Source organism: Acanthochromis polyacanthus, chromosome 14 (genome assembly GCF_021347895.1).
Source record: "Acanthochromis polyacanthus isolate Apoly-LR-REF ecotype Palm Island chromosome 14, KAUST_Apoly_ChrSc, whole genome shotgun sequence".
Lineage (NCBI taxonomy): Eukaryota > Metazoa > Chordata > Actinopteri > Pomacentridae > Acanthochromis > Acanthochromis polyacanthus.
In genome coordinates, this window is record NC_067126.1 from 15,543,379 (window position 1) to 15,687,557 (window position 144,179).

At 40.0% G+C, this 144,179-nt stretch overlaps 6 protein-coding genes and 2 long non-coding RNA genes across 9 annotated transcripts; 3 read left to right on the forward strand and 5 right to left on the reverse strand.

Moving 5' to 3' along the window:
• Positions 1-18,881: 18,881 nt before the first annotated feature.
• LOC127537130 (nicotinamide riboside kinase 2-like) lies at positions 18,882-20,254 on the forward strand. The gene has a single exon (XM_051958995.1). The coding sequence runs from the start codon at positions 19,710-19,712 to the stop codon at positions 20,115-20,117; it is 408 nt and encodes a 135-aa protein (XP_051814955.1). The 5' UTR covers positions 18,882-19,709; the 3' UTR covers positions 20,118-20,254.
• A 3,481-nt stretch (positions 20,255-23,735) lies between these two features.
• Positions 23,736-39,107, reverse strand: si:dkey-3d4.3 (actin-fragmin kinase). The gene is made up of 8 exons (XM_022213809.2): positions 39,020-39,107; positions 29,570-29,766; positions 28,436-28,518; positions 28,250-28,328; positions 26,790-26,836; positions 26,081-26,201; positions 25,407-25,596; positions 23,736-24,570 (listed from the first exon to the last, which is right to left on the reverse strand). The coding sequence occupies exons 1-8, from the start codon at positions 39,082-39,084 to the stop codon at positions 23,931-23,933; spliced, it is 1,422 nt and encodes a 473-aa protein (XP_022069501.2). The 5' UTR covers positions 39,085-39,107; the 3' UTR covers positions 23,736-23,930.
• A 6,234-nt stretch (positions 39,108-45,341) lies between these two features.
• Positions 45,342-49,297, reverse strand: LOC127537266 (ileal sodium/bile acid cotransporter-like). Its single transcript, XM_051959416.1, has 6 exons — positions 48,744-49,297; positions 47,950-48,068; positions 47,590-47,678; positions 47,289-47,464; positions 46,953-47,110; positions 45,342-45,700 (listed from the first exon to the last, which is right to left on the reverse strand). The coding sequence occupies exons 1-6, from the start codon at positions 49,139-49,141 to the stop codon at positions 45,513-45,515; spliced, it is 1,128 nt and encodes a 375-aa protein (XP_051815376.1). The 5' UTR covers positions 49,142-49,297; the 3' UTR covers positions 45,342-45,512.
• A 7,078-nt stretch (positions 49,298-56,375) lies between these two features.
• LOC127537131 (ileal sodium/bile acid cotransporter-like) lies at positions 56,376-59,169 on the reverse strand. The gene is made up of 6 exons (XM_051959000.1): positions 58,742-59,169; positions 57,948-58,066; positions 57,581-57,669; positions 57,280-57,455; positions 56,944-57,101; positions 56,376-56,563 (listed from the first exon to the last, which is right to left on the reverse strand). The coding sequence occupies exons 1-6, from the start codon at positions 59,137-59,139 to the stop codon at positions 56,376-56,378; spliced, it is 1,128 nt and encodes a 375-aa protein (XP_051814960.1). The 5' UTR covers positions 59,140-59,169.
• On the forward strand, positions 57,012-58,665 carry LOC127537157 (uncharacterized). The gene is made up of 2 exons (XR_007946654.1): positions 57,012-57,136; positions 57,289-58,665. It is a non-coding gene; the product is annotated as an uncharacterized LOC127537157 (long non-coding RNA).
• Positions 59,170-73,296: 14,127 nt separating the features above from the next.
• On the reverse strand, positions 73,297-74,935 carry LOC127537129 (ileal sodium/bile acid cotransporter-like). The gene is made up of 3 exons (XM_051958992.1): positions 74,465-74,935; positions 73,672-73,790; positions 73,297-73,404 (listed from the first exon to the last, which is right to left on the reverse strand). The coding sequence occupies exons 1-3, from the start codon at positions 74,860-74,862 to the stop codon at positions 73,301-73,303; spliced, it is 621 nt and encodes a 206-aa protein (XP_051814952.1). The 5' UTR covers positions 74,863-74,935; the 3' UTR covers positions 73,297-73,300.
• A 22,606-nt stretch (positions 74,936-97,541) lies between these two features.
• gtpbp8 (GTP binding protein 8 (putative)) lies at positions 97,542-109,920 on the reverse strand. 2 transcript variants are annotated; one of them, XM_022213806.2, is made up of 8 exons: positions 109,800-109,920; positions 107,246-107,445; positions 106,969-107,122; positions 105,115-105,213; positions 103,136-103,266; positions 102,023-102,122; positions 99,986-100,104; positions 97,542-99,225 (listed from the first exon to the last, which is right to left on the reverse strand). In XM_022213806.2, the coding sequence occupies exons 2-8, from the start codon at positions 107,413-107,415 to the stop codon at positions 99,135-99,137; spliced, it is 864 nt and encodes a 287-aa protein (XP_022069498.1). In that variant the 5' UTR covers positions 107,416-107,445; positions 109,800-109,920; the 3' UTR covers positions 97,542-99,134. The 2 variants fall into 2 exon arrangements, with proteins under 2 accessions (XP_022069498.1, XP_022069499.1); XM_022213807.2 differs by having other exon boundaries at positions 109,814-109,915.
• A 205-nt stretch (positions 109,921-110,125) lies between these two features.
• Positions 110,126-113,775, forward strand: LOC127537162 (uncharacterized). The gene is made up of 2 exons (XR_007946659.1): positions 110,126-111,016; positions 112,793-113,775. It is a non-coding gene; the product is annotated as an uncharacterized LOC127537162 (long non-coding RNA).
• Positions 113,776-144,179: the final 30,404 nt, after the last annotated feature.

The following is a 144,179-nucleotide window of genomic DNA, read 5'->3' on the forward strand; positions in this document are numbered from 1 at the left end:
AAAAAATCTCCCCGCCCGGCACACAAGGAAGTCGGAGTGGCGCCGTTACCTGTCTTCGCGGCTAAACAGTGCAGTTGTGTCGCAATGGCCTTAAACAGCTTTGCAAGCTTTGTAACAGAGAGAAGATCTGCTGGGATGACATGCAGCGACATCGTCAATGCGCTTACCGTACAGTTTGGAGCTACACAGGGCTTTTCTGCACGTAATGTGCAAAGGTGGTGTGCGGAGCAAGGCATAAATTCATCCAACTCATGTTCTGACGAGCGGCTGGAGCTTGAGGTGGCAAAGGTGATTGAAGAGGTAAATGGTCCATTAACAGTGTATTTTGATGATATTTATTGTTATGGTCCTGGATTCATGACACACCACAAAAGAAGCGATCAGCGTCCGATTTGTTGATAATTATTAACTATTATTTCAATGGATGACAAACGTCAAGCAATCAAATCAGTCATCAAATTAATTTTTATAGCCCAATAGCACAAGAGTTACCCCAAAGGGCAAGCAAATCGGGTACAATGGATTTTTCACTGCTGTCTTATTTATTTATAGGACTAGCAGGGTGACTTAAGAAATAACTTAAATAGTCAGAACAGCACTGTCGAAGCGGTCTATCATAATTACATGCCTAGTTTTTATATACTTTGTGAACAATCTTATCCACTATTTCTGAATGTCATAGTAATAATGTGAACGTCGCCACCTTCTGGGTGCTCTAGCTCAGAATACACAATTTTCAACATAAAATGTTCTTCCAGACTGGATCATCATTTGGCCGCAAAATGATGACCGGCTACCTGTCATCGAAAAACGTCAAGGCTTGTGAGGGCAGGGTGGGGAAGACGTTAAGATCCATGCATTGGCCCTACCACCAAGCACGTCAACAGGTAAGAGAAGCACTATTTTCACCCATGTGTTTGTGCAGTTTTACAACATTTGTGTTTTGATGTGGTTCTAGGGGGCCCGTAATTTAAACCCTGTCCCATATAATGCGGAGTACATGGGACATAAACTCCACATGGATCAGAATGAGAAACTTTCCATGTTTGGAGTAACTCATGTCATGGCAATAGACGGCTACAGCAAGAAGGTCGTTGGCTGGACAACAATGCCAATCAAAAACAATCTGATAATTTATGAGGAAGTTTACAGTTAAAAAAAAAATATATATTACTGAACAATGTTATGTGGATATAACTATATAAAACATGTTGTTTTTATCCAGACATGCTGGACTAACTAATGGCATCTGGGACCAAGTGAGAGTTGATTGTGGCACAGAATTTTATCTTTCACTGTTCATGCAAGAAAAGCTGGCCCATTTCAGACTCAACCAGGAAAGACAATCCTACATTCAACAACTTCTACTAAGGTAACACACCAACAGTGTGTTTATTTCTGAAGTATCTTCTCCAATTCTTTCTGGGTTGGGTTCTCAAACACACCAAGTAGACATACTTTTGAAAATATTAGACCTGCTTAGTGAAGGCTACATGCTCAATATACCACAGCTAAGGAGGGGTGCTTCGAAACCCCCCTTAGCTGTGGTATGTTGAGCCTTTACCACGGCCTGTTGTCATATATTACTATTATAAAATGGCTACCAACAATGGTAATATGAACAAGGAATGCAAAATAATTTTTATGAGGTTTTTCAATCAAACTAACTTAAGATAACTCCGCTGTAAAAAATAGTCCCACCTCTCCATATGTTAGTGCTGCGTGAATCTTTTCACAACTTACATACTTAAAGCAAATTCTGTTAGTAAATAATGCAAAGAATATTAAAATATAATTTCCACGAGGCTGTTTAAGCAGACAGTGACATAAGCTGCGTTAAGACTCCAGGCTGAAGTGATCTCTCTCCTTCTCCTTCTTGATCAATTGTCCACTTGTCAGCTCTGCATGTTGTCTTTTGCTTGGCATCATTCTGGGGCCAGGCCTCTTCAATCTTTTCGTCTGTTGTTAGTGCCTCCCGGAGATCAAAGTTTACAGTAAACATGTTTAAATGTTGTCAGCACCGACAAAATGTTAACCTGGTTTAAAATTGACCTACTGAATGAAATTTGAACACATGTCTAAACCATTGCTAAAGAATGCATCAATCATCTCCAATTTAAGTCAAAGCCTAAAATGAATGACTGAGTACAATCTGAAAACACTGCACTTGCAAAATGCCATGTGTTAGTTTGAGAATCACTTTAGGTTTATTAAAATTTTTTGATGTTTTCTAGAACCACGTAATTGAATGTATGTGGCCAGAAGTAAATGCACGGGTGAACTACCCATTGAAGACGGCCCTTGTTCAACTGGTTGACAGTGAGGAGCTTGACATGGAGGACGGCTTATCCCGGTTTTGTGTGTCAAACCTGACCTGTCAGCTGGCTGGGATTGGCATCACAAATGTCGTACAGGCCTGGAACGCACATCAGATCCCAGGTGTCTTACATGCTTTACTGTCTGTCTTATTAATTTAATTATATACTTTCCCGTTAAAGAAATTTAAATGATATCCAAGAATTGACACTTTAATTGCTGAGGATCTTTGCAATGTAGGCTAGTTAAAAAGGATTAAAATGATAATATGAAATTAAATTTTTATTATATTTATTCAGAATTGTATTTGTCAAAATAGAATGCTTTTGACTCATAGTTTAGTTTTAGCTTAGTCTTGTGCAATTGGGCCTGATGGTTTTGAATCAACATGTTTGTAACAATTATAAACATGTTGATTCCAAAACATCAGGCCCAATTGCTCAAGACTAACACTAAGTAAGTAATAATGATTTTAAATGAGATTATGATTATTGAGTTGCCTTTGTTCTGTATTCTAGGAAAAGGAATCCCAAATGAATTAGCTTCGGGAGGGTGTGCTGCCAAAGTCCCCCAAGAGGAGCTACCAGATGCAAATGCTGCAGCTGACCGGTATCGCGAGGAAACTGGATCGGAGCTGACGAGAGAGTCCATTTTTGGAACTGATCCATTTCCCTCCGAAGAGGCCAGAGTGCAGTGTGAAACTGAGTTTTCAAATGTAAATTTATTGGATGTATTGGAAAATGCAGTTAATCATAACTCTGATCCATTTAAAAATGCTGTAAAATCACTTATTGAGACAACAAGGAGATTTTGTTAACCTGGGTGAGGCGTTTACATTTTGATTTTATTCAGTTTCAGAACAATTAATAGCTTGGTTGTTTTATGTGCACCCGCAAAGCAAAACAAAAAAGTTTCTGATACAGAACAGAACCGTCCCAGCAGTCCCACAAATGCTGCTGTTTATGCTGCTGTGCTCATGCTAATGCTAACACTGAGTTTGTAATAAAACCGCACATCCAACCAGAAAGTGGTCTGAATCAGACTATCGTTTATTCAAAAATAATAACACAATAATTCGGTGGCGACCACATTTCCAGCACAACAGAAAAAACACTTGTTAACATTAATAAAGTCATGGTCACAACAGCATGTTTATGTCATAGCTTTGTTTACATCGATGAGGCCAGTGCATGACTGACTGTTTCCGGGTCATTTGCAGAGCTTGGGGATGAGAGAAGTAGAAAGCAGCTATTTTTCTATTACCTGTTTTTGGTCGTCTCAACTTATTATACAAAAAGGAAAATCTGCTTTTTTCTTTGTAGTTTGTGAAACTAATAACAAAATTTAGGCCAATTTTTAATTTTATATTTTTACATCAAAAATAAAATTTCCGAGACGTACACGGACCACGGACCCCCACACATTTACATATAAACAACTTCTGTCCGACTCCGGGAACAACTTCTTCTGGCATCTTCTGGCTAAATGCACAGGCAAGTTCTGCAACTTTCGGCAAAACTCCGTAATTCTACTGGTCGGTCTTATTTTGATGCTGACCCGGAAGTTGCAGAATTTGCGCATCTGAGCATCAGAGAGCTGCAAAACACAGCTATCTCTTTGGCAACAGAGAACATGGAGTTGGAGAGAAGCTATGTTCTGTATCGAGCTGGCAGCAAAAGAGTAACTTTAAAAGATGGAGACATGACGGTGGACAAGATTGCCACTATTTTTCAGGTGAATTCATGGTTGATATTATTCATACTGACGGATGTTTTAGCCGACTTAAGAAAAACGCTGAAATGTTATTACTTATCAGTATTGTATTTATTGTTGTTATTATTAGAATTATATAGGTTAACGCCATGACTTTGTATATAACTGATGACGGGAACATGGCGATATTTCCTGAGGCTGAAGGGCATTTTTCCTCAATCAACCTTTCCCACTGAGGACACTACGAACTTCATCGGGACCCGCTCCAGTCGGGGGGTGGACAAACCGGTGGTCAACAAGGGGGAGTTCCATTTTCCTTCATGCGTAGACCTTCTTCTGCCTCTACTTGTACTTCCACTGGTATGACCCAACAAGGAACTCCGCGATCAACGCGCATCATAGCTCCCACTCAAGATTTCCAAAGGTTAGTTTAAATTTTTATTTACACTTCAGCCCTCCTCATTCCCAAAATTACCACTACTTTTTCTGTTCCTTAAGAGCCGTTCATGTCGTTGACATTGTGAATGGTAAGATCACCTCATCAAGGACAGTGGTGATTCGGTTCTCTGAAGCTGAGGCCACAGTGGACAACATTACTGCTAAAGTGCAAGATGTAAGTAACTAATTACTTGTACTTAAAGTACTGTCATTGAGTAGATTTTGTGGGTGGTTTATTTTGTACATTTTTTTCTGTGTAACTTGAGTACAATTTTAGCCCTGTAATTGTAATTAGTTACTTTTGAAATCCTTCAAAGTACCGAGTACAAAGGATGACATTATCTGACACACATTTTAATCCTTCAAAGTACCGAGTACAAAGGATGACATCATCTGACACACATTTTAATTTGTGCTGCATTAAAGTCTAGGGTGAAATCAACTGTTACCACCATGTTTCTGACACTAACGAACACTTATGTCAGTCAAGCATCAACTAAAACAGTTTGTAAAGAGGAGAAAAGAGCAGTGAACAGCTCTGTAAGTGAGAGTCAATATCAGTGAATCCATCACACACTGTAGTGTCAAATCCTTTACGTGTTTGGTATAGTTTCCATCAGTTTATCAAGGGACATTCAAATTCTAAAACCTAGGATTAATTGTGACATGACAATACTGAAACTCTGCATGGTCTAATACTGATAGACACTGGGGCAGAATCGAAATCTAATCACACTTGCGGTTTGAACGAGTGCAATAATCACATTTTTTCTTCTCTCTCCTCTTTTGATTTTGACTGATAGATGTTAGTTAACCAAAAATTGTCGAGGCTCGGGTCTTCATGGCGTTTTACAGTGTGGTGTCCTGCACTACCAGAAAAAACATTGTGCAGAAAAAACATTGCTGACTCATAATTTTAGCAGTTTCATGCATTTCAATGTGTAAAATGTAAAAATCGCAAATTGAATTGCAATTATTTTCCCCCCCAATATATGCTGTAGCTAATGATGTCACTGACACTGAGCAAAAGATCAGGGTTCGTACAGATTTTCCCTTGAGTTTTTCCATGACTTTTTCATGACTTTTCCATTACCCTAAAGCGATTTTCCATGACTCAAAATAACACCTTACAACATAAACTGAAAATTATAACCATATTTATTCTTTTTTATTTCATCTAGTAACACAGACTTTGCAACTTGCAATGTAAAATACTGAAAATCCAATTAAATCTTAAATAAGACATCTTCACAGTATTGAGACACATAAAATAAAATAAAGTGCTCCTGAACAAAGTAAGTAGACTGGTACTTCAGTCAAAACCTAAATAACGAAGCTACAATAAAGAAAAAATAAAGTGTCCCAGTACAAACTCAGTAATTTGGCCAGAGTTCCAGGCAATTCAAAGAGTTTCAGTGCAAATACTAAAGTTCAAGTAAAGATACAGTAAAATAAAGTGTCCCAGTACCAACTGAGTAATTTGGCCAGTGTTCCATATATTCAAAGATAAAACAATATAGCTGCAGTGCAATTACAATAGTTCAAGTAAAGATACAATAAAAAATAAAGTGTCCTAGTAAAAAATAAATTGTCCCTGTACAAACTGAGTAAGTTGATATGTGTCCCAGTCAATCCTCGAACAAAAATATGCCTGCAGTGGTGTACATGGTTTGGTCAAGAAGAGTGTGTTCCTCCCAACACAGACAGTGCAGGCCCACTGGTCTCTTCAAATATCAATAAAAAAAATTCGCTACCATCAATATAGTTAAAATAAAAAATATATACATATATTCAAAAGGTAAATCCTAAAGCCCAAAAGTCTTCCTGACATTTTGTTTTTAGTTTAAACATTCAGATATCTAAATGTTTTTCATCTCCAGCAACTTGTTGTCTATTTGTTTGTCTAGGTCCTGGAGTGACTCTTTCTTTTCCTTAGCTGTGCGGCGCAGACTGTTTGATTTTGTTATGTAGGTTATATTGCCAGTGTTTTCTGCTTTAACAGCATATTCATCTGCTGACTTCTCCAATGCAGTAATGTCCTGATGTGTTCTGGTTTTCTTCTTTTTCAGATCATCTAGTTCATCTTCAAGTGCCTTTCTCTTTTGCCCACACCTTTGCTTCTCATTTGCTTTCTTCATGTCATCCAAGTAGCTCTGGTACCTCTGTCTAGCACTAGAAACTGACATTAGGAGCTCCTTTGTCAGGGACACATTTGCCACATCACCAAATGACCTAATATGCCCCACAATGAGCCTTTGAGCAATAAGTGATTTTTCCTGTAGATTTTCCACGATTAGCTCTTTGTTTATGGAAAACCCCCTCTCCACACTTGCTTGGCTATGAGAAAGAACAAGCAGGATCTTCACAACATGCCAAACCTTGGAAAATACCTTGTCTTTGCCCATAGTCTCAAACAGTAAAGTGTCCACTCTATCCATCTTTGGGTCAAACTCTTGAAAGCTGCTCTGCTGTGCAGCAAAGTTGCAAAATTCTCCAAATTCACGCAGAATATCATCACATAAAGCCTCCTCCACATGATTGGTCTCAACAAGATGTGTCAAGATCCTTTTCATTTTAGCCAGGCTGAGTTCTTTCGAGCTGCTCATGAATCTTGGGTCAAGACACTGCATGCTCCTTACTAGCTGATGGCTAACAGGTGCCATTTTCCTGCAGCTTATTCAGGACTGTTGTGAGGAAGACTTTACATTCCATTCTGATCTGCAGTCCCTGCCATTCTGAGATTTGTTTAGTGACTTTCAGTTTGTTGAGATGAGCTTCAGCAGAAAACCCCAAGTTGATTTTCTGGACATCTTTATGAAAGCTCACATCTTCTAGAGGAAAGTGTAGAAGCTTGAGGACAGTGTTGGCCTCCTTTAGTGGCTTCTCTCGACAAAAACGCCCCATTAGTCCTATGACAAAACAAACACATTTGTAGTATTTGTATTTTTTGTATTACAAAAATATAAAATATCATTGCCTAAAATCCTACTCTGAAATAACTAAATCAATAACAATATATGTTTTACAATGCATTAATAGTTGATAGTTTGTCTACTTCAAGTTTAAACAGACAAAAAACACATAGAATCAAAAATAAATTTGAGTACTCAGTAGCTTACCTTTCATAAGATTGAACATATTCTAACTGAAGAAGGGCAGCATGGGCCTGTCTGTCTGATAAAGGGATAGAAAAGGAGAAATCTCTTTGGCAATGCTGTTGAATATCATCAGTTTGAGCACAAAGAGGGGATCCTTGGATGTGGTCTTTATAGTCTCAAAGGATTTGATCTTTGGCTCTTGTAGATCACCCTTCTGCACCATGTTCAGATATGTCAAGATGTGGGGCCAAAGCTTCAGCGCCCGCTCTGATACCAGGACATTTTCCAGCCATCTGTGTTTGCAAAACTTGAGCATTGTGACACTGCATCCGGTTGCCTTCACAAAGTCTTCATGACGAGCAGGAGCGTCGTGGAAGAGCCAATACATGCACAGGAGCGTGTGCTCGACGTCCCATCCCGCTGCATTTGAACCAGCTCTGAATGCATTGTGTAAAATGTGTAGACCGCAAGAGCCAAGGTTTAAGAGGGACTTGTCTACCTGTTGTTGCATCGCTCTTTGGAGCATTTCAAAGGCCTTCCAATTCACGTTTGGCCCGTCCATTGACAGCTGTATGAGGTTTTTCATTCCAATTTCAGACAAAGTGTTGAGCAGTTTTTCCACTATATCTGCCGCTGCTGAATGGCCCAAAAACTCAGAACCGATATACTTGCTTTTGACTTCTGCTTCTTCCCACAGACGTACGTGAATATCCATTTGTTTAGACTGCAAATTATGGTTCAGACTCTCATCGAATAGCATCACATAAGCTGTTTGTTGGGACACTTCCTTCATCAAAAGTCTCTTGAAATATGGCGCAAGTCCAAAGGCCGCGATATATGCACTTTTTTTCTCACCACACGTAAATTGTGCTGCTATTTTGCTGTCTGGAAACATAGCTGCGAATAGTTTAGCGGTGTCCTCCGACGATTTGAACGAATAATGAGAGTTTATTAATTTAAGTACCCACAGTATTTCGGCTTTCAACACGTCACTTTTAGAGGCGTAGTCCAATGATGCTTGCGTTGTTGTCGTAGTCATTGCAACTTGCCTGGGATTATTCTTCTGTGTGCTAGCGCCCAAAAACTCGCTGATGGGAATTGCTGCGGTTGTGGCATTCACGACAGCAGAGTGCTTTTTCCCCTTCATGTGACTTGTCAAAGCAGCCTCTCCCATATTTGAAACATCGAAAGTTTTCATACAAAGCTTACATTTAGCGTGTCTATTGTCCGTATCTTTTTCAAGCCAGCTTTTATATTTGTCCATGAAAAGCCACGCATTGTTGAAACAACATTTACCGGGCATTGCTGCCGCATTAGCATCTCAGCTTGTACATACGCTGTCGCTTACACTGACCGATAGCTGCCTGATTAGGGCCTCGAGGGGAGGCGTTATGTCACTGTTGCTGGTGGGTGGTAACCTGCCAGGTGCCTGAACACAAATGCACGAAGAATAATCTTTATATATATGTCTATGAGAATAATCTCCGATAAATACACAAGAAATTATAAATTCCAAAACTTCTCCAGGACTTACAAAATTCCAAAACTTATCCAGGGCCTGGATTTTAGATTTTACAATTTCATAACTTTTCCAGGTTTTTCATGACTGTACGAACCCTGAAAGATAGTGAGGATGATAAGGTCCAGGAAAAGGACAATCCATGACACTGTTCCAGGTGGTGTTAATATGTTGGACTAAAGAAAATCAGTTTTATAATGTGATGCTAACTTTTCCTGGCACTGAGTCTTATAATATGTAACGCGCGACACCTGTCCAAGTAGAAAATCAGATATAGGCTCGTTTTCCGTTTTTTGATTTTCGATTTCCAAACGAAAAACGGGACACGGCTCGTTTCCCGTTTTTCGTTTACCTTCATCCAAACAGAAATCGAAAATCGGATGGTTTCCGGTTTTTCGTTTACCCATATCAATCCGGAAAACGGATGGCCGTAAAGTACACGGACCGGGGTCCCCTGTTTTCCTTTCTGAACAATTCAAAGGTCCCTCAGAAGAAGTGCTGCCAGATGAAGGAGCCTTTAGAGAGGCAGCTGGCATCGTGATTCGACAGTACTTTGGTCTGTTCAAGTCCAGCTTCAGCTCCAGAGACAGCAGGTGGGACGAGTCAACAGAGGCCAGGTGGACGAAGGCATGCAGCTGACTACAATCCAGAAAACAACAGAGGAGGAGTGCAGCGGCCCAGGGCCAGAACAAACAGAGTAGCATAGTTTGTCTCTGAGAAAACATCATAGTATAGCCTTTGGTATGAAAAAACAGCATAATACATCGTGTATTGTACAAATAAAAAGTTAAAGGAAAGACACATACATTGTAGAATTGTAGTAATTGTGGGCTGACTGATTTTCTGATTATCAGTATCTTATTTTTTTTACTGATTTACACTAATAAATCAATTTAAAAATGGCGCTACTTTGGCTCTGAATCTTTATCTACCTGTGGTCGCTCTGTCTTCTGGAGTGATTTGATTGGTTATACGTCACGAATAAAACTCCTTTAACTTAACATCTGTAAACAAAACAAAAACATATCAACAAAGTTTTCTGTTAGAGTTTGTGTTCTTCTAAGTTTAACTGCAAGATTTTAAATACTTTCATTTACTGCAAAGGAATATCTACTGCAAATGTCTCACTAATAATCATAATCAGCCTTAAAACCCCACAAAACACCCCTCCATACTCGACAACACTTAGTACAGTCCGGGTTCCCCCTTCTATAAATCTGCTTGGAATCTTCCACTTCTTGTTTGTCATAGTGGCCTTCTACCTGGACAGGTTTTTTTGGAGCTCATGCAACAAACATTTTGGCAGTGTTGGGCAGTAACGTCACTACAAATAGCGTCGTTAGTAGTTTAACTACATTTTTCTGTAACGACGTGATAGCGTTGTTGTTTACAAAATCAAAAAACGTTTCAACAGCTTAGCTGATCTTTTGGTCATGTAGCGTGGTAGCGAACGCAAAAAGCTACATTAAAAATGATGAATGTTGAACTGCTTGAAGCGGAGCTTGAAGCGGAGCTTGAAGCGGAGCTTTCTGCTCTGCTGCAGTCTCATCTCACACTTTTAAGGATCAGACAGTGACATCCTCTCCAAACGCCGACATGTCTGTGTCGACCAATAGAAGCGGAGGAGCTGTTGATGTCGTCATTCAACAATCCCTTCCTGCGACTTCACTGGATCCACATGCACACAGACGCTCGCTTCAGTTCACTGAGAGATGGCAGAGAAGGAGGGAGAAGACGAGGAGCTACCGAAGGAGTCAGAGTCACCGTGGCCCTACCTAAATAGTTATGAGTTTTTGTGAAAAAACGGAGAAAAGTTGTTTTCAGATGCCTACTGTGCCAGCCCAAGGCGAAGTTTCTGTCAACTTCAAAGACGTCAAATACAAATCTGAGAACTCATATACAGGTGACTACCGAATATGCACAACCAGCAGCAATTAGCTAACCACCACATGTCAACCGCAGTATAAGATGCACACACAAACGAGCTACTTTTCAACAACTAAAATTCGCGTGGCAGTAAATTAAATTAATCGTAAGGTTGTGGTGGCAGTGTGTGAATATGTATAAATTGGGGGATTAAATAATTAAACTGATACATATAGGAGGGAAGAGGTATGGGAGAAAACGAGGTAACAGTAAAACCAAAATTTGTCTTCTTCAGTATTACTGTTAACACTAATGAGCAAATGGCTGAAAAAAATAACAGAAAGTGTAACAAAAGTGATGGCATAAATGATTAAATATCTTAATCTTACACTCAAGACCAAAACTGAGTTAAGTAGTAGTGGATACAGAACTTTGGGAAAGCATTGAATGATTTTACATAGATATTAGACTTAAGAAATAAAACTTGATTTAATACCCAACGTGAATACCCAAAATATGTATAATATTGTCTTACTATAATGGTAGTGTCTACAGATACGGACCCGTACCCGTAGCCCGTGGGCTACGGATACGGCACTTTCCATTTGCCAGACAGATACGGACCCGTACGCGAGTCTCGCGAGTCAAGAAGCTGCTAACAACTGCAAACTGTTGAAAGGTAAGCAAAGGTTAGGGTTAGTGTTAGGGTCAGGTTTAGGGTCCGTACCTGTAGTACCGATGCTACGGGTCCATACCGCTAGCGTCTATCGGGAGTCACGTGACCAGATCTCGCGTATCTGATTGGCAAATGGCAAGTGCTGTATCCGTAGTCCACAGACTGCGGGTACGGGTCCGTATCTCTAGCAACAACCTACTATAACATTGCTTACTTTATATGGAAATTATATCAAATATAACCTATTATACCCTCCAACGTAAGTGGTGTGTTAATATAAGCAACTGCAACTTAATTATCAGATACATTATGTCTCCAATACAAACTAAAAAAATCAAAACAATGATTTCTAATGTAAAAAGTTTGATTCATTTTAAATATAGCTCCACATATTCCTCAGTGTATCAACTTACTAAGTTTGGAGCACTGAGAACAAAAATGATTGTTTAATAATAAACAAGTCAGCATTTTTTTGTCTCCGTTTGACTGACTTCATTAGTCCCTGAAATTTTTTGGTAAGAAAAAAAAGTAACTTGAATGTATTAAGCTACTTTGGCCATATTGCTGTAGCTTAGCTTGCTACATTTCTGTGGGTCATAGCTTCAGTGTAGTAAAGCTTGATTTAACACGGAGTAGCTGGTAGCTTAGCTCATTATAGTTTCCAAGTAGCTTGCCCAACACTGCATTTTGGGTAACTGTACTTTAATATGGATGGATGACACTGAATTAGAGTCTGTTTTAATGAGACTGAGTTCAGATGTGTAGCTCTGTCATTAAATAGTCAATTATTTCTCAGAATTCACAGAGAAAAGTCTGAAATGTTAGCTAACTTAGCATCCCACATGTTCTTAACCCTTTAAGCTTCAGTCAGTTCCAGCCGTTTTCAGTACAAAAAAATCGCTAATATTCTATTTTTAAATAAAAAAAATTACGAAAAATACGGGGAATATTGGACGGGCATCGCGAGGTGCATTTCCTTGAAAATGACCGATTCGGGGATTTTATACCGACTTCAGGACATGTTTTGGACAAAATAGTTTACTGGCTTGTGTCATCTGGATGTAAAAGGTTGGATTATGGCCGTTTTTTGTGGAATCTTTTTTTTTGTGTGTAATAATGAACCCGGAAATGTGAGTCGCGCTGTGTGCGTTGAAGCCGTGTATAGAGAACGGATGGATGAATATTCATTTTTGTCAGACAAATGTGTTTTTCTCACCCGCTGTAGTAATCGGATCTGAAAGTGGTTTATACCGGCGGATTCATGAGAATCTAAGCTTTCCATCGGCGTATAGTGTTTGTATAATCGTGTTTGCAGCCGTCGGACATTCTTGAAATTCCTATGCAAATTAGTCGGTGTACCGCCGGCGGTACACTGAAGCTTAAGGGGTTTTAAACTGAGCAAAAACTAACTTTCTCCAACTTCTGGATCTCTTGAGTTGCTTGTTGTTAAACTATCTTGCTAGAGGTGCTGAAGCTCAGAAAGTCTGAGATGTTTGTTCCAAATAAGCTCATTCTCAAATCTTATCTGAACTGTCCTCTTTTGTTTGAAGTTTCCCTAAACGTAGGAGTTAATGACAGAGCAGCACATCCAGACTCAGTCTCATTTATGTAGAGATCAGGCATGAACGAACCGTGACGTCACCCGTTGGTTTCAACGCTGAGAAAAATGAAGCCCGCCCGGATTTTGCTACTTCCTGGTCGCCATTTTGGATTTTTTGGAGCCAGTGATGTAAAAAGCGTCATCAAACAGGCTGGACCGGAGAGCAACTAGGGGCAGGACCAGTCTATGGGCGGGCCAGACTGAGAGCTGAAGACTCACTAATCCCCCCCACATTTTACCGCAGAGGCTTCTGTTGCTGTCAATCATTCCAGACAAGACTGTATATCAAGTATAGCCACGCCCCCTGGCTCCACCAACTTTAACGATTTATTTAAAATTCAGTATTGATTTATTTTAAGATTGGCCACCTGATCTCTCATTTTGACCATGAAAATTAAGGGGGAAAAAAAAATCCTGAGCTGTAGAAAATCAGTCTATCAAATTTTATTTTTTCCAAAAATGAATTGGGGTCTATGGAGCAAAAGCTTTTTGGAGCCAACCCCAGCGGACGGCGTGATATTGCAAGTTTTTGACACTTCCGGGTGGGCTTCATTTTTGGAGCCAGATGCTACGTCCATCTTTATATACAGTCTATGGTAGAGATTAAACTTCAGTGTGATTCATTGATGTTAAAGTGCAGTTTTTCAAATGTTTGTTGCACATGCTCCCAACCAAACCAGTCCAGGTAGAAGATGATGTGAAGAGAAGCTCCAGAGGATGAATATCACACATTTACGTTGGAAATAAATATCCTTTAATTAGACATTGTCATGCAAAAGTTGGATTTCCCTAGCCTAGCCATGCTAGATCCCATGTTTCGGACGGCACAAGGGTCTTGGGAAGCTCGACAGGGAGGGAGGCGGGCTAAAAGGTTGTCTATCAAATCTCTCTGCAGCAATTGGGTAGGTATACAACCAATCAACGCAACGAATAGGCTGACGTGGTTCCGAGAGCACCGGCGGATTGTGTGGCTAAGTCCCATTAGCTTCCCAACCAGCAGAGCCGTGGAGCCAACTGGTATATTAAGGATTTGCCATATCCCGTCAGCATAAGTCCAAATACGTCTTTCCTCTCAATGAAACACTTAAGTGCCGTCCTTTGTTTATCTTTCAAGTTGAATTTTAGCTTCAAATCTTTAAGGGCTGTGGCCAAAGCCAAGTCGAAAGATAACTGCTTATTGTGCGCCGGTTGTTTCTGTCAGAATCGTCGCGCCTCTGTCGTCACTTCGTTATGCCCGCCTTCTGACTCTACACTTCATGGTGATTGGTCCGGCCAGTTTTAGGAGAATCCAGCCTCGAGCCTTATGGAGGGTAACTAGACCCAGCCTGGCAGAGAATTAAATTCGTTGCCGTGGGTTGTCTAGCGCGGCTAGGCTAGGATTTCCCTTTAATGACGTTCAAGTATTTGTTGAGTGTTTTGTTGATGTTGGTTTCTAAATGCTTTTTGACACTCGGCCCCAAAGATTAAAACCTTCAACTCACAAGCTGCAACAATTCACACATTATCAACTATCTTGATGACTAAACTAGGATAAATAGTGAAAAGCTGTCTGATTCCTGCATCATGAATGCAAATCTTTTTGGTTTTTATGACAGTAAACTGAATATATTTGGGTTTAACATTTTAGAAACCAAAACAAGTAATGAATTACTGGAGAAAACAATCAACATATTATTGGACAAAGATAATGAAAGAAAGAAAAAAATGTAACATGGTAATAAAATGTGCCCAGGGGATGGAGGGAGTTTATTGAAGTCTTCTTGGGCTCACACGGTAAATCATTTAAAATAGAAACTTGATATTCAGTCTAAGGAAACTGCAGGGCAACAGAAGAACCAACAATATCTCCTGTTTTCTTCTTTAATGAGTCAACTCCTCTGGTGCTTTCGGAGCAAAGAACTACAGACTCCTCATAACCTGCTCAAACTCTTTGTACAGGACCTCACCACATGGGTCAAGAAAGTGTCTGTGTCCTCATTTCTAGTCTGAAGCTCACCTTCTCCTGCTCAAACTTCTGACAAATGTTTCTGCTGCTCCAAAGTCCGGTCTCCAGAACTTCCTAAAAACTCTCAAAGTCTCTTCTGCTCCAGGTTGCTTTGTAGAACTGTTACAGAAAACTTCACTAAACCACATGGAGGGGTCTCAAGATAGTTGTCCAAATGAAACCGTACAAAAACCAAACTAGCACAGCCCAAATGCTAAAGTCTCCTGCAGCCTACCAGAGAACCTTTTTAAACAGAGAATCAGGACAGGAACTCCTACCTTCTGGACAAACAATGTTGGTTCACAAACAAGAATACAGAATGTGAAAAATATTAGCAAAAATTCTAGCCCGCCGTTTAGAACCTATCATGCCACTTGTTGTCTCAGAAGATCAAACTGGGTTTATTAAAGGGAGGCACTCCTTTTCCAATGTCAGAAGGCTTCTCGGCGTCATTCACACCCCATCTTCTCCCACTGATCCTGAGGTAGTGATTTCGCTTGACGCGGAGAAGGCCTTCGACAGAGTGGAATGGCCCTATCTTTTCTCCTCCTTGCTACATTTTGGGTTCAGCAACAAATTCATTTCTTGGATTAAGTTACTATATCTTTCTCCCCAAGCTTCAGTCTGTACAAACACTCAACGCTCTGACTCTTTCCCTCTTTTCCGGGGCACACGGCAGGGATGCCCTCTCTCGCCACTCTTGTTTGCCCTCTCCATTGAACCGCTGTCCATAGCGTTAAAAGCTGAAAAAAACTTCCAAGGAATAAGTCGATATGGTACTGAACACAAGGTTTCGTTGTATGCCGACGATCTTCTTCTTTATGTTAGCGACCCTGTATCAAGCATTCCACACATTCTTTCTACTTTAAATTCTTTCAGCATCTTTGCTGGGTATAAGCTGAATGTTTCTAAAAGTGAATACTTACCAATTAACCAACATGCTGTAGAAATCCCAACTTCGCTTATACCATTTCGGGCTGCTGACTTGGGCATAAAATATCTAGGTATAACAGTCACTCGATCTTTGCGCTCTTTAAAAGATCTAAATTTCACAGCATTAATAACAACAGTTAAGTCAGACTTCCAGAAATGGAATCGGATACCACTATCTCTAGCAAGTAGAGTGCAAACTGTAAAGATGAATACTCTGCCAAGATACCTTTACCTCTTTCAGTGCTTACCTATCTACCTTCCTTGTTCATTTTTCAATACAATCGATAGTTTGATACTCACTTTCATCTGGGCTGGTAAACATGCGAGGGCAAACAAAACCTTACTTCAGCGGGAAAGATCTTTGGGCGGCCTAGGACTACCTAATCTTCTGGGCTACTATTGGGCAGCCAATGCGCAGAAGATTTTGATGTGGTTCACCTCACCTCAGCTCAGCTGGTGCCAGATGGAGGCGGATTCCTGCTCAACATCTCTCCAAGCGTTGGCGTGCAGTACTCTACCCCTTACGCCTACTACCTATACATCCAACCACGTCGTTATAAACACACTTAAAATCTGGACCCAAATTAGGAAACAATATGGCTGGTTCACTATCCCTCAGTCAACACCTCTCTGCAACAACCATTTATTTATACCTGGCCAAACTGACTCACGCTTCAGTACATTAGGACAGAAAGGAATAAGTACACTTGGGGATTTATATATAGATGGGGTGTTTGCCAATTTCAATCAGTTATGCTCAGCTTTCAACCTAAGTAGCACAGACTTCTTCCGCTTCTTTCAACTTCGAGACTTTGCTAGGACACACTCCTCTCAATTCCCCCAAGCTCCACCACTTACTGGTGTGGATGTAGTGCTCCGGGCCAAAGCTCTATCCAAGGGCCACATTTCTCACTTTTACAACCTCCTGGCACCAATTAACAGATCAGTGACAGACAAAAGTAGGGCAGCGTGGGAAACTGAATTGCAAATAAATATCCCAGATGTTCTTTGGCAAAAAGCACTTGTCGCGATTAACTCTTCTTCCAGCTGCGCCCGACTTTCTGTGATACAATTTAAGGTCCTATTTAGACTGCACTACAGCAAGGATAAACTCTTTAGATTCTACCCCGACAAAACAACTGAATCCTGCGATAAATGTTCACAGATACCATGCAACCTATCACACATGTTCTGGTCATGCCCAAGACTATCCAACTTCTGGCAGTCTTTTTTCAATTTCATTTCGAACATTCTAGGCCTAGAAATTAGTCCGTCCCCACAGATTGCAATCTTTGGTGTGCCTCCTGATGAATTAAAAACTACTCCTAGGCAAAATAGGATCATAGCTTTCACATCTTTAATAGCCCGTAGGAAAATCCTCCTTTTATGGAAATCTCCACAGCCATTGTCTTTTAAACCCTGGTTATATGACCTATTACATTTACTGAAGCTTGAAAAAATCAAATTTCGACTTCGAGGTTGTTCCCATAAGTTTCACTCTCACTGGGGCCCTCTACTGAATTATGTGGATAGACTACCGGCCACTGAAGTGGCTCCATAATTCTCTAATACCAAATTTCCAATGAGGTTATATTATGTCCACACCACCCCCTCCTTTCTTTCCCTGTCTTTAAGTATCTTTTTCTTAAACCTTATATTCAGGTGAGCTGGTTTACTCTACATTAAGTGTAAGAAGTGACAAGAAGCAGGCAGTGGTAACTAATTGCACTTGATCAAGAAGCACGTATAAATGTGAGATGTATGTAAGTAAATGTGTATCTGTACATCTGTGTGAATGTTTACTTTGATATATGGCTTGACAGGACACGTGAGGTCCCCGGGATGGGTGGGAAGGGTGTTTGAAATGTTCTGTTTGCTGTGTTTTTTTTGTTTTTTTTTTGTTTTTGTTTTTTTGTTTTTCTTTTTTTTTTTGTTTGTTTTTGTTTGTTTGTTTGTTTTGTTTTCCTTTTGAAAATGTGAAAACGTGACTCGTATGCATACTGTACATTTCTTATATTTTGTTCAATAAAATATATCATTAAAAAAAAAAGAATACAGAATGTGTCTGACCAAAAACCTCTAAAGACTCACTACAACCAAGATAAAGACACAACTCAGCTGCACCAAATCACTGCACACATTAGCATCGTGTGCTAATTGTGGCTAAAGAACCACATTTACCAAGACAACTATGCAGTACAAAGCCCTAACACACCAAGAAGCACATTAAAGATGATTTTACTCCTGGAAGCTGCAAGCCAGCGCCTAAAGAACAAACTAAAGCAACAGAGCCGAATCTGGATCAGTGAAGAGAAGCAGAGGAATTGTTTGACTGCAGACAACTAAAGCAGGAAGACACTGAGCTGCTCGGGTGTTGCTGATAACACCAAGCAGCCACCTGAACAGCCAATAGGAACACAGCTTACTGGAAGTCCAGAGGACTGGCTTAGTGAAGTAAATTTAGTTTAAAGTTGAAGCAGAAAGTTAACAAAGAAAGTTGAAAACCATCTTTTGATACCTGCAATCTCTGAGTTTTCACACAAAGAACGCCTGGACATGTCAAACTGGTTTCATAGTAGAACCATTGCTGTAAAAACGTCATAGTATGGTGTGTTGTTTAAAAAACACTTTGACCCCGCTGTCTAGGACAAAAACAGGACAAACGCTGATTTCCAGGGGGTTAGGCAGCTATTTATTTGAAAGAGTAAGGTGACAACAACACAACATGTGAGCAGAAAAATCACAAAGTCTGTCTTTAGTTCAGCTGAAAATATTAGTTTTTGTCTTTTTATTGACCAAACTTTTCAGGAAGTAGATGAAGAATAGTTAAAGTTCTCATCTAGAAGTCAAACTTATTTTGGATCCTTGCAGAGAGTTTAATCTTCGAGTTTGTAAAGCTGTTGAGTTTTTAGAGTCACATGGATTGTTTTGACATTTACAAACGGAGTCCTGAAATAAAATTGCAGTTGCGGATTTCTGTCATTTAGTCTGGACTAAACAAATAACAGCAGCATAAATCTCAAACGTCATTATGAGGAGTCTGGATTGAGGTTTCTCACTTGATAATGATCAAAACATGACATTTAGGTTGGTTTAAAGGAATATTCCACCTTAAATCTTTGAATGTTGACCTAAAAGGTTGGTTTCAGGAAGCATTCCACCTACAAGGTCCTCACACATCGACCGTAAAAAAAAAAACATTCCACCAAAAATCCCTGGACATGCACCTAAAATGTTGGTTTAACCGATTATTCCATCCAAAATCCTCAAAGAGACCTGAGGGGCTGGTTAAAAGGAATATTCCACCTAAAACCTCAACTAGGGCAGTATGTGTAGCAGCGACAACCGAAAGAGGTCCGCGCTGGGTGGAAGAACAGCGTCTGAGCGGCAGCTCCCTTTCTGCTCTTACCTTATTCACTAAACTCAAGCGTCATGGAGGACTTGAGTAGTTGACGTTTCCTGCTGCAACCTTCTCTTTTTCAGCTTTCTTCCACGTCCGATCACTCCAGACCCGGTTTTTGTTGACGTTTTTGACCCTTTTACCGAGCTTTGACCAATCTGAGAACATGAAGTATATCATCGACATTGATGGCGTAACCAATGGAGGGAAAACCACCCTCACCAACCGCCTGATCAAGAACCTGCCTAACTGCTGCGTGGTGCATCAGGATGACTTCTTCAAGCCCCAAGATCAGATTAAAGTTGGTGAAGATGGCTTTATGCAGTACGATGTCATCACTGCTTTGGACATGGACGCCATGATGAGTACGATCTATGCGTGGCTGGAGAACCCGGTGAAGTTTGAGAAGTCTCATGGCGTTAATAACACCCTGGACACAGAGATCGTCCCGAAGTCCGACCATAAGGAGGAGGAGACTCACATCCTCATTGTGGAGGGCTTTCTGCTTTACACCCACAGGCCTTTGAACGACGTGCTAAACCAACGTTACTTCATTTCCATCCCATATGAATAATGCAAAAAGAGGAGGTGCTCTAGGAAGTCCATGGTGCCAGACCCCCCGGCCTGTTTGATGGCCACGTCTGGACCATGGACCTGCAACACAAGAACATCTGCTCACTGTGAAAGATTATTGAGAGCAGCTTTTGTGATTTCTATGCAGAACACTATGATGTTTGCTGAGCTGTAGTGGTTAGCACTTTCGCCTTGCAGCACGAAGATTCCTGGTTCAAATCCCGGCCTGGGATCTTTCTGCATGGAGTTAGCATGTTCTCCCTGTACATGCGTGGGTTTTCTCCGGGCACTCCGGCTTCCTCCAACAGTCCAAAAATATGCTGAGGTTAATTGATCACTCTAAAATTGCCCGTAGGTGTGAATGTGAGTGTGATTGTGTGTCTGTATATGTAGCCCTGCAACAGACTGGCGACCTGTCCAGGGTGTCCCCCGCCTTCGCCCGAGTCCGCTGAGATAGGCTCCAGCACCCCCTGCAACCCTAATGAGGATAAAGCGGTGTATAGAGAATGGATGGAATGGATTACTGCACAGAACATTTAAGATTATTTTATCACAGATCAAGGGTACTGTTTGTTGTTGTTCACTGTGTATTGGGTAGTACTCATTTTGATTTAGACTGATTCGTATACAGAACCCTATGATGTTTATGGTATACAGCTGAGAACTAGTTGCTAAAAGTACAGAATATTATTTCTTATTTTAGGTGTGATAATTGTCAGTAAACATTCCAAGAAGTGTAAATTGACAGGGTTGTATATAGTGCTGTTCTTGCACAATATTTGTCACTTAATTGCCCTCAGGACACTGTCGTTGAGCCTACTACTTTTACTTTGTAAAAGCGAGAGGTTGGTTGCAGCTTTCATTTTTCTTGCAATTTTTCGGTGGCCCCCCAAAATATCTGTTGTACCCCCCGGTGCCCCCCCACTAAAATTAATCTGGAGCCGCCCCTGGAGAGCAGAGTCTACTCAGGGACTGATTAAAGAGGCAGCAGCTCAACAGCAGAACCCTGAACTTCAAGTTAGTGACAGATGAAGATGATTCGGTTGATAGTTTTGATTTCTGTGCTCGCCCTCAGTCACAGGATGTACATACATGTATTCCAATGTTGTAAAGAATAGTGTTGGAGATTTGCCCTTTAACTCATGTTCTCATATTCGTGAAATCTAAGTTGTGATGGAACTGTTTCCTTGCAGAGGAAAAAGAGATAAGTGTTATTAGAAAGTACAATACTTCCATCCATCCATTCTCTATACCCCGCTTTATCCTCACTAAGGTTGCGGGGGGCTGGAGCCTATCTCAGCTGACTCGGGCGAAGGCAGGGGACACCCTGGACAGGTCGCCAGTCTGTTGCAGGGCTACATGTACAGACAAACAATCACACTCCCATTCACTCAGTGATCAATTAACCTCAGCATATTTTTGGACTGTGGGAGGAAGCTGGAGTGCCCGGAGAAAACCCACGCATGTACAGGGAGAACATGCAAACTCCATGCAGAAAGATCCTAGGCCCAGGCCGAGATTTGAACCGGGGATCTTCTTGCTGCAAGGTGAAAGTGCTAACCACTACTCCACTGTGCAGCCCAGTACAACACTTGATTTTTAAATTTAAAATTACATATTTTTATTTATTCTTTTGTTTCATTTTTAAGGTTAAGATATCTGTAAACAGAATATAGATTTTGATATTGTTGTGAAGAATAATGTTGGAGATGTACACTCTTGTTGAAATAAATCCTCATTGTGAAGCAACCCTTACCTGCACTGAATTGGAAATATTTTAGAAAAATACACTGAATTACATGGCTTTACAGAACAGTGTGCTATTGTAGACCTAATATAAAATTTTATAATTACATGATTTTAATAACAATAGGTCATGATCTAAAATGGGTTGGTCTTCGGCATGAAACTCCAGGGCTGAAAATGAGTCCCACTCCGGCCCTGCCTCACAGCTAGAAGGTCCTGGATTCGTGTCCTGGTCTGGATCTCGGATCTTCCTGCATGGTGTTTGCACATTCTGCCTGTGATTGCGTGGGTTTTCTCCAAGTACTCCAGCTTCCTTCCACGGTCCAAAAACATGCTGAGGTTAACTGATGATTCCAAATTGTCCGTAGGTGTGAATGTTTATTGTTTATACTTTTATACTATCTTCATCCTATATGAACCCTTCAAATTAAACTATATGAATGGGAAAAATCTGTGTAAACTACTCACAGCGCATTTCAGCACTCATGGCGGTACTGTGCAGTTACACGTAGTTTTTAGCTCTCTCGCTATAACTACAACAGTTAGCAAAAGTTGGCAACCACTGCAACAGACCAAGAAGTAACATAGTGGTCTTGAGGATACACAGTAACAGGGCTAATAATATGAATTCATGTCAGGTTGTGTTACTCTAAGTCCTGGTAAAAATATTTGTCTTATGTGTTTTTATTTTCAAGAAAAATTCTGTGTCATGTATGAGAGCATTAATGTAGGTCAATAGGTCAAACAAAATGAAGAGCAGCACCAGGGATGGATTAGAGCAGCCTGGTCTACTGCATAATAGCTGATTAGTTTACTTTCTACTCTTACACAGACAAAGCGCATGTCCTCTTTGAACAGATTTACTTAACTAACCTAAACATATTTTGAGTCCATTTAGCAGAGTTTATTGCGTTTTTTTTTTCTCCCCCGCTGGGATTTTGGTCAGAAAAACACCCTGGGGGCCTTATTGCCTTAATATAGCATATTTTGTTTTGTGAAGCCAAACATTGTTTACACTTACACTGATCCGACTGCTCATGTGCACTAACTCTGTGTACATATTTATATCTTTTAAGTATTTTCTTTAAATTTTATTTGTATATAGTGTGCCTTTTTCTACTTTTTTATCGATGGCTGGAGTCACCAATCGTAATTTTGTTGTGTGAAAACACAGTAACAATTAAGATTCTTGATTCTTCTTATTGGTTTAAATCACATCATGAAGGTGCCTCATTTTTGTCAGCCATGTCAAAGAGAGTTTAGATGTGTTTGATGTGAAATGTGGTCGATCAGTTTTCTTTAAGTATTAATATTCTGATAATGTAAGCCTTTTCAAAACTAACTTCATGTGAAATCAAGCATTGGTTCACATTTTTACAATTTTCATCAAAAAGGGAAGGTTAGTAGTGAAATCTTCAAAGCCTCTTTGTTCCCATAAATTTTTCCCAGTTCAAGTCAATTTTTATTCAGAAGTATACCTGAAAACAAGCACTACACTTTATAATGTTGAGTAGTTGCGAGTGGTGGGGTAATATCTTTCACTGGGCATGCCAAAAGGCACCATTTACTTCTCATGCCAGTGACTGAACCAGGCCTTTAGGCCATCAGGCAAAATGTTAAGCCCTGACCCCCTCATGTGTGATTTAGGATATACTGTAGGCATTATTACCACCTCTAAAATGGCTGCCAATCTGGAAGCTTGTGGGGTTAAAGTATGTCAAAGACTTTCAGTACAAGGCAATACATAGCAACTGAGCATGTTGTTTTTACCATTTCCTTTGCACGTTCCTGTACACATAAATGGCGGAACACATTCGGCACACTAGTCTAAGGACATTGTATAATAATTCCAGTGTGCAAACAGATACAGAGATAATTGTTAACACAAAATTTTATTGCTTGTGTTAATGCAACATTTTAGTTAGTTATAAAAATATGTCAAGCTATATTCTCATACACAAAGTCAGTAAACATTTAAACATAAGATTTGTTAAAGTGATAATTTAACACTGTTTTTTATGCTTCTCTTTTACAGACCATATTTGTAAAGTTTGTTCATCATAGGCTGTTATGAGTCAGTTAGGGTCATTTGCCATATGGAGATAGGACTGTGTCTGGTGCAAGGTCTTCCCCCTAGAACCAGTAGCAGATCAGGCAGATGCTGGGCAATATCTTCATTCTCTTCCTGAAGCAGGTCCTCCTCAGTGCAGCTCCACTGTTTCTTGAAAGCTTTGTTCTCAAAGGTCAAACAGCTTCCTTTCCACTGTGCATCTGTTCCGATCAAAGCGTCTTTACTTGTGTTCACTTCAGAAGAATTTTTGCGTGTTTTGCTGTGGTAGCACTTGTCTGGACTGAACGTCTCCAGCTCTATAGCAGCCTCTGACCCCAGAAAACTGAGTGTGGCAGGGAAACATTTGTTTTTAAAGGGCCTGCATTTCCAATCTGGAAAACTGAGCTGCGGTCTGGAGATAGAGCAGGGACCACTGGTGGTAGACTTGTAGCTGGGACCGAGCCCAACACAGCAGTGGTGAATCTTGTCTGGAGGGTTGGAGCCTGGGAATGTGGCGACCTGCCTCCAGGTCTGAGTAGTGAAGCTGTACCTCCACAGGCAATTCTTTGGAGAGTTTTGGGTCTCACCTCCCCCAAAAAGAAGCATACTGTCCTTATAGGCCACAGCTGAGTGGCCCATCAGTCTGGGAGGACCAGACCTGAGAACAACAACCACAGGTGGCGTTATCAGGAAGGAACACACAACACAATGTCTATTGTGTGAATTTAACTTTTTGTCTGATCTCCAGCTGTGACCATGATGTAGTGAAAATTCCAATGTTATACTGACCACATACAACCAATACAATAGTTGAACTGCCAAGTTTGTGGATGTGGGTATGCATGAGGGCAGGAGGAAGGGTGGGCATGTGATTGCGTAAGTGTGGGTGTTCTTAAATTATTTTCTATTTTCCATTTTTTTCTCTGCTATAAAGTTTGCTTAATTGCTTAAAATTGGATCCCGGAGAAACAGAGTCTCATCTTGCCTGCACTATTGTTGTATGTACAGCTAAATGACAATAAAACTTGATTTGATTTGAAGAAAGAACTGCAAATGAAGGAGGATTCTAAAGATATCTGAATTGTACAAATGTAAAGCGTGTGGGAAATGTGAGTGGGGAGAGGTGGAGACTTCATCAGTTGTATATTTCAATGGAAAACAACTCTGTTATTTTGTGAAAATGACATGGGAAAAAAATTCAAAAAATTATTATTTTTTAAATATTAGATTTTAGTGGTTTAATCAATGACCAGACAGAGACTTTAAGCAATACTAGTTTCATTAGGAAAGAGCAATTTTCAAGCTAGTAAATCCTTGTGAAAAACACTGGTCTTCTGTTTTGAAAGAGATGGCTTTAACATTTTGAAGACAGTAAGAATTCTCTTGGAACATATCCAGAAGTAAATACAACATGTTGACGTCCCTTTGTTCAGTACTACATTTTACTGCACTATTAACAGTTTCCAAAGACAAACTAACAGATTAATCACTCACCTGTTTTTGAGGGAACTCCATGTCTGGCTGGTGGAATTCCACCTCCAGAAGTCTCTCTGCTCCCGCAAGCCTTTTAAGCCCCCAAACAGGTACATGCACCCTCGACAGGCAATGGCCGAGTGACTGTGTCTAGGGCCTGGCCCTAATGAGTCCTGCTCAGAACCACTCAGCAGGGACCAAGCCATGGTATCTGTCATACATGCAGATACACACATGTATCAGCAATGACTGCATGTACTGCAACTTGCACTGTACATTCACAGTGCCAGAGTTCAAATGAAATAAAGGGTGAGTTACAGCATGTTAACATAGAGCTTTCAGAAGTTGCTGCTTTCTGTGTGCAGACATTTGCGAGATATTCTCTGTAAAAATGCTTGTCTGACAGTTCGAAAGGTTCTTCCATCTAACTTTGCATGAACTCCCGCCTTATTTGTACAATAGAATTTATGTACTCCACCTTGTTGTGTGAAAGGCAGATTTACACAGTTCCATTCTTACATCTATGTTGTTTGAATTAGTCCAAGTGGAATCCAGCATATTCTAAAAGCCTGGATGGACAGGTAGTTTACTTGAAAGAAAATGGGTCAAACTGCAGAGAGGCTGCTGTAAAGTGGATTATCTCAATTTTTCATTAGTGTATTGTCACATGGTCACAAAAGAAAATATAAACTCACCAAAATCCAACCTCCAAAAGTCCTGTGAGGATCCTTTAATGTCTATGAAACCTCCATACATCAGCATAGCAGAGTCAATCACCACAGCACTGTGTCCTTTTCTATTGGTAGGCATTTGGGTCTACGCACAGAAACAAACACACACATGAAAGGCTTTCAACTACAAATTATTATTTCTGGTAAGTTTAAACTAACCTCACCTACAATTTTAGTTAATTTTTTCATGTCTCTGTATTTGTCTCGTTTAGGTTCTGCGGAGTCCACAAAAGACTACATCTGATGTGACTGGGTTTAAGACCGCTGGGAGCAAACAAGCTTCTGCATTGCACTTTCTCAGAGCCCAAGTTTCTGTTTTGGTTTCTATTAATACCTGCTAACTGTATTTTCTACCAGTTTAGATACATCTGTAAATGTGTTTTGATTTAATTAATGTGTTTTTTCTAGAATATATTGTGTGTTAGCAACATTTCTTACTAATTCTATGGCCTTTAAATTTCTTAATGACATACGTCACACACTTATCTGTGAAGACTACAGTATTGTTCAGTGAAATCTAGGGTTAGCTATCACTACTGACAATAACAGGTCAGTTGCTAATCTTTAAGGATTGTTGTCTGTATGAATACTAACAACGAAACTTGGCAAGAGCAAGAGGAGCAAACTGTTTTCTCATATCACGTCATATTATCTGAATGAAAGCACTGAGTACCTGAGAACTGCTGGTCTTTCCCTGGCAGTGCACCCACTTCTGTTTTGCTGAAACACACACAGTGAAAGAAAATAAATGTAGAGCTGTAGTTAAAGAGAAAAGAAAATAATTTTAAAAATAGTCATGATAGTCTTCAGACTATATATATATATATATATATATATATATATATACTCATCAGTTGAAAAAATAAAACAGCCAGCCCATGTCCCATGGGTCAAAGCTGTTTTGGCAGCACAAGTGGGACAACATTAGGCAATACTGTGGCGGATCAGTGATTGTCAGATTGAATGTAAAACATCCATCCATCCATTCTCTATACACCGCTTTATCCTCACTAGGGTTGTGGGGGACTGGAGCCTATCTCAGCTGACTCGGGCGAAGGCAGGGGACACCCTGGACAGGTCGCCAGTCTGTCACAGTGCTACATATACAGACACACAATCACACTCACATTCACACCTACGGGCAATTTAGAGTAACCAATTAACCTCAGCATGTTTTTGGACTGTGGGAGGAAGCCGGAGTGCCCGAAGAAAACCCACGCATGCACAGGGAGAACATGCAAACTCCATGCAGAAAGATCCCGGGAAAGCTGGGACGGGAACCAGGGATCTTCTTGCTGCAAGGAGAAAGTGCTAACCACTACCCCACTGTGCAGCCCCTGTATGTAAAACAACAAATTTTTAATTTAGACTACAGTACAGAATTGAAGCTACAAAGCAAATGCTACATGAAGCTGTTTTGGTCCACCGTTAAGAAAAAAAGCTTCACTAATAAAAATGTATAAGGCCAGTGGTAAACAGGGTTACATGAACACATTTTTATATATTTTTTGTGAACATAAACACGGAGAACAATTTTTTTCATCTTGCTGTAAAACACTGTATGGTGGAAATAATAATTAAATAAACCAATGTCAAGTACAAGACATACTGCCGGAACAATATATTAAGTGTTAGACATAAATATTACTAAAAGCTATAATTATATAAAAATAAATAAATACAGAGGCAAGGATTTGAAAAAAAAAACTTAAAGCAATATTGAAACAGGCACACAGCTCAGCCAGCCAAACTAAACCACACAGGTACCAACAAGTTGTGGAATTTTTCAAGTATGAAGTGTATCCTAATAGTATGTTTCAGCTCCAGGTTGCTTTGTCACAGTTACTTCCAATGACTAATGTTTGTTAGCATAAGTGATATTTTCCTACATTCCTGCTAATTTTGAAGGCTGTGCAACTTCAACTTTGAAAGAGTGTGACAGCTCTGACAAGTTTCACAGTCAGTTGTGATCTACAGTAGTGAATAAGTTCACAGGAACCTGGAGGTGTGAGATGGGAATCAACATGTAACAACAAGTTGAATCTTTAAAACCGGAGAGTGTGCTGACAATACCTGGACGACAGACTGCCAGTTTAAGTTTTACCGTGTATGCACCTCCACAATTAAACTCACCAATATCAAATACCCAGAGAGGACATCTACACTGAGTGTATGCAGAGTCCAACAGGCCTCCAAACACATACAGGAAACCCTGAAAAGGTTATGACACCAGACAGTGTCGTATTAGTAGAGACATAAGCACTGCAACGTCATTTATTTAGAGAAAAAATGCAAAAAGAGTTTCTTATAAATTTTTACCTCATGAGCCACCATAGAATGTTCCTCTAGCTCTTCTGGTGCTGCTTCACCGGTACAGTTCAACTCTGTCCATTCGTTAAATACTATAATATGGAACACAGTTGTTTGATTACCTAAGGATCACACTGTGGCACACCATTCTATGTGATGCAACTCATTCTCCTCTGTTGTCTCGCTGTAAGAAAAGCATATAATGTAGAGTAGCTGTCCATATATACACACTGTTGGTTAAAATGCTGGTTACAGCTTGTAAACACGGGGGGAGGGGAGGTTATTGTAAAAGCATCATTTTAGCAAACATAACACTTGATGTTTACTTGATGTAAAAATAAAACACATGGAAGGCATGTTTGTTTCCTGTTGAATGATTATGGAGCACTAATGGTATGAAAACATGCCAAGGTGGATGCAAATATCCACATAAGTCATGAAAAAGTTAACAGGATATTGGTTGAAAGTTGTCTGGCAGCAGACCAATCAGGAAGTCACGTCTGACAGCTAGACACAAGCAAGAGGAAGCCATGCACGTCGTTAACTGTTTTGGTGTCCTGTGTGAACTTTTGCAAAACATTTATTATGACATCATTGTAATTTAGTATTACTGATTAGCTCTTATCAGCACTTCTGATCCAGTACTACCAAATGGTCTGCTGACCATGATAGTACTGTGTTTCATTGGCCAACCAACTTACGTGCCCTGAAACCCATAGAACTGTGTATGTGGTGAAGGGTGCTGTCAAAGCAATAACACTTCAGCAGAGCCACAGGCTAACCACCTCCATGTCACACCACACTGATGCAGTGATTTGTAATGAAGAAGCCCATCCAAGTGTAAATGAACAAACTTTTCAAAAGTTTAACATTTCTGTTCTTATGAATCCTTTTCTGACTGTTCTTATAATATTGCAAAATTTAAAGATACTGGATTTCGGATTTTCATGAGCTATAAGTCATAATCATCAACATTAAAATAAAGCATGCAGTATTTCACTCCATGTATAATGAATAAAGATTACATGAAAGTTGCTTTTTTTTAAATTACAAAAAAGAAAATTTATGATTCTGAAATATTCTGAGCAACAACATACAGTTTAATGTTAGTACTTTAATGAATTGATTAGCTGAGGCTCTTACCCACGCTGTACTTCCAGAAGTCCCTGAGACATCTGCTCTCTCTGCCTCCCAGGATATAGACATATCCATCATAACTGCAGCATACATGCTTGTAGCGGTCACATGGAGACCGACTACTCTGAGGGAGCTGTGTCCACAGACTGGGATTACTTTGATTCATAACTGGCATCCTCCGAGCAAGCTCACTGGACCATTTTCTAAAAGAAACAATGTGAAAGTGTTTAGAAAAGACATAAAATTTACACATAGCAGCTTCTCGAGAGACAAAACGAAGGTATGAACAAAGCGAATAAGTCTCTCCAAACAGATGGATCGTCTTTTATGTACTGCATCATGCAGTGCTCCTACTGTAGGTACCTATACTACAGTCCCTTTGAATGAAGCACCTAGATAGTGCAAATTAACAAATACTTGTCTATTACTGCAAAAACATGAGTCTAGGTTCTATCTGTGTGATCTCCAGATCAGAAATAAAGGCTTCAGTACAGGAATAGAATAGAATGAATACAATAGAATGACTTTATTGATCCCCAGAAGCATGGCCCATACCACACTACAAGAAAAAAAACACAAACTACAAAGTGAACAAAAATAACAGAACGACACTTTAAAAAGTATAATAGAAAAAGAGAAATGCACAACTGAATACTTCAGCCAGAGTGTAACACACAGTACTACAGCAAATGCACAGTGTCTTACCTTAAATATATGGTATCTCTGCTAACTATGTTATAACACTTACATGGAACAAAGATTAACATGCAGAGTCATGACACCACACCGCAATTTATTTTGGGTGATGTCTAAAGGGGTATTTAATTGAATTTGCACGTTATAATCAGGTTATTCATCATGGTTAGAGTAACTCTGACTTTGAAAACAGTCATCTTAGCCTGTGGATGAGCTTTGTGTAACAAGACAATCAGAGACCACATGTTTTACAACTCAGTTCTAATAAACTAATGTCAGGATACCTCAGGTACTGTGGGCCAGACGACTCATTTTTTTCTAAATTTGTCTTTGGCAAGTCCCTGAATTTTACACACGACGTAGCTGAAATATCAATCTAAAAAACTGATAAGTAAATTTGTGTCAAGTCTTGCCTGAAAACAGGTCAAACGACTGGTTTATCATCAGACCATACATTTATTTTCAATGCTTAGTTGGAAAACAATAAGGAGCAAGTCATATCTTGGTGAGAATGTGTGAAAATAGTAGTAGCAGCAAAAGCAGCACTGTTGGTCACACATCAGGCTAAAATTAGTTTAATATTGACTACATGGACACATGGTAAACTCAATATGGTCTCATCAAAATGAAGTTGTTTGACAGTCAGACACTGACAAGCTTAACTCCTCTTTAAAGATTGCTAGATGTTTGACTCTGGTCAGGGTTTAATATATCAACAAAATAAAGAAAAAAAGCCCACAGTGGTAGCACTGCCTTTTTTCCTGCAATATGGAACATGAAATCCCTGCTTTAACAGTATAAACTACAGTTGTGCTGAGTAAACAGTCAGCAAAAGGCTTCCAAAGACGGTGAAGGTAATGATCTATTTTGCCTTCACATGATGAAATTCAAAGTCTTCTGCATCTCTCCAGCTGCTACTGTCTACTACAAATACAACTCCAGCATACTGGATGATGAGCCATTGTGGCACAAGCAGTTTAGTGACTCCAAACCAAAAACGAGTCACTGAGAGGCTAAGTTAGGGAGTACTGACCCTTCGCTAAGCCCCTCCCACAAATGGCTACTGTCCAGTCCTTAGCAACTGTAACTAGGCATGAGAGGTTTGTCAAGCTTTCAGCAGAAGACAATATGATGAAGCGGTGTGCGTACAGTACTTGCAAGTCCGACACTCGTTAACGGCAAAGCTTGGAGGGTGGTGTTGATTTTTTTGCATTCCCCAAGCAAAAGACACAAGAAGAAAGGTGCCGCGTGTGGATTAAGCAGTGTGGGAGACCACATGATCAGCTGAATCCCTTCAAAATCAATAAGAAGACTGTTCTAAGGTAAGTTGCTAGCTAACATTAGCTATCTGTAGCTCTGTGTGTTCGGTCAGATAACATTAGCAAAGAAAGACTCACGTGACGTGAGTGAAAGGTGACAAACAGCTGATGCCAATACAACATTTACACATATGGCACCTACAAGCAGGACAGCAGTTGTTATGGCTGTAGAGAGCTTGGCAGCTATAGGTGTTCTGATGGGACTTTGAGACGCGCAAAGCACATGACTGGTGATGTGGGCCTGGGTGTCAGCGGGGAAACACACTGCAATAAAAGATTGAGGTTATAAAGACTGTGAAGTATGAATCTGGGGAGAAATTTGATAGCAGGACAGCATCAGATCAACAATTACAAAATCGAGAAATAATATGCTTTAACACTCAAAATTACTTGAGGTAGCAATTCTCACGCAGGAAAGTCACATTTTAAAATTGATTGTACGGTGCGTTCTACTTTTCTCTTGGACACGTTATTAATGAATGGCAGCTGTTTTTTTGAAAAACATTGCCAAAAATCTGATTGACAATCATGGCAAAGTTGATTACACAGCAACATTTGGGTTGTATTTTATTAAATCTTTTGAGTCTAGTTCATAGGAGAAACACAAAAAATGTAAGACTATAGATATGTAATTTGATTTATGGTGAACGTAACACCTCATGTACACATATGTTGCAAAACATGCTGCAACTAATGAATATTTTCATTGCAGATTAATCTGTTATTATTTAATCAATTATTCACTTGATCTATGAAATACACACTTCAAAAGATATTCAAGGTACTGTGTTGGAAATAAAAAAGCAAGCAACAGAGTGCTTCAATATCTGAGAAGCAGGAAATGCTAAATGTTAGTAATTTTTTTCAAATAGAGCGCTTCAACAATTAGTCAGTGATCCAAACAGTTGGTTCACTTTCTGTCATGTGACTGACGGTAAAATGGCCTATAAAACATTTATCTCAACAACCCTGAATAAATTGAGAAAACCGATGACTCACTTCAGCAGCCAATTACAACATTCATGAAATACAGAATGCGTAAGGCTCTGTCACTGGATGTCAGCACAGTAACTTTCCATTCAGCAGTATCTATGACAAAGGAAGCACATTCAACTTTTCCACAGTGATAAAAAAAAGTTTTATTCTTGTTTCTCCTTGACTCCTATGTGGCCTTTCTTCTACATGTTGTCAAACTGCTACATGAGCAAACAGCTGTGAGGTTGTGTCATTATAGTAACACACTCAGCACCACTTTGTTCAAACACCTGATTGTTACTTGTATGAAGAGGGATTTTGCCTTGTTTGTTGGGGATTAAAACAAGAAGATATACATCGCTAATAGGACAAACTAAGAATAACAAAACAAAGTATAATTTTTACTTTTTTTTTCTTACTGATTCCCCCATAAAGAATTTAAAATATGCCACTTTCTCTACCTTTTGTCACCACTCCAAATCCAAATCTACATCCAAGTATTAGTTACCAGTCCCCTTTATTATTACTAATCATTGGTATACTAGTGGTGAAAAAACTACAGTGTCCTATGGTAATGTTTTATAGCTTAGGGCATTTTAAAGTTTTTGCTGCTTTAAATTAAGTGGATAAAGCGTGTACATGAACTTAAGATTTCAGTAAAATCTTATTTCTAGCTAAACTATGTTATCATAAGAAAGGGATTTTATTCTTATATATTTTCCAGTAAATGCCTGTGTTTCTAAAATAATCCTGGCAATTGACAGAATTAAATAAACATGACTGTGCAATCGCTAATACAGTTGTGCTCATAAGTTTACATACCCTGGCAGAAATTGTATAATGTGCTCCATTCTTAAGTGAAAACATGAATGATCAGAGCAAATACAATTGCATGACAATAAATAACTTTGTTGGAACACCAGCCCTAAATGAAAGAAAAATGTTTCCATTAACAAACATATTTGCTAAAAAATAAAGGACAATATTTCACAAATTTGGCCAGGGTATGTAAACTTATGAGCACAACTGTATGTAGGACAGTCAACTTCAGACACTCGGCAAGGAAGAAGCGACACAGCATCGTTTTATTTTTTCCTGATATTTCACTAAGTGGATTACAAACTTTCAAGTTACTCTTATTTTTAGAATTTTATTAAAGGACTTATCAGCTCCAAAATCCTGACACATGGAAAAGCTAACATAGATATCATGCTGCTGAGATTACACTGAGGGGAAGAAAACTAGGGTTATCCCAAGGTTACTCTTGTACCTGCTTTGTTCACTGTTGGTCAGGATTGTGTGCATTTTTTAATGTTATAATAGGCCGTGAGGAAGTTCAGACATTTTCCCAGTACGCTGATGTTAAGGGGAGTCTTTCTTTCAAAACCCAGTATTAATAGCCTACACACGTGGACAAAATTGTTGGTACCCCTCAGTTAAAGAAGGAAAAACCCACAATTCTCACTGAAATCACTTGAAACTCACAAAAGTAACAATAAATAAAAATTTATTGAAAATTAAATAATCAAAAACAGCCATCACTTTTGAATTGTTGATTAACATAATTATTTAAAAAAACAAACTAATGAAACAGGCCTGGACAAAAATGATGGTACCTCTATAAAAGATTGAAAACTATTTGACCAGAGTGACATGATTAACTCAGGTGTGTCATTTAATTGACATCACAGGTGTTTCCAAACTCATAATCAGTCAGTCTGCCTATTTAAAGGGAGACAAGTAGTCACCCTGCTGTTTGGTGAAAAGGTGTGTACCACACTGAACATGGACAACAGAAAGCGAAGGAGAGAATTGTCCCAGGACATCCGAAAAAAAATTATAGACAAACATCTTAAAGGTAAAGGCTATAAGACCATCTCTAAACAGCTTGAAGTTCCTGTGACAACAGTGGCTCATATTATTCAGAAGTTCAAGACCCACGGGACAGTAGCCAACCTCCCTGGACGTGGCCGCAAGAGGAAAACTGATGACAAATTGAAGAGACGGATCGTTGGAATTGTATCCAAAGAGCCCAGAGCAACCTCCAAAGAAATTAAAGGTGAACTCCAAGGCCAAGGTACATCAGTGTCAGATCGCACCATTCGTCGTTGTTTGAGCCAAAGTGGACTTCATGGGAGACGACCAAGGAGGACACCACTGCTGAAAAAAACTCATAAAAAAGCGAGACTGGAATTTGCAAAAATGCATGTTGACAAGCCACAAAGCTTCTGGGAGAATGTCCTTTGGACAGATGAGACCAAACTGGAGCTTTTTGGTAAGGCACATCAACTCTATGTTCATAGACTCAAAAACCAAGCATGCGAAGAAAAGAACACTGTCCCTACGGTGAAACATGGAGGAGGCTCAGTAATGTTTTGGGGCTGCTTTGCTGCATCTGGCACAGGGTGTCTTGAAAGTGTGCAAGGTACGATGAAATCTGAAGACTATCAAGGCATTCTGGAGAGAAATGTGCTGCCTAGTGTCAGAAAGCTTGGTCTCAGTCGCAGGTCATGGGTCTTCCAACAGGACAACGATCCAAAACACACAGCCAAAAACACCCAAGAATGGCTGAGAGAAAAGCGTTGGACTATTCTAAAGTGGCCTTCTATGAGCCCAGATCTGAATCCCATTGAACATATGTGGAAGGAGCTGAAACATGCCATTTGGAGAAGACACCCATCAAACCTGAGACAACTGGAGCTGTTTGCTCATGAGGAGTGGGCCAAAATACCTGTTGACAGCTGCAGAACGCTCATTGACAAATACAGAAATCGTTTAATTGCAGTGATTGCCTCAAAAGGTTGTGCAACAAAATATTAAGTTATGGGTACCATCATTTTTGTCCAGCCCTATTTCATTAGTTTGTTTTTTTTAAATAATTATGTTAATCAACAATTCAAAAGTGATGGCTGATTTTGATTATTTAATTTTCAATAAATTTTTATTTATTGTTACTTTTGTGAGTTTCAAGTGATTTCAGTGAGAATTGTGGGTTTTTCCTTCTTTAACTGAGGGGTACCAACAATTTTGTCCACGTGTGTATATACCTACATACACATATTCAATAGCTGGATAAATCTGCAATAGCAGATAGCAGTTCTTGCCATCAGAACCGAATATATGAACAGTCACACTCAATTAGTATTGAGCACTTTGGACATGTATCAATACCGTTTGAATCAGGAATACAAAGAAAACCTAAGGCCAATGGTGGAGAGAAAGGTGCTAAACGAAGGAAAAGGCTTTGAAAAATAACATATCTATTTAAACAGCCTGAAGGTGATGATGAGGACAGTGGTGAAGAGGCAGAAATATCAGAGAGGAGTGTGAAGCCTATTTGTTAAAAACTCTAATATCTAAACAAACAGTTGAACAAGAAAGAGAAAAGAACGGAGGAGGCAGAAGCAGTACAAACCGAATCAGAGGTGAATTACTGAAGGTTACTGTGTGAAGTCAGTTACAGTGCAATACATCATTCATGTGATAAGGATGGATCATTCAAGTTGTTTACTGTTGCTTGACAAGAAATGAAGTGACAAGCAACAATTTTGCAAAAATTCTAATAAAATCAGGCCATTAATCAAATGAGGTGCCCGGTAATCAGTACAAAAACTCAGTTTTGTTTTACCGTCCACAAAAACAAAGAAGAAAACCTTGGAAAGTTAGTTTCACTGTTTCACATTGTAGTCTATCATGAACAATACAAGTGATCAGGAATATTCTTTTTGTAAATCTAATGATTGCCTCACTGACAGATGTATTGTGTCAGTTCAAATTTGGTCTATCATATTGCGCTGCTTGACAGCAAATGCTCAAGTTGGCCTTTTTACAAGTCCCCCCCTGCATATACATGATGAAGAGTTAGCTGCAACAGGATGTTATTATGAAAATCTGAGTTGATTTGATGAGTCACAAAAACTGATGTTGTTACAAAGCCATCATTTCAGTGGCGAGTCCAGTGGCAGTATACCTCAGTTCACAAGACAAGAGAACATTTTGTATTCACTTACAATTCTTTCATGTTAAAATGTTACTGTACTGTCTCTGAGTACATGTCCAGTCACCCAGGTCCTGGTAACTCTACGAGCTTCAGTAGAAAGCAGCTGGATGCCTCTTTTTGGTTTGGACGTTGAAACAACTAGAGCAGGGGTGTCAAACATATGGCCCACGGGGCAAAACCAGCCCACCAGAGCGTCCAATCCGCCCCGCAGGATGACTTTGCAAAGCATTAAAAAAGACAGAAAAGACATTAACTGCAAATTGTAAATTTGTAAAACTGTAAGTTTAAAACAATTTCTAGATCGTGACAAGCTGTTTTGATCATGCAGTAAGATACTATAATGTTCAGTTTCAGATAACTGTGACTAAATGTTTTGTGCCTTGGTAGACACACTGTGATCTGTAAGCTGTAATGCGCAAATGATAATAAACTGAGGCATAATGTTGTTGAAACTGCAACTATTTTTGTGCAGAAATTGCAGATTCTTCAAAATATTTTGTAAGAAGGTAGTTCATTAAATGTGAACATTTTCAGAATGTACTTTAATGTACTGAAACACGGGAAAATTTGAAGTTGTGGTTATTTATAGGTTACGATGCTGTAATTTTACTGGTCCAGCCTACTGGAGATCAACCTGGCCTGTATGTGGCCCCTGAACTAAGATGAGTGTCACACCCCCGATCTAGAGGAACCAAAACAAGAAGTCCAGTTGCTTTTTTTCACCGAAGCTTTTGGCATTACTGCAGTGTGTTCATTACTAACAGGCTTATGTGTTTGCTATGATATGTGGAACCTCTAATAAATAATCTAACAGTGAAATACTAAATAACACCTAATGTCTTCAGCCGGCACACAGAACCATGTTCCTCTAGTTCTACAGCTAACATTAATAACCTCACAGCTTTACTACCGTTTAGTTTACTGGCACCTTTCCATTGCATTTCAACAGTGAATTTCGGGCACGCTGTTCATTTCTCCCAGGGAGTCTAATGCAACTCCCTTCTGGAGATGTGATGTTTGCAAACGAGTCATTCGTTTGAAGGGCTCTTTCAGGTGAACAATAAGAACTGGTGCGCAGTTGTGAGCCATTCGTATGTGCAAATTGCCTACTCTTTCTTCAAGTGTTACCTGTGTGCCCCATGAGTCTGCCTTCACGTGAACGACTAATGACATCTCTGAGTTTGAGTTGTCTACACCATGTTCCATTTATGTGAACACAGCTATATATGCAGCTAAGATAGAAAAAAGTGTGAGCGCCGCCCGAGTCCGACTGACTGGAGACTGGAGCGGAGCCACATTTACTGCTTTATCGTAGGGAGGAGATATTAGCAACAGGGGGGAAAAAAGCATAAAATGAGCCAGAGTCAAAGGAAACGTAGCAGCATTTGGACACACTTTTCTGGGAACGACATGCAAGGTAGAGCACAGCGCAATAGTTGTCAGAAAACATCTCTTTCAAGTCCGGGTCAACAAACAACTTACACTGCCATATATCATAGATATAAACAACAATAAAAACAACATAAATCACAGAAGAACATTTTAACAGTACAGAAAAAATATAATAATATAATATTAAGAGCAAATAAGAATAAAATATTGTATAAAACACAAATAAAACTCAGTAGAGTTTGGATTATTCCGATCCATATTGTATCTTATAACTGCTACCAGTGACTGTTTCCTTGATAAAAACAATTACCCCTTTTTGACTTCTAAAATAAATAAATATGAGTCAGTCTTTTGATTAGCTCCTCAAGATCGGCTCCCTTTAAAGAGCCAGAAATCCCATAATGTCTCCAGTTGACACACACAGAACTATGTTCCTCTTGTTCTACAGCTAACATTAATAATCTCAAACCTTACTGCCGTTTAGTTTATTGGCTCCTTTCCATTATATTTCAACAGTGAAGTCAGCGCACGCTGTACATTTCTCCCGGGCAGTCTGATAACATAACTCCACTCAACATGAGCGACTGATCGCCTAGGAACACATGATGAAGTGTCTTCCTATTGTAGTCATGTCTATAGTCGCTAGCTAGCTAACCAAAGTCATCATTAGCTGTTAAACTAATCACCTGGTGGGAACGTCATGACAACCACCTCAGAACAAACGACCCGTTAATTCATGGTTCTGTTTCCGGCTAAAAACCACCCACATACTTTTTAAAGAGTTTGCTTGATGTAATAAATTCAACTAACTAAATCATTTATATCTGTCAGTATGTCATTCGGTCAATTTAAAGCACGAACATCGACAAGAGCAATAACGGAGAAGTAGCACAAGAGGAGGAAATGATGAGAGGCACTTCCATGAAACTTCTTCACGATTATAACGGTTTTAGATCCAAACAAGACAACTTGTCTTTCGAAACCAAGTAGTTTCAGCTTTGAAACAGTGTGACAAGCATTTTACGCGAGAATAAAATAACTTCCTGTAACATTTAAGGCTTGTTTATTACTTACGTGAAGCCCACAGTGCCTCTTCGTCTCACTGTTGCCTCTCTGCTAACGGCTGCTGCTGCGTTCATGGTCGCTTCGTAAACTGCCCCGCTCGGGTTACGAGAGCGTGAAAACATGAGGCAGTATTGCTAATATCTGAGAGATTGAATTGTGAAACAGTTTACATAATCATTACCATACCTTAGCTCCCAACGTGATACGATTCTATGAACAGTAAAATCCTTACTACAATATACAGAAATAAAAACACAGAATAATCAAACAATTGGTGAATCCATCACAAACTATTGCAAGAACCCATTAGGCAGTGTTATGAAAAAGCAGACCCTTGTGGAATTCACACAAACAGATTATGCTTCATATTTTTCAGTATATTTCACTACACTTCAACATAAGCCTAATAAAAATTATTGCACGCTGATCCATTTAAAAATATGCATATAGAAATGAAATCAGCTTTAATTAGGCATAATGGCTCAGAAGAGATGAAACATTTCAAACACTAACACAGCATATAACTGTGATTTCTTAACAAACTAAAAACATTCTAAAGAAAAATAAAGTTACTTATCAAAACTTTATCAAAATCTTATCAAAACCTTATCTGCGCAGCACTGTACACACTGATGGTACTTTGTGCAAAATAAAGAACCATAAAAATACAATAACAATGACAATAGGAAGCCAGTAAATTAAACTGAGAAATCCCCTGCTACCATTTGTTCCCCAAGATCCCCGCTTGTGTTCCTGATGAGCCCACAGTGACTAACTTAATCAATGCATTGATTGAAGGCATGTGTAAATTCTTTTCTTTTACTTGCAGGTCTTTTCTGGTTCCGAATGAATCAGACAGTAAACGTTATCAGTTGACCTACAGTAAAGACAATGACTGTATGTTTAGGCATTTGATTTAGGCATATGTTCTTTGAGCATTTGATGATCAAAAACATCTCATACATTTAAATGAATGACACACCTAATTAACAAAACTGGGTAAAATTTATGTATGCCTTTTTTAAAAATCAAATTCTTATCATTTTAATATTGATGATTTTCCTTTGATGTTTGGTCAGACCTCTTTGGCGGGTGCCAAAAATCCTTCTATGCAGGACAAACCCTGCCTTATAATTCATCAGCACTGCCGCAGTGTTACAGTGGGTTGCAATGGTAAAATCTTCAGCAGAAGGTTTTTCCAGGTGTTGATGTATGGAAACAGTTTATTTGTTGAATTTGTGAGTGAAGGTGTGAATGACTGTGTCAGTGTCTGGATCGGAGAAGGACAGCTTCCCTTGGTGAAATTCCAGCTGCATTCTCACTTCATCAAGGAAACACCCATTAGCTGGTGATGGAGGGTGCTCATCAGCCCGAGGCCCCGGGTTACTGCCTTACTGAAACAACAACTGACAGAAGTTGCTGTGAGTACAGACTTCACCTCCTTTGTAAATAGAATTCCTGAAGGCAGTGACATGCACATCATGTTCAATTCAGGTGCCACTGTTTCATTCATTAGTGACAAGCCGAGGATTGTAATCCCCTCTGTAAGTGCAGAGGCCCCTTAAAAGAATAAGGTCATCATATCAGAAACTGTTACTGGTGATAGTTTGGACACTTAGGCATGAGATCTGAGTGTAAAGACATCACCTTTACACTCAGATCTCAAACATTGCAACCTGAGGTGCAAGTTATCAGAAATGCCAACCAAGGCTTCATATTAGGCTGTGACTTCAACACTGCTTATGATGTGATTTTGGACACTGTGTCACATTGGTGATGACATTTTGGCCCTGTTTTTTTTCTGTTGTAGACTTCATATTACAAGTGCAGTCACCTCCATGAGATAATGCAGCAACAACTTGGGACATGTCACTTCTGAATATGGACAGACAGCATGTCATCCAAACACAAACAGCTGATCCTGGCCTGCAAATAATCATGAACTGGGTGTTGACTGACAGTAGACCACCATTGTTGCATATTAAAACAGGTTCAGCTGAAACGAGATAGAACAGGAGAGAGTTCCCAAAACTTGCCGTTGCTGATGGTCTCCTGTGCCACAAAACTAGACTCCCACCAGGTGACATTGTTTTTACAGACTGTAGTCCCCAGTAGCTTACAGAATGAAATTTTTCACACTTTACATGGACATTCACGGTCTGGTCACTTCAGTGCACAAAAGACACTGCAAAGTGCTCAAGTCAGATGCTATTAGCCTTCACATGTCACTTGACATAAATCAGCGGTGTCTCAAATGCTCTGCCTGCGAAGTTTGCAAAGCACCAATAGAACACCAGTAGGCTCCTATGCAAAACAATGCCACGTCCAAGCTTTTAGAGAAAATTGCAGCAGCCCTGACTCAGCTGCCACTTATACACCATGGCAATTGGTGTGTACTTGTTGTGATGGACTGTTTTACCAAGTACCTCAGCTTGTATGCACTAATTGATCAATGGTAAACTACTGTGGCTAAATGTTTGTTTGAGGACTACATCAGCCACCATGGTGTACCTCACAGCTTGCACACTGACCAAGGTGGTCAGTTTGACTCTTTTCAAAGAAATTTGTTCCCTGCTGGGAATACACATAACAAGGACATCTCCCTATCATGCTGTGTCTGATGGCAGAGTTGAAAGAACAAATCGAATCAGTAAGGATCAGTTGGCAAAATATCTCTACACCAGAGGAAGAGAATGGGATGAGCACCTGCAACAGGTTGAATTGGCATACAACACACGCATCCACTCCTCCACCAAACAGACTCCTTTCCTCCTCACCCATTGCAGGGGAGTCCTTTTGCCTGCTGAGCTCCTCTGGGAGGTACACTGGGACTTTCACATGCCACCCCGCATACTCCAAGAGAATATGCCAATTCTGCTCTAATGAGACTTTGCACTACTACTGCACTCTGTTGCTCATCACATTGAAGCAGCAGGTGGTCCACAAAGGTAGTGTCTACAGATACAGACCCGTACCCGTAGCCTGTGGCCTACGGAAACGGCACTTTCCCTTATCATCAATATTAATGAGACGTACATGAATATTAATGAGCCGTCTGATGAACGCGCTTTGTGATTGGCTGGTAATCCGACCTACATAAATATTAATGAGCCGGCTTGGTAATCCAAGTGATGAAGGCGCTTCCGTGATTCGAGGTGAATCTGCGTGCTGAGCCTGTCATGTCAGTCATCTGCTGTTCTCTTTTCTATCATGCATAATGTCTTATAAATATCATTATCTGACTTTTTCACGGACAGCGATTTGGGGGTTGAAATCAGCTCTACTATTAAAAATAGCAAAACTTCTTATTCACGTGACCCTGTTCTAATAAAGCACAAACGGCAAACAAAACAAATGGCGGAACTAACAGCCAGCAAACTACAAGTATTTTTTTACCTTCAAAAGTAGCGACAGACTATTACATATTAACAACCTAAACAAAACCCTGACGTATTTTCTACGTCTGTCAACACAGACACTGCACGTCAGTCACTTTAATGTTAGCGGACTCTGTTGAATGGCTAATTTACATCACCACAAACAAATCTCACAATATCACAATAAATCGAGTTTGTGGGTTTTTTTAATTCATGCCGAATTAAAGAGCTGCTCCTCACCATTCACGAGTGTTTGTTTCATATTCGACATCCTTAACTTTATCTTGTAAATTAGCGTCCGAAATTAAATGGGAACATTTGCAATGGAGTTCGTCAGCCGCTTCCACCACTGAACGCGGTAAACTAATTAATAGGAACTGGACTTCAAGCAATTTAGACACGGCGTCTAAAAGCGTAAAAACTACATTGTCTAAAGTGTGAGAGGAGACGGTGTATTTTTGGTTAAATTATACAATGTTCGCCGTCAAAGTCATTCATTTAAACTGCCTGTAATGTGCAGCAAATAGTAGTTAACCGGCGCCAGCTCTTCAGTGACCTTAACGGTCCGTACCTCTAGTACAGATGCTACGGGTACGGGTCCGTACCCGTAGCATCAAACGTCGACAAAACCAGGACTATGATTGTCACATGAAGCATATGGCCTTTGAGCCAGGTGACTTTGTACGGATTGACCTGCACCTCTTGCTAGACAAAATGTGTCACCTTACTGGACCGGCCCTTTGAAAATGCTACAACACCTTGACTCAGGCACAAGCAACATTGGAGCTGATTATGAACTTTTTGACCAGTCAGATCATAGAGCTGTGCCTCAGGTCATTTACTATAACTGCCTGAAACCTTATTGCCTGGTTATGAACAAAATTCCCAGTTTTCCAACAGCAAGTGAAGGCAGCTTCACTGCACTCCAGATGAGGAGGGGCCAGTGTGCTGAGGAAGGAGTTGGGTGGGGACACTTTAGACCTTGATCTCTTTAATGTGATTTTGCATGACTGGAAAGCATTATATTTTTAAGCCTGTACTGGTCTGTAAATGTTAACATTTGAGCACATTATACCAGAAGGTGAAGCTGTACATCGTAAATGTTTTTGGTAAGAGCATATAGGTCATCCACATTTGAACAATTACAATTTTATCTACTCAAAGTACATCTGAACAAATATTAATATGTTGACTGAATACAAACATTTTATTGATATGAAAACACAAATATTACAACAAAAAGGGACAAAAAATTTTTCTTTTTTTTTAAGCAGGTGAATTTATTAAACAGTTGGCACAGACAGAAAAGTTTGTTTCTGTACATCTATGAAAAGAAAGGAAAAGCTTTAAAAATACTGAAAGTAAATGAGCAGAATTGCAAATACTTTCTTTTTTCAATCAATTATGTCTTTAAGTTATTAAAATACAGTACATATAAGTTACAGTGGACTAATAAATTAGCTGAAGTGCAAATATGTGTCAGAAACATAGGGATACCTGAATATCTCTTTTCATCAGTTTGGACAGACCACTAACTTATTTATTTTAAACTTCCATTAAAAACAACACCGAATAATTTCTTGATACTAAAAATGTGATGAACTTTAAAAATTTTTTAATTTTTATCTATTTGAAAGACTCTTACTTTTATTTATCTAGCTAACATGTTTTGTAGAATATAGAATTTAATGGAACTTAGAGGAGCAGAGAAGACACAACTAAAGTTTGTATCAGAACCCAGATGCCAGTGCTGGTCTGTAATAAGCACTGATTTCTTTTTCCATATCAGTAAAGATAATGAGGCTTTACAAAAAATATAAATCCCTCTCGTGGCTTTGACAAATGTGCAACATCAGCTACAAGATGTATAGAATTCTCTTCATGTGACACAACTCTTTGCTCCATCCACACGATTAAGTCAGTAGCTCACCTCAAGCTCATTCAGGATCACATCACTACCGTCCTTACATCATTCTTGACTTCCTATTGGCTTCTAGAATAGACTGGAAGATTGCTGGATCCGTTGGGAGCGACAGTGCAGACTGATCCTCACGCAACTATTTCAGTCATACAGTATGCTTTGCTTTTTCAGGCTGTAGCCTTAACACAGCTCTGGAACTCCCTGCTTGATTTCCTTTAGCTAACCAGCTCTGTTTGGACGTTCATGGAAATGTTTTTTCTGAAAATGTAGTTGTGTCTGTATTCCTGTTTATAAATTTGTTCAGAAAAGTGCTATGTAAATACAATTCTTAGCAGCTAAATTATTGACTGCGCAAAGACACACTCATTAACCACGCCTGACGAACGTCAGCGGGGTTACTGCATTCGGTGCGGTATCTGGCTGGCTGGGTAAGTATGTATGTATGTATGTATGTGGCTATGTCCGTTCCGATATCTCTGCAAGTGCTGAAGTCAGGATACTCAAACTTGGCACTGAAGATCAGTCTAAGATCCCCTGCTCAGTTGTGGAGTTACAGGTCAGCAGATCAAGTAGGAAGGGAGATACGTACGATGACCAAAATTGATACATATTGCATCATTTGTATAAGGAGGACAGGGTTTTCACCAGTAGAGGGCGTGTTTCTGCCCTCGACTGAGGGCTCTTTCAGTTATATATACATTTAAAATATAAACATTTGAAATATGTGCATTTCATATATTCTGAAATATTCTCTTGTATAGTGCAAATATCTGGAAGTAAAGGCATACAAAAAGTATTTATCATAATCTCTGAAATATTGATCATTGAGTCATTGATCAAGGGACATAGGCAGGAAAATCTTTTTAACAGAAAGCACAGGGTATTGTTGTTTAAATTTTTATTTTAGAATATATTAAAGAAAAGTGGAGCCTCATATTTAAATATAATACATTTTTGCATTAAAAAAACAGTGTTGGTCATTGGCCCTCCGAGAAGTTAACTGTTGGTCTTACTCGAGAATACATTAGGATTGCTTTTGGAAAACCTTTTCCAGTGATGAGTGTATACCAGCACCTGTATGGCACAGCTGCAGCCTACAGAGTGCAGTGTGTGTTCACGGTTTGGTCAGGCTGCTGTCTTCAGTATTGCTGTGGTCACTGATGCTCATTTAGAAAGTCCAAAGTCTATTTGCAGTGTTGTAATCTCACAGCTTGGTGTTCTTGTCAGTGTCCTTCACATTGCTATTGTCATTTTCATTGAACTCAAAAGCGTCATTTTCCAGAGCAGATTCCTTTTGCTTTTCTGGGTCAATGTCATCATCTTCCAAAGATGCAGCCTCACGAGCTCCATCCGCTGATTCGATGCCGAAGCACCGTTTGTATGCCTGGTAGCCTAAAAGAGTGAAAGCACAGATTCAGAAACACTAAACAGTTTGAAATTAACCAGACTTTAGCATACATAATAAAATTCTTTTTGGACATTTCGGAAAAAAAAGCCACTCATTTTTATAATATTAAGAACACAGCAAAGTTTCCATTCATTTTATTGAGAAGGGGGACATGATATATTGGCTTGTGGTTGTAAACAGATCCAACCTCATACTAAGGGAGTTAAAGGAGTTACAGGAAATGGCATTGACAGACTTGCAAGAACTAGCTAGCATCTATGTCAAACGCTATAGCATTTCACACTGTGTAAAGTATACAGATTCTTATCACATATTGTACTGTCATGTTTTACTGTAAACTTTGAACATCGTCTTTGTATGAACGGCAGCCAAGTAGCATCCCTCATTCACTGCCACTTGAAATCTTCTTGTTCTTGCAGTTATGTACCTGTACTGATTACAGATTCAAAAATTCTGACTTCCAAGGTATCAAACCTAAGGAACCAATCCTGTCTCCTTGCAGAGTGGGGCTTTCTGTATTATTCTTCTTCAGAGCTGCTTTGAGTTGTAATGTTGAATCAACTGCATCAATATCACAAGTTTTTATTAGACGGTGTTTGAGCAGAGTTGTAGGTGAACGAGTGTGCACCAGTTGTAGTGAGCAGTGTAGAGAGAGACAGGGGCTTCATAGAGCCGCATATTCTAGAGGAGTTACCAGTGTTGAGTTACATGGAAATCAGTTTGAGGGATTAGTTTAATCGGGAAAATGATCAGAGGGGTCTTTAAAGCTATTTCTCACCACAACCAGTTACCCATGGACCTCTATATGTTACTCTCTTGCCTGTTAAACTTCAGTTATACATGTCATGTTTAATTGACAAAGCTATGGGTTCAATTTAATGATTCAGCACAGAGGGAATTCTGATAATGCAGAAAAACAACAGCGCTTCCTCAGTGGGATCATAACATCTGATATTACTAATGTTCTTTAAATATACCAGAACTGTGTTTTGACCCCTAGAGTCTGACAGTGGTCCTCTAGCCACAACCAGTGCTGTAGAAGGAAATGGCTGACACAAGAACAGTAGAGCAACAAGTGCAAGCCTTTGTTATTTGAAACTGATTGAAAATTTAGACAAATTTGTATTGGGGACCTTCTGCTGGGATGTTTAGTAATGAGTTGTCTGATGACATGGAGCAGATTTAGATACATTAGCTATCATTAACTATCTGTGTGTGAGTCTGGTAACCTCTTACCTCCCACAGACAGGACAGCCATGACTAGCTGGAAGATGCTGTAGATGAGGGGGAATGCAAACATGACTTCCAGCTCTTCTGGGCTGAAGGAGAGCTGGACAATGGTACTGCATAGCTGGGAGTTCTGGAAGCCTGTCTCCAGTGCAATGGTTCGACATCTGAGCAAGCAAAGGCATGAGAAATAGCCTCAGAAGTGAGTAAAATTGGTGATTGTTTACACATATTTATTTACGCAGTTTTATGATTTGACAGCGTGAAAACCAGTAAGAGGAAATGCAGTTTTTTCTTTGGTGTGCATGACGATATGCAAGCATAACTACAATGCTGTCATCCTACCTATACCAGGGTTGTCCCACAAAGCGGGCCATGATAAACCCCAGGCTAAACCCAATAAAGGGGTAGATGGTACCAATTATCCATAAGGAGGGAGCGATGTTCCAGGAGGACTGGTAGAGGACTCCTCCAACCACAGCTATGGCGATAATGAGAAGAAAGCCAACGATGGAGCCCACCTGTGCACAGCAGAGACTTTTACTAAACACATGCCAGGAGTTTCCTCTGGTTAAGTCATGCAAAGTGTAAATGTCACAGCAGCTCTCTTCATAAGATTCTGAAAAAAAGCTTAGAGGATTCCTACCTTGAGGATTTTTTTTGCGTAGATGGGCCACCTGCGCTTCACTAACATTCCAAAAGCAATTGGGATGAGAAGAGCCGCTAGTGTGATACCTAGAGGTACAAAGATTCCATTTAAGCATTCTAATGACTCAGTGTAATGCTTTTTGGACAAATATACAAAAATATTTTACAATATAATATAACACTGGAGGATATAAAAAAAAAAAAAAAATTCACTAAACGACCACAATTTTATAATAGGTGTTCCCAAGAGGCACATGCAGTGAAAGATATCCACCATACATACAAACATGATAATGAAACTCCCTGAGACTGTTTGTCTGAAATGAATTTTCTCATCCCTTGTGAGATCTTTACTTACCAATACTGTCATAAGGAATCTGGATGGTGTCACTGGAAGTCCAGGTAGTGGTGTAAATGAGCAGGCACAGAGGCATCATCCCCAAGGCCAGGATAGAGGAACAGGCTGTCATACTGATACTGAGGACCAGAGAATGTGGACAGTGTGTCAGTCAAACAATCCTCTCAAATCATTTTTTTCAAGCACTAAATGTCCTCTAGAACAGAAATAGGAAATAAAGAAGTGGTATGTGTTAAGTCTACTGTATCCCATGGGAGATTTTGTTTATGGGTTCCTGGTTTCAAGCACTCATGAAGACAAAAAAAAGGGGGCCCATGCAAATCTTGAGAATGATGTTCTCCCCAGTGAACTCACATATTTATACTTATAGGAAGCCATTTAACAAATATTTCATCTGAGCTGCTGAGATGGGACACAAATATCTTCATTCTGAAACATGCAGGAGTCAAATGTGATTAATAATTATGAAATGCAGAAATTAGTCTTGGTAGTGCATAATGTTTGAATATACACAAATGAAAACCTAGATATCACATTTTGGGTCTACTTTCCACTCACACACAATAAGAGAAATGCGTATTTACAGAAAAGTGTGTGTTTTTGTGTTGTACAACAGCTTGTGTTGTAAAGCTGTGCTGCAAATTCTATTGTTCTGGCATCAGGACTTGTTTTCTCCTGTCAGAGTAGATCATCAATAAAAGGAAAAGCATGCAGCGTGTCAGGTGTGCAGATTTTTGAAATTGCTCAAGAGATTTCAGTTATCAAAACAAGAGTGAGCCAGTCCAGTTTCTTACCTGAGGTCCATGTCTCCATCGAGCCAGTAGCAGATAATGTTAGAACCAGTGCCTCCAGGACAGCAGCCCATAATGATGATGACGACAGCCTGCACAGGCAACACTCCAAAGGCAAGTGACAAGGCAAATGCTGTGAAGGGCATAATGCCAAACTGACAGAGGAAACCAATGACAATGCCCCAGGGTCTCTTGATGTGACCCCACAGCTTATAGGCGTCCACATTGCAACCCATGGAGAACATGACCATAGCAAGCATCACAGTGAGCACGACAGACAACACTTGACTCAGTATTGCATTGAAGTTACTCGGAGGAACGAGGCAATCATTGCCTGAGCAGACTGTGACATGAGCATCACAGCCAGGAGGTACCATATTGATTGCCTTCAACATAGACATTGTGGACAATGGTATTGAGAAATTAGTGGCTCACGGGTTGGAAGAGTGTCCACAGAGTTTGCAATAGATTCCACAAGACTACTCCAGTTTCTCCCTTTCTGCTATCCAGGAGGATGAAGGTGACAATGAGGGGAAGTCCAGCTCACTGCTCTTTATGCCCCCACTGTCACAGCTAAATAGATTTGGGAGGGAATACCAGGTGAAGAAAAAATTAAAAATTCACCAATACTGAACATTTAATGGGGTCAGTGTTCAGAAGTGCATGCATATAAAAAGAGAACCATCCTAAAATATGAGATGTGATTGCACCATGGCTCCAACATTTATGGCCTTTTAGCTCTTAAAACTTTATTGGACATGCTACACTATGCAGCATCAGCATCATCCTACACTCCCACAGGGAGGGAAGATGTTTACAAAGGCAGGGGAATCCACGTATACATATTGCTTGCAGGATCCCTACAAAAATTAGCCCTTTCGTCCTCTTTTTATTTTTTGTTTAACCCCTGTGAATCCCACTATGGCTGTGCTAAGGATTTCTTTTTACTCTAAAAAATGTCCTCTATGTCAAAGTGGAAGCAGGTTTCTACAACTGATCTGTATTAAATTAAATATTAAGCACAAAGAATGATTTTAAAGTGTACTCTGACATAGTAAGACAACAAAACATTTGCCACATGGTCACAGAAAAGCAGGAATTGTTGGAGGGATAGTCATAAATTACCCAAGCCAGTGACTGTCTTCAGAACATGGACGGATCAATCAGTGCGCAGTTGTGTTTATGTAGGAGTACAGAGTTCAGTGCCAAGAAGGGAGACACTACTACTATTGTGGGCAGTCTAAGGCACACCTGTGCACTAATCATGGTGTCTAATCAGCATCTTGATATGGCACACCTGTGAGGTGGGATGGATTATCTCAGCAAAGGAGAAGTGCTCACTATCACAGATTTAGACAGATTTGTGAACAATATTTGAGAGAAATGGTGATATTATGTATGTGGAAAAAGTTTTAGATCTTTGAGTTCACCTCATAAAAATGCAAGCAAAAACAAAAGTGTTGCATTTATATTTTTGTTGAGTGTAACATTTGAATACAAGAAAACATCAAATTGGAAGTGAAAGCTAGTAATGTGAGGTGCTGTCCTCTTTGAATCCTTCAGAGAGGAGAGGCTATTCAAACATGCAGTATACTGCAAAATAATTATGAAATGCTGAAAATGAAAAATTGTTTTATATAGCCAGGTTTGCAGCTTTTTTTTTTTTTTTTTTTTAAAAGTCTTCAATTAAGTCAGTGTTTATTTAGATCCTTCAGAATTTATAAAGAGGTGTCCTGAGGCTGCACAACTGATCATTTCAGACTATCCACAGGCCACAGCTTTCTGCCGTTACATCACCTGTTACTTGGATTTTACATTCAGTCATGTGTTCTTGCATTACTAACTGTGCCATCTGCTGTTCAACGTCTGTTTGGTCTTCCATTTCATCAACAGTGTAGAATAAGATTCATTCACAGGGGTTGCCTTGAAATTAATCAGAACAACAGAAGTGTTAGTTTAAATTTACAGAAAAACCTTCAGGTCTTTTAAATATAAAGCTAGCTTCCTGGATTGACTGACAAAAGAAAATGATGTCTCTCTTTCAGGTGCATGTTTTGGATGCTGAAGATCCTACAGTTAGCAGGTCCTCAACATGATTTGTTTAGCACTGCAATATCATCTGTTGAACTGTACCATCACAATGAAATATCAAGTGTATAATAAATAATTTTATGAAATATTAAAGTTCCACTGTTTACATACTGTAGTACAATGATAATACTGACAATGTGGGAAATAGACAGTCATTTGCATAATGATCCACAAATTCAATAACACTCTTCGATGCAGTATACAATACAATCTAAACATGATCTCAGTCTTGTGACTACTTGAACTGGAATTTAAATAGCTCCAGGTGGCACTTTGGCCACTCATTAAAAAAAAAAAAAAAAGATGACGCATGCAGCTGTTACGTTGGTTACCCAGTGGTTTGGACAGTGACAACAGACAATAACAGACATTCTTGAAGGCGTTATTGTTGGAGGAACAAGTTTCATTATGTGACTATTAATGTGTAGTTGGCTGTTAACAGTGTCAATATACGGCAGCCATGATGATGTACAGTCGAAACTGGGATAATTCATTACAAGTCAAATGTGTCTACAAAGTAAATACACAGGTTTCTGTGGTTAATCAAGGTTAAGGTTACATAAACATATTTTGCAATAAGAAATTGTGGTTTGATGTTCTGCAGCATCCTCCCAGTGTGACTGCAGACTGAACAGATACTTGCAGTCCTTCATGGCTTTACAGTGATGGCTGTAAAGAGAAGGCCTCAACATTCACTAACTATTTGGGTGCCAATAATTTAGGCTTTTTTTCTGTTAGTACATACCAGCTGGTTGAAACACACACACAACAAATGTGAAAAGGCAAATGACCAATGGGTTTGTGCATTTTTGGAGATACAAGGTCATGTAATTGTGAACAAAAGCTTGTGTACACTTGGAAAGACCATGTGTATCAGGGCAGCTTTGAGTTCTGATTTTCGATGATGGAGTTATCAAAAGACATGCATATTTGTCACAAAGAATAAACATGCATTTTGGTTCTTTCATAGATTTATTACACGTATATTGGAAATGTGCCACAGTCTGCTCAGTCAAAAATCTACGTACAGCCATGCTAATGTTTGGTTAAATATCCGTTGCCCATTTTTACCTCAATTAGATATATTTGGTGGCCGTCCACAGGCTTGTGGATGTGTCTTTGACCATTTCTCTCGACAGAATAGGATCAGTTTAAATAAATTTGTTGGATTTCAGACAAACACTGTTTTTCATTTTGGCCAAATAGACATACTTTTTTTTCTGACCACAGAGCTTTTCTCCAGAAGGCCTCTTCTTTGTCTCCTTAGCCATACAACAGAAGTGTTTGTATCTGAGAGTAATGAATGTATCAAAAGGGCCCTATTTAAATCGGCTGAGGGGAGTCAGCTTCTGCAGTCAATCAAAATCACTCATGAGAAGCTGAGGTCATGCCAACTGAGAAAATTTGATGAACACAGCTATCCACAGATATATCAAATTGCTGCTTGCATAGTTTTGACCTTGCAGATTTGGGCATATTTTCAGAAGACCGAAAATAAATCTATGAACGAACTAAAACCTGTGTTTGTTGTAAGTGGCAAAGCTGAATATGTTTCAATGATCCATCATGGAAAATTCCGAAGTGTACGAGCCATTGATGACTCAGGACTGCCTTAACACAAAAACAAGTAATTGCCCCCTTAGCTACCAATCTACCAAATTAATTTGGCAACTGGGTTGAGTTTCACCAGACACCCTCACATATGATTACTTCCAGGATAGTTGAATCTAAACATCACTAAATAGAACCTGTGTAGCATTGTGAAGTAGCTAAAGGATCTCAAAGAGCAGCACATGATGCCACATTCTGAAGTGATTGAAGAACAGATGAGAAACAAAGTCATTGACATTTATCAGTCTGGAGGGTTACAGTGTCATTGATAGGGCTCTGGGACTCCAGTGAGCCACACTGAGACATTATCCACAAATGGAGAAACATGGAACAAACCAAAAACATTTGAAAGAAAAATAAAGGCACTTATCAAAAGCCTGCTGATCTCCTCTTGGGAGGTACACCGGGACTCTCACATGCCATCTCGTATACTCCAAGTGAATATGCCAATTCTGCTCTAATGAGACTTTGCACTACTACTGCACTCTGTTGCTCATCACATTGAAGCAAGAGGTGCTCTACAAAAAGAGTAGTATGATCGTCACATGAAGCATATGGCCTTTGAGCCAGGTGATTTTGTGCGGATTGACCTGCACCTCTTGCTAGACAAAATGTGTCACCTTAGTGGACCAGCCCTTTGAAAATGCTACAACACCTTGACTCAGGTACTAGCAACATTGGAGCTGATTATGAACTTTTGGACCAGTCAGATCTTAGAGCTGTGCCTCAGGTCATTTACTATAACTGCCTGAAACCTTATTGCTCGGCCTGGTCAGCTGACAAGAGTTCACCTTCACCTACAGGGCTGACACCACCTTCACATGGCCCTGGGTCCTTGGTGCTCGCTGCACCATTAGGGTGTGGGCCCGATGTGTTCTTGGGCCCAGCCACACAAGGTTGCTCTGTGAATCCAGCTAGAGCTAGAGTACAGTCGCATCTCCTTCTCAGAGAGTCACTACTGCCTTGACACAAGGGAGTGACACAGCAGCAGCAGAATGCAGTATGTGGGTAGGAATAGTGCTGAGGATAGGGGGCGCTGTTGAGGTAGCAAGAGTTGGTGTAGGTTGGAGAAGACGAAGAAGAGAGGTGAGGAGTGTGAATGCAGGGTTGTTAGAGATGACTTTCTGTGTGTTGTGTGAAGAGCAAACAATGCAATATAACTGTATTATTCACCCAATGTCATAATTCATTTTACAACCTGACTGTAATTATGATTTTTTGAAAAATTCTATATCTATATCAAGGATTGTTGCAGCCTTGCTCAGAAATATAGAATGTTTTGTAATACTTCAGCACAAGGAGCCACACACAGCCTGACAATTAAATACACAAATCCATTGCACACCACCATGATAAACAAGACTGTAAAATACTTGAAAATGTTCTCAGTACCTACAAAAAGTGCCGACTAATTCTGGAGGAGAAACACTAATGAGCACATGTATACCACACACACAGAAGCAAATTTGGAAACCACAAAACATTTTGGGTTCATACACCATGCAGCCAATCTTTATTAATGTTAGCAATTATGGAATTATAGTCACATTCAAAATTCCCAGCTTTCCAACAGCAAGTGAAGGCAGCTTCACTGCACTCCAGATGAGGAGGAGCCAGTGTGCTGAGGAAGGAGTTGGGTGGGGAAGAGAACTCTGGTTCAGGGAACTGAAAGGTTCCTGTCTTACAGCTGAGCATGTTTAGTGGCAATTACAGTATATTTGTGTCTGTGGATGTTTACAGTCACACTTAAGACCTTGATCCCTTGAATGTGATTTTGCATGACTGGAAAGCATAACATTTCTAAGCCTGTACTGGTCTGTAAATGTTAACATTTGAGCACCTTATACCAGAAGGTGGGCTGCTCAGTGGAGTAAGTGGTTAGCACTTTCGCCTTGCAGCAAGAAGATCCCTGGGTGGGCCTGGGATCTTTCTGCATGGAGTTTGCATGTTCTCCCTGAGCATGCGTGGGTTTTCTCCGGGCACTCCGGCTTCCTCCCACAGTCCAAAAATATGCTGAGGTTAATTGAGTACTCTAAAATTGCCCATAGGTATGAATGTGAGTGTGATTGTTTGTCTGTATATGCAGCCCTGCGACAGGCTGGCAACCTGTCCAGGGTGTCCCCTGCCTTCGCCCGAGTCAGCTGGGATAGGCTCCAGCACCCCCTGCGACCGTAGTGAGGATAAAGCGGTGTATAGAGGATGGATGGATGGATACCAGAAGGTGAACCTGTACATCATAAATGTTTTTGGTAAGAGCATATAGGTCATCCACATTTGAACAATTACAATTTTATCTACTCAAACTACATCTGAACAAATATTAATATGTTGACTGAATACTAATGTTTTATTGATATGAAAACACAAATATTACAACAATACGGGACAAAAATATTTTCTTTTTCTTTTTTTTTTAAAGCAGGTTAATTTATTAAACAGTTGGCACAGACAGAAAAGTTTGTTTCTGTACATCTATGAAAAGAAAGGAAAAGCTTTAAAAATACTGAAAGTAAATGAGCAGAATTGCAAATACTTTCTTTTTTCAATCAATTATGTCTTTAAGTTATTAAAATACAGTACATATAAGTTACAGTGGACTAATAAATTAGCTGAAGTGCAAATATGTGTCAGAAACATAGGGATACCTGAATATCTCTTTTCATCAGTTTGGACAGACCACTAACTTATTTATTTTAAACTTCCATTAAAAACAACACCGAATAATTTCTTGATACTAAAAATGTGATGAACTTTAAAAAATGTTTCATTTTTATCTATTTGAAAGACTCTTACTTTTATTTATCTAGCTAACATGTTTTGTAGAATATAGAATTTAATGGAACTTGGAGGAGCAGAGAAGACACAACTAAAGTTTGTATCAGAACCCAAATGCCAGTGCTGGTCAGTAATAAGCACTGATTTCTTTTTCCATATCAGGAAAGATAATGAGGCTTTACAAAAAAATATAAATCCCTCTCGTGGCTTTGACAAATGTGCAACATCAGCTACAAAATGTATAGAATTCTCTTCATGTGACACAACTTTGCTCCATCCACACGATTAAGTCAGTAGCTCACCTCAAGCTCATTCAGGATCACATCACTACCATCCTTACATCATTCTGACTTCCTATTGGCTTCGAGAATAGACTAGAAGATTGCTGGGTCCATCGGGAGCTACAGTGCAGACTGATCCTCACGCAACTATTTCAGTCATATGCTTTGCTTTTTCAGGCTGTAGCCTTAACACAGCTCTGGAACTCCCTGCTTGATTTCCTTTAGCTAACCAGCTCTGTTTGGACATTCTTGGAAATGTTTTTTCTGAAATTGTAGTTGTGTCTGTATTCCTGTTTACAAATTTGTTCAGAAAAGTGCTATGCAAATAAAATTCTTAGCAGCTAAATTATTGACTGCGCAAAGACACACTCATTATATATACATTTAAAATATAAACATTTGAAATATATACATTTCATATATTCTGAAATATTCTCTTGTACAGCGCAAATATCTGGAAGTAAAGGCATACAAAAAGTATTTATCATAATCTCTGAAATATTGATCATTGAATCATTGATCAAGGGACATAGGCAGGAAAATCTTTTAACAGAAAGCACAGGGTATTGTTGTTTAAATTTTTATTTTAGAATATATTAAAGAAAAGTGGAGCCTCATATTTAAATATAATACATTTTTGCATTAAAAAAACAGTGTTGGTCATTGGCCCTCCGAGAAGTTAACTGTTGGTCTTACTAGAGAATACATTAGGATTGTTTTCGGAAAACCTTTTCCAGTGATGAGTGTATACCAGCACCTGTATGGCACAGCTGCAGCCTACAGAGTGCAGTGTGTGTTCACGGTTTAGTCAGGCTGCTGTCTTCAGTATTGCTGTGGTCACTGATCATTTAGAAAGTCTATTTGCAGTGTTGTAATCTCACAGCTTGGTGTTCTTGTAAGTGTCCTTCACATTGCTATTGTCATTTTCATTGAACTCAAAAGCGTCATTTTCCAGAGCAGATTCCTTTTGCTTTTCTGGGTCAATGTCATCATCTTCCAAAGATGCAGCCTCACGAGCTCCATCCGCTGATTCGATGCCGAAGCACCGTTTGTATGCCTGGTAGCCTAAAAGAGGAAAAGCACAGATTCAGAAACTCTAAACAGTTTGAAATTAACCAGACTTTAGCATACATAATAAAATTGTTTTTGGACATTTAGAAAAAAAGCCACTCATTTTTTTAATAATATTAATGTACGGTCACAGCAAAATTTCCATTCATTTTATTGAGAAGGGGGACATGATATATTGGCTTGTGGTTGTAAACAGATCCAACCTCATACTAAGTGCGAGCCTTTGTTATTTGAAACTGATTGAAAATTTAGACAAATTTGTCTTGGAGACCTTCTGCTGGGATGATTAGTAATGAGTTGTCTGATGACATGGAGCAGATTTAGACACATTAGCTATCATTAACTATCTGTGTGTGTGTCTGGTAACCTCTTACCTCCCACAGACAGGACAGCCACGACTAGCTGGAAGATGCTGTAGATGAGGGGGAATGCAAACATGACTTCCAGCTCTTCTGGGCTGAAGGAGAGCTGGACAATGGTACTGCATAGCTGGGAGTTCTGGAAGCCTGTCTCCAGTGCAATGGTTCGACATCTGAGCAAGCAAAGGCATGAGAAATAGCCTCAGAAGTGAGTAAAATTGGTGATTGTTTACACATATTTATTTACACAGTTTTATGATTTGACAGCGTGAAAACCAGTAAGAGGAAATGCAGTTTTTTCTTTGGTGTGCATGACGATATGCAAGCATAACTACAATGCTGTCATCCTACCTATACCAGGGTTGTCCCACAAAGCGGGCCATGATAAACCCCAGGCCAAACCCAATAAAGGGGTAGATGGTACCAATTATCCATAAGGAGGGAGCGATGTTCCAGGAGGACTGGTAGAGGACTCCTCCAACCACAGCTATGGCGATAATGAGAAGAAAGCCAACAATGGAGCCCACCTGTGCACAGCAGAGACTTTTACTAAACACATGCCAGGAGTTTCCTCTGGTTAAGTCACGCAAAGTGTAAATGTCACAGCAGCTCTCTTCATAGGATTCTGAAAAAAAGCTTAGAGGATTCCTACCTTGAGGATTTTTTTTGCGTAGATGGGCCACCTGCGCTTCACTAACATTCCAAAACCAATTGGGATGAGAAGAGCCGCTAGTGTGATACCTAGAGGTACAAAGATTCCATTTAAGCATTCTAATGACTCATATTAAACCAGTGCAATGCTTTTTGGACAAATGTACAAAATGATTTTACAATATAATATAACACTGGAGGATATAAAAAAAAAACAATTCACTAAACGACCACAATTTTATAATAGGTGTTCCCAAGAGGCACATGCAGTGAAAGATATCCACCATACATACAAACATGATAATGAAACTGCCTGAGACTGTTTGTCTGAAATGAATTTTCACTTCCCTTGTGAGATCTTTACTTACCAATACTGTCATAAGGAATCTGGATGGTGTCACTGGAAGTCCAGGTAGTGGTGTAAATGAGCAGGCACAGAGGCATCATCCCCAAGGCCAGGATAGAGGAACAGGCTGTCATACTGATACTGAGGACCAGAGAATGTGGACAGTGTGTCAGTCAAACAATCCTCTCAAATCATTTTTTTCAAGCATTAAATGTCCTCTAGAACAGAAATAGGAAATAAAGAAGTGGTATGTGTTAAGTCTACTGTATCCCATGGGAGATTTTGTTTATGGGTTCCTGGTTTCAAGCACTCATGAAGACAAAAAAAAGGGGGCCCATGCAAATCTTGAGAATGATGTTCTCCCCAGTGAACTCACATATTTATACTTATAGGAAGCCATTTAACAAATATTTCATCTGAGCTGCTGAGATGGGACACAAATATCTTCATTCTGAAACATGCAGGAGTCAAATGTGATTCCTAATTATGAAATGCAGAAATTAGTCTTGGTAGTGCATAATGTTTGAATATACGTAAATTAAAACCTAGATATCACATTTTGGGTCTACTTTCCACTCACACACAATAAGAGAAATGCCTATTTACAGAAAAGTGTGTGTTTTTGTGTTGTACAACAGCTTGTGTTGTAAAGCTGTGCTGCAAATTCTATTGTTCTGGCATCAGGACTTGTTTTCTCCTGTCAGAGTAGATCATCAATAAAAGGAAAAGCATGCAGCGTGTCAGGTGTGCAGATTTTTGAAATTGCTCAAGAGATTTCAGTTATCAAAACAAGAGTGAGCCAGTCCAGTTTCTTACCTGAGGTCCATGTCTCCATCGAGCCAGTAGCAGATAATGTTAGAACCAGTGCCTCCAGGACAGCAGCCCATAATGATGATGACGACAGCCTGCACAGGCAACACTCCAAAGGCAAGTGACAAGGCAAATGCTGTGAAGGGCATAATGCCAAACTGACAGAGGAAACCAATGACAATGCCCCAGGGTCTCTTGATGTGACCCCACAGCTTTTCGGCGTCCACATTGCAACCCATGGAGAACATGACCATAGCAAGCATCACAGTGAGCACTACAGCCAACACTTGGCTCAGTATTGCATTGAAGTTACTCGGAGGAACGAGGCAATCATTGCCTGAGCAGACTGTGGCATGAGCATCACAGCCAGGAGGTACCATGTTAATTGCCTTCAACATAGACATTGTGGACAATGGTATTGAGAAATTAGTGGCTCACGGGTTGGAAGAGTGTCCACAGAGTTTGCAATAGATTCCACAAGACTACTCCAGTTTCTCCCTTTCTGCTATCCAAGAGGATGAAGGTGACAATGAGGGGAAGTCCAGTTCACTGCTCTTTATGCCCCCACTGTCACAGCTAAATAGATTTGGGAGGGAATACCAGGTGAAGAAAAAATTAAAAATTCACCAATACTTAACATTTTATGGGGTCAGTGTTCAGACAAGCATGCATATAAAAAGAGAACCATCCTAAAATATGAGATGTGATTGCACCATGGCTCCAACATTTATGGCCTTTTAGCTCTTAAAACTTTATTGGACATGCTACACTATGCAGCATCAGCATCATCCTACACTCCCACAAGGAGGGAAGATGCTTACAAAGGCAGGGACAGCCGCTGCTGTGACGGTAGCTATGTAAAGTCAGCGTTGTGCAAGTCAAACATTGTTCGATCACCTGAGCCGAATCATGAGAAGGACTATAGAGGACTCGAGTGACCGTCGTTGACGTCCAATTTACAGAAACTGCAGCCGTTAGCTTGCTAATGTTAGCCCGTCCGCGAAGCTGGGGAGTATCAGTATGCACTATATAATTCTCACAAGTATGTATACATATTGCTTGCACAATCCCTACAAAAATTAGCCCTTTTGTCCTATTTTTATTTTTTGTTTAACCCCTGTGAATCCCACTATGCCTGTGCTAAGGATTTCTTTTTACTCTAAAAAATGTCCTCTATGTCAAAGTGGAAGCAGGTTTCTACAACTGATCTGTATTAAATTAAATATTCAGCATAAAGAATCATTTTAAAGTGTACTCTGATATAGTAAGACAACAAAACATTTGCCACATGGTCACGGAAAAGTAGGAATTGTTGGAGGGATCGTCATAAATTACCCAAGCCAGTGACTGTCTTCAGAACATGGACGGATCAATCAGTGCGCAGCTGTGTTTATGTAGGAGTACAGAGTTCAGTGCCAAGAGGGGAGACGCTACTACAAACGGCAATTTTTTTTCTACAAAAGTTTTGTTTTTCGTGTGAAAACTGACTAAAATGTATTACTTTTGCCCTGGTGTAGGAAAATTGTAGTCCAGACTGCATTTCAGTTTAGTTAGAACTGCTTGTCCAACTGTACAAAACCACTGTAGACCTATTCACAACATCACACAGCTGTATATTTGGTTAAAAGTGTCTTTGCTACGTACTAATTGATGTGAAAGTGGTGAATACTTTTGCATTCAATTACTTTGTGTTTCATGGATGCATTTTTAATGAACATCTTTCATAAAATCTGAGATGAGTCACCTTCATGTTGTAAAACAATAAAACATTAAAAGAGGGAGTGAGTAAGTTATACAGATACTTTATGATAAATGCGCTGCACATACCAGTAGTGGAAACAATAAAAAAGTAGATTTTAAAATATGCCTTTATATAGATTTATTGTAACGTTTAACAGCAGAGTCTCATTGTGTTTTGGTTTTAGACACCAAAGTCAGAGAAACAAGAGCTACAAATAAGTACAACATTTTGTAGTCTGTTAGTAAAAGAAAAAATCCAATACTCAGGTCTGTAACTTTTCTAATGAATCAGTTTTTCTTTCTTTTTTTGCCATAAACTCCTGTTCTACCAGAATAAACAAACAAAACAAACTGGAATGTTCTTACCGTAGTGGGTCCAGGAAACTCACGTGTATGCCTGTCTGGAATGGCTAATGTATAAATGGAAAGTTAAAGGACAACCAGCTAACATGAACCGAACAGCTGAGAAGATTGGTTTACAGGGCCTGTATACCAATTTAATATTACATCGTCTGTGAAAACCAAAGACAGTATGGTGAAAACGCAACTGATTCTTCGGGGAACTCTCTATAGTACAGGCAACACTTGTCAAACTGGTAAGAAAATATTGTATGACATGAAGTGCACTGACACCATTTAAGTGTTTTGATAAAGAAATTCAATAAGAAACCTGAGCGAGAAACTTTGACATCAGCATGTGCAGCATTACAATGAATGAAGCACAGCTATTTCCTTATTATATATTATACTTTAAAAAGTGTCTCATGTTAATATGTAGCTGCATATTTAAGATAAAGTTGTCTCTCAAGATTTGAATACAAGAATAAGAAACAGACAAGCACGGCAATGTTTTGTCAGGTTCAACAGCTTTGTCAGGTTTGACTGACTTCTATTCAAACTAACATTTGAATATAAGAAAACATCAAATTGGAAGTGAAAGCTGGTAATGTGAGGTGCTGTCCTCTTTGAATCCTTCAGAGAGGAGAGGCTATTCAAACATACAGTATACTGCAAAATAATTATGAAATGCTGAAAATGAAAAATTGTTTTATATAGCCAGGTTTGCAGCTTTTTTTTTTTTTTTTTTTTTTAAAGTCTTCAATTAAGTCAGTGTTTATTTAGATCCTTCAGAATTTATAAAGAGGTGTCCTGAGGCTGCACAACTGATCATTTCAGACTATCCACAGGCCACAGCTTTCTGCCGTTACATCACCTGTTACTTGGATTTTACATTCAGTCATGTGTTCTTGCATTACTAACTGTGCCATCTGCTGTTCAACGTCTGTTTGGTCTTCCATTTCATCAACAGTGTAGAATAAGATTCATTCACAGGGGTTGCCTTGAAATTAATCAGAACAACAGAAGTGTTAGTTTAAATTTACAGAAAAACCTTCAGGTCTTTTAAATATAAAGCTAGCTTCCTGGATTGACTGACAAAAGAAAATGATGTCTCTCTTTCAGGTGCATGTTTTGGATGCTGAAGATCCTACAGTTAGCAGGTCCTCAACATGATTTGTTTAGCACTGCAATATCATCTGTTGAACTGTACCGTCACAATGAAATATCAAGTGTATAATAAATAATTTTATGAAATATTAAAGTTCCACTGTTTACATACTGTAGTACAATGATAATACTGACAATGTGGGAAATAGACAGTAATTTGCATAATGATCCACAAATTCAATAACACTCTTCGGTGCAGTATACAATACAATCTAAACATGATCTCAGTCTTGTGACTACTTGAACTGGAATTTAAATAGCTCCAGGTGGCACTTTGACCACTCATTAAAAAAAAAGATGACGCATGCAGCTGTTACGTTGGTTACCCAGTGGTTTGGACAGTGACAACAGACAATAACAGACATTCTTGAAGGCGTTATTGTTGGAGGAACAAGTTTCATTATGTGACTATTAATGTGTAGTTGACTGTTAACAGTGTCAATATACGGCAGCCATGATGATATACAGTCGAAACTGGGATAATTCATTACAAGTCAAATGTGTCTACAAAGTAAATACACAGGTTTCTGTGGTTAATCAAGGTTAAGGTTACATAAACATATTTTGCAATAAGAAATTGTGGCTTGATGTTCTGCAGCATCCTCCCAGTGTGACTGCAGACTGAACAGATACTTGCAGTCCTTCATGGCTTTACAGTGATGGCTGTAAAGAGAAGGCCTCAACATTCATTAACTGTTTGGGTGCCAATAATTTAGGCTTTTTTTCTGTTAGTACATACCAGCTGGTTGAAACACACACACAACAAATATGAAAAGGCAAATGACCAATGGGTTTGTGCATTTTTGGAGATACAAGGTCATGTAATTGTGAACAAAAGCTTGTGTACACTTGTAAAGACCATGTGTATCATGGCAGCTTTGAGTTCTGATTTTCCATGATGGAGTAATCAAAAGACATGTGTAACAGAATTAATATTGTTGAAGTTCGTCAAAATTCATCTTTATAGCAATTTAGTTAATATTGTTGTTATTATTTCATTGGTTCAGTTTCCTGAGGAAATCATTTCATGTTTTTCCCTCGTTTTCTGTGTAAGGCTCCTTTAAGTTATACTTTAGCACCCTCTTGTGGTGAGTAAGTGCAGGTGTAATGACCGGAGAGCGTCAGCTCGTCCCTTTTGCTGCTGACGGTCTCCATGGTGGTAGGGACAGAACACAGCTCCTTGTCTCAAAGCATTTTGAGTGTAATAACAATGATTTCGCTATGATATAAGTATAAAGGGAGGGACACAAGTACTTTTGTCACATTTGTGACTATGTTTAAGTGTCTTCCTGTTGCGTCTTCGGTCGTATTGACCGAATGAAATCACCGAAATGTGCTAACTGTTAGCCATGTGTTGTTAGCCTCTGTGTCCTATTGGAGGCGCTGCTAACGAGTTATGCCAATCGTTTCCACACGTTCACTGTGTTTAATCTTTGTTTAGGAGCGGAGCTGTGTTGTCTGTCCACTACCACATAGCGCATGAATCTTATTCATGTCTTTTGCCTGGTATGTATTGGATTTTAAATGCTAAGTATGGCAAGTGTTTTAGTTAAGATTATATGTGTTATTTAAAACTAAAAATGCTGGTTCAGGGCTGGTCATGTGTTGCATTAAGTGTAACGCTGGCATGCTGTTATTGTAACTTTTATTGTTGTTACTGTTTGTTACTGAAATTGTATGAGAGAAAAACCCACTATACGATCACGAGGCCCTTTTGCTGCTGACGGTCTCCATGGTGGAGCGGAGCTGTGTTGTCTGTCCACTACCACATAGCACATGAATCTTATTCATGTCTTTTGCCAGGGTGATTAAACGCCATGAACCAAAGGAAGTCGTCGTGTCATTCCTCCTGTCCGCTGTGAACGTGCCGAAGTGAGGGGTTACGCATGCATATTTGTCACAAAGAATAAACATGCATTTTGGTTCTTTCATAGATTTATTACACGTATATTGGAAATGTGCCACAGTCTGCTCAGTCAAAAATCTACGTACAGCCATGCTAATGTTTGGTTAAATATCCGTTGCCCATTTTCACCTCAATTAGGTATATTTGGTGGCCGTCCACAGACTTGTGGATGTGTCTTTGACCATTTCTCTCGACAGAATAGGATCCGTTTAAATAAATTTGTTGGATTTCAGACAGAGATTGTTTTTCATTTTGGCCAAATAGACATACTTTTTGTTTCTGACCACAGAACTTTTCTCCAGAAGGCCTCTTCTTTGTCTCCTTAGCCATACAATAGAAGTGTTTGCATCTGAGAGTAATGAATGTATCAAAAGGGCCCTATTTAAATAGGCTGAGGGGAGTCAGCTTCTGCAGTCAATCAAAATCACTCATGAGAAGCTGAGGTCATGCCAACTGAGAAAATTTGATGAACACAGCTATCCACAGATATATCAAATTGCTGCTTGCATAGTTTTGACCTCACAGATTTGGGCATATTTTCAGAAGACCGAAAATAAATCTATGAAAGAACTAAAACCTGTGTTTGTTGTAAGTGGCAAAGCTGAATATGTTTCAATGATCCATCATGGAAAATTCCGAAGTGTACGAGCCATTGATGACTCAGGACTGCCTTAACACAAAAAAAGTAATTGCCCCCTTAGCTACCAATCTACCAAATTAATTTGGCAACTGGGTTGAGTTTCACCAGACACCCTCACATATGATTACTGCCAGGATTGTTGAATCTAAACATCACTAAATAGAACCTGTGTAGCATTGTGAAGTAGCTAAAGGATCTCAAAGAGCAGCACATGATGCCACATTCTGAAGTGATTGAAGAACAGATGAGAAACAAAGTCATTGACATTTATCAGTCTGGAGGGTTACATTGTCATTGATAGTGAGCCACACTGAGACATTATCCACAAATGGAGAAACATGGAACAAACACAAAAAAACATTTGAAAGAAAAATAAAGGCACTTATCAAAACCTTACAAAAATCTTATCAAAACCTTATCTGTGCAGCACTGTACACACTGATGGCACCTTGTGCAATATATAGAACCATAAAAACACAATAACAATGACATAAGGAAGCCAGTAAATTCAACTGAGAAATCCCCTGCTACCATTTTGCCCCCAAGATCCCCATTTGTGTTTCTAACCCATGGAAGGTGGCTAGACCCGATGGTGTCCCTGGACAGGTGCTGAAGGACTGCGCTGACCAGCTGGCTGGAGTGTTCACCAGAATCTTCAACCGGTCCCTTTCCCAGTCCGTCGTGCCACCGTGCCTCAAGTCCTCCACCATCGTCCCCCTGCCTAAGAAGCAACACATCTCCAGCCTCAATGACTCCCGGCCAGTAGCTCTCACTCCAGTGGTGATGAAGTGCTTTGAGAAACTGGTACGGGGTCACATCACCTCACTCCTCCCCAGAAGTCTCGATCCCCACCAGTTTGCATACAGGGCCAACAGATCGACGGAGGATGCTGTAGCTACAGCGCTCCACGCATGACTGTCTCACCTGGAGCAGGAGGGGACATACACCAGGATGCTCTTTGTGGACTTCAGCTCCGTGTTTAACACCATCCTTCCTCACAAACTGATGGGTCACTGCAGAAAGACTGCTGGTGTCTTTCTGCAGGTGCACCATCGAGAGCATCCTGGTGTACTGTCTGTGCGTGTGGTACACCAGCTCAGAGGGCCTCACTGCACAGGATCATCAACATGGCCCAAAACATCACAGACTGCCCTCTCCTCACACTTGAAGAGCTGCACCGCTCCCGTTGCCTCCGAAAGGCAGGAAAAATAACCCAGGACCCCTCTCACCCAGGACACCACATGTTTAATCTGTTACCGTCAGGCAGGCGGTACAGGTCAATCACTGCAAGGACAAACCGATTCAGAGACAGTTTCTACCCAACAGCAGTAAGGGTCCTGAACAAAGGCTAATAGCCTTTGTTCATGTGAAATGTGCAATATACACCACTTCCTCCTATATTATAACTACCTCATGTCGTTCAATGCATCTTTTATCATATTTCTCACACTGTCTTGCACTGACTGAAGGGCTTTTGCAATTTTGTTGTACTTGTTGCAATGACAAATAAAGTTCTATTCTAATGAGCTCACAGTGACTAACTTAATCAATGCATTGATAGAAGGCACGTGTGGTTATCACTGGATTCTTTTCTTTTACTTGCAGGTCTTTTCTGGCTCCGAATGAATCAGACAGTAACCATGATCAGATTACCTACAGTAAAGACAATGACTGTGTGTTTAGGCATTTTGTTCTTTGAGCATTTGATGATCAAAAACATCTTATATTTTAATGAATGACACACCTAATTAACAAAACTGTGTAAAATTTATATAAACATATTTTTAAAATCAAATTCTTATCATTTTAGTAATAGTGATTTTTCTTGATATTCGGTCAGACCTCTTTGGCAGGTGCCAGAAATCCTCCTATGCAGGACAATGCCACGTCCAAGCCTTTAGAGAAAATTGCAGCAGGCCTGACTCAACTGCCACTTATACGCTGTGGCAATTAGTATGTACTTGTTGTGATAGACTATTTTATCAAGTACCTCAGCTTGTATGCACTAACTGATCAATGGGCAACTGCTGTGGCTAAATGTTTGTTTGAGGACTACATCAGCCACCATGGTGTGCCTCACAGCTTGCACACTGACCAAGGTGGTCAGTTTGACTCTTTTCAAAGAAATTTGTTCCCTGCTGGGAATACACAAAACAAGGACATCTCCCTATCATGCTGTGTCTGATGGCAGAGTTGAAAGAACAAATCGAACCAGTAAGGATCAGTTGGCAAAATATCTCTACACCAGAGGAAGAGAATGGGATGAGCACCTGCAACAGGTTGAATTGGCATACAACACACGCATCCACTCCTCCACCAAACAGACTAATTTCCTCCTCACCCAGGCAGGGGAGCCCTTTTGCCTGCTGATACCATCTTGGGAGGTACACCAGGACTCTCACATGCCACCCCTTATACTCCAAGTGAATATGCCAATTCTGCTCTGAGACTTTGCACTACTACTGCACTCTGTTGATCATCACATTGAAGCAGCAAGTGGTCCACAAAAACAGTAGTATGATCGTCACATGAAGCATATGGCCTTTGAGCCAGGTGACTTTGTGCTGAGTGACACAGCAGCAGCAGAATGCAGTATGTGGGTTTATAGGAATTGTGCTGAGGATAGGGGGCGCTGTTGAGGTAGCAAGAGTTGGTGCAGGTTGAAAGACAAAGAAAAGAGGTGAGGAGTGTGGGGTTGCAACTTGCAAGAGAGGACTTTCTGTGTTGTGTGAAGAGCAAACAATGCAATATAACTGTATAATTCACCCAATGTCATAATTCTTTTTACAACCTGACTGTAATTATGCCGCCCATTGATCACTCGTGAGAATTGTTCCTTGCACAGACGTTTACTTCCACTTCATAACACCGTACAACTGCAATACAGTAAAGCAATTCACAAAAATACATTACTTTTCACATTACTGCACATTTCTAAAATACATTGCTCTAATATTGTCAACAAAGAAATGTTAACCAACCACTTTGCCTGCTGTAACCAATGGCAGGGTTATCTTGAACCGCTGCAAAACTCTGGAAACCGCTCTGGAAAACTCCTACACCGCCTTTGAAATGCAATATACCATCTTTACCACACAGCAGTATTCAATTTCACAATTTCATGTAAACAACAAAAACACTGACCACTCTGTCCACTTGTAGAAAACACGGAGGAAAGCTTAACTTCAGTACTCTTGGTATACTGACCGTATGATGTGAATAATAATTTAAAAAAAACAGACAAGTAAATAAAAAACAAGAAGAAACAGAGATTGACGGAAAATAATTACAGAGCCCCCAAGTGGTCAGAAATTGCAAGTGCACCAAAAACCTCACAGTTTTGACTGTACTTTCTCATCCATCCATTCTCTATACACTGCTTTATCCTCACTGGGATCGCAGGGGTGCTGGAGCCTATCCCAGCTGACTCGGGCAAAGGCAGAGGACACCCTGGACAGGTCGCCAGTCTGTCGCAAGGCTACATATACAGACAAACAATCACACTCACATTCACACCTATGGGCAATTTAGAGTTATCAGTTAACCTCAGCATGTTTTTGGACTGTGGGAGGAAGCTGGAGTGCCCGGAGAAAACCCACACATGCACAGGGAGAACATGCAAACTCCATGCAGAAAGATCCCAGGCCCAAGCCGGGATTTGAACCAGGGATCTTCTTGCTGCAAGGTAAAAGTGCTAACCACTTACTCCGCTGTGCAGCCCTGTGCTTTCTCAGCTTTATGGAATTAAAAGAAACATTGTAATTGTATATTTAAAACATGTAAACTTATTAACCATCAACTTATTGACTGCGTTTACAGTAACAATGATTTTTTTTTTTTTAAATTCTATATCTATATCAAGAATTGTTGCAGCCTTGCTCAGAAATATAGAATGTAATACTTCAGCACAAGGAGCCACACACAGCCTGACAATTAAATACACAAATCCATTGCACACCACCATGATAAACAAGACTGTAAAATACTTGAAAATGTTCTCAGTACCTACAAAAAGTGCCGACTAATTCTGGAGGAGAAACACTAATGAGCACATGTATACCACACACACAGAAGCAAATTTGGAAACCACAAAACATTTTGGGTTCATACACCATGCAGCCAATCTTTATTAATGTTAGCGATTATGGAATTATAGTCACATTCAAAATTCCCAGCTTTCCAACAGCAAGTGAAGGCAGCTTCACTGCACTCCAGATGAGGAGGAGCCAGTGTGCTGAGGAAGGAGTTGGGTGGGGAAGAGAACTCTGGTTCAGGGAACTGAAAGGTTCCTGTCTTACAGCTGAGCATGTTTAGTGGCAATTACAGTATATTTGTGTCTGTGGATGTTTACAGTCACACTTAAGACCTTGATCCCTTGAATGTGATTTTGCATGCCTGGAAAGCATAACATTTCTAAGCCTGTACTGGTCTGTAAATGTTAACATTTGAGCACCTTATACCAGAAGGTGAAGCTGTACATCGTAAATGTTTTTGGTAAGAGCATATAAGTCATCCAATTACATTTGAACAATTACAATTTCATCTAAGGCTGCACAGTGGCGTAAGTGGTTAGCACTTTTGCCTTGAAGCAAGAAGATCCCGGTTCAAATCCCGGGGTGGGCCTGGGATCTTTCTGCATGGAGTTAGCATGTTCTCCCTGTGCGTGCGTGGGTTTTCTCTGGGCACTCCGGCTTCCTCCCACAGTCCATAAATATGCTAAGGTTAATTGATAACTCTAAATTGTCCGTAGGTGTGAATGTGAGTGTGATTGTCTGTCTGTATATGTAGACCTGAGACAGACTGGCGACCTGTCCAGGGTGTCCTCTGCCTTTGCCCGAGTCAGCTGAGATAGGCTCCAGCACCCCCTGCGACCCTAGTGAGGATAAAGCGGCGTAGAGAGGATGGATGGACAATTTCATCAACTCAAAGTACCTCTGACCAAATATCAATATTTTGACTGAATACAAGTGAAGAGTTCATTTGCAAAAACAAGTAACTCAGTTTTATAAAGTTTCAGAAAACTCTTTTTTTTATTGTTTGCTTGAGATAATAATAATAATAACACTAATAATTTATTTTTTCTCTCTCTTGTCATGTGTTTTTCTAGTTTTCTAAAGATTTATGAAAACAGAGTTATCTGTTTTTGCAAATGAACTCTTCAAGTGTTTTATTGATATGAAAACACAAATATTACAACAATAAGGGACAAAAATATTTTCTTTTTCTTTCTTTTTTGAGCAGGTTTATTTATTAAACAGTTGGCACAGACAGAAAAGTTTGTTTCTGTACATCTATGAAAAGAAAAGAAAAGCTTTAAAAACACTGAAAGTAAATGAGCAGAATTGCTAATACGTTCTTTTTCAATCAATTATGTCTTTAAGTTATTAAAATACAGTACACATAAGTTACAGTGGACTAATAAATTAGCTGAAGTGCAAATATGTGTCAGAAACACGGGGATACCTGAATATCTCTTTTCATCAGTTTGGACAGACCACTAACTTATTTATTTTAAACTTCCATTAAAAAAAACTAATAATGTCTTGACACTAAAAATGTGATAAAGTTTGAATTTTTCAAAAAGAAATTTTTTAATCTATTTGAAAGACTCTTACTTTTATTTATCTAGCTGGCATGTATCATAGAAAATAGAATTTAATGGAACTTAGAGGAGCAGAGAAGACACAACTAAAGTTTGTATCAGAACCCAAATGCCAGTGCTGGTATGTAATAAGCACTGATTTCTTTTTCCATATCAGGAAAGATAATGAGGCTTTACAAAAAATATAAATCCCTCTCGTGGCTTTGACAAATGTGCAACATCAGCTACAAAATGTATAGAATTCTCTTCATGTGACACAACTTTGCTTCATCCACACGATTAAGTCAGTAACTCACCTCAAGCTCATTCAGGATCACATCACTACCATCCTTACATCATTCTTGACTTCCTATTGGCTTCTAGAATAGACTGGAAGATTGCTGGGTCCATCGGGAGCTACAGTGCAGACTGATCCTCACGCAACTATTTCAGTCATATGCTTTGCTTTTTCAGGCTGTAGCCTTAACACAGCTCTGGAACTCCCCGCTTGATTTCCTTTGGCTACCTAGTTCTGTTTGGACGTTCTTGGAAATGTTTTTTTTCTGAAATTGTAGTTGTGTCTGTATTCCTGTTTACAAATTTGTTCAGAAAAGTGCTATGCAAATAAAATTCTTAGCAGCTAAATTATTGACTGCGCAAAGACACACTCATTATATATACATTTAAAATATAAACATTCGAAATATATACATTTCATATATTCTGAAGTATTCTCTTGTATAGTGCAAATATCTGGAAGTAAAGGCATACAAAAAGTATTTATCATAATCTCTGAAATATTGATCATTGAATCATTGATCAAGGGACATAGGCAGGAAAATCTTTTAACAGAAAGCACAGGGTATTGTTGTTTAAATTTTTATTTTAGAATATATTAAAGAAAAGTGGAGCCTCATATTTAAATATAATACATTTTTGCATTAAAAAAAAACAGTGTTGGTCATTGGCCCTCCGAGAAGTTAACTGTTTGTCTTACAAGAGAATACATTAGGATTGTTTTCGGAAAACCTTTTCCAGTGATGAGTGTATAGCAGCACCTGTATGGCACAGCTGCAGCCTACAGAGTGCAGTGTGTGTTCACGGTTTAGTCAGGCTGCTGTCTTCAGTATTGCTGTGGTCACTGATCATTTAGAAAGTCCAAAGTCTATTTGCAGTGTTGTAATCTCACAGCTTGGTGTCCTTGTCAGTGTCCTTCACATTGCTATTGTCATTTTCATTGAACTCAAAAGCGTCATTTTCCAGAGCAGATTCCTTTTGCTTTTCTGGGTCAATGTCATCATCTTCCAAAGATGCAGCCTCACGAGCTCCATCCGCTGATTCGATGCCGAAGCACCGTTTGTATGCCTGGTAGCCTAAAAGAGGAAAAGCACAGATTCAGAAACACTAAACCGTGTGAAATTAACCAGACTTTAGCATACATAATAAAATTGTTTTTGGACATTTAGAAAAAAAAACACTCATTTTTATAATATTAAGAACACAGCAAAATTTCCATTCATTTTATTGAGAAGGGGGACATGATATATTGGCTTGTGGTTGTAAACAGATCCAACCTCATACTAAGGGAGTTAAAGGAGTTACAGGAAATGGCATTGACAGACTTGCAAGAACTAGCTAGCATCTATGTCAAACGCTATAGCATTTCACACTGTGTAAAGTATACAGATTCTTATCACATATTGTACTGTCATGTTTTACTGTAAACCTTAAACATTGTCTTTGTATGCACGGCAGCCAAGTAGCATCCCTCATTCACTGCCACTTGAAATCTTCTTGTTCTTGCAGTTATGTACCTGTACTGATTACAGATTCAAAAATTCTGACTTCCAAGGTATCAAACCTAAGGAACCAATCCTGTCTCCTTGCAGAGTGGGGCTTTCTGTATTATTCTTCCTCAGAGCTGCTTTGAGTTGTAATGTTGAATCAACTGCATCAATATCACAAGTTTTTATTAGATGGTGTTTGAGCAGAGTTGTAGGTGAACTAGTGTGCACCAGTTGTAGTGAGCAGTGTAGAGAGAGACAGGGGCTTCATAGAGCCGCATATTCTAGAGGAGTTACCAGTGTTGAGTAACATGGAAATCAGTTTGAGGGATTAGTTTAATAGGGAAAATGATCAGAGGGGTCTTTAAAGCTATTTCTCACCACAGCCAGTTACCCATGGACCTCTATATGTTACTCTCTTGCCTGTTAAACTTCAGCACAGAGGGAATTCTGATAATGCAGAAAAACAACAAGGCTTCCTCAGTGGGATCATAACATCTGATATTACTAATGTTCTTTAAATATACCAGAACTGTGTTTTGACCCCTAGAGTCTGACAGTGGTCCTCTAGCCACAACCAGTGTTATCGAAGGAAATGACTGACACAAGAACAGTAGAGCAACAAGTGCGAGCCTTTGTTATTTGAAACTGATTGAAAATTTAGACAAATTTGTATTGGGGACCTTCTGCTGGGATGTTTAGTAATGAGTTGTCTGATGACATGGAGCAGATTTAGACACATTAGCTATCATTAACTATCTGTGTGTGTGTCTGGTAACCTCTTACCTCCCACAGACACGACAGCCACGACTAGCTGGAAGATGCTGTAGATGAGGGGGAATGCAAACATGACTTCCAGCTCTTCTGGGCTGAAGGAGAGCTGGACAATGGTACTGCATAGCTGGGAGTTCTGGAAGCCTGTCTCCAGTGCAATGGTTCGACATCTGAGCAAGCAAAGGCATGAGAAATAACCTCAGAAGTGAGTAAAATTGGTGATTGTTTACACATATTTATTTACACAGTTTTATGATTTGACAGCGTGAAAACCAGTAAGAGGAAATGCAGTTTTTTCTTTGGTGTGCATGACGATATGCAAGCAAAACTACAATGCTGTCATCCTACCTATACCAGGGTTGTCCCACAAAGCGGGCCATGATAAACCCCAGGCTAAACCCAATAAAGGGGTAGATGACACCAATTATCCATAAGGAGGGAGCGATGTTCCAGGAGGACTGGTAGAGGACTCCTCCAACCACAGCTATGGCGATAATGAGAAGAAAGCCAACGATGGAGCCCACCTGTGCACAGCAGAGACTTTTACTAAACACATGCCAGGAGTTTCCTCTGGTTAAGTCATGCAAAGTGTAAATGTCACAGCAGCTCTCTTCATAGGATTCTGAAAAAAAGCTTAGAGGATTCCTACCTTGAGGACTTTTTTTGCGAAGACAGGCCACCTGCGCTTCACTAACATTCCAAAAGCAATTGGGATGAGAAGAGCCGCTAGTGTGATACCTAGAGGTACAAAGATTCCATTTAAGCATTCTAATGACTCAGTGTAATGCTTTTTGGACAAATATACAAAATGATTTTACAATATAATATAACACTGGAGGATATAAAAAAAAACAATTCACTAAACGACCACAATTTTATAATAGGTGTTCCCAAGAGGCACATGCAGTGAAAGATATCCACCATACATACAAACATGATAATGAAACTCCCTGAGACTGTTTGTCTGAAATGAATTTTCTCATCCCTTGTGAGATCTTTACTTACCAATACTGTCATAAGGAATCTGGATGGTGTCACTGGAAGTCCAGGTAGTGGTGTAAATGAGCAGGCACAGAGGCATCATCCCCAAGGCCAGGATAGAGGAACAGGCTGTCATACTGATACTGAGGACCAGAGAATGTGGACAGTGTGTCAGTCAAACAATCCTCTCAAATCATTTTTTTCAAGCATTAAATGTCCTCTAGAACAGAAATGAAATAAAGAAGTGGTATGTGTTAAGTCTACTGTATCCCATGGGAGATTTTGTTTATGGGTTCCTGGTTTCAAGCACTCATGAAGACAAAAAAAAAGGGGGCCCATGCAAATCTTGAGAATGATGTTCTCCCCAGTGAACTCACATATTTATACTTATAGGAAGCCATTTAACAAATATTTCATATGAGCTGCTGAGATGGGACACAAATATCTTCATTCTGAAACATGCAGGAGTCAAATGTGATTAATAATTATGAAATGCAGAAATTAGTCTTGGTAGTGCATAATGTTTGAATATACGTAAATTAAAACCTAGATATCACATTTTGGGTCTACTTTCCACTCACACACAATAAGAGAAATGCCTATTTACAGAAAAGTGTGTGTTTTTGTGTTGTACAACAGCTTGTGTTGTAAAGCTGTTCTGCAAATTCTATTGTTCTGGCATCAGGACTTGTTTTCTCCTGTCAGAGTAGATCATCAATAAAAGGAAAAGCATGCAGTGTGTCAGGTGTGCAGATTTTTGAAATTGCTTGAGAGATTTCAGTTATCAAAACAAGAGTGAGCCAGTCCAGTTTCTTACCTGAGGTCCATGTCTCCATCGAGCCAGTAGCAGATAATGTTAGAACCAGTGCCTCCAGGACAGCAGCCCATAATGATGATGACGACAGCCTGCACAGGCAACACTCCAAAGGCAAGTGACAAGGCAAATGCTGTGAAGGGCATAATGCCAAACTGACAGAGGAAACCAATGACAATGCCCCAGGGTCTCTTGATGTGACCCCACAGCTTTTCGGCGTCCACATTGCAACCCATGGAGAACATGACCATAGCAAGCATCACAGTGAGCACTACAGACAACACTTGGCTCAGTATTGCATTGAAGTTACTCGGAGGAACGAGGCAATCATTGCCTGAGCAGACTGTGGCATGAGCATCACAGCCAGGAGGTACCATGTTGATTGCCTTCAACATAGACATTGTGGACAATGGTATTGAGAAATTAGTGGCTCACGGGTTGGAAGAGTGTCCACAGAGTTTGCAATAGATTCCACAAGACTACTCCAGTTTCTCCCTTTCTGCTATCCAAGAGGATGAAGGTGACAATGAGGGGAAGTCCAGCTCACTGCTCTTTATGCCCCCACTGTCACATATAAATAAATTTGGGAGGGAATACCAGGTGAAGAAAAAATAAAAAATTAACCAATACTTAACATTTTATGGGGTCAGTGTTCAGACATGCGTGCATATAAAAAGAGAATCATCCTGAAATATGAAATGCGATTGCACCATGGCTCCAACATTTATGGCCTTTTAGCTCTTAAAACTTTATTGGACATGCTACACTATGCAACAACAACATCATCCCACACCCCCACAGGGAGGGAAGATGCTTTCAAAGGCAGGGGACTCCATGTATACATATTGCTTGCACAATCCCTACAAAAATTATCCCTGTTGGCCTCTTTTTATTTCGTGTTTAACCCCTGTGAATCCCACTATGCCTGTGCTAAGGATTTCTTTTTACTCTAAAAAATATCCTTTATGTCAAAGTGGAAGCAGGTTTCTACAACTGATCTGTATTAAATTAAAAAGATTGATTTTTAAGTGCACTCTGATATTGTAAGGCAACAAAACATTTGACACATGGTCACAGAAAAGTAGGAATTGTTGGAGAGATAGTCATAAATTACCCAAGGCAGTGACTGTCTTCAGAACATGGACGGATCAATCAGTGCGCAGCTGTGTTTATGTAAAACATTAAAAGAGGGAGTGAGTAAGTTATACAGATACTTTATGATAAATGCGCTGCACATACCAGTAGTGGAAACAATAAAAAAAGTTGATTTTAAAATATGCTTTTATTTAGGTTATTTGTAACGTTTAACAGCAGAGTCTCATTGTGTTTTGGTTTTAGACACCAAAGTCAATAAGAAAAACAAGAGCTACAAATAAGTACAACATTTCGTAGTCTGTTAGTAAAAAGAAATAATCCAATACTCAGGTCTGTAGCTTTTCTCATGAATAAATCTTTCTTTTTAGTTTTTTGCCATAAACTCCTGTTCTACCAGAATAAACAAACAAACAAAACAAACTGGAATGTTCTTACTGTAGTGGGTCCAGGAAACTCACATGTATGCCTGTCTGGAATGGCTAATGTATAAATGGAAAGTTAAAGGACAACCAGCTAACATGAACCGAACAGTTTTATTTTACTTCAAAAAGTGTCTGATGTTAATGTGTAGCTGCATATTTAAGATAAAGATGTTTCTCAAGATTTAAATACACGAATAAGAAAAAGACACTAGCACAGCAATGTTCTGTCAGGTTCAATAATAGACTGGACTTAACTTGCTGCAGCTGCAGTTTGTTTTATTGGTTACCAATGCAGTTAAACACAGCCTGCCTTTTTGACATACAATTTGTCATTCAACAAATGTAGGAACTGATAACTAATACTTTCCATTTGTCTTTCAAAAAGATTCTTTGACTTCTATTCAAACTAACATTTGAATATAAGAAAACATCAAATTGGAAGTGGAAGCAAGTAATGTGAGGTGCTGTCCTCTTTGAATCATTCAGAGAGGAGAGGCTATTCAAACATACAGTCTTCTGCAAAAAATAATGTTAAAATGCTGAAAATGAAAAATCCTTTTATGTAGCCAGGGTTGCAGCTTTTTTTTTTTTTTTTAAATTAAATAGTCTTCAACCAAATGAGTGTCTACTTAGGTCCTTCAGAATTTATAAAGAGGTGTCCTGAGGCTGCACAACTGATCATTTCAGACTATCCACAGGCCACAGCTTTCTGCCTTTACATCACTTGTTCCTTGGATTTTACATTCTGCAATTCTACAATTCTACAATTTCATTTAGCAGACGCTTTTGTCCAAAGCGACGTACAACATTCAGTCATGTGTTCCTGCATTACTAACTGTGTCAACTGCTGTTCAACATCTGTTTGGCCTACCATTTCATTAACAGTGTAGAATAAGATTCATTTACAGGGGTTGCCTTGAAATTAATCAGAACAACAGAAGTGTTAGTTTAAATTTACAGAAACACCAAAACCTTCAAGTCTGATCTTCCACATGAGGTGTCGACTTGGGCACTCAAAAAATCAAAATAAATACACATATTTTCATAAAACCCTACAGCGCAGAGGCTTAGAAAAGAGGCTGAAAAATCATGACAATGGCTTTGATTACCTTTAAACACAGGACTCCCCTGATATTCTCCACTTAAAGTAGAAAGTATTAGAGTTTTAAATGGATTGACTGACAAAAGAAAATGATGTCTCTCTTTCAGGTGCATGTTTTGGATGCTGAAGATCCTACAGTTAGCAGGTCCTCAACATGATTTGTTTAGCACTGCAATATCATCTGTTGAACTGTACCATCACAATGAAATATCAAGTGTATAATAAATAATTTTATAAAATATTAAGGTTCCACTTAGTTAGATTTGGCTGTTTACATACTGTAGTACAATGATAATCCTGACAATGTGGGAAAAACAGTCATTTGCTTAATCTTCATATTGTAACATAAAGGTGATATAAGTAATGATCCACAAATTAAATAACACTCTTCGACACACTATACAATACAATCTAAACATGATTTCACCCTTGTGACTACTTGAACTGGAATTTAAATAGCTTTGTGGCACTTTGATCACTCATTAAAAAAAAAGATGACGCATGCAGCTGTTACGTTGGTTCCCCAGTGGTTTGGACAGTGACAACAGGCAATAACAGACATTCTAAGGCGTTATTGTTGGACGGACAAGTTTCATTGTGTGACTATTATTATTATTATCAATAATAAAATTAATAATAATAATAATAATAATAATGGATTAGATTTTCATAGTGCTTTTCTGGGCACTCAAAGCACTTCACAATGGATACATTATTCATTCGCTCACACATTCTCACTCTGGTGGTGGTAAGCTACATTTATAGCCACAGCTGCCCTGGGGCAGACTGACGGAAGTGTGGCTGCCAATCCGCGCCTTCGGCCCCTCCGACCACCTCCAACATTCACACACATTCATACACCAGTTTGAGAGCAGCACTAATGTGTAGTTGACTGTTAACAGTGTCAATATACGGCAAGCATGATGATATACAGTCGAAACTGGGATAATTCATTACAAGTCGAATGTGTCTACAAAGTAAATACACAGGTTTCTGTGGTTAATCAAGGTTAGGGTTACATAAACATATTTTGTAATAAGAAATTGTGGCTTGATGTTCTGCAGCATCCTCCCAGTGTGACTGCAGACTGAACAGATACTTGCAGTCCTTCATGGCTTTACAGTGATGGCTGTAAAGAGAAGGCCTCAACATTCACTAACTATTTGGGTGCCAATAATTTAGGCTTTTTTTCTGTTAGTACATACCAGCTGGTTGAAACACACACACAACAAATGTGAAAAGGCAAATGATCAATGGGTTTTTGCATTTTTGGAGATACAAGGTCATGTAGTTGTGAAGAAAAGCTTGTGTACACTTGTAAAGACCATGTGTATCATGGCAGCTTTGAGTTCTGATTTTCCGTGATGGAGTAATCTATAAAGCTATATAAATAAAATTGAATTGAATTGAATTGAATTAATCAAAAGACATGCATATTTGCCACAAAGAATAAACATGCATTTTGGTTCTTTCATAGATTTATTACACATATATTGGAAATGTGCCATAGTCTGCTCAGTCAAAAATCTACATACAGCCATGCTAATGTTTGGTTAAATGTCCGTTGCCCATTTTCATCTCAATTAGGTATATTTGGTGGCCTTCCACGGACTTGTGGATGTGTCTTTGACCATTTCTCTCGACAGAATTGGATCAGTTTAAATAAATTTGTTGGATTTCAGACAAACACTGTTTTTCATTTTGGCCAAATAGACATACTTTTTGTTTCTGACCACAGAAATTTTCTCCAGAAGGCCTCTTCTTTGTCTCCTTAGCCATACAATAGAAGTGTTTGCATCTGAGAGTAATGAATGTATCAAAAGGGCCCTATTTAAATAGGCTGAGGGGAGTCAGCATCTGTTGTCAATCAAAATCACTCATGAGAAGCTGAGGTCATGCCAACTGAGAAAATTTGATGAACACAGCTATCCACAGATATATCAAATTGCTGCTTGCATAGTTGTGACTTCGCAGATTTGGGCATATTTCCAGAAGACCTAAAATAAATCTATGAACGAACTAAAACCTGTGTTTGTTGTAAGTGGAAAAGGTGAATATGTTTCAGTGATCCATCATGGAAAATTCAGAAGTGTACGAGCCATTGATGACTCAGGACTGCCATAACACAAAAAAAGTAATTGCCCCCTTAGCTACCAATCTACCAAATTAATTTGGCAACTGGGTTCAGTTTCACCAGACACCTGCCAGGATTGTTGAATCTAAAAATCACTAAATAGAACTTGTGTAGCATTGTGAAGTAGCTAAAGGATCTCCATGAGAAAGAAGAAACACCGGGCCATCTCCCCCCCGTTGAATCGCCACCTTATCGCGGTGGAGGGGTTTGAGTGTCTCGGTGATCCTGGGAGCTATGTTGTTGGGGGCATAAGCCCCTGGTAGGGTCTCCCAAGGCAAACTGGTCCTGGGTGAGAGACCAGACTAAGAGCGATTCAGAAAACCCCGATGACAGCACAAAATGGTGAAGCCGCTACCTCGCCCGGGTTAGGGAGCCCGGGGCCTTCCCCTGCTGCCAGACCTGGGGGGGGAGCTCGTAGAAGAGTGTCTGGTGGCCGAGCCTTGGGGTCCCGTGGGACTCAGTCGGGCACAGCCCAAAGAAGAAACACTGGGCTACCGCCCAGTAGGCCCACTACCTACAGGGCAGGAAGTCGGGGTCGGGTGCGATGTCCACCGGGCAGTAGGCAGGAGCGGGCGCCTGGGCGTGCCGCCTCCTGGTGGCGTAGACTAGTTCTGGGGACGTGGAACGTCACCTCACTGGCGGGGAAAGAACCTGAGCTGGTGCGGGAGGTGGAGCGATACCGGCTAGATATAGTTGGGCTCACCTCCACGCACAGCAAGGGTTCTGGAACCAGAATCCTGGAGAGGGGTTGGACTCTGTCCTACTCCAGACTTGTCCAGAGTGAGAGGTGCCGGGCGGGTGTGGGGATACTCACAAGCCCCCGACTGAGCGCTGCTTTGTTGGAGTTCTCCCCGGAGAACGAGAGGATCGCCTCTCTGCGACTCCGTGTTGCAGAGGGGAAAACTCTGACTGTTGTCTGTGCTTATACGCCGAACAGCAGCTCAGATTATTCGGCCTTCTTGGAGTCTCTGGGTGGTGTCCTGGAAGGGGTACCGCCCGGTAGTTCTCCTGGGAGACTTCAATGCTCACATGGGCAACGATGGAGAAACCTGGAAGGGGGTGATTGGGAGGAACGGCTTGCCCGATCTGAACCAGAGTGGTGTTTTGTTATTGGACTTCTGTGCTAGTCATAGATTGTCCATAACAAACACCATGTTCGAACATGAGGTTGCTCATAAGTGTACTTGGTACCAGAGCTCCTTAGGCCAAAGGTCGATGATCGACTTTATCGTCGCATCGTCAGACCTGTGGCCATGTGTTTTGGACACTCGGGTGAAGAGAGGTGCAGAGCTGTCAACTGATCACCACCTGGTGGTGAGTTGGATCCGATGGCGGGGAAGACTGCCGGACAGACTTGTCAAACCCAAACGTGTAGTGCGGGTGAACTGGGAACGTCGGGTGGAGGACCCTGTCCGTAGGGTTTTTAACTTCCACCTCCGGAAGAGTTTTTCCTGCATCCTGGGGGAGGTTGGGGACATGGCTTCTGAGTGGTCCATGTTTAAAGCCTCCATTGCAGAAGTGGCTGCTAGAAGCTGTGGTCTGAAGGTCACTGGTGCCTGTCACGGCGGCAATCCAAAGAGGGAGGCCGTCAGGCTGAAGAAGAAGGCTTTTCGAGCCTGGTTGGCTCGGGGGTCTCCCGAAGCAGCTGACAGGTACCGGTTGGCCAAAAGGGCGGCAGCTGCGGCAGTTGTGGAAGCTAAACTCAGGTGTGGGAGGAAAGTTTACTCTAGAGTGCTGGAAGGGAGGCTCCGACCGATAGTTGAACCTCGGATTCAGGAGGAGCAATGCGGATTCCATCCCGGTCGTGGAACAGCGGACCAGCTCTTTACCCTTGCGGAGCTGCTGAGGGGGTCATGGGAGTATGACCTGGGTGTCTACATGTGTTTTGTGGATCTGGAGAAAGCCAATGACCGTGTCCCCCCAGGGGCTTTGTGGGGGGCATTGCGGGAGTATGGGGTCCCGGGCTTGTTGCTACGGGCCATTCGGTCCCTGTACGACCAAAGTGATAGCTGTGTCCACATACTCGGCACTAAGTCAGACACGTTTCCAGTGGGTGTTGGACTTCGCCAGGGCTGCCCCTTGTCTCCAATCCTGTTTGTGGTTTTCATCGACAGGATTTCAAGGCACAGCCGTGGTGGGAAGGGTTTTCGGTTTGGGGGCCTCAGGATAGGATCTCTGCTTTTTTGCTGGAGCAAAACACTGGAGCGGTTTGCAGCCGAGTGTGAAGTGGCAGGGATGCGGATCAGCACCTCCAAGTCCGAGGCCATGGTTCTCTGCCGGAAACCAGTGGATTGCTCCCTCCAGGTTGGGGGGGAGTTTCTTCATCAAGCGAAGGAGTTCAAGTATCTCGGGATCTTGTTCACGAGTGATGGGAAAATGGAGTGAGAGATGGACAGGCGGATTGGTGCGGCGACAGCAGTAATGCGGGCGTTGTACCGAACCGTCGTGGTGAAGAGGGAGCTGAGCCGTAAAGCAAAGCTTTCGATTTACCAAACCATCTACAGCCATGGCCATAAGTTTGGACACAGCATGACTTACTATGTCTGTTTTGATGTCTATTACAGAACATAACTAATATTTTTTGACAGCACCAGTTTAATTAGTCAACAAATCAACAAGGGATATAATATTATCAATAAATTCCAACAATTGGAACAACTTTGTTCCCAAAACATAATATTAGAAGAAAATAACAAAAAAATGCAGTACTTTCACAACCAAATTTGGTAAGAAAAACAAAATGACACCAAACTCCTTCTTCTTTTCCTTTCGGCTTTTCTCCAGCCATTCCAGCCTGCCTGTACACGCTTCTTCACCTCTCCCACACTCTGCATTACTCTGGACTGTTGACCCTAAGTACTTAAAATCCTCCACCTTCTTGATCTCTTCTCCCTGTAACCTCACTCTTCCACTTGGGTCCCTCTCATTCAGACACAGATACTCCGTCTTGCTGCAGCTAACCTTCATTCCTCTCCTTTCCAGGGCAAACCTCCACGCCTCCAGCTTCTCCTCCACCTGTTCCCTGCTCTCACTACAGATCACAATGTCATCTGTCTAACCTCATCTGTCATCCTGTCCATTACCATAGCAAACAAGAAGGGGCTCAGAGCTGATCCCTGATGCAGTCCCACCTCCACCTTGAACTCCTCTGTTACTCCTACAGCACACCTCACCACTGTCTTACGGTCCTCATAGATGTCCTGCACCACTCTAACATACTTCTCTGCCACTCCAGACTTCTTCATACAAAACCACAGTTCCTCTCTGGGCACCCTGTCATAAGCTTTCTCCAGATCTACAAAGACACAATGCAGCTCCTTCTGACCTTCTCTGTACTTCTCTATTAACATCCTCAAAGCAAATATTGCATCTGTTGTACTCTTTCTTGGCATGAAACCATACTGCTGCTCACAGATGTTCACCTCTGCCCTTAGTCTCGCTTCAACTGCTCTTTCCCATAGCTTCATCGTGTGGCTCATCAGCTTTATTCCTCTGTAGTTGCCACAACTCTGCACATCTCCCTTGTTCTTAAAGATGGGCACCAGCACACTTCTCCTCCATTCCTCGGGCATCTGCTCACTATCGAAGATCCTGTTGAACAACCCAGTCAAAAAATCTACTGCTACCACTCCGAGACACTTCCATACCTCCACAGGTATACCATCAGGACCAAGTGCCTTTCCACTCTTCATCCTCTTCAATGCCCTCCTCACTTCATCCTTACTAATCTTTGCTACTTCCTGGTCCACAACAGTCACCTCTTCTACTCTTCATTCTCTCTCATTTTCCTCATTCATCAACTCTTCAAAGTACTCTTTCCATCTTCCCATCACACTATTGGCACCTGTCAGCACACTTCCATCCTTATCCTTTATCACCCTAACCTGCTGCACATCCTTCCCATCTCTGTCTCTCTGCCTTGCCAACCTGTAAAGATTAGTCTCTCCCTCCTTACTGTCCAACCTAGAATACAAGTCATTGTAAGCCCCTTGTTTGGCCTTTGCCACCTCTACTTTCACCTTACGCTGCATCCCCCTGTACTCCTGTCGACTCTCTTCAGTCCTCTCAGTGTCCCACTTCTTCTTAGCTAACCTCTTTCTCTGGATCCACTCCTGCACCTCCTCATTCCACCACCAAGTCTCCTTATCTCCTTTCCTTCCAGATGACACACCAAGTACTCTCCGACCTGTGTCCCTGATCACAATTGCTGTAGTTGTCCAGTCATCTGGAATCACCTCCTGACCATCCAAAGCCTGTCTCAACTCTTTCCTGAAAGTCATACAACACTCTTCCTTTTTCAGCTTCCACCATTTGTCTTCTGCTCTGCCTTTGCCCTCTTCATTGTCTTCATCACCAAGGTCATCCTACACACCACCATCCTATGCTGTCTGGCTACACTCTCATCTACCACTACTTTGCAGTCACTGATCTCCTTCAGATTACACCATCTACACAAGATGTAGTCTACCTGTGTGCTCCTACTTCCACTCTTATAGGTCACCCTATGCTCCTGCCTCTTCTGGAAGAAAGTGTTCACTACAGCCATTCCCATCCTTTTTACAATGTCAACCACCATCTGTCCTTCTGCGTTCCTCTCCTGGATACCAAACCTGCCCATGACCTCCTCATCATCTCTGTTTCCTGCACCAACATGTCCATTGAAGTCTGCACCAATGACAACTCTCTCACTTCTAGGGATACTCTGCATCAATTCATCAAGGTCCAACCAGAATTTCTGCTTCTCCTCCAGCTCACATCCTACCTGTGGAGCATACCCACTAACAACATTGAACATCACACCTTTGATTTCGAGCTTCAGGCTCATCACTCGATCTGACACTCTTTTTACCTCCAGGACATTCCTAACAAACTCCTCCTTCAAGATAACTCCTACTCCATTTCTCTTCCTATCTACACCATGATAGAACAACTTGAACCCTGCTCCTAAACTTCTAGCTTTACTACCTTTCCACCTGGTCTCCTGAACACACAGTATGTCCACCTTCCTCCTCTGCATCATGTCAACCAGCTCGCTACCTTTTCCTGTCATAGTTCCAACATTCAAAGTCCCTACTCTCAGTCCTAGACTCTTGGTGTTCCTCTTCTCTCTCTTCCTACGAACACACCTTCCTCCCCTCCTTCTTCGACCAACAGTAGTCCATTTTCCACCGGCACCCTGTAGGTCGACAGCACCGATGCGGTCGTTGTTAACCTGGGCCTCGACCGATCCGGTATGGAAGTCATACATTTGATTCGCATGATTGATTTGGCCAAAGTTTTACGTCGGATGTCCTTCCTGACACAACCCTCTGTATTTATCTGGGCTTGGGACCGGCACAATAAGACACTGGCTTGTCTCCCATTGCGGCTACATTATTTTATATATATATATATATATATATATGTATATATATATATATATATATAGGGCTGCTCAGCGGCATAGTGGTTAGCACTTTCGCCTTGTTCTACCTGTGCATGCGTGGGTTTCCTCCGGGCACTCCGGCTTCCTCCCACAGTCCAAAAACATGCTGAGGTTAATTGACTACTCTAAATTGCCCGTAGGTGTGAATGTGAGTGTGATTGTTCGTCTATGTATGTAGCCCTGTGACAGACTGGCGACCTGTCCAGGGTGTCCCCTGCCTTTGCCCGAGTCAGCTGAGATAGACTCCAGCACCCCCTGCGACCCTAGTAGGATAGAGCGGTATATAGAGAATGGATGGATGGATGGATATATATATATATATATATATATATATATACATATACACTGCTCAAAAAATTAAAGGAACACTTTTTAATCTAAGTACTGCATCAAGTCAGTCAAACATGTGGAATACTGATCTGGGGCCTCATTTATAAAACATTGCGTAGGATCCATACTAAAAGTTTGCGTACGCTGAAAATCTGAAATGGGCGTATGCCCTTCGCCCCTGATTTATAAAATTGTACATAAGCACAGCTGCACGCAATTTCTTGATAAATCACACACCAGCTGGAAATTGCACAGGTGGATCCACCTCACATTCCGCCCACAACACACCCACATTTTACTATGAATGGTCAATGCAAAGTAACTCATGAATGTAGCTGTATATAAATAAGCTGCTGGATCCACGGTATTTTACGCAGCGCCGGCCTGCAGTCTTTTCACTGCTGTGCGTCAGGATGAATGAATCATGTGTTGACCCAGGTCACCCTGCCACTAAATTTGTTATGATTATGTCCGATGTACAAATAATTTGTACACTGATTGAATGTACATTTTTTCGGTTCACATAGACAAATTCATCTTCACTCGGAGCCCTTACAGCAACACGTGTGCAGTCAGTTACGCCGATTACATTTGGGAAACCGGACATTGCTGCAAATTGCCGTTTAATGTTGGCCTGTTCACCCACAGTGTAAGGAAACCTGATGTATTGACTGGTCATGTTTATAATGTCATCCAAAACAGCTGGCATTATTGCGCTGAGGGATGGTTGTGATATCCCAGACCTAAAGGACATCATGTAACTGTATATCAGACCCAAAGGGGATTTAGACAACAAATGTAACCTCATATATTCTTCATATAAAAAACATACCTGTCGGCCACTTAACGCTGGAAGGAGCCGGTGTCGCCAGAACCCCCCGAGTCGTCAGCTCCTGTGTCTGTACCGGGATGGCGTGGTTTCGGCGGGTGAGTCGTTCTAAGACGGCCCAGTTCAGCACATAGGTCCAAGAGTACTGCTCTAGGGAATCTGAATTGGCTTATTAGCCAGTCATCGTCCAGGAAATCCCCGTTATCCCTAAAATCTCTCTCCATTCTTAACGTGATCTTCCAGCAATGCCAGCGCATCCATTGTGCCACATTACGCACGGCTGTCACCAGCTATTTATCCGCTTGATCAGTGATTGGACTGATTGTCACATGTCTTTTCCAAATTAGTAATCAATCAGTGCCACTCACCGCTCTATATCATTTGAAGATGGAAGTTTGATATATGAACATAGTTCTGCAAATACAGTCATAGGCCGAATGGCGCACTATATGAACATCTACAACAATGAGGGTTTATGATTATCCGGTTCTACAAGTCTAATTTGTGATAACAATAAAGGTTTGAGATCAATCCGGCTTCAATTCACCACTTCACCCTCCGGCACTTCAGTTCCCTCTGTCTCCAAAATGTGCTTAAGCAAGCATCAAAGTTAGCGCACCGGTGCGCACATTCTCACGCCAAGTTTGTTTTTAGAAATCACAACGTACACAGCATACGCCACTTTCTACGCAAAGGTTGTGATTTACGCCACTTTCTAGCCCTGTTTTGTGCGTACGCAAGCATCAATAATCAAGGTTGGCGCACCGGTGCACATATTCTCACACCAAGTTTGTTTTTATAAATCACAACCTTTGCGTAGAAAGTAGCCCTGTTTTGTGCGTACGCAAGCTTTATAAATGAGGACCCTGGTCAATTAAGTAACAGAGGAGGTTTTTAGTCAGTTTCAGCTGCTTTGGTGTTCATGAAATCAACAACGGGTGCACTAGAGGGGTAACAATGTGACAACCCCCAAAACAAGAATGAGTTTACAAGTGAAGGCCACTGACATTTTTTCCTTCCTAGTGTTTTCTGACTGGTTTTCACTAGTTTTGCATTTGGCTAGGGTCAGAGTCTCTTCTGCTAGCATGAGGCAATATCTGGACCCTACAGAGGTTCCACAGACAGTCCAACTCCTCCAGGATGGCACATCAATGTGTGCCATTGCCAGAAGGTTTGCTGTGTCTCCCAGCACATTCTCAAGCGCATGGAAAAGATTCCAGGAGACAGGCAGTTAGTCTGGGAGAGCTGGACAGGACTGTAGAAGGTCCTCAACCGATCAGCAGGACAGGTATCTGCTCCTTTGTGCAAGGAGGAACAGGATGAGCACTGCAATAGCTCTACAAAATGACCTCCAGCAGACGACTGGTGTGAATGTCTCTGACCAAACAATCAGAAAGAGATGTAATGAGAGTGGTCTGAGGGCCCAGCGTCCTCTAGTGCCCGCTGTGCTCGCTGACTGGCACCATGGAGCTCGGCTGGCATTTGCTAGCCTTGCTTAGTTAGACTGTATTCCCGTTATAAGGGATATACGGGAATACGGTCTAGCCCTCCTCCATTGACACATTTTGACAGGTTTTCAAGCTCCGAGCAGATCAGACCGAACCAATCAGAGCACCAGAGGCGGGAGTTAACGATGCGTCATCTTCAGGGCCGAGTTGGCGACCGCAACAGAGCGAGGTTTCTCTCCTGCGCTTTCCTCTGTTTTGCACAGGCTGAATTTGTCCTTAAAACCTCAACAAGAAGCAGCTCTTAAAGCTTTTCTTTTTAAAAAGGATGTATTTTTAATTCCGGCAGGCTGTAAGATAGAATGCGTAATGCTGCCCTCCACTGTTGAAAGGGAGAGCTTAGATTTTCCTCAGGACCCCTGTATGGCGAAGGAAGCTGTTAAAACTACAAAACATCATGGCGGAAAGGCAATTGTTAGGTCGCTTAGTGATTGCGTCACACATGTGTTACGCTGATTGGCTCTCTCCAATTCAAGCTGTGATCGGTAGTCCCGCCTCTGGGCTAGATTTGGTTCAATGGAGCAGTTCCAGACTGACTTTATGTGTATTTGTAATACACAATATAAAGGCTGTCTGGTCCCCAGGCAAGGCATTTGCCATAGAACACAGGAATTTGCAAGTCCACCACTGGTGCCCTGTGCTTTTCACAGATGAGAGCAGGTTCACCCTGAGCGCATGTGACAGACATGAAAAGGTCTGGAGAAGCTGTGGAGAACGTTTTGCTGCCTGTAACATTGTTCAGCATTACCGGTTTGGTGGTGGGTCAGTGATGGTGTGGGGAGGCATATCCATGGAGGGACGCACAGACCTCTACTGGCTGGACAATGGCGCTCTGACTGCCTTTAGGTATCAGGATGAAATCCTTTGACCCATTGTCAGACCCTACATTGGTGCAGTGGTCCTGGATTCCTTCTGGTGCAGGACAATGCCCAGTCTTATGTGGTAAGAGAACTCATGCAGTTCCTGGTGGATGAAGGAACTGATGCCATTAGCTGGCCCCCATGCTCACCTGACCTGAATCCAATAGAACACCTTTGGAACATTATGTTTTGTTCCATCTGACACCCTTAGGTTGCTCCTCAGTCTGTCCAGGAGCTCAGTGATGCTCTGGTTCAGATCTGGGAGGAGATACCCCAGGACACCATCTGTCGTCGCATTCAGAGCTTGTCCCAGCATGGTCAGTCATGCATACAAGCACATGGAGGCCATACAAACTACTCAATACCATTTTGAGTTGCTGCCAAGGAATTTCAGCAAGATTGACTAGCCTGCCACATCAGTTTTTCACTTTGATTTTGGGGTGTCTTGAATTTAGCCCTCCTGGGGGGTTGATAATTTTCATTCCCATCAAACAATGTGGCACTTTTCATTCCTAACACATTATCCAGTCTATATCAATGCTAATATCCAGTTTGTTTTTTCCCCGTATTGAAATATGATGTATTTTCAAAGTGTTCCTTTAATTTTTTTGAGCAGTGTATATATATGGATATATACAGTGCCTTGTGAAAGTATTCGGCCCCCTTGAACTTTTCAACCTTTCGCCACATTTCAGGCTTCAAACATAAAGATATAAAATTTAAATTTTTTTGTCAAGAATCAACAAGTGGGACACAATCGTGAAGTGGAACGAAATTTATTGGATATTTTCAACTTTTTAAAAAATAAAAAACTGAAAAGTGGCGCGTGCAATATTATTCAGCCCCCTTGCATTAATACTTTGTAGCACCACCTTTTGCTGCAATTACAGCTGCAAGTCGCTTGGGGTATGTCTCTATCAGTTTTGCACATCGAGAGACTGAAATTCTTGCCCATTCTTCCTTGCAAAACAGCTGGAGCTCAGTGAGGTTGGATGGAGAGCGTTTGTGAACAGCAGTCTTCAGCTCTGCCCACAGATTCTCGATTGGATTCAGGTCTGGACTTTGACTTGACCATTCTAACACCTGGATACGTTTATTTGTGAACCATTCCATTGTAGATTTGGCTTTATGTTTTGGATCATTGTCCTGTTGGAAGATAAATCTCCGTCCCAGTCTCAGGTCTTTTGCAGACTCCAACAGGTTTTCTTCCAGAATGGTCCTGTATTTGGCTCCATTCATCTTCCCATTAATTTTAACCATCTTCCCTGTCCCTGCTGAAGAAAAGCAGGCCCAAACCATGAGGCTGCCACCACCATGTTTGACAGTGGGGATGGTGTGTTCAGGGTGATGAGCTGTGTTGCTTTTACGCCAAACATATCGTTTTGCATTGTGGCCAAAAAGTTCGATTTTGGTTTCATCTGACCAGAGCACCTTCTTCCACATGTTTGGTGTGTCTCCCAGGTGGCTTGTGGCAAACTTTAAACGAGACTTTTTATGGATATCTTTGACAAATGGCTTTCTTCTTGCCACTCTTCCATAAAGGCCAGATTTGTGCAGTGTACGACTGATTGTTGTCCTATGGACAGACTCTCCCACCTCAGCTGTAGATCTCTGCAGTTCATCCAGAGTGATCATGGGCCTCTTGGCTGCATCTCTGATCAGTCTTCTCCTTGTTCGAGGTGAAAGTTTAGAGGGACGGCCGGGTCTTGGTAGATTTGCAGTGGTCTGATACTCCTTCCATTTCAATATGATTGCTTGCACAGTGCTCCTTGAGATGTTTAAAGCTTGGGAAATCTTTTTGTATCCCAATCCGGCTTTAAACTTCTCCACAACAGTATCTCGGACCTGCCTGGTGTGTTCCTTGGTCTTCATGATGCTCTCTGCACTTTAAACAGAACCCTGAGACTATCACAGAGCAGGTGCATTTATACGGAGACTTGATCACACACAGGTGGATTCTATTTATCATCATCAGTCATTTAGGACAACATTGGATCATTCAGAGATCCTCACTGAACTTCTGGAGTGAGTTTGCTGCACTGAAAGTAAAGGGGCTGAATAATATTGCACACCCCACTTTTCAGTTTTTTATTTGTTAAAAAAGTATAAAATATCCAATAAATTTCATTCCACTTCACGATTGTGTCCCAATTGTTGTTGATTCTTGACAAAAAATTAAAATTTTATATCTTTATATTTGAAGCCTGAAATGTGCCGAAAGGTTGAAAAGTTCAAGGGGGCCAAATACTTTTGCAAGGCACTGTATATATATATCCTTTGGAATGATTAGTCAAAAAATGTAAAGGTGTGTGCAGTGGATCATTCTTTCAGTGTGTGTTGTTCAGTTCTACAGTGTAAGGAAGGTGACATGAGACACTGAAAGTAGTTCTTCAGAGGAAGGCTTATCAGTCTTTATCTGTCCCATCAGCTTTTATCGTTTTGTCTCCCTGTGGCTTGTCCTTCATTCAGGTCGCAGCAAAGTTTAAGTATCTTTTTGCTCCTTGTGTGTAAATGAGTGTGTGAGGGTTTGTGTTGTGTAATGACCGTTATCGTAAACGATCTGATTCCAGATGGCTATCTAATCTGGTGCGTTCACCTCTCACACTGTAAAAGAAGGAAATGAAGATAAGACAATTTTTGGAAATGTTTACACTGGCTAACATTAGTTTTATGTCATAAGAAGACTGGGAGTATATAAAAAATGAAGGACAAAACAATGACATTTCCAGAAAGTGCCCTTGAACTCTTGCTTATATAAAAAAAGTTTATGACAGCATGTTTGCTGATCTGTGATGCATTTTTAATCTTCAACTTGCATATCCTCAAAAGTGTTCTATTTATAGTCCAGTAAAAAAGGATTTTATTTATCAACACTTTCATCAGCTATAACTCGGATTATAACACTGTGATTCACTGCTAGATTCTGTAAATGTTCAGAATCTATCATACTACTTTTACTTTTAACATAACTATCTATCTATCTATCTATCTATCTATCTATCTATCTATCTATCTATCTATCTATCTATCTATCTATCTATCTATCACACCAGTGGTCTTAATGAGTTCTTCATTGAAAACTTTCAACCAATTTTATCCATTGTTTTATTCACTTATAGGCTGGATAAATACTTTAAAGGAAAAAACTCATTTAGAGAAGCGCTTGGTTTACCTGTACATTGGTGTGTTTGGCGTGCTCGTGTCCCTCAGTACAAGGCAAACTTACATCAATGAGTTAGTGCTTTGATTTACACTGAACATCAGTCGCCATTTTCATAATATTTAGAGCGCAACACCTCCATTTGCAGTGAAACAGGATTAAATCATCTGACATAGATTGACAAAGAAGACTGAGATTTGCCTCTTCAGTCATATATTGTCCTAAGCAGAGAAGCTTACGTCTTTCATTGCTATGCCATGATTTATCTTAATGACTTATTATTTTATAGTGTCATATAATCACTAAGAGTACAAACATAAAGTGTTTATGTGCTTATATGTGAGCACACGCTGGGTGGAACATGCAGACGTAGGTTTCCAGCATCAAACACTAAACCTTTGTATTCTCACACACTTTCTGACCAACTCCCTATGATAACACCTTCTTTAACAAGTTCTTTATTGTTTTTTGTTGTTTTTTTCCATTGCCAAGTATCTTCAAGCACCATCAAATAAAGATTCGCAGACTATTCATTTTTTTTATTCAACCTTTAGTTTACCAGGTAAAAAAGTTTGAGAACCAGTTCTAAAACATACAACAAATAAAGATCCACAGAATATTTAGACAAACAACTATATTCTGCCCATTTTAGATATTATGTGATTTCCATTCCCTCTTGCTAACCCACCCTGCAGCTCATCAGCTTTCCTCTTCATGTCATTCTGAATCTGGTTGTATCCGATAATTACATCTGAAGTGATAAAAAGCATTCTCAACTATGCATGTAGAACAGCAGATATTGCGTATATTACCACATGAATTTAGATTTTAATGATTTTGATTCAAAACGTAGAAACATAAGAACAACAAAGAAAGCAAGAGAAAGAGTAAGAAAGAAAGAAAGATGTTTTTCATAAAGAAAATGCATGTTAAAATTTTTTTTTAATGTGCACTGGAATAGCATACATACATGATATAATTTCAAGTGACACTGATTTTTTTTTTTACAAAAAAGTAATGTTACATTTTGAAGTTTTTTGATAAATGAACACAAGACACCTCTTTCGTTAAGGGGCAAATTGACTTACTGACTTAAAATCAAGACAAACGAGTCATGAAGATTCATCTCCAGAGACGTTATGACACAAAGTATAGCCCCGGCTGTCTCTGCAGGCTATAGCTTGGCTGCTGATTCATCCTTTGACTTGTAGACCCTAGCCAGGACGAGGAATCCCTAAATATGCATAGAAATGCCTTTTATCCATCTTTCTTCATGGAGTTTTCATGTTCTCCTTGTGCATGCGTGACTTTTCTCCAGTTTTCTCCCACAGTCCAAAGACTGTGATTAATTGGTAATTCTAAATTGTCCGTAGATGTGATTGTTTGTCTCTATGTGCAGCCCTGTGATAGACCGGTGACCTGTCCAGGGTGTCCCCTGCCTTCACCCTAAATCAGCTGAGATAGACTCCAGCCTCCTGCGACCCTAATGAGGATTGAACAGTGGATAGATGATGGACTGATGGATGGATGGAGTTGGGCATCACCAGCTCAGAAGCTTGCAAATATGTGAAATGAACTATTTTCATTCATGTTTAAATACAATTATTAGGCCAAGCAGAAAAAGTTTCATATCAAAAAAAAAATTTTTAACAATTTTTTGGGGGGGGATTTTTAAACTTTAAAATGGATCAGTTTATATGTGCAACAGTTAAGGCACCAATACTTCATGACACATTTTATATACATTTTTATTCTAGATTTAGGATTTTTAATTCACTCTTTCTTGTAGGTCATTTCTGCGTCAGAAAGTTTGAGGCTCCTATGCACACGCAGCATGTTAAAGACTACAGATGTTTACAGATGTGGCGGCGAGGGGCCTATGGAAGCTTTAACATGTTTCTTGAAGTAGTTCATGGTGGCTTTTGACATCCTTCCATCCTCTATACACCACTTTGTCCTCACTAGGGTCACAGGGGGTCTGGAGCCTATCTCAGCTGACTCGAGTGAAAGCAGGGGACACCCTGGACAGGTCACCAGTCTGTCACAGGGCTACATATACAGACACACAATCACACTCACATTCACAAGAGTAATCAATTAACCTCAGCATATTTTTGGACTGTAAAAGAGAAAACCCACGCATGCACAGGGAGAACATGCAAACTCCATGCAGAAAGATCCCAGGCCCAGGCCGGGATTTGAACCGGGGATCTTCTTGCTGCAAGGCGAAAGTGCTAACCACTATAGCACTGTGCAGCCCTGGCTTTTGACATCTGCTTTGGATTGTTGTAGTTGACACTTTGTACTTCCACTTACTTGGCTGACTGCAGGACATTTGGAAAGAGATTTTTTCTAATATTTGGTGAAATTCACTCTTCCTGCTCATAATGCAATGTTTTCTGTAGCACTGGCTGTCACAGTCTAAAGCAGAGCAACAGTTGACAAGGCATTCTTTTCCTTAGGTGCTGTTCCTTTTTTCCCCTCTAATCATATTTTTGGTGTTTTTGGGCCAAGAACTCAATTTTAACTTCATCTCTCCACAGCACTTTATTACCTAAAACCGATCACGTCTATCTACACGTTTCTTCGCAGACTTTGGACATGGAGTTTTATGTCACAGGTGAAGTTTCTCTCTGTTCATTCTCCCACGCAGGATCTGTAAATCAATGTTACATACTGGGACAACGCACCACCACTCCTGTGTGAGCTGCAGCTCCTTTGCACTCATATGAGGGTTTTACTTTTCCCTTCCGCCTTGCATTTTATCTCAACGTTTTCTTGCTCTTCCACATCTCATAATGACTTCCACAGTTCTTAACTGAAAATATTTAGTGATATTACTCACAGCAAAAACTACAAGCTGGAAGCACTACAATATCTTTTTTTTAATAGTTTTCCCCTGTTTTTCAGATTCTATATTATTTATTAGAGAAGTGTATTGTTGTTAACTGTTACCACAGGGTAACAGTATTTTTTGCATGGGCTACAAATTTCAACTAAAACCCACAACATTCACAACAATTCATGCAAACCAGCAGCAAACAAAGTGACACACCTTGTGCATGTCGCAATATATTCATTGCTATTAACCCGTTTAATCCCAAATTTTTCCCTGTAAAATACGTGCATGTATTCTACTCCTGAGGCCTCCCTAACACATAATATGTATAATTTTTTTTCATTTCATGTTTGTTTTGTTGGTGAAAATGTAGGTTTTACACTCGGCAACAATTGTTGCCGGTGGGAAACTGCATAGTCTAAATTTACACAAATTCTTCAGTTCAGACCTATTAACACATTTTTTTAAAAAGTAAGAATAACACTAATAAGTGCAATATATTCTAACTAGGCATGGTTATAAATGTGTTCACAACTTTATAAGATACATAAAGATACCATGGTAATGCAGACTGAAGAGAACTAAAATTGACAACATTGCAATTACTGTATTTCACAGTCTCATAAAACAGTTAAATAGTTTTTGACCTTACAAAATAAGAGCTGACCATAGTTTACAAAAATAAAATAAATTTACATTATGTCAGTAGCTGAGATTGACTATTTACTGACCACTAACATCATGGCCAGAAGATGAGTGTACATAATGCTTTCATGCAGTTGATAGCTGTTTTGTGTATGGCATTATCTTGTGAGCACCCTTACAGTTAGAGGATACATCAGCAGGAACAAATCAACAGGGTCTGCTTTAGTTTGTTTCATGCTGTGTGCTGCAGTTGCTCCATAGGTCACAAAATGTGGTTTATTGGATGGACTATGTATTGACTATGTATGTATTGGACTATAGATTATGCTAGTGGCAACAAATGTTGCCATGCTTACGTTTACTCTTCTTATGATCAAAAGATGTATGCAGGCATAAAATTCTCATTATATACCCTTTTAAAAATGTATGTACAAAATATCTCAGTTATATCTGTTAGTTAAGGTATTTCAATAAATTCTTCTTGTACAAGTTTGAGGCAGACATCTTCCATCGGTGCAGGCAGGAAGTAAAGAGGCCTAGTCATGTGACCATTCACACTAGTTACATGACATTGATGTAGTTTAGAGGAGACAACCTATTCTTTGATTTTAAAACTTGCATGAGCTGTCCAAAGCCAAAACAACACGTTTAGAGAACAAAAATTAAAAGAAAAATGAGCGGCAACAATTGTTGCCAGTGGGATTTGCATTGATTTGAAAAATTGTAGCATAAATCTGGAAGGCAAAAACATTTTTCTTGCACTGGTCAGTTTTTCCACATCATCTTCTATCAGACTGATGGAGTGAGAACAAACAAATACAGATTTTGGTATTCATTTTATTGCATTTTGTCTATTCTGCAGTGCCGAATACACATATATAAGTAATAAACTGGGCAGGTTTTATGATGTTATCTGCTGAGATCTTTCCCCTAAATTGTGGAGTACATTAAAAAATGGACTTACATCTACCAAATGATTTTTTGACTTAGTACTCTAAGCCACATTCTCCACTGTTTTTTTTTAACACAAGAGTTTGTTCATGTATAATTCACAGCTCAAATAGAGAATATTTTATTTCCCAAAACATAGCAAAGAGTGATTTATTTTTTTCTGACTGATTATATTCCAATTTAGTGAGTGATTAAAAGAGATATCCAAAATGTCCTCTAAAAGAAAACATTAGACTCCAATACATGAACAAAATGAAACAAATTTTGAACCTGACTTTCACAAATGTTAGATTTCTGTTCTGAAAATGAATGCAGATTTTCACATTTTTAATGACATAATACAGGCATATGCATATTAAACATTAAACTTCTTAAAGCTTGCAATGCAAAAAAAAAAAAAAACATCTCGACGTAGGTAATCAACTGTGCAAGTGTCATAATGATACCTGTTCACTAAAATGTTTCACCCTTTTCACCTGTAATTGTCCTGAAGTGCCCTTTAAACTGTTGATGTGTGGTATCCACTTCAGTGAATGTTGCTCAAAATAGTAGATATTGGGAAGACATCCAGTTGAACGTGTCTGAGTACTAAAAAACTGCACTAAGGTTTTTAATAATCCATTCATGATATGATTATATTATTACTGTGAGGGAAAGAGGACTACTGCTTTTCCAGCACCCATTGCCTATCGGACATTTATTATACTTACGGGCATTTCAATCAATCAATCAACTTTATTTCTAAAGCACTTTAAAAAAACGACACTGTCGACCAAAGTGCTGTACATGTCAAAATAAAATACAAATAAAATAGTGTGAGCATAAAAATATGACATAAAACACAGGTTGTACAATAAAAGCCAGCTCTAAGCTGAGCCACACGCCAAGTAAAAAAATGCGTTTTCAAAAGAGATTTAAAAGTCGAGAGAGTGTGCCAATCTAATATGTAGTGGGAACTCATTCCACAATCTAGGAGCAGCCACAGAAAAAGCATGATCCCCTCTCGATTTCTTTTTAGTCTTTGGCACCACCAGTAAAGCCTGATCTGCTGACCTCAGTGACTGAGATGGGATGTGGGGAGCCAGCAGATCACACAAGTACAGGGGTGCCAGACCATGAAGACATTTAAAAACAAATAAAAGAAGTTTAAAATCAATACGGATGTGCACGGGGAGCCAGTGGAGGGATCGGAGGATGGGAGTTATGTGAACAAATTTTTGTGATCCTGTTAAGAGGCGTGCGGCAGCATTTTGAACCAGCTGTAGTCTCGACAGTGAGGTTTTGCTGAGTCCTGAGTAAAATGCATTGCAGTAATCTAAACGAGTGGAGATAAAAGCGTGAATAAAAATTTAAAAGTTGTAAGGTGATAAAAAAGGCTTTACTTTGGCAAGTTGCCTCAAATGATAAAAACTTGAAATCACAACAGCACTAACCTGGGCGTCAAATTTAAAAACAGAGTCCATCTTTACACCCAGATTTGTCACAACAGAGCTTACGGCCTGGTTTAAAGGGCCGAGCTCAGCTTTGACCACATGAGTAGAGTCATTGGGAGCAAACAGCAAAACCTCAGTTTTTTGCTCATTGAAGTGCGAAAAATTGTACGCCACCCACAATTTTACGTCTTTAAGACATTCAAGAAGGGACTTGGACTGATGCAAAGGCAGATAAATTTGGCAGTCATCTGCGTAAAAATGAAATGACACACCATGTCGTTTGTCTGCAATCTGTATAAAATACTGTAATCTTTAACTACAGTAAAAGGAAAACCAACCAAACCAACAAAGAAGTTCATCACATTTTATTTTTTTTGATACTTGTAATTTTTTATTTTGTTTTATACATGTTCAAAAAAATAAACTAAATCAACAATAAATAGATACAACAGAAACAACAAACAATACAACAATACATTACAACATTAAATGACAAAACATAAAAACAAGGGACAAGACAAGAAAGGAAAAAAAATCATATAAGGTTACATATTTAGTTTCCATATATATGCTGTAGGAAGGCATCCCATTTCAATGTATGTGTTCCTCCACTGTAGAGGGGAGAAATATGCTCATAGGCAGCAACCATGGATAATGAGCTGTACCAGTCTGAAATTGATGGTGTAAATTTAGATTTCCACTGTTGTACTTGCAACTTCCTTCCAACCATTAATGCAGTCTGAACAAATTCAAGGCTGTTTTTAGAAGTGAGTCCCTTGAGCATTGACAGGTCTCCCAGAATAAACAAATGAGCAGAGAAAGGAATATTAAACTTAATAATGGAGTTCAAGGATTCATGTACAGCATTCCAAAAATCTTGCACTTTGGAACAATACCATAACACATGAATTAGTGTACCATTCTCTGTGCATTTCCAGCATGAAGGGTCATCTTTAAGTTTTAAATGATACATTTTAGATGGTGTCCAGTATACTCTATTAATAATTTTAAACTGAGTTAGTCTTGTCCTCATATTTTGTGACATACCTTTAAGACTGCTTAATATGTCACTCCATTGCTTATCTGTGAAAGAGCTTTTTAAATCATGTTCCCATGCGTTTTTAAGAGCACTAGTAGAGCTAACATTCTTCAGTAGAAGTGAGTAATAGAATGACACTTCATGCCCTTTGCCCAAACAAGATAAAATTAATGAGGGTAATACATCCTTCTGTGGGAGAACCTGGTTTTTAAAAATTGATTTTAGTAAATTATAAATTTGTGCATAATGCCAGTATTGATGCTTATGAAGTTTAAATTCATCCGTTAACTCATTGAATGATTTCAACTGATCATCTTTAAAGAGATCACCAAGGGTTTGTATACCTTTTTTCACCCATTCCCCCCCAACAAAAGGATGTCTTACCAATGCACAAAGAAGGATTATACCATATGCTCGACGACATACATTTTAAATAGTCGAAGTTTAGTATTTTTGCAACTTTCTGCCATACTGTTTTAAGACAAGTTAAAATGGGGTGTGTACGAGCATTTCCAGGTAAGGAAGCAGACAAGTAAGAGACCAGTGGTAGTGTGGGACATACATGAGCTTCAAGTTCATACCAGGGTGGAGCTCGTTCTGGTGGAAGGGCCCAATAAGCTCGATGACGCAGGCAAAATGCATAATGACACAACAAGAAGTTTGGAACCCCTAAACCTCCTGCCTCTGCATTATTCTGCAATTTTTTTAAACATAATCTTTAACTACAGTAAAAGGAAAACCAACCAAACCAACAAAGAAGTTCATCACATTTTATTATAAAATATAAGTCTCCAGATATATGGTGCAGCAATCCGACAGTCTCTGTTTTTGTAGAAACATTCAAGACACGGTGATAAAGGACAAACCTTTGTCAAGTCCTATTTCCACATGAGCTGGCCTCCCATCAGCTTTGACAGGTGTCCTTTAATCTGATGCTCCCTGTTACATGGGCAATGAAGCATCTCAGGAAGTAGACCCCCCCAAAATTCAGGGAGCTGTTGCAAAGGAGAAAGACAAATAAAATCTAACTGTGAAGTACAGGTCAAATTTCTTTCATTACAAAACATAAAAAAAACAATTCATACAATAACAAAAAATTAGGAAAATAAAGAACAATGTCGGCAGAATTCAATACATTTCGCAAAAACGCTTTTACGGTACTGATAACGGAGGACTGCACTTTGACTTCTTTGTGAGTAAATATTCCGACACTACCTGACTCAGTAAAAAATGCTCCACATTTTATGACACTCATATTTCTAAAGAGTTGTGTGATTGAGTAATGCCGTCCCTGTGGTTGAGTCTAACATCGAATGAGATCTCATTTGCAGTTATTTTCACTTGTTCTACTCAAGTCCTGATCTGTAGTAGAGAAAATAATGTTTTTGTCAAAAATAAAGACTCAAAGACAGGGTTGTCACAATAAAGTAATTGGTGCTGTGAAAATTTACCATCTCAACAGGTAGAGGAGACGAACGTGTTACGAATAAAAAGCATCCTTTCTAATGACAAAAAAAAGGTATCCATTACGTACTGATACAAGACATTTTTTTAGGTACTGTGCTGATTTATTTACAGCAGAGGACATAATTGAAACTAAACAACAAAGTGTGTTTTTAAAAGTTTTTGGACAACAATGGAGCTCTGCAAGGAGGAGGAGTGGATCTAGAGAATAGGACGCATTCATTATCAGATTTTTCGATATTTACAAGCATATCTATGGCTTTCCCCTTTAAGAAAAAGAGAGACTGTCACCTGATCAGAAACGGTTGGGGGAAGCAGTTTGTGGTCTGGGTTTTAACCACATCCTGTAGACTGATTAAGTTTGTCAGCAGCGTTCCATGTCCACATTTGTCAATCTTAGTCACCACCATCTGTACAAAAAGAGTTGTTTTGTGTGAGAAAAAAAAATCAGAATAACACGATCAAATGAAAACAGCTGAAGAGATTTTTAATGCATTGCAATGTCTTTGCACTTTGATCCTATTCTTTTTTCACAATTATGAATTCTATGAACAACAAGCAAGTTCAGAAACAGTGTTTTTGCCCTCACATTGTTACTCAACATGGACGCCTTTTTCCCTGCACCTCTATGGAAACAGTACAGCCATAACCAGAAGTCCATACAACTCAAAAATTTCTTCTGAGCAGTAGGATAAAGTTTTGATGCCATAAATCAAAAAAAAAAAAAAAAAAAAATAATGTTGAATTTCTTTGAAACCTGGCATTAAATATGTACAGTAAACACAATCTGCAGTTTAGTTAGTAAGTCCCAGAATTTTTATTCACAGTTGCTCTGGGGAGCAGCAAATTTTCACCACATCTGGTGTGTTTACTTCGGCTGATGAGCAGAATTAAGTTACTGTGATGAAACGTTTTTTGGGGGTGTTATTGGGGTTAAGCAACTAACTTACTGAGCTGCATTCTGACAGTGAATCAAGCTGCATGAAAAGCAGAAGAGACTCATTCTGACACCTGCTGGCCATCTCAGAGTACTACACCACACAACATGACGTGATTGAATGATTCATCTTTTCCAGATTTCCAGAAATTACATAGCCCGAACTGTTATGTCCAAGAGCACTGCTGAACATGAAAAAATTCTAAAACAGATTTAGATTGATTGAGCAAACTTTTTTTTTCTGTTCCAGGATTGAAACTTTGACCATTTCAGCTCACGGGCCCATTGCTATTTCTTTCTTTCAGCAAGGAAAGTTCATCTTTGTCCAAAGCTGCACTGTCACAGCCTTAATGTGTTATAGTGTTTAATAACCTAAGAGCATGAATAATTGACTGCAGAGTGCGTAGAGAGTGGGGGTGCTTCATTATAACGTCAGAGCGGAGGCATTTCAGAGGGGACGGCACTTTTTAAATAGCTGAGTGGGAGCGTTCAGCATTAATTCGGTGTGGACATAATGATGAGGATTTGCAAGAAGAATGAGTAGAATGTAAAAAGGAGGGGTCGTAAGCTCCACCTCTACCAAAAAAGGAAACTGTGTATATTCAGCAAAAACAGTATGCGTACCACTGTTTCTCAGGCAAAGTTTCATTCAAATGTTGTCCTGCTTTTGTGGACTCTTGGGGCAGATGATGACAGTCCGGCATTCCTTTCAAAGGTTTTACATTGATGGCTGTACAGTTTATTATTTGCATCCCGCAACATGCTCTCCGACTGCGTCTGTGCTACCTCACTGGTGGAAAAACAACTAACTATAGTCTGTCATATCATTATTAAGAATTTCATTATGCTTATATGCAGAGATGGGCAGTGTCGGAGAAAGTCTTCAGATTCTTTCTTTAAGTAGAAAAACACACTTTAAAGCTCTGGCGTTAAGAATGTGGCTTCAAGTCAAAGTATATCAGTAGATTCAGAAAAAGTATTACACGCACAATGTGTCTCCTGTGACTGTTCTACTATAATACAATATATCACGTCACTGGGGTATTATTATGTTTACAGTAATGAAAAAGCTGGATATTACTGTTGTAGTAACTTGAACCATTTGCAACTCAAAGAATCAAAACTAAGAGTGATTCAGACCCAGAATTTATAAATAGAATCAGAAATGTTAAAAATAGAAATGGTAGCTTACCCTCGTCACATGGTGGCTGATCGATAAAACAGAGAAATGTGTTGTTTTTTTTTTTACTGTGAAATAAATAATACTTTAATCCATATGCTCTGCTTTTGCAGTCGAGACTCTAATTAATCCTTCCTTTGGAGATCTTTGCCCGTTACATCAGCCTGAATTTATTATTAAAACAACAACAAAAACCATGCGATTGTCCTACCACATATGGACACTTCATCTCCTCGCACATCTCCAGGGCGATCAGGTCAGCCTTCTGCAAACCAACACTGCCATCAACCAACAGGAATGTCCTCACCAGACTGAACGAAAACAAACATGTATTTGCCAAGTTTCGTAGTGTAACTGAGACAGTTCACAGATGTCACTGACTCTTCAAGGTCCTGTCAACACCGACTGACACAGATCCTGAGGTGTTGAATATACGGCCAGTACGTTTAAAAGCAAACCAGTAATTATAGCGCTTTCCCCTTCATTTATCATTGATGGTCTTTCTCTTGAGGTTCTTAAACGGATTTAATCGACAAGGCTGGAACACTTGGAAAACACAAATGAATTTTAAATGACCGCAGAAAGCAAACAGCATCACCTTGTGGACCAAGTCACAATCCACAGGTAATATAACCTAGGAGGAAACTGTAACACACATGAATCACTGTACCAACGTCAAAGTATTTATGGATCGGACTGTACATCTAAAAGCACACTTTTGATATGTGGAGGAATAACACGAATGTGCAGTTATTAAATCTGTAGAAATTATGCAATGAATCATGTCAACATGAAACACAATTTCAGTGCAATGTTTCCAATGTCCTAAGTAACCATTTCTACCGGCAGTTTGATATAAAAATAATTTGTACTGTTGCATTTCTGTCTTTGTAAAAAGTGAATTTCAAGAATTGTATTTTAGAATGCACAATGTTCAAAACGGCAATCAGTAATGTGTCAGCAAGTTGACGTATCGCAAACATTTAGAGTAAATCATGGATACTACTATGGTACAGCCAAATAATCATAAATCTGTCTTTCTGACAGACTGATATTGGCTTCTTGAATGAATTTCATCTCCCAAAGGTATGTAATCATAAGGGGAGTTCTGTCTTGGCCTGTTTCTGCAGCATACGTTATGACACATATGGCAACAGATGCAAAGTAGCTTCTAGCTAACTCTGGTGTTATTGCGCTCAATTGTGCACTGGCCTTCCAAAATAAATCATATTACAGCAAGGTTAGTTTAATACTACAGATGTCAATTATGTGTCCACGAAGGTCATTATTTCTGTCTGTCAGGGCAATACAGTAGATCTCTTACTTTTTCCTCATGTAAAGATAAGGCTCCACCATATCTACAAAGTCCTTTGGTGCATTGTGCCCATAGCCTGGCATGTCCACAATGGTGAATGCTTTGCCCACTCTGAAGAAGTTCATCTTCTTTGTGTGACCCTGAGGAGAAGATTAAACGGATAAAGCTGAAAAGGTTGTCATGGAAAACCACTAAATGAAATAATAAAGAAAGGCAAATAAGATATATTTGGTAGTGTGTCTGCGTGTGAACTTCCTCACTTAAATTCAGTGCAGTTCAATGTTATGACCACTTTACATTCAATACAGCAGCATATTGGGCTTTGCAAAAGTTCTGTTACACTTGTTGAGACATTCACGAAAATGAACACAAAGATTTTTTGGTGCAGTAAAATAAAACTTTTGGGTGGCCACATTTCTGACTAATATTATCATTGACACATATATTGAAATATTTGGGAAATAAAAAATTACCTTATTGCACCAAAAAACCTTTGTGTTCATTTTGCTTGCATTTTGCAAGTGTAACAGAACTTTTGCAAAGCCCGGTATAAATAAGAATACTGTCTTATTTTATTCTCAACATTTTTACTCAGTCTTCAAATATTCTAGATATTGTGTCCAGTTAAGGTTTTGTTAAAATGAAAACAAACTTAATGACAGTGTGAAATGTACATAGTCAGTCTGCAACAACAGAATCTTTTCCAATTTGATGCAATTTTATTTATATAGTGCCAATTAGAATTCAAATTGTCTCAAGATGCTTAACAGGACCCATAGGCCTGAATCCCCAGAACAAGCCCTAAGGCGACAGAGGAAAGAAAAAAACTCTCCTTTTAATGGGACGAAACCTTGAGCAGAACCCAGCTCACAAGGGGCGACCCATCTGCTGCTGGCCAGTGTTTCAATTGCTGGAATATCATCATGCTTTTCTTCAAAGGCCTTTCTTGCACAAAGTATAACTTTTCACTGCATCAGTTATACTCTACCTGCTTGGAGATGTATATATGCCGTTGTGAACAAAAGGTTACATACACTTCTAAAGAGCATTTTATATCACAGCAGTCTTGAATTTCCAATTCCACACCTACAGTATACCTCTTAATGTTCTATGATGGAATCATTGAAAACCACGTGTCTTTGTCACAAAAAACAATCATGCATTTTGCTTCTTTGAAAACTCAAGGCTGCCAAGATAAACATGGTTTTTACGAGTGTGATGTTTTCCGCTGTCACTGAAAAAAACAGAAGATCGGAATATGTTCTTGTTTTCAAAGTACCTGGATACCTGATTCATATGCCACTCAAACACCAATATCAGAGTTTGAGCAATACACAACTGAAAATTCAAGTGTCCACTCCACAGTAGGGGAAGTTGCCTATTTCACTGGGAGTACCTTCCAAAAAGGTAAGCCCAGAAACTTAATACTTTTAGCAAATTGATAGAGAAACAACTTTTTAGAGTCAAATTAGGTATAAAAGACTCTTTACAGCAAACAGGTTTTCTATGGGGTTCTTTGCATACATTTTTTTCTAAATCTTTTAAGAATTCTTCAACACAATGGAACAGAATTTATTACATTTTTACACCTAGACCAGCCAGAAAATATGTCAGTAGGACCAATCAGGCTAATAGTTATTTATTAACATGTATTGACCTTCCATCACATTGAGCACTATTTATTGTTTGAATAATCAATGTAATAGGACACACCAAGGCAACAAAACACACCTGTCAGTCACATGTTCCAACACTTTTGCTCACATGAAAAATGGGTCAGTTCAAACAAAAAGCACTCTCTTCTAAATTCTGTATCAAATTCAGATGTAAATACCTGGAAATAAAAGCTGAAATGTTGATCTCTTGTCTCATATTCATTTTTTGATGCCAAACCCAAACGTTTTCAGTTTACAGCAGCAATAAAGGAATTGGTCGCACTGTTCCAATACTTGGGGAGCTAAGTGTTCACATCAGTTCAGACTACTCACTGGAGTTTTGGAGACTCTGACTTCGACCTCAGGAGTCAGGGAAAACAGAGCTTTGATGAGAGACGACTTGCCCACATTGCTTCTGCCGATGAAACACACCTGGGAAGACACATCAGCACAGAGAAATCATCAGCAGACGCCTACAGTAAGTGTATGTATTCTCCAGTATTAAGCAGTGTTGAATTTGATGTTTCTGTGTTAATAATTAAATGGCTTAGCTTTAATTTACTTATATATTACTATACAATCCAATACTATAATTTACTGATATAATTTTGCCCTGATATATTTTTCTTGTGGTATTTTGAAGCTTTACTCATTCACTGAGTCATTCAACAATTTAACTAAACCACCTGCTCTGGCTGCCACCGTTTGCTTTTGCAGTACCAATGACCGCCAAGTCCCACAGGACACAGCTCAGGCTCATCCATCTCTCCGACACAAGACAGATGGATGGAGGCTCTTGCTGCCAGTGAGCTGCAAATACATCACTCTCTGACAGAGGCAGAGTGGTAACCAACTTGGCATGCCAAAGAGATCTCGTTGTCCTGTCAACACAATGTTCCATTCTAAGTCCTCCGGTGAAAACTACCGTCCATAAGGTTATAAATCTGCTCATTTATTATCAAATGTCAACTCCTGCTTAACTATGTATGAGGCTGCAGGAGGATAAAGACACATTACTCTACTTTTTTCACATGGTGGGGCTGTTTCGAGTTGAGGAGGGACACTGTGAGCAACTTCATACTCAAAACTATGGAGCTCAGTCACTCACACCATCTTTGGTTTCTTTTACAGTTCTCTGTTCATTGGTAGCTAATGATGAGGCCAGTTCCAACAATAAAATGACTACACTAACTGCCTTGGATCAGTTTAACTATTCTGTACTGGTTCGACACTTTAAGCCTGATAAAACAAGGGCAATAAAGAACAGACTGCGTACTGACTGATTTAATAAGGCGGGCTACTAATCTGATTAAATGGATTATATTGCCATCATACAAAGGTACAATAAAACTTTGTATGGCATCTCTCCTGTCAGAGCAGAGCCACTTCATGTAGAAGGGGCATCATCTTACTGCAGAGTCAAACGGTTTTATCCTCGTCATTCAGACAGCAGTGCTTTCTGCTAACACATGAGCAAACAACAAAAAGTAATTTAAAAAACCCTCTCCATTTACAAGTATGATCACTTTCATTTCCCTGACCTATGTGTCATAGCAACTTGCACGCAGTGCACAGAAGTGGTACTCCGAAATATATTTCTCCCATTGTTCAGATAGTACAAAGTGTTTCCACTACATAAAGTTATTTGTGGTACACAGCAGTTTTGTCATGCCTGTCAAAGAATCACTTTCTTTGTAGCAGTTGTTTTTTTGCCCGTCAAAAGCAGAGGGCTTATTTAGGAGAGCTAAGCAAACCGTGTCCTTGACAACTACAGTGTCAGAGTCAAACCTACAACCCTACTGTTGAAATTTAACAGAAATGCATAAATACTCACTTTACACCTGGGAGTGGTGGAAATTATACCTGTTAGCCAACACACTGCATTGTTACCATCATCCCAATACTGTCCATTGATAATTTATTTTCCTGTACAAGTTATCATTAATTATATCCTTGTATTGTCTAGTGGCTGTTAATACATGACACTTTCGACATTGAAAAGGCAACAAAAGGTGCATACAATTAATGCACTATGCTTTGTAACTGCCCATTTAAACCTTCATTTTAATTTTGAAACAAGACAGAGGAAACTAAAATCATGCTGTGTGGCAGGTTGCTGAACACAAAGTCTAATAAAAACATTTTAGTAGCAATGACAGTAAAAATCGGCTAAAGCTGCCCACTAACCTCTGGTTGTTTGAGTGCAGGTGCATGGTCCATCCTCTCTGCAGAAGTATAGTAATCTATCTTGTGAGAAGGCGAAGAGCAGAAGAGCTTCTCTGCTTCCACCATGTCCTCCAAACTTGGATGAAAGAGCTGGAACTGTGATTTGTCCACAGACCTGAAATATTGGTGCAATTTGATTAAAGGATTGAGCTGAGCATATGACAGATCTAAAGTTTCATTCTTAGTCTGTGGTGATAAACTTGTCACACATGACAGATCTTGGCACAAACCACAGTACCTGTCCAGATAACCCTGTAGGCTGCTAAAGGGGTAAAGTAAGCTTTGCATCTTCTTTTGGGGAAGTGCTGTGGCCTTCTGGAGTGAGGCAAGCTTATGGATGCTCTGCCAGGTAACAGCACAAACTCGAGTCCCAGGCTGAAGCCACAGGCGCAGCTGGACACACAACATCCTCCCTTATGGATTTCAGATTGCCTTCAACTGAGAGGAGGACACACAGTGTGATAATCCAGCAGGTTTCAGAATGCACCTCATCTAAACAACGCAGTAGCTTTAATTTACACACGTGGACAAAATTGTTGGTACCCCTCAGTTAAAGAAGGAAAAACCCACAATTCTCACTGAAATCACTTGAAACTCACAAAAGTAACAATAAATAAAAATTTATTGAAAATTTAATAATCAAAAACAGCCATTACTTTTGAATTGTTGATTAACATAATTATTTAAAAAAACAAACTAATGAAACAGGCCTGGACAAAAATGATGGTACCTCTATAAAAGATTGAAAACTATTTGACCAGAGTGACATGATTAACTCAGGTGTGTCATTTAATTGACATCACAGGTGTTTCCAAACTCATAATCAGTCAGTCTGCCTATTTAAAGGGAGACAAGTAGTCACCCTGCTGTTTGGTGAAAAGGTGTGTACCACACTGAACATGGACAACAGAAAGCGAAGGAGAGAATTGTCCCAGGACATCCGAAAAAAAATTATAGACAAACATCTTAAAGGTAAAGGCTATAAGACCATCTCTAAACAGCTTGAAGTTCCTGTGACAACAGTGGCTCATATTATTCAGAAGTTCAAGACCCACGGGACAGTAGCCAACCTCCCTGGACGTGGCCGCAAGAGGAAAATTGATGACAAATTGAAGAGACGGATCGTTGGAATTGTATCCAAAGAGCCCAGAGCAACCTCCAAAGAAATTAAAGGTGAACTCCAAGGCCAAGGTACATCAGTGTCAGATTGCACCATTCGTCGTTGTTTGAGCCAAAGTGGACTTCATGGGAGACGACCAAGGAGGACACCACTGCTGAAAAAAACTCATAAAAAAGCGAGACTGGAATTTGCAAAAATGCATGTTGACAAGCCACAAAGCTTCTGGGAGAATGTCCTTTGGACAGATGAGACCAAACTGGAGCTTTTTGGTAAGGCACATCAACTCTATGTTCATAGACTCAAAAACCAAGCATACGAAGAAAAGAACACTGTCCCTACGGTGAAACATGGAGGAGGCTCAGTAATGTTTTGGGGCTGCTTTGCTGCATCTGGCACAGGGTGTCTTGAAAGTGTGCAAGGTACGATGAAATCTGAAGACTATCAAGGCATTCTGGAGAGAAATGTGCTGCCTAGTGTCAGAAAGCTTGGTCTCAGTCGCAGGTCATGGGTCTTCCAACAGGACAACGATCCAAAACACACAGCCAAAAACACCCAAGAATGGCTGAGAGAAAAGCGTTGGACTATTCTAAAGTGGCCTTCTATGAGCCCAGATCTGAATCCCATTGAACATATGTGGAAGGAGCTGAAACATGCCATTTGGAGAAGACACCCATCAAACCTGAGACAACTGGAGCTGTTTGCTCATGAGGAGTGGACCAAAATACCTGTTGACAGCTGCAGAACGCTCATTGACAAATACAGAAATCGTTTAATTGCAGTGATTGCCTCAAAAGGTTGTGCAACAAAATATTAAGTTATGGGTACCATCATTTTTGTCCAGCCCTATTTCATTAGTTTGTTTTTTTTAAATAATTATGTTAATCAACAATTCAAAAGTGATGGCTGATTTTGATTATTTAATTTTCAATAAATTTTTATTTATTGTTACTTTTGTGAGTTTCAAGTGATTTCAGTGAGAATTGTGGGTTTTTCCTTCTTTAACTGAGGGGTACCAACAATTTTGCCCACGTGTGTAAGTGCTCTGCTCTAAGTGTATTAGAGTCGAGTTACATGTTTTCCGGGTTGTTTTACAAACCACAATACATTTTAACTAAGAAGTATTTGCTACATGTTTAAGTAGAAATGTGAATTACTTATTAGTGGGGATAGTCATGACATAACTTTGCGACCTGAACACCCGGCTCACTTTTCCATACAAGTAGCAATGGCAGTCTGACTAGGTAGATCCCAGCATAATGTCTGTATCCCTTTCAACACAGCAGGAGTCTGAACAGCACACAGTCTCATAAAGGGATGAACATCCACAGCAACATACACCGAGTTGTGTGAAGTTTCTGCTATGAACACGTGGGCACAACAAGTGTAAACAGTAATGTCAAATACACTGAAAGATTAGAGTTAAATGCGGTGTTTATTGACACCACAGTAGTATGTCGCTAATTGTTTAGGAAAACGTTTACAAACGTGTATTAGAACGTGTTCAAAAAACGATGACTAAATTAATTTAATAGTAACCTAATTTGTCGGTACACAGATGACTTTTAGAGAGGTGGGCATGTAAAGCTAAAGAGCAGAATATTAGCATGACAGGTACAAAACGCTTCACACTGACGGCATACATTTACAAATGTGCCTTTCCTTCATGGCTTACCTGAAGCCCCTCACCTTCATGTTCTAATATTAACACGGGTCCCTATTCCCTGCTGTCATTGTCACTACTGCAATTTTACAAACAATTACCCGTCCTCCATGTTGTGCAGCACTCAAATGAGTCGGACTGAAACAACGCAAGTTTGCTAAAGGTTCCGCGTCCACCTCTTATTTTCCTTTTGTTTTTAATTAGAATTTATTCTTAAGTATTCTTAAGTAATATAAACGACTAACACAATATCTTAATAAGTTTTTTATTTGCTTGTTTGTTGCTTTAAGGGCTGCACAGTGACGTAGTGGTGAGCACTTTCGCCTTGCAGCAAGAAAATCCGCGGTTCAAATCACGGGATGGGCCTGGGATCTTTCTGCATGGAGTTTGCATGTTCGACCTGTGCATGCGTGGGTTTTCTCCGGGCACTCCGGGTTCCTCCCGCAGTCCAAAAATATGCTGAGATTAATTGATTTACTCTAAATTGCCCATAGGTGTGAATGTGAGTGTGATTGTCTGTATATGTAGCCGTGCGACACGACGCTGAAGTTAGCTTCCGATTCGGCACTTAAGGGAAAAGTTAAGGGGAAATTAAATGAACGTGCGGTGCAACAGTTTATCCACTGATTATCTGTTTTTTTCGACACTTCTTGATGTGTAAACATTTTAGACATTTGGGTAAGACATTAACTATGCCTGACAAGAGAAACTGTCACAGTACCAGTTGTATTTTTGTTATTGAGTTTGTATTTTAGTTGCATGGTTTGGAGTGGTCATTTTAATTGTTTAGTTTTCATTTTATAGTTGCATGGTTTTGTTTGCAGTGGTCATTTTGTTATGTTTTTATTTTGTAGTTGCATGGGTTTATTTTGAGTGTGCATGTTGTTTACTGGGTGGAGTGATCTTTCTTTGTTGTGAGTTGTAATTAGTGAATACAGCTGGCACTGATTAGTGGAGACTGCCATTGATTGGACAGAGCTACCTGAGCTGATGAACAAAAGAGGGACACGTGCAAGAAAGGAGCGCACAGGGGAAGAGAAGGAGAGGAGTAACAGGGCGACTGCGAGAAGAACTGGGGACAGACGGGGAACAAAGTGGAGCGACACGAGAGTGGATCGAGCCAAAGAAACTCCACGCTACATGCAGTAAGCAGCGCTGGTTCGAGGGGAGAGGACGGAGGCGGACTGAGTCGGGTCGTGGCTGTACGGAGGCAGGAACTGAAGGCTGAAGTGAGCGATGGACGCCGAGGAGGATTGATACAACGCAGATTCCCGTGTGTGTGTGTGTGTGTGTGTGTGTGTGTGTGTGTGTGTGTGTGTGTGTGTGTGTGTGTGTGTGTGTGTGTGTGTGTGTGTGTGTGTGTGTGTGTGTGTGTGTGTGTGTGTGTGTGTGTTCCCCCTTAAAAGGACTATTACACCGGCCAAGATAAGCATAGCCTCAAAGACCAGTGTGTTCTGTTTTATTGGTCTGATGCCCCCCAACGGCACTGTTTTTAATAGGTCTTAGTCGGATTTTTAGTCTATTCTTTTTAAGAAGTTGTTTTATCTTGTGTTATTTTTAAATTTAGGAAATAAATTTCCTTCATTGCGTTTGTGCATGTTTTTTTAACAGTGGAAATCAAATCTTTTGACTGTTGGTTAAAAATTTTTTTACTCGGATCTGTGCAGTCCGTGTGACACTACTGTATTTGTAAAATTTGTGAAAACGTTTAAGGGGATATTTCACCGTTGTGGCTTTATAACCAGTCCTTATTAGACCAGGTCCAGATTGAAAACCACTGTACCTACACTCCTCAAATCTGTACTCAACTATTCTACAGAGCCTGAAAAGTCATAAAAACATAGTCTCTGATTTGTGAAAACTTTATTCTATTTGTGAAAATGCAATAAAGGCACATTTTACTTTTTTTTTTTTTTTTTTTTTTCCCCCCTCATCCAGACCACATTAGACCAGGTCGAAAAACACACCAAACATGTGGAAGAAGGTGCTCTGGTCAGATGAAACCAAAATCGAACTTTCTGGCCACAATGCAAAACGATATGTTTGGCGTAAAAGCAACACAGCTCATCACGCTGAACACACCATCCCCACTGTCAAACATGGTGGTGGCAGCCTCATGGTTTGGGCCTGCTTTTCTTCAGCAGGGACAGGGAAGATGGTTAAAATTGATGGGAAGATGAATGGAGCCAAATACAGAACCATTCTGGAAGAAAACCTGTTGGAGTCTGCAAAAGACCTGAGCCTGGGACGGAGATTTATCTTCCAACAGGACAATGATCCAAAACAAAGCCAAATCTACAATGGAATGGTTCAAAAATAAATGTATCCAGGTGTTAGAATGGCCAAGTCAAAGTCCAGACCTGAATCCAATCGAGAATCTGTGGGCAGAGCTGAAGACTGCTGTTCACAAACGCTCTCCATCCAACTTCACTGAGCTTGAGCTGTTTTGCAAGGAAGAATGGGCAAGAATTTCAGTCTCTCGATGTGCAAAACTGACAGAGACATACCCCAAGCGACTTGCAGCTGTAATTGCAGCAAAAGGTGGTGCTACAAAGTATTAATGCAAGGGGGCCAAATAATATTGCACGCCCCACTTTTCTGGTTTTTATTTGTTAAAAAAGTTTAAAATATCCAATAAATTTCGTTCCACTTCACGATTGTGTCCCACTTGTTGATTCTTGACAAAAAAATTTAAATTTTATATCTTTATGTTTGAAGCCTGAAATGTGGCGAAAGGTTGTAAAGTTCAAGGGGGCCGAATACTTTCACAAGGCACTGTGTATATATATATATATGTTAAGTAAAAAGGATTTGCCTGACTTATTTGATTATGCAAGTTCAAAGGAATAGTTTCACCTCTCTCTGCAGGTTGTGGTGTGTGATGACACCCAGTCAAGGAATAGCCCATCACATAACACAGATAATGTGATATCACCCAGAAATTTCATCACAGTAAGAAGTGAGGCAAATGATGATTTGTGTTTGTGTCCTGTACCCCTCTGTAGGACTCTGGAACCGATGATACTCAGAGGGAGCTGGAGCAGCTCACCATGGCAGTGTTTGTCATTCAGAAGGAGGGGGAAGGACTTCAGGAGCCACCTGAAGACATTGGCATCGTCATTGACGGCATGGAAGTACTGCATGAACTGACTTCGGTTGCCTCAGCTTGTGCCCTGCTTTTCGGTTTGATTTATGCACTAAACCTAGCTGATCCAAAACCCCTTTGCTTCACTTTTGAAGTACTCCAAAAAATCCTGTTGTGGCTTGATCAGGATAAGATGTCCCCCAAAGTCTGTAATCTGTATAGCAAACTTCAAAGCTCACAGTAACGACACACCACAATGAATTCCTCCTCTGGGCCAACAAACAGCCTAGTGCCATACTGTGAAAGAACAATGGTGTTTGTACATAATGCATTTAAAAAAACGTGTCTCTTTCAGTTGTTGGGCCTTATTTTAATTCTCGATGAGACTCAACAAATGTTCCTGAAAACCACAATTTGAAGTGCTTTTACACTGATTTTTTCATGGGTTTGGCAGAAGTTTTTCTCCAAACATATTTCCTTCTGTTTGTAGGAAAAGGTTGCATTTCAATTTGGTGTGTTCAGTTACACAACAAACAGTTGTGACCATGTGTAACTGTGATTTAATACTCTCATAGAAGTGTTCATATTTTTTCATTCCCATTATTCAGTGATAGTGTTCAGATCCATAATATTCACTGGCTTTAGTTGATGAAAGAGGTTTCTGCATAGTCTTGGCACGTTTTCATAGTTGTGAGAACACTGTTGATATTGTTAGGCATATTTGTGTCATACTTTGATGCACTATCTTGCACTTTGCCAACAAAAGTAATTTGTGCTGTTACTAACAGTTATGCATTTTGTGCATGTGTTTTAAAAAGGACAAATGTGCACTGTGTTGGCCCAAAAGCTGTGTTGGCGGTCATGAATTTAACATTTACACAATAAAGTATAACAAAAAACCAATCAGATTTGTTTTTTTTAATATTCTCAGCAACTTAAAATTGTAATTTTAGTTATATTAAAATTAAATTTCATTTCAAGGTTACTACAAAAAGTAATTTTCATGAAACCATAATATTAGGTTAGAAAGGAGCATTATTTTACTTTTGGGTTATGCAAGTTATTGAGTTGGAAAAACTGAAAAATTTAAGTTGACTTTCTTAATTTTAAGCTGGATTAATGCAAAATGTTGATTTGAGAACAATTGAATTATTAAGTACATGTGACTTAAGTTATTTGAAATGAGGCTAATGAGTTACATTAACACAATGATTTAATTCATTTAGATGTTACCACATGAAACAATTCAATTAAGTTGTTCCAACCATTTTCTTTTTTCAGTGTAATGGTCATGATGAAAAATAAAAAAGAACAACAAAAAACATGTCTCGAATCTTGTAACATGCAGTTGTTAGATGAAAGGAAGACGCTTTTGTCATGTTCAGCATTTTGACAGTAAAACATTGTTAATGACAAATAATTTGAGGACTAATGGGGAGATGAGTCACTAATTAAGTGAACTAAATAAATCACAGGATATTATACAGTGGTGGGTGACTAACTACCCCAAATCTGCATTTAAGGGTGAACTCAGGTATGTTGTTTTTTGAACTTGTTTTCTTTAAATGTCTGTCCTATACTGCACTGAGGTCCAGGAGGAAGGACATTTTGTTTTACACGTTGCTCACAGACATGTGTTTGACAAAAAATAAAACTGAACATACACATCATCTGTTGTGGACTGTGTACCGCTTTGACGGTAATTATTTTGTAGATATTGTAAAACTACAGCTGTACAGAGAAACATTATTCTTTACACTATAAGGTGCTGAATTCACTTATTTGAACTGCTTGTTTTTTTTTCAAACAATGCAACGGTTCCAAATGACATTCCAGATGTCATATGAGGTGGCAGCATAAAAAAACATCTCCAATGCATCAGGGATCATTCAACCATCAACACTCAAAGACTGAAGGAGCAACATTTAATTTCACTTGACAGCACAACTTTGACAGTTCACTTTCAAATAGCACAGAAGCAAACGGAGAACTTCGACCAACATGGCATCAGGTAAGACCGACTCAACACAGACAAAGTCAGTGTATCTGCTCTGTCAGCAAAATGTATAAAACTGAAAATCTAACTGTTAAACTGTTCCTTAAATGTAACACTGGACAGATCAGCTCTGTGTCACATTCTGTCCAGGCTTTGAGAACAGTAAAAGATCATTTTTTTAGAAAATCCTGCTATAAACCTTATCAGTGTTCGCTACTTGAGGCCAGTGTTGATTTTCACACTTATTTGATCAGAGATATCTTTTTAATTTCTGCTGTTTTACTAAACACAGGGACAGGAGCTGTGATCATCCTCAGAAAAGGCATCGACTTTATTGTCCACGCTGAGCAAGAGGTAGGTCTTTGGACTCCTTTTCATCATATTTCCCTGCTCAGGTTTTTGACTGCTCCATCACAATATGTCATCAGAACTCTTCTAAAACAGTTGTCATGTATGTTTTGGTCCTTCAGACATTCGAAGAAAACACAGCAGCAAAAAACATGAGAGCAGAGAAACGTAACAGCGTGACGGAGCTGTCCAGCTCTCTGGAAGACCTGGCCAATGTAAGTATTTCCTGCTGTGTTGTTTGAGGATGAAGTGAATCAGTAGCAGGTATTACTCAGTCACTGAGAGGTGAGAGCTGATCACTTGGTCTTACTCTGTTTCCAAATCCAGATGTATCCAAAAGGAGGCAGTGTTGAAAGGGAGGTCAGAGTGGCCGTTGAGAATCTTTTTAAACAGATGCTGCGTCCTGATGGGGATCCCAAACTATCCCCTTGTGAAGCTGTGCAGCAGCCACTCACCACCATGAGCCCCCTGACCAAGCTCTCTCACAGCAGAGTAAACTAGTAAGTGACTGTGATGTTCGCACTAGTACAGAACAAATGATAAACTGATGTCTTTAATAGCTGACTGACTGGTTCATGTATTTGTTTTTCACCCTTCATCCAGCCTGGCCCCGTCCCAGTCTAACAGGGGTCTGTGTCCAGTGGAGGAGCCTGACTGGGAACTAGACTTTGGGTTTTATAACACCACTACAGCCACCAGGTAATCTGATCAATTGGTCCTAGCAGTCAAACTATCTGACTACGGTGAAGATTGTTCTACAGAGGAGTCTGACAGAGCAGTCGTCCTCGTAGTCAAGCCATTTGACTTCTATGAAGACTGTTCCTCAGACGGGTCTGACAGAATTTCCTGGGGCTCATAGACCTCTGTCTCTTTGATGTCCATTTTCAGCTCCAGGGAGGAAGACTCAGTATCCAGGACTTCTGACGGACAAGATCTCTATTCCAGTCATTATGATACATCTGTTTGGTCTTCTGATGGAGAAGATCCATGTTCCAATGACAGAGATTCAGTTTCCCGCTATTTTGATCAACTAGATCATAGTTCCAGTGAGCTGCCCAGCTCTCTGGAAGACCTGGCCAATGTAAGTATTTTCTGCTGTGTTGTTTGAGGATGAAGTGAATCAGTAGCAGGTATTACTCAGTCACTGAGAGGCGAGAGCTGATCACTTGGTTTTACTCTGTTTCCAAATCCAGATGTATCCAAAAGGAGGCGGTGTCTCTTTGATGTCCATTTTCAGCTCCAGCCATGAAAACCCAGCTGTTTTTGAAGGAGATCTGAGTTCGATTGATGAAGATGTAGTTTTCTGGCCTTCTGATGGAGATAGAGACATCAACTCCTCAGTTGGTGCTTCCTCTGGTTGTCCTGAAAAACTACTGAAGAGAATCCAAAGTTTCTTCAGCAGAATCAAGAAGACTCTTTGCTGCTGCTGGCATCCCTCTATTGAGGACTAATTTAAGTTAACTAATGTAACTTGTATTTTGTTACATTAGTTAAATTAGTTTTACTTTATGGTTTTACATTATTTTGTAGCTATGTTACTTTGTTTTACTTGTTTCATTAGTTTTACTTTGTATTAGTCGTTTTGTTTGTTTTACTTTATGGTTTTACTTCATTTTGTTGTTGCATTACTTTTGTTTTGTTAGTTTTACTTTGTTATGTTGTTACATTTGTTTTGTTTTGTTATTTTACTTGTTATGTTAGCTTTGTTTTGTTATTTTAGCTGTGCCATTTGTTTTGTTTTGTTATTTTGTTACATTTGTTTTGTTTTGTTGTTTTACTTAAGCTAGTTTTGTTTTGATATTTTGTTGTTTCATTTGTTTTGTTTTGTTATTTTATTGTTACATTTGTTTTGTTTTGTTATTTTGTTACATTTGTTTTATTTTATGTTACATTTGTTTTGTTATTTTATGTTACATTTGTTTTGCTTTGTTATTTTATTGTTACATTTGTTTTTCTGCATTCTTTCACATGCTTTTACTTGCATTGATTTTAACGCTGACTGAAACTTTTGCTGCTGGTTGAACCTCTTCAATAAAAACTGGCAGACAGCTTAAATAGCTGGTGGAGGTCTGGATAATATTGTGGCAAACAATATGAACAGATTCAGAAATAAAATGACAATGAATGAAAGTAACCAATTGATGTTAAACTTTATAACTGAACTTTGTGCATAGATGGCTTTGAAAAAAAAAAACAGTTTTAGCTTAATGGGACATGTCCACTTTCATGTTATTAAGTTTTAAATGTGATTTAAAATGAGTTCAGACAAACACATTTGAACATGAAGTGGTGATGATGAAGGTTCTCGTGTCTGTGGTCAGATTTGATTCTCTTTTCCAGTAACAAAACATCTGACAGACAAAGGCAAACTGACCTGGTGTTAAATTTATATTTTTTGGGGAAAAAAAAGGTCTACATTCCATAGCCCTCGAAAAACACTGCCATTTGCAGTGAGTCAAGGGATTTTGTGAAGTATGCTCCACTTTCAAAGTAAAAGCTCAGAGATGTTAAACGTATGTGATCCGAGATTGTAAAATATATTGACTTTTCAAAATAAAATACACTTATATAAATTATCCCACATGTATTGTTATAACAGAATAAATCAGCCAGCACTGACATACTCAAATTTTCTTTGCAAATGTTCTAGTTCAAGATTAGAGTTTCTATATGATCCATGACAAAAATAAGTATGACAAAAGAGCACTCAACTCATTTTTTTTTCCAGAAGTTAGAGCAGATCATTTTTGTCTGATGAGAAAAAGAAGAGACTATTGTGATCAATTGTTATTTGAATCACTACAAATATTAGAAATGCTAATGGACTTCGGGTAGCTCAGACAAAGGAACACTTTAAATTCCTACCTGACACTCTCTTGTTTATGTAAAAATATAATTCTAATACATTATTTTTCCCCATCATCTCTTATTAATAACACCAAATTGATGAATTTTCCCACATATTAATGGTGCAACTATAACTTGCTACTACAACTGATTGATAGCTATCTGTCATGAACTAGGGAGGGCTGGACCTGAGCAGAGAGCCACACTACCATTTAGAATGATTTATTGCAGCTGGTGGATAATGGCAGGTGGGCGATTACTGAGAGGGGAGATTCAGGGAAGGCAGCAGAAGGAGTGGGTTCAGGAGGAGCCGGGCCGGGGTGAGGAGTTGGGAGGTGGAGAGCAGCCGGCGTGCTGCTGTGGGTTCCGGGTAGGTCTGAATGGACTGGCGGGGAGTTCAGGAAAAGGAGGGGGGTTCCGGGCTGACTGGAGGGTCCATGGGGGAGTTGCGGGGTGCTGAATGGATCCGGGGGGAATGCAGACAAGGGACTCGGAGTCTCTTTTGGTTGTTGTTTATATTTTATTTTTACATTTATTACTTGTTGCCTCTTTTTTTGTTCTTTAGGCTCTGTAGAATAATTCAGTCCAGATTTGAAGAGTCTAAGTGTAGCGGTTCTTGACCTGGACCTGGTCTAATGTGGTCTGGATGAGAAAAAAACAGTAAAATGTGCCTTTATTGCATTTTCACAAATAGAATAAAGTTTTCACAAAACAGAGACTATGTTTTTATGAATGTACAGGCTCTGTAGAATAATTCAGTCCAGATTTGAAGAGTCTAAGTGTAGCGGTTCTCGACCTGGTCCTGGTCTAATGTGGTCTATATGTTTAAAAAAAAAAACAGTAAAATGTGCCTTTATTGCATTTTCACAAATAGAATAAAGTTTTCACAAATCAGAGACTATGTTTTTATGAATTTTCAGGCTCTGTAGAATAGTCAAGTACAGATTTGAGGAGTGTAGGTACAGTGGTTTTCAATCTGGACCTGGTCTAATAAGGACTGGTTATAAAGCCACAATGGTGAAATATCCCCTTAAACGTTTTCACAAATAAAATACAAATTTTACAAATACAGTAGCTCTTGTCAGGCACATAGAATTTTAAATAAATCGTTAAAGTTGGCGGAGCGAGGGGGCGTGGCTATACTTGATAGACAGCAACAGAAGCCTCTGCGGCAAAACGTGGGCGGGATAAGAGAGTCCTCAGCCAATCCTGCCCCTAGTTGCTCTCCGGTCCAGTCTGTTTGATGACGCTTTTTACGTCACTGGCTCCAAAAAATCCAAAACTGCGACCAGGAAGTAGCAAAATCCGGGCTTCATTTTCTCGCCGTTGAAACCAACGGGTGACGTCACGGTTAGTTTACGCCTGGTCAGGCATAGTTAATGTCTGACCCAAATGTCTAAAATGTTTACACATCAAGAAGTGTAAAAAAAAACAGATAATCAGTGGATAAACTGTTGCACCGCACGTTCATTTCATTTCCCTTTAACTTTTCCCTTAAGTGCCAAATCGAAAGCTGCCGAATCAGAAGCTAACTTCAGCGTCGTCCCTGTGCGACAGACTGGCGACCTGTCCAGGGTGTCCTCTGCCTTCGCCCGAGTCAGCTGGGATCGGCTCCAGCCTCCTCCTCCCCCCTCCCCCCCCCCCCCCCCCCACGCGACCCTAGTGAGGATAAAACGGTGTATAGAGAATGGATTGGATGGATGGATGGATGTTTGTTGCTTTAACCTGGACACTATTAAAGTAAGAAGGTAGAGAAACTGACTTTGCTGTAATGTTATTGCAATGTATGGTAGCCATTCTGTTATTAGTGGTTCAGCATTCACAGACTCCCTCCTTGGCTTATAAATTAAAAATGAAACAAATTAAGAAACAGAAAAAGAAGTAGGAGTCAGCAGTGCATGTTACATATCCATCCATCCATTCTCTATACACTGCTTTATCCTCACTAGGGTTGCGGGGGTGCTGGAGCCTATCCCAGCTGACTCCTCCCTAAAATACTTTTTTTTTTTTTTTTTTTTAGCAACAAAGACACAAAGCAATACATATTTTTTAAACAGTGTCATATTACAAAGGCAATTCCCTGTAACTGAAGTAAGAGACAATGAACTCTGAGGAGGATTAAACAAGGGTGACGTGATTACAACTCTTTTCCTGTGCTATTCCAACATTACATAGGTTATTGAAACATAATTGATGAGCATTATTCCTCTCTTAGATTCAGTCACATTCTTCACATTGATGCATAGGCGGCGATAGAGAAACATTCCTGTGTTCCTGCTCTGGGGTGGAAAGCGTCTCCTATCCACAGGGAAAGGTACCGCTCCCTGTCACATACATCCTCCATCACCCTCTTGGTGGGGATTATTGAGGATTATAATACTGACATTTACGCAGAGCACGCCAAAGAAATGTCTTCATAAATTTGGTTATAGGAGGTGACAGTGATAAGGGCCTCTCTCCCCCTCTACATTCTTTTGCACTGAGTCTCCCAAAAGGAAATGGACTTTCATCAATAGGCATGTTGAAATAGTGCTAGGGTTCATGAACACGAATCAGCTCACTCCCTTCTCTCAGAGTTTCTCCCAGAGTAGTCTTCACATTCTCCTTTGTGTGAAGAAATTCTAATATCCATCCAGCTTTGATTGATGGTTTGAACAGCAGTTTTGATTTGAAATGCATTTGGGAATCTCATTACTGTTATTTCCATGACTCTCCCACATCCTTCTCTTTCCACATGGTGGCAGTGCAGACTGCTAAAAGTATCACTCTGCACTCGGGCTGATATGTTAAATATCTGCTTTCACCACCTTGTGCCAGTCCTCCCGCCGCTCCATCTGGGTTTTATGACCTGATGTGATTCATAGTAAGTTCACTGAACAAATTAATTCACAGATACCCAATTATAACTCTCATGCTCTCCGTGTCCTATCACAGTGGAGTCTTTTATGTGGTAGTACCTGCAGCTTTTCCATTCATCACCCATTTAACAGAATATACAGTGGAATTCATATGCATTTAGTGCCTTATTAAACTAAATGAAATATGTAACTGATTGATTCTTTTCATTGCTGTCTGACTTTCACTTTCTTTATCACTTGTGTGCCTGGAAAACCATTAAATGATCATAACATGTGTTCAAATGAAACAAGAGCGATAGTGGCTGTAGGCTGCTCAAGTCAGTAAATGAAAGGTGTCTGGCTGCTTTATGTTATCTACTGGCATACCTGTATATAGGAACATATAGAGTAATATGTTTGTGACACATTTTAAAAAATGTAATTCAGTTGTTGAATGTGGTTGTTTTGTCTGTAATCATCCATTTATCTGTTCTTAAGTTTTATGTTTTGTAGACCAGAGGAGAGTAGCTGATGTTCTGCATCAGCAAATGGTGGTCCTAAAAACATCAAATTAAATCAAAACTGACACCAGGAGGAATCACCAGCAGGTGGACGTTTTTTATCTGTTGGCTGTTTATATGGCTCTTAGCACAACAGAACCTTTAAAACTGCACTTCAGCGGGTTTTTAAGAGGCACTTGTGTAGGAAACGAGACAATGAAGGATATATAGCAGCAAAAAGGAAAGATAAATGATGAAAGGCGCAGGCAAGCGATAGGGGGATAAGAGGGGCAGACAGAGGCGGGGAGCAGAGTAGAGGGTGGCCAGGGGTGCTCTCATGACTCCATCACCCCATCATTCACTGTGAGCCACGGGATCAAATGCCAGACCAATCAATCGTCCACAAAGCAGACATCTATAGTGAGGGCCATGATGGCATTTACCTCCACAGGGTGCATATCAATAAAATAAAAAAATAGATATCATACAAAATTGATTGTCCTCAAACAGCCTGCACGCCCACACCATCAAGCCAGCATTGTGCGATCATCATCATTTGTCCCTTTGCTGCTCATTCGCTCTCTGTCCGGGTTGTCTTTTTAGTTTTTTTCTGCTTGTTTGTCTGTTGCAACTCTATCATTGGGCTTGACGGATGTCCTGCAGGCAGGGTTTACAGGCTTTGTAGGCTTTTTAAAAAATGTATCGCGAGAAAAAAAGTGCAGCTGTAAAGCAAACCAGCCACCCACAAAAACCCACACATAAGCACAGATGACGCTTTATGTTCACACTCAGTTATCCCAGAGTTTGACCTCCATGACCTTTTCAGACCCATTAAACCGTTAATTTGCATGTTAACCACCAAAGTCTAGCCCAATACACCCAGAAATCCATGTCCCCCGACTATACCTCCTCCCATGATGTGACAATGCCACAATGGAGCGTGTGCCACCAGAATACCAAAGCCCTCTCTCATCATTCCAGCTTTTGTCTGTCCAGGAGGATTAAGTACAGAGGAGTTTATCAAGTCAAGAGGTCAAACCATCAATACACCTCATACAAACACCCTCAGCTGTCACATACACTCCCCGCAAGGGCAAAAAGACAACTAGAGATTAAGACGGGCTGTATTTGTTCTGCCGCCCATCTGGCAGAGCTGAAAGCTGTCAGGCCTAACACCTGTGGCAAACATCCTCCATCTAGCAGCGGTCAGAAGTGGAAAATTCTTGTTGCTGGTGGAAGAAAATGCTGTATCATTTAATCATGCCTGAAATTGCTCCTCCCAGTGTTCCCACTCTCATTATTCTTTCTGTCTGACTTAAGTAAACAGAGCAATCAGACGCTCTTGTGGAAAAAGAAAAAAAAAATGTTACAAATGAGGTCATTCACCCTGCTGTAACCTGCACATTAATGATATTCACACTCCACACCAAACACAAGCAAAGAGTGAAAAAGTGAGCTCACTTAGAAGCACAGACCTTGCAACATTTAAAAAGAAATACAAAAAGAGCATAAATCACAAGCTACTGTGAAATGAGCTGCACTATATTCTATTTAAGACCGCAGGAAGCCACTGGCATTGTCTTTCCTTGTTCCTCTGTGTCTTTCTCTAAGCATCTCCCATGAATACAGCATAAATATTTTGGCAGGTGGTGCTTGGAGGATATTAGAGCACAAGCACTGAGCGCTCAGGGATATCGATTTTGCTTTAGCGGCCAAGAACCTTGGCTCGACTGGCATCGATACGTCGAGGAGAGGAGGCTGAATGAGGAGAGCTGACCTTGAGCAGGAAGCAATCTTGACAAATAAAGCCCCAGGAAGGAAATGCAGGGAAACAAAACACTGGAGATGTCAGAGGGCAGAGACTCAGAGGTGACACTGTGAGGTCTACAGAAAAAGAACAGATTAAGTGTTAGAAATATTTGATGTTTAAAGAAGCCTTTTTTTCTTCCACCTGTTGTTGATATTGAATTGCATTTGGGAAGGATGCCTGAAAATCTGATAAGGCAGGAGTAACAGGTCTGCAGAGATATGTATGAATATCAATGTATGTCAGAGTAAAAAAGAGTGAAATGGGCATGCATAGGTAGGTATGTATGTTCATGTTGTACGGATATGAAGGAAACATCTCTCAGTGACAGTAGCACATATTTCAGCATTCAGTGGAAACTGAAAAGATTAGGGTCTTATAAGTGTGCTTCCACCTACCTGCTGAAGATTTAACTTGCATATATGTGCTGAAAGAAAGACAAGACAGTTTCAGTTTCTCAAAACAAAAGCTACTGATTGGAAAATTGGCACCACCCACTCTTCAAATGCAACAACTCCCAAAATTAACAGTAGACAATAAAAATGTGCTTCCATTTTCTGTTATAGATTTCTGTTTCAATTTATTCGGAAGGAACACTAATTCATTTGTATGACGAATGCATCACTGGCATTTGTTGTAGTTACTGTTGTATGGACTGATGGACTGCAGGGTGGGCCTCCATGGGTCCGTCATGTCCATCATGGATGCTTGATCAGATTGCATTTTGGGAGTATGGAGGCGAGGCTTCACCAGAAATAATGCTTAGGTATATAATGGTAACATCCACAAGGATGCCAGAAGGAGAGGAGATGATCAAAGTCATTCCTTTGACATGTCAATGGTTTTATTGTTGTGGTTGGATGAACCAGTGTAATTCTACAGTTTACGTGGCTGCTATATGCAACATGTGGCCACAAACACAGCCTACTGTATTTTTACAGCAGTCCTGTTTTTAGTTGAAAGGTTTATAAAGATAGAGGGGACAAAGTGTCGCAGTCCAGAGACTTGCATCAGTTCATCAAAAAAACTCAGTAACTTTTTAGTACAAAGTTGTTCCAACACACCGTGTCTCCATGCTGAGCTGGGTGGAGAGAGAGTAGTTGCATGTTCTGGAAGAAGACATTCTGCACTCAGTTGTTCACTTTAAAGTAAAAAACATTTGTGTCAAGATTTGTTTTTGATAAGAGAGAAAGTGAGAGAAAGTCAAACTCTCCAGGCTGCAGAAAATTCAGAAAGAAACTGGTGGACACAGTTGTCCAAATGATGTCAGGAAAGTGTGGGGCTTTCTAAAGTTATTCAGGATATTCAACAGTAAGCTTTGATGAAGTACAGCACAGCCTTAAACAAACTTCATACTAATCTCGAACTGCATGTTGGATGCTCTTAAAGTATCAGAAATGCACTCTCCCTATTGTCTCCCATCCAAAGCCACAGTCACAATGTGACTGGTGAGCTATGGAAAGTTGAGACAAGAAGAATATATCTTCCTTCTTTGTTTTTTTTGTGTGTGTGTGTGCTATTTAACTTGCAGCACTCCTCATGTGAACAATGAAGTGGAATGCTGTCTGTATCCCCTTGGAACATGATTTTAAGCAACATCTTGTCTCCCTTCTCTCTAGGTAGTTTGGCTTTTCACCCCTCAAGAAGAAGACATTTGGGACTTTTTTATTTCCATAACAGGCTCCATGGATGCCAATACCTGCTAGACTGGACTAACTCAGACTGGCTGAAGTCTCATATTACCTTTGGATGAACTGGAGAGCTCATTTTCTGACAAAATTTGTTTTTTTTCAGATTTGTCTCCTATAGTAACCAAATAATTTTCAGTGTATAAAATAATATCTTACGGTTGGCTTGGAAAAAATCAAAAATGTCCTTAAAAGATGAGACAATTTCCTTTGAAGTTTCTTTTCTTCGGCAACTGCTGCCTCCAAGCCAAGCTCATGTTTAGATTCCTGGTGCATTTTAGCTAATCTGTTTATGACAGAGTTTGTTGATGCTATATTTTATTTCAGGTCATGAGGAAATGGAGCCTCTGTGATGTTTACATACTCCAACAATAAATAACACCTGGAGCAACAAGCACAAACTAATTTTTTCTCTTGCTGGGTCATATAAAATAGCATCTGAGACCAATTAAAAACCATGGGATACCATTCCTTTAGTAGCAACACCGTATCCTGTCTGCAGCTGTAAAAGAGACTGTATGCTGAGGAATATGGCACTGCCTCTGAGCCAAAAGGCCTGAATCCATGAAATCATGTACTTGTTTATTCATCTGATGCATTTGTCAATGTGGAATTGAAGTGTGAAAGCACAGTGGTACTCCTACACACCAGCCCTCAGCTGCTTATCAGCACAGTGCTGTACTGTGCAACTATGTGTGCTAACCTTCAGATTTATTAGGTCATGTTTCAGGATTTAGATGGCTTCCCACCTCAACAAGACCATTACCACTGCCAGCACCTCGCTGTCTCTGCTCTCTACCGCTTCCTCTCTACACTCTTTGTCTGTCACGCCCTCACACATACACACAAACTCACAATCCTTTTTGTGTCTCTGTCTTTCGCTCTCTCATTCCACAGAGATGATTTATTTTGTTTCTCCCCTCTCCTCCTCCAGTCCTCAGACGCCCTCGGGGTCAGCGCCGAGCTCCATCACTCTGTCTGGATTCTTAATCCCCACACTGGAGACGCCCGTGCCAATACAGGAGAATAACAGATTAAAAAACACATCCCAAGCTCCGAGTATCTCCCCTCTGTCTCCCTATGTCTCTGCTTCCCTTCGTTCTCACAACAGATAAGTGGAAAAATAAACTTGGGGAAGCTAAGTCGGAGTTGAGAGGCGAGTCATCGACCCCAGGATGACAGAGAAGCTTCCAGCATGGTGGTTAATGAAGGTGATGCAGCAAAGCAAGGCCCTCTGCAGAGGCTCCTCTGAGTTATAACACTGGAGCCTTGGGAGGTGACACGACTGCAGGCAGGAAGGTTTCCACTTGGCTGCAATTGTCTAAGGAAGATACATGGTTGACCCCTAGGAAAAATTATAAGTAGCAGAACATAAAAATAATGAAACCCAGGGCTTCATTTTCACATAACCAAAAATGATAGCAGTTTCACCTGTAGGAGGTCATCATTAACTTTAGCTTTAAAGTGAAAGGAAGGTGAATGGGACATTATGGCTAATGAAGACAGAGAATACAACATATCTTAAGATAAAGTAAAAAAAAATAGCAAAATGACATGAAAGTCTTTAGTCTGTAGAGGACACATTCTCAATGAATCTAGTGCTTAACCAATGATCTGAGATCAGTCTTACTATGAACTCATGCTGGTGTTTGCCTGACTTCACAATCCAACCAGTGACCTTAAACCTGAATCTTTTGACAAAGCTTTTCATTCGGTATGAGGCTCCCATCCCTGTTGTGTGAGAGATGGCAGAGGGAGAGGAGAGGAGAGCAGAGGAAGGACGGGAAGGGAGGGGAGGATTTGGAAGGGGAGGGGAAGGGTGGGACAGCTACAAGAGAGATAATGGCTGTGTCAGTTTCACACTGCTGTCCTCATAAACCTGAGCCAGGAAGAAGCTGAGAGGGAAGGGAACACAAGTGCATATATGGACGTGTGTGTAAACGTGTCTTTGTGTATGAGCATTAGGTTTAGCTCAATCTACTGCCAGTGTACAGCTTTCTGTGTAAGTCTACTGCCATTAACAGACACAACTAAGGTGAATGATTTTATTTTTTTCCACAAAATTGCAGAAATTGAATTTTTTTTTCTGACAATAAGGTACCAGGACGATAAGCTTTCACAAAAATTTCAGGTTGTACCAGGAAACTATAAGTTACTCATCAGTTGTTGTTTTTAGAATGATGAAAAAGGCTTAACGTCAGTATTTAAGGTAGAGTCAGGAATCTGAATCCAAAACATTTTTTTAAAAACAAAATTTAATGAACATCTCCTCAGAGTCTGCTGGGTTTGCATACGTGTACTTGTGCATTGGACTGGGGGAAGGGAGAGAGAGCAGAGATGTGGGCTTAGTGGGCAGATGAGGGCACAAGTTATGGAAAATTTGGCAGATATAGCAAAACATGCTAGTTAACTAAATTTCAACGTTCTTTATCACAAGAATGTTTATAGTCTATTATGGTATTCTAATTTATGGTACCGTCACATTTATGAATCTTTTGCAGAACCTGCTTTGGCCCCCAATAGTCCAGTCCCATCAGAGGAAATAATTTAGGCTAAGTAGAAATGTGAATGATGCCTGATAATAATATTTTTCCCCAACTCAAAATGCTAAACTAAACCAGGTCTGTATCTTGATGTGAAGTCACCATTTGTGGTCCACAGTCAGTCAAGTTGTGGCTAAATTTTCCAATTCTCAGCCCAAACTGTACTAAATCCACACACTTAAAACTTAGCCAGAGTTGGTAGCTATTATTGGATCAGAACACTGAGCCTCAAATCGGCCTGATTCACCTGGCTGCCTGGGTAACAAGACATACCTCCTACTTCTGTGACTGCGGCTCTGGTGGTTGCCCACTAATTGCAAGGCTGGCTTGACAAATACTCAGGCATAGATTAAATATTAAACATCTTTAAAAAAAAGACAAAAAATGCTATTTTGCTTTCAGGTCATCCAGTCTTAAATAACTTACGTACTTGTAAAAAATTAATTAGTCTGGATTTCAAAGAAGCTTTGGGGCCCATTACACGTTTTCAACCTGCTTGGAGAAACATAAAGCACAGTACTTCAAGAAAAGAAGTTGTGTGTTTGGCGTGCCTAGCCTTATGGGTTTATTGTTCACTCTTTCCCAGAGTAGAGTGGGGAGAAGAGGGGCACACTATCCTCCAAATCACCGTTGTCCATCCTCCTCCTCCTTCCTCTCTGTCTCAGCCCCTCTGCTCCTCATGGTCTTAAGGCTCTGACAATGGGGCATCCCTCTACCGTGGCTTTACCACAGCTAGAACACACACTGTTGGCTCATTGTGACTCACTAGACTCTAACAGCACGGCCTGCACTCACAATGTGTTTATTGGACATGGCTGCATGTGGCAACACCCCCGCCCCTATTGGGCCCTTTGAGCTCCGTCTGTGTGATGGCAGGTGGGGGCTCTGGCTGGACGATGAGGTCATTTTTCGTGTGGGGACAATGAGGAAGCAGTGGACAGGAGACAGGCCAAAGTGAAACACACTTGATAGGCCAATTCATGGTTGATGCGTCTGTGTGCGCAGGCCGACAAGTGGACTGCAGACACGGCTCTGTTCATACTTCAGTGGAGCTGCACCGGTCTGCTACGTGTCTGATTGCATTTCCTCTGTGTGTCTGTGTGTGAAAACAGAACTGGATTTCTGAAGAATTGAAGACTTGGACTCTGTTGATAGAAAGCATGAAGAAACCAAGTCTTCCCTTAGTTCTGCAGCGACTACTTTAATTAAAACTATTTTAATGATGAATTAAAAAAAAGGTGTACATGACCTTAGAACCTCCCTCTACAGTCTCTGCTTATACCAAACATTTGTTCTAAGCACCATTTGTTTCCCTGGTACATGCAATACAGTCGGCACGTTCTGCACAGTCACAAAATATGGGCTCAAAGCTGCACATGGGTGGATGACAGCATTTATGTAAGGCGTACCTTTGCAGACATGGATGAGTACATAGAATTGGCCTTATATCCTGACAGAGACTAAAATAGAGCAGAGTGAGTCTATCTGTGGGAGCAACAAGGAGCTGGAGGTGTGTTATGAGAGGGAGGGGTGGAAGGAGGTAAACAGAGAACAAGACAAAAGCCTGTTCAGGGTGCAATTTGGAGGGGAGTTAAAAAAATATTTGTCCAACTCTTCCTGAACTAAATTTTTGATTCCAGAAGCACATTTATCATCTGTTTAATTAAAAGAAGTGTTTATGTTATAGATATTGATATTTCAGAGGAAAATTACATTCTTTTTATTCGTACTTTTATGGCTGAATTATCAACACTTCAAATTCCTCTGAACTCCCATTTTAGCAAAATGAAAAAAGATGTCGAAGACGTTAAATATCATCCATCCCTCTGTTATTCCACCTGACTTAGGGTGAAGGCAGGGCACGTCCTGGATAGGCTGCCAGTCCATCACAGAGTGACGTTAAATACATGAAGCCATTTATACAAAGGTCAATCCAAGACAACAATATTACCTGGAGGTTAATACCTGGAAAATGCCACATGCAAACTGAACACAAATGAAAATGCTTGGTCCAGGAGATGCAAAAAAACCAAAACCAGAGAATCATTGACGTGCCATCTTATGTACCAGTTAAGGTAGTCAAGCCAATCAGTCCTGAAGGATAGGGTATATTCTGATTAAAGTCAACTGAAAATCTCCCATGTCCCTAAACAATAATGATGTCCATAACACTGAGGAAGGTTTACTCCTGAGCTTGCCAGGATAGCATTTTTTTTTTGATAAATTGAACTTTGCAAAACTGATCAGCATGAAGGAAGCTCACTTTTGTTACTTCATGCTATAGCTCCCCCTTTTGCAACCCATAGAATGCAGCTGATGTTACCATTGCGGCATTTTTAAAAAAGTTACAAGTGTTAAAAAACAATCTTGTATAACTTGAGGCCTTAGATAGAATTGCATACTTGATGATCTTGCAAAGTCTTTCTCTCATTATGATTATTTTCTTTCCTCTGGTATTCTTACTTTGCTACCCTTTTGCTAGCCTAAAAGACGCCAACATTTGCAAAGTGTGCGTGTTTGACTGTCTCACATAACCCTTAACTCACCCTGGGCTGAAGCATTTTTTACCTTCATGCTACTGACTTGAATCTGAATCTTCTGCATCTGTATTCACTCCAAGTCCCTAATTTATTGAAAATAAAAATTATAGCAATAGCTAACTAGCCATACATGCAGCAACTTGCGTGTGTCCCTACATTTACAAAGTGGATGTAAAATTTTAGGACAAATGTGAATTTTCCCCTCAAGTTAAAATATTTTCAACTCACATGCAGAAATGTTCTTTGCCCCAGTCTGCAATAAGCAACCCTGCCATCACAAAAATGGGCTTTCTGTTGAGTCCGAGAACACTTTATAAGCAACGTTTGGAGATACTGTTTTAAAATACTGGGCAATTTTATGACTAGATTTTGAAATGTGAAGAGCACTGGTTTTCCCATCATTACACAAGTCACAGTGGGGATTCTGGACGTCCCACTCCCAGCAATGTTTTCCAGCAACTCCTGGGGGATGCCAAGTGGTTCCCAGGCCAGATGAGATATACATAATCAACACAAAGACTTGGAGTCTCCTCTTAGCAGGATGTGCCCAGCCAGGAAACATTCTCCTTTTAAAATGAAGAAGGAGCAGTAACTCTATTTTGAGCTCCTTCCAGATGTCTGAGTTCTTCCAACTATCTCTAAGGGGGAACCCAGTGACATTATGGAGGAAGCTCATTTTTGTTGTTGCATCTGCAGTCTCATTATTCTGGTCCCTACCAGAGCTCAAGGCTATAGGTGATGATTGGAATGTAGTTGGACTGGCAAATTGAGACCTTTGTGTTCCAGCTCAGCTCCCACTTTTATGTTCTATAATCACTGATAAACAGAATGTAACCAGATTTTAGAGGTGATCTCTTGCTGTCAAGTAAAAAAAATGCTTGTACTCTCTGATAGAGTTGTCATTCTGAAAACAAGAGTTGATATAAAAACAACGTTCCAAATGGGACCTCCCCAACCTCTTAATGGGGCCTTTCTTGATCTTTGTAAGTAGAAACATTCAAGGCCATCACCATGAGATAAAGTTATAACACATTACTGAGCCAGTAGGAGGTGGAATATGTCACCAACTGCTGAAGGGCTGATCATCATCAAAACAGGTTTCTCTGAAACAATCATGAAGAAATGAATTATTAAAAATATAATAAATGGGAATTGCTATGCTAGTTATGCTAATATACTGATTGACAATGCTTACATGGTATTTAGAAGATAAAGCCTAAAAATGAAGGTCTTAGCATGTTGCCAGACTGCATTTAAAATTAGTGCTGAACAAAGCTGAGCTCAATAATTTTGCTTTTTTGTTTCAGCACCATTGGTGCTGGATGAAAAGTTTGGGCTTCACTGAAGTTCTTACAGATGCTTCTGATGGCTGTTTGAGTCCATCTGTCAAGACATTTCACTTGCAGGTGTCACATGAAATGCTACATTTAATACAAGTATTTTAGATATTAGATTGTGTATCAAATAATGAACCGACTAACCGCTCTCTGTAAGGCCACACTATTAGTGTGACAAAGGAAACAGACAGAAAGGAAAAATAGGAGAGGGGTTGTGGGAAAAAACAGGTTTGAGGGCTGTTTCATGAATTGATCACGCCACAGACTTTCAAAGTGGTCTTCTCTTTACATCTGTTTTTGTCTAGACTTGTTTGTTATGTGCCACTCTCCCCTGAGTGTGAAATTTACCACTTGCAAGTCTCTCTCTTTGAGATGACAACACACTGCCTGCTGTCTTGTTAGGGCAGTGATTGATTGAGTTGGTCTTGCAGTCCTGAGCCCCCTGCTCAGATCATTTGTTATACATTTATAGTTCATAATCCATCTGCTCTCACCTCTTCGCATTCTGTGTCATTTTTCATCCTCCTTTTGTATCAAGGGGGTCATTTTTCTATATGGCTATGATAGATTGTTTAGTGTCTGCTGTCTATAATTGGCCCAGATAGTGGGAAGACTCACATGTGTTTGTCATTAGAGTGTGAGTCTGTGGGGAGATTTCTTCAATCATCACTCACAATGGATGTCCAAACTTCTGAATTGATTCATTAAGTCATTTTGGGCATGTTTCAGAGGAGAGTGACGCTGTGTAATGGTTGTATTTGGTTAGGTTGTAATATATATACAAATCAGATATCTTCATGCACTCTTTTTCCTTGTTTGTATTTCAAAGTGCAGTTCATCCTCACTGCGTGTGACCAGCAGGTGCCAGTAGAGGACCATGCATGAACGAGCTGTGGCTGAGTCACTCAGAGTTTACCATCTGTTGCTCTGCAAGAGTTCTTGGGAGATGCCAGACAAGGGAGGTAGACCTAATGCTTTTTACTCAGACTCCTCCCACATTTTATTATTGCTTTTTTAAATTTAAATGATTATCATTTTTTAAAATCATTTATCCTTTCAGTTCTCATCCTTGTTTTTCCTGGGCACTTTTTGTGAAGCCCAAGGTAGGCTGAGGCTCTCACTTGTCCTTCCAATCCCTGCATCAACAGAAACATGACATAATATCAAGTTCACCTGAACTTGAAACAAGAAACATCAGACATAACTGATGTTTAAAACAAAATATATTAAAAAAAAAAAATCAAAACCCCAAATCAAACAGATTACCAGCTGTACTGAAATAAATGAAAAACAACTGGGATGCCAGTGAGCTACTGCAGAAAATGTTGCCAGGCATCTCTCCTGAGAAATCACACAGCAAACATACATACTCAACAAGTTAGCGGCAGCTCAGGCTATAGTGCAAGCTTCAACAACATGTATTTCAAATGCGGAGGCCAGAGGAATTTTTGGACCTTGGTTTATGGTTGCTTGTCAGACATGCTTGTAAAGATCTGGGATTTAAGTGAATTTATTTCCTAAAGAGCGGTTTTCCAGATTTATCAGCACAGTGACTTTACCTGTGCTTTACCACTGAGTGATGAACATTTAAGTACAAATAACTGTTATAAATTACAGTTCTAAAAAAGAGCATGTTCCCACAAGAAAACAAGACAAAAATAAAACAGCCACTAGATTTACTGTTACACTGACTACTGTTACAGGGAATTCACTTTTTTTTTTAAATGTTGTATTGATAATTCAATTAATTGATTATAAAATACAAATGTAACCTAAAAACACTATAGGGAAAAAAAGTAAGTAAATAAAATTGAAGCAAAAATGTTCAGAGGAAAATAGATGGAAGAGACCTTTAAAAAAATAACTGTAACTGAAGTTTTGAATTACATGCTGGCTTTGGAAATCACCTTTATGAATAACACTATTATTCCTGTTAACTGCTGAAAATATGAATTAAGCTGTAATTAAAGGAAACATCAGTAATGTCGCACTCTGCATTCTGCTTTTGCTGTAGTCTTTTTGAACGCAGGCTAATTTGCAGGCTACAGCTAGGAGCATTTCAAGCAGATACTGCAATGATGATCAGATGAAGGCGCTGCAGAAATAATAAGGCAATACTGGGAGCTCTTTTCAGTGTCAGGCAAGAACCCATCCATAACCCCCCACAGTGGGTGTTGCAGTTTGTAAGGATGACTGACCTCTATGCGTGTGAGAGACAGAAAGCGTCAGAGGAAGAGAATCCCTCGAGCAGAGCGAGGGAGGTGTGCAATAAGAAAGACGGAGAGCTGGAGACGGTCTGATCTCTCTTGCCGTGCTGCAAAGCACACTTAGGTGCCACTGAGGCCCCACCTGGCTCGTTCCCCTTCTTTGTCCTCATCGCTCCAGAGAACAGTGAAGCTCCAGGAGGTGATGAGGATCCTTTTAGGCCATGTTGGAGTAAATCTGTCCTATAGCTGTAAGCATTATCTCCTGAGCCCTGTGCTGCAGCTCATCTTGGGATGATGCCATGCGGAGAAAGAGAGGTTAAGAAAAGGTGGAGGGAGAGGAGAGTAAATTGATACAGGAAATATTATGGTAAATAGTACTCATTCGACGTTTTTGTAAAAGTAGCAAAGAGTAAGTAAGAAGACAACAAGGCTCATGTACAAAGCCAGATAGAGTTTTTAAGTTTTTAAAATGTCAAAGAAGGTTCCACAAAGTTCTTGTAATGTTCTGAGCTGGGAGGTTTTCTTTTGTTCCTAGAACGTTTTTCTTAAAGACAATGCTCTTAAAGCATTATCCGAATGTTGCATTGAGAACGTCCTTCCTTTGTTAAAATGTAACATTCTGGGAGCCTTTTATAGAAGAAATTTCTCAACAGCAACATCACCAAAACATCCTCAGAATATTACACTTAATATATTCTACTTAATATTCTATTCTAATATTCTATGTCATGTTACAGGTTAATTTTTGATGTTGGTTTTTCTCTTGATATCATCTAACATATTCTGACAACTTCCTCTAAACAGCCCCTGAAAGTTAAAACGTTCTGTCTTAGTTAACTGTTGACCTCATATGAATTTTACTGGAAATGATACATATTCTAAAAGTATTCTTTGAACATTAGATGAAAATGTTTGCTTTAAAACACTGTTAGAACTTGCAGGTACTTGTATGGTCCTGCAACTTGCAGGACTTGCAACTTGCAACCAGCCTGCCTTTGTCCAAAGACAGAAATGAAGTGTCCTTTAAAATATGTTTGTGTGTTGGCAAATGAAAATCATGTGATGTATGAATGGGACAGCTTTGTAGGAGATAATAGGTAAGTTCTTAGCCACACTAGCAACATAACTCTCGTGATGGCAATGTCAGTGGATTCACCTCTTAAAAATGACAAGTAGGGCTTGGAAACAATAAACAAATAAATTGATAAATTATTATATATTAAAAGTAATTTTCTACAGCTATTTTTAATGGTTTAATGCAAACACATAGCACATACTGCCACTGCCATTTCTGACAATGCCATATGAAGGAATAGACAGCCTTGGCAGAGTACTGCGCTCGTTGAATGCTTTTCTCGTTTTTGTATGCCACCAGACTAAATGACAATCTTCAATAGCTCTGAAAACACACCTCAGTCCAGCGTGACAGATTAGGGTTAGTGCAGGTGGTGATGTTCTCCCTTTGGGCTTACTGTAGCTGTATGCTTGTTGTAGACTCCAGAAAGTATCAGCAGGGTTCCCATGCGTCCTGGAAATCCTGGAAAATGACTGACCAATTTTGCAGTCATGGAAAACATATGGAAAATGAGAAAAAAAGGTCAAATGTCCTGGAAACGGTTAACTTGTCCTGGAAAAATATTTATCCTCCCCCTGTCAATGCAAACGGGTTACAAGTTATGCGCATGCATGTCTGTTGTCACCGTATTTTCTGGGCAACACTGAGGCATATAATATATATATAAAATAGTGCTTCTCTGCTTCGAGCCAGCGCAGCGCCCCATGTGACACTACCAGCCAATCAAATTTGCATTCCCCTGAGTTGGCCGTAACTTGCGAAATGAAACAACTCTGATATCGGCATAGCGGTGGCTGAACAGGTATGGGCCACGTTTCACTCAGGAGTTCACAGTTGTTTTATTGTCTGATAAAAATAAGGGAATGAAAACAACATTAGGAATTCTGTTGTGTGGGTGGTGTGGGTGGTGTGGGTGTTCCGACACCTGCACTTTTATTGAAACATCATTTCATCCCCCCTCACTGCCGAGGTGTGTGGTGGCATCCGCATAAACTTACATCTTCCCACAACAGTTGAAGGTGCAGCTGAGTGTTTCATGTCTGAAATCAAACTTTCAGTCGATGGCGCCGGTCAACACCATAGAATACAGTCTATGGTCAACACAGATAAAGTCTCTGTCGCGAAAAGTCCGCCTGCGTATGATGGTGACGTCACGGTGACATCGCTCACTTCACCTTCTACGTCCTCCTACCTGATAAGGTGTATCTGTACCGACTGGAAAAGTCCTGGAAAAGTCCTGGAAAAGTCCTGGAAAATCATTTCGGGGAAAGAGTGGGAACCCTGATCAGTATTTCAAATGTCACAAACCCACAAACTCAACAAAGTTTGACTTGACTTGAGTCGACTCAGCAGATACAGATAGTAGGTCTCAAGAGCAGATTCACTGCTCTTGACTCTTCTAGTACATGCCAAAATACACAGAATACCAAAAACATCACTTGGAAGCCACATGCCTCTCAGTGCATTTTAGACATTAATGATTCTTTGAGGATACATTTTACTACTGTAGTGGTTAACAGAATTTTTTAAATATTACTTTGCCCAACACTAAACTCCCCTTCACTCCAAAATGTGCTTTGCTTGTTACCTCACTGAAATGTTTGGACTTCACCGTGTAGAATGATGTATGTGCACTAAAGTTTAACACTAGAAAGCTGTTTTCACATTCATCTTCTGAAAAGGTACTGCATTTCTTTGCTCACCCTGGATCTCAATTCAAACCCATTGATTGTATATAATGATGGATGAACCCTCTGTGACACAAGACATAGGTCTCCTGAATAGTGATTTTAAAGCTCAGTGTGGAGGCTCCACTCACAACCATCTGCCCAGTACCAGACTCCTCCTAACACTCTGCTAACCCAAAAATGAGCAAAGAGCTGGAGTGTAAGGGGAGCTGAGGCAAAACATACAAACATTTGTGTGCCATGGATTGTCCTGTGAAACATGTGCAACTTAAAGTCTTCATACAATTCAAATGATTTAATAACATAAATAGCAGTCTTAATGAAATTACATCACGTATCTTTCAACTCATGAACAATAGGCTGCAAAAGTAATGACATTCCATTAACTTAGCAGGAGTTTGTGATCCATGCTAATAAGAAAAATGCTACTTGCTGAATTAAAATAGTGAACAACTCAAAACAGTACCAGTTGACCCTGAGACAACTGAGACCCTTAGAATGCTACACTAGGAAAAATGGCTCCCAGTCTACCTCATACACATGGAAGTGACAAATAAAACTTACTACATAGGACCACTTACATTCTTTTTCTGCAGCCTCCAACCCCCATCAGAAAATGGCATTGTCATGTAGATGGTTCAGTTATCATGGCCTTGGATTTTTGTCTTGTGATAAAGATGATAATGAGCTCTGCCTCTGTCTGTGAAATTACATTTAGAATCTGATGTGAATGCACTCCTTGATGTCTTTCAGCCATTCACTGACTCATGGTCAATGACTTTGACCCCAGTTGAGCCTGTATGTATGAAGACACTTCAAACATACTATAACCACAGCTCTCAACCAGTGTTGAGAGGTAACCATGGCAACAATGTTTCATGCTACTCTTCCAGTTATTCTTATTGCCCCTTTCAGCAGTCTTCAGAGAGCATGTCTAACTTTGCTTTCAGGTTGAATGACTAACAAGAGCATTTCTTCTGTCTGCATTGCTGTCTTGTCTATAGAAACATTGAAGGTAGAGGTAAAAAAAAAAAAAAACCTTTGCTCAAAACCGAACATACAACATAAACTGTCAACAGTTTTTCTTTAAAATCAATCAATCAATCAAATTGTAGTGTACTTCACAGTATTATTCCAGTAAAAACTAATATAGACTGTGAGAATGTTACTGGAAAACCAAGGCATTGTACATGCTTATTTTTCTTACCAGTGGTCATCACATCATCCAGCAGTGGATAATGAACTCAGCAGCTCTAAAATGCTGATGTTCACTGCTAACTGCCCAATGGTAAAGCTGAGAGTTACAGAGCAAGACCGCACTTTACCTCATGTAAAATATATATATATATATATATATATATATATATATATATATATGCATATCAGTGCATCTGGCACAGTAGGCAGAAACATTGCTAAGCTAGAGCCAACCATAATGTTCTTTGTTCATAAAGATCTGAGCGATGGCAGTGGAATGGAATTTCCCTCTTGCTTGGTTAAACAGAAAAGTGCTGCTTTCTGGGGCCCTGTCACTATTCTGTGGCAGACACTGTCCAGGCGCACCCTCAAAGCTAGTTTATTTGTTCTGTACTCATAAATAGACCATCTTCACCCACAACAGAGTGTAATTCCCTGTGTTATTTCATTATGGCACATTTTTGCTCTCTTAGTAATCCTTAATAGATTTAGCAGAGTGACAAGTGGAGAAGCCAAAAAAAGCGCAAAGGAGAAAGACAGATAGAGAGGGAGCCAAAGGTGGAGGCAGAACCTTACAGAGACAGATGTTTAGAGAGGGCAAGAGAAAGATCCTGGAGCTGGAAAACTGAAAGAGTGATTGGTTAAATGGATGGGACTGAGCAAGCGGTTTGCTCTGAGCTCTGCGGTTGCGGGTGTCTGTCCAGGCTTAGCAGCCTTTGGATGAGCATGGGCCACAGCCGCTGAGATATGCTGCAAGCTTTGGCTGGCTCACTCTGCTTCTTTTGGCTTTCTACTACCCTTCTCCTCTATAAAAGGAGAGCACTGGCTAACGTCAATGTGGCCACACTCCTTATGGCCCAGAACAACCTCTGGCTCTTGGGACTGCTTACTCGTCCCCATATGGCGCTCACAAAAACGACTCCAACCCCTCCACTTCTCACAATCCTGACAAGCTCTGCTGGAAAAAATTACACTTTCTCATGGTTAAAATCCCTCCCTAAAAAGACATTAAACATGTATCCAAATCTTTTAGTCATTTTCCTGTTCCACTTTGATTCAGCATCCTAGAACAACTACCGCCTTAGGGTGCTTATGACAGTAGTGTGCAAATTATGGTCATAAGAGATCAAACTGAATTAGAACAGTATAAAGACATGTTCCACAGAAGGAAACAGACATGCAGTGACATATACTGTCATTTTAAGTCACTGACAGATACGTTTGACATGTGCAATGAGACCCAGTCATATCTCTGCTGACATCTCATAAAACCGTCACTTTTAAACTGTGTTGTTGGAGTGCATTGCAGCCAACAAATTCATCTATGGATGCATTGTGAACCAGGGCATTAGGGTTGCCCTCTCATTGTTGTATTGCTAAATTGTCATGGTATCATACAGTTAAACTGCAGCAGTGGTATCTCATCTGCTATGGGTTCCTTTGGGCTATGTTTGTATTTAAAGGATGTAACACCATCTTTAACCTGATAATATAAATGTAATTTGCTGCATGGTTGAATTTTTTCTGTCATTTCCTGTCAGTTATGAATATGTGGATATGTTTTTCCTTACTGTAATTTGTTATACATCTGAAAGCTTTCCCTGAAAGTTTATGTAAGTGTCTGTCACTTTTACACCAAATTTCCAGTAGTGAGGCATAAAGACATATGGTTTTCATTACGTGCTCTCCAACACTGATGTCACTGATTATTATAATTATATTTAGCTTGTTTGAATTGAACATCTTTTTCACTCACTGAAAATGACTGAAAATCTGCTGGAAAATCACAGCAATCCTGTTTGCTCTGTGAAATAGGGGCTTTATTTCAGCTCATGACATTTCAGTGCATGGATTCAGGATTAGCGCCTCTTTCCCCCTGAGTGACCACATTGTGCTTGTTTACAAAAGCACCAAAGAAGCAAATTTATGGCTAAATAAACGGAGATCCCATGCCCTCCCCTGCTCACTCGGCTTCAGTTTGTCTTCTGTGTATTACCTTTAGACAGAGGGAGGTACCACTCCGCCTGTAAAACAATGGAATTGGCGGTCAATAAACAGGAGGGCGTAGATACAAAGAGCACTACAGAGCCTTCACTTCCATTGTAGCCATGTGCCACACCATGTGAACAAGAATCAAAATCCCTTCTGTCATTTATGAGCTTCTCAGTGGTGTGCTGTTGCCATGACTCCTCCGCCACCAACAGTAGGAGTTTCTCATTTGTCCTTCATGACGACCATCTCACACTGGCCCAAGACTTTTTATGGCATGCTGTGATTTGCCATTATTCATTCTATTAATACAACCTGTTAGTTTATTCACAGAGGAAGGGTAGAAGCAAAGGACTGTCTTTGCTTTTTAACCTGACCAGCTTGTATCATCACAGGTAAAACGTTGCTCAGTGATGATATTTAATGTGGTAAAAGTCAGCAGTTCCGAAACTTTATGGCGCAGCTCGAGGCTTAGCTGGGTCCCTGTTGGCTAAATGCTAGGCATCGTGCTGTGAGGCACAGCCACGCGTGAATGAATGACAGCTTCTTGACAGCTTCATTAAGACCACAGATGGCAGGGCAAGTGGAGAGGAGCTAGAACAAATGTAATGCTAGTGAAATATGAGTGAAGCTGCAGGACCTTTTCACAGCTTGCGTGGTTGGCCAACACCCAAGCAGTCTGTCAGGGCAGCCCATCCCCTCTATCTGAAACCTGGCTTCGACTGAGATCATAGTGCCCCTGCAGGTGAGATCTGATGTCACGTTGCTAACGTCTCTGTTGTTGGTGGGTCAGTTCCAACTGGTACCCCCCACAGAGGATGGGTGTGAAGAATGGACATGTGTGGTCCTATATACTAGGAAGAACTCACATCAGCGCTTACACTGAGCAAAGTTCCATCAATTAAAGCAATGAAATCTGTCTTGCACCAGCTGTCGAACAATATTTTGTCAAATTAATGGGAACATTTATCGACCGCAAATGTTTAAAAAGCTTACATGCTCCGTGTGGTGTTGTTTTTTACATATGCTTTCAAAGGAATAGCTCTGTTATTCAGTCATTATTGATTCCCATGCTAGTCAAGCGCCATTTAGGTTTTTAGGAAAACAAACCACAGAAATGCAACCAAATCAATACATATAGAACATAATCAGTTCACTGTGGGAACCAACAGGGCATGGTGGCCCTTTGGCAACAAGATGACTTATACTGAATTAACTGTTGGAGAAATCCAATTGTCACTGTGCATGTATTTATTAGCTCTAAAATCTGTTGTGTTCTGCAATTTATGAGGGGGTCACAATGGAACTGCAAGCCAACTAACATTAGTAAGAGTGCCAGTGATGAGTGACTGTTCCCTCTCAAACATACTGTAAATACTGCATGGGAGAAATGGCCTCTGAGGGCCTATTTGTATATCTCTTATTCTATCAGGCCAAAATAGACAAACGTACAAACTATGTGTACATAACTGACCATTTCGGCAAGCCTGTCAAACTCCCGCTGTGTCAACATCTACAATCAGTGATCAGGGCCTTGTGGTGCAGAATATGTACATCTAAAAGTCGGGAGGTTCACAACGCTATGTGGGAGCCAGTGCATAATAGAATTTGAGTTTGATGAAAATTGTTTAAGCTTGAGGGAGCTCACACTTTATACCCCGATAAACACTGTTTTGTGAAACTTACATTTACCTCAATCTCTACAACAGCGGTAGAGAAGGCAAAACAATAATATGAAACTACAGCTCTATTATGTATTAAAGCAGAATTATCCTCACAATAGTTCCTTATGTATAATTAAGATTTGAAGACTACAGCAATACTAGCAGCTCTCTGAGACTATAGGTACAACAACATTTTCCTTCAGCATTCCAACATATTCACAGTGATAAAGGTAGCATGGTGATGAACACCTGTAATGTTTACCTGGTTGAAAATCTTTTAGTATGCTAGTATCTGCTGGTTATCACCAAACATAAAGTAGGATGAAATTAGGAAAATTGCTGCCTGAAGAAATTTGTCTGTTTACTGTAAATTGCTGTTTGCATGTGAATTCAGTATGTACAGAATGATTGGGCATGGACAAACTCAGCTGGCAGGGAGCATACTGGAGTCTTCGTAGAACAAGAAAAGAAAGAAAGAAAAGTCTGCAGTTGAGTGGTCTGATGAAGGTGAGGCAATGTTGGCTTCATACCATAACCCCAGATCTATATATATGTCAGGGTAGAGACTGTGATTTGGTAGAATTGGAGTTTCTACCAGTAGAGATTGCGATTGGAGTCTCTACCAGTAGAGTTTGCGATTGTAATCTCTACCAGTAGAGATGGAACTTTAAATCTGACCCCTGCCCTGACCCCTGACCCTAACCTTAAAAGTCTAACCTTAGCCCTGACAAATCTCTACTGGTAGAATTGGAGTTTCTACTGGTAGAGATTGCGATCGCAATCTCTCCTGGTAGAGACTCCAATCGCAATCTCTACTGGTGGAAACTCCAATTCTACCAAATCGCAGTCTCAACCATGATATATACATAAAGACCTTGCAAGAAAATCTTGTCAGAGTGTAAGACAGCTGCTCATTCTTTGATTGAGGGTGTGTCCAAATTAACTGCTAGACAGGCATTATGCAGATGTGCTACATGGAGACATAGACAAGTAAAAGGGAGTTGTATTTTCTGTAGGAGGTTATAATTATTTTCGTTGTAAGTTAGTAGACCTACAACATGCACAAAAAACAAACAAACAAACAATAAGCAACTATTTAAAACACAAAGGGAAAGGGACAAACCCTTAAAAGCAGAATACTGGGATTCCTGTTGAAACAGCTGTTGAGACACTTCAGCAAAAACCACAATCATCAACATTATGGTTAAACATTAGGGAATTCCTAGTGACAACAGGATTTCTTCTATTGGTTCCATGAATGTTGTTGCACAAAACCATGTGTCAGTACATCTCTTACCTGTCAATATATTTCACTAAAGCTTCAAGAATTAAAGAAAAAAAATGGGAGAAAAATGTTTTTGATTGCTTCTTTACAAAGTACACAGAATGACTTATTGCTTTAACAGTGTTACATATTTTATGTAAAAGCTTTCATTATGTCTGAAAATTTCCCGTCTACATTGGAAAGCTTATGAAGACAGCAACGGTAATTAAAGTTGGGCAGTGCTCAGGGGAAGATCAGTTAAAATCAGAGAAAAAAAGTGTGCATCTGGCTACAGTGTACTGTAAATGAAGAGAAGAAACAAATAGAGTATACTCGCGTGTTCCAACGTTTAAAAAAAAGAAGAAGAGGGAAGTCAAATTAACTCCAAAACTACAGAGCCAATAAGATAGAGTTGTACAAGTGGAGCATTGGGCAAGAGTTTAACACATCCATTCAGCCCTACAAGAAGTGAGGTGAGATAACAGAAACTCTGAACACAACTGAATGCAGTTCTGACGTTACACTTTTGCCTGGGAATGATTAATCCCTGTAGAGGAGACTGTGTATCATTGGACTTTACAGACACATGCGGGCACCTTCATACATGCGCGCACACGCGCACACACACACACACACACACACACACACACACACACACACACACACACACACACACACACACACACACACACACACACACACAGAGGGTGCAGGCAGGGTGGGTTATCAAAAATAGAGGGGGATGAATACACTTATGTCGTGAAGCAGTCAAACTAAGAGTAAAGTCTCAGGGCTCCAGTAGATAGAGTCGCCAAAGGATCTGTCTAGACTCTCTGCTCCCACCTACACAGCATATGGTTCAAACTGATAACTGAGTCACAATCGAATAAGACTTGTGCATGTTAACGAGGGAAAATGACCAGATAGGCTAATGAAAGTGTCCAGCAAAGACTGTGACAGCAACAGCAGGTAAAAACAGAGGACTAGAAAATGGTAGGTGGGTGCTATCAACAAATTTTCTGAATCCTTGAGGGCAGAGTGTGAAAGAGATTGTCCTGACATTTGATTTACCTCTCATTTCCTCTGTTGATGTTATCTCTAAGAATAATTTTTCTTCCCTGCAGCCATGACAATAAAAAAAATTCTGTGTAGGTTATTCCCTACTGTGTTATTTGAATCATTATTTTTCATACCTCTGTTTGCTGGTCAGCATACTGTATGTTTGTCCTTTATATGCAGCAGTGTTAGGGCAGTGTGGTGAGTCTGGCATGGATCAGGACCGAAGGGCCTCATAAAAAGCTGAGCACAGTGAGTCTCACAGATGGACTGGTCATGAATGGACACTAGGCCTGCACCATTAGTGGTTAAAATGGGCCATGTATCCAACTGTGTGAGCTATCCACCCTTCATTATATTTTAGGTCTGCTCCCACATTACATGAATAGAACCTCCCATTAGTAATGAAGTAAAAATGCCCTAAAAATGAAGCATAACCAAAGCACGTTTCCTCAGTTTCCACAAGTTTGCACTCAATTTCATGTCTGCTTCCACTGTTTTTTCCAGAGCATACTGATTGCTACCTACAAAGGTAGGTGAGTGAGTTTCTGCATTTTGTTTCATTCATGCTATTGTAACTCAGCTACCAATACCATTAAGGAGCACAGTGCTCTGAACAGATGCATTCCCTTGCCTGATGATTGCCTTGCAACACGTAGATTGGTGTGAAAATGAACAGAGGGATCGGCATCTAATGTAAAACTGCGTAGTCTTACTAAAACAC

Bases quoted from the DNA above. Each gene is read 5' to 3' on its own strand.
- LOC127537130 (XM_051958995.1), top strand. From the start codon at position 19,710: ATGAAGTATATCATCGACATTGATGGCGTAACCAATGGAGGGAAAACC.
- si:dkey-3d4.3 (XM_022213809.2), bottom strand. From the start codon at position 39,084: ATGAACGCAGCAGCAGCCGTTAGCAGAGAGGCAACAGTGAGACGAAGA. The intron at 29,767-39,019 runs GTAAGTAATAAA...TGTTTCTTTTAG, and splicing joins AGAGGCACTGTGGGCTTCAC to AAAATGGTCCAGTGAGCTTG. The intron at 26,202-26,789 runs GTACTCAGTGCT...TTCTGTGCGTAG, and splicing joins GAAAGACCAGCAGTTCTCAG to ACCCAAATGCCTACCAATAG.
- LOC127537266 (XM_051959416.1), bottom strand. From the start codon at position 49,141: ATGTCTATGTTGAAGGCAATCAATATGGTACCTCCTGGCTGTGATGCT. The intron at 47,679-47,949 runs GTAAGTAAAGAT...TTGTACCTCTAG, and splicing joins GATTCCTTATGACAGTATTG to GTATCACACTAGCGGCTCTT. The intron at 47,465-47,589 runs GTAGGAATCCTC...TGCTGTGCACAG, and splicing joins ACGCAAAAAAAATCCTCAAG to GTGGGCTCCATCGTTGGCTT.
- LOC127537131 (XM_051959000.1), bottom strand. From the start codon at position 59,139: ATGTCTATGTTGAAGGCAATTAACATGGTACCTCCTGGCTGTGATGCT. The intron at 58,067-58,741 runs GTAAGAAACTGG...TCTGGTCCTCAG, and splicing joins GATGGAGACATGGACCTCAG to TATCAGTATGACAGCCTGTT. The intron at 57,102-57,279 runs GTAGGATGACAG...TTGCTTGCTCAG, and splicing joins GTGGGACAACCCTGGTATAG to ATGTCGAACCATTGCACTGG.
- LOC127537129 (XM_051958992.1), bottom strand. From the start codon at position 74,862: ATGTCTATGTTGAAGGCAATCAACATGGTACCTCCTGGCTGTGATGCT. The intron at 73,791-74,464 runs GTAAGAAACTGG...TCTGGTCCTCAG, and splicing joins GATGGAGACATGGACCTCAG to TATCAGTATGACAGCCTGTT. The intron at 73,405-73,671 runs GTAAGTAAAGAT...TTGTACCTCTAG, and splicing joins GATTCCTTATGACAGTATTG to GTATCACACTAGCGGCTCTT.
- gtpbp8 (XM_022213806.2), bottom strand. From the start codon at position 107,415: ATGTTGTGTGTCCAGCTGCGCCTGTGGCTTCAGCCTGGGACTCGAGTT. The intron at 105,214-106,968 runs GTTAGTGGGCAG...GTGTCTTCCCAG, and splicing joins CTGCACTCAAACAACCAGAG to GTGTGTTTCATCGGCAGAAG. The intron at 100,105-102,022 runs GTAGGACAATCG...CTTTTTGTACAG, and splicing joins AGATGAAGTGTCCATATGTG to ATGGTGGTGACTAAGATTGA.